This window comes from Caloenas nicobarica, chromosome 2, assembly GCF_036013445.1.
Source record: "Caloenas nicobarica isolate bCalNic1 chromosome 2, bCalNic1.hap1, whole genome shotgun sequence".
NCBI classification, from domain to species: domain Eukaryota; kingdom Metazoa; phylum Chordata; class Aves; order Columbiformes; family Columbidae; genus Caloenas; species Caloenas nicobarica.
The window spans coordinates 38,456,522-38,600,700 of NC_088246.1; the positions used below are offsets into that span (position 1 = coordinate 38,456,522).

General features: G+C 39.2%; 2 protein-coding genes across 2 annotated transcripts in view; one reads left to right on the plus strand and one right to left on the minus strand.

Moving 5' to 3' along the window:
* Positions 1–5,817: 5,817 nt before the first annotated feature.
* PLCL2 (phospholipase C like 2) lies at positions 5,818–109,178 on the plus strand. The gene is made up of 7 exons (XM_065629056.1): positions 5,818–6,095; positions 6,828–7,366; positions 62,634–65,120; positions 68,201–68,404; positions 85,425–85,500; positions 99,091–99,200; positions 107,943–109,178. Exons 2-7 carry the CDS (start codon positions 7,049–7,051, stop codon positions 108,120–108,122), a joined length of 3,375 nt encoding a protein of 1,124 aa, XP_065485128.1. The 5' UTR covers positions 5,818–6,095; positions 6,828–7,048; the 3' UTR covers positions 108,123–109,178.
* A 29,456-nt stretch (positions 109,179–138,634) lies between these two features.
* TBC1D5 (TBC1 domain family member 5) overlaps positions 138,635–144,179 on the minus strand; it is a 326,232-nt gene continuing 320,687 nt past the window's right edge. The window contains exon 24 of the mRNA XM_065628207.1: positions 138,635–139,167. Within this exon, the coding sequence (XP_065484279.1) occupies positions 139,144–139,167 (24 nt within the window). The 3' untranslated portion in view covers positions 138,635–139,143. The remainder of the gene's footprint in view (positions 139,168–144,179) is intronic.

Consider the following 144,179-nt stretch of genomic DNA (forward strand, 5'->3'; position numbering starts at 1 on the left):
AATATGATCAACTCTCATTTCTGGTTAAGATAACTTCAGAATCCCCAACAGAATTATTCAAAATGAGTGCCTAGGTCAAGACTTTTTCAAAAGAGACTTACTTTCTAGTTAGCAAACTGAGGCCTTAAAGGAGCCCGATTTCCAGAAAGTCCTTAATATCTGCTCTTTAGTTTTCCATCAAGTGTCTACTTCACTGTTTTAAAAGGTAGGGAACACTATTGCTCAGATTTGAAAAATCTTGACCTTTTTTAAAAACATATAAACAGTCCTATTTTCAAAGCAATGTGATTTAAAGCTACGTTGCAACCAACTAACCCCACAGCATGGTAGTCTTAATAACAGACAGTTTAGAGAATAACTTTTGAATGATCCTGATTTGGAAAAACACTCCTCCAGATTCAGTAGTCTGTAGGGGAAGAGTTGATTTACAGTTAAGCTCTTGTTAATCCTCAACAGTCAAATTTAGTAGGCTGGTAGCCAAACTAATTGGCGTGATAGGTAGGATAGAGAGTAAACAATCCTTAGGCTGCAATCAAGAGGCTAAAATGGTTGATCCACTTGATAAAAAGAAATCCTCATACTAGTATAATGAACTTTCCAAAATTATAAACATAATTAATTTAAAATACACAATGTTAACAAATGCTTTCTAGCAAACACATCTGTCAATTTAGCGTATGTGTACCCACCTACATTTTTGCTGTCTTTAGCGCATATCCATTTATATTCCCCCACTTGTACTGTCTGTTCTTTTTATGTGCATAAGACACACCTGCACTTTACAGATGTTGTATATAATAATGCATTATTTAGAGCTAAATTTTGCTTTGGATTAATTATGAATTAGATTCCAACTGTAATGGGACTGCTTAAACATGTGTACTTAATTATAAACAACTATAATAAACAAGTATGTGCAAGCCTGTGACCTTAACAATCAAGTCAGGCAATTAAAAAAATTATCACTGGAATTGTAGAGATACTTATAACAATGAAAAAACATATTCCAAGCAGAGATGTCAGAAAAGCAACATTTAAATAAGATAATTGCTAATTAAAGTTTTTAATGTTTGGAATAAAAATATTTAGGATTAGTAATAATCTGGTTTTTGTTTTATTCAAATACTGGTCATTTAGTCACTGTTTAGGGGTTTAAACATAGCCTGTTTCTTGGCAGGTTTCTACTGCCACACTATTTGAGTTAGAAAAGTTCAAGGGGTATTATTAGCTTAGCTGTGGAACTCTGATATTTAATGAGATTTTATGAAAATAGCTAATATGTGCACATGACAGCAAGTTTTCACGGTTAACTATTGTCACAGAGGTCTTTTTTTATTCCATTATAATCCTTATTTCATTTAAAAATTAAACAAATAGAGCCTGCTGAGGCCACTGTTGAATAATGAAAATGAGAAAGCTTCTTCACCCCATGATCTTCAAAAAGTTGTGGCAAAGAAAGTGCGTGGTTTATATTAGTATATACAACTACTGTGGAAACATGAGCTCACTGGGATAAGCAAGGTGTCTACAGAGTAGCCCAACCCTGGTGGCCATTTCTGGGACTTTGGTTTATCAGAAATACTTCGTTGTGTATGTGGAAGTATTTTTCAACTTAATGCATTTAAAATGCATCTGAATAAGCACTTTGCTAATGTAAGGAAACTCTGTAAAACAGAACGGGGCAATAATAAAAATCAGTGGATGGTCATCACAAGAAATGTCAGAGTCAGATAAATAATTATTTGCTACCTCTATCTTTCTAGCACAGCCTTTCTTGTTTAGTATCTGATACCGTGTTTTTATCAGTAATTAAATTTCAGTAATTAGAATAAGCATAATGCCAGTACTATGATATTGACTGGTGGGCATGTGTCCTTAAGATGAGGTTCGGAAGTTTTACTGGTTCCTTATTAAATCATCACTTTTACAGCTAGAAGTCTGGCAATGTCTGCAGGTCTTGATATCATTCATTACAGAACTGCCAAGGCTAAAGCTAAATGATTTATTTTTCAGTGGCGTTATCTTGTTTCTATACAAGTTGGACAGATAAGCAGAGTTGAAAAGGGAGGGCTTTTTTCTTCTTTTTTTCTCTGAGACAGGACTGATCAAATTTTGCTAAAGGCCTTAAACATGGTGTTTTAGTATGTGCATCTTAAGTAGCAACATGACAGATCGCACACATCTTCTTCCTCACCAGTTTACTGGAAATACTCTGTGACAAATGATTCTAATAACATTTTGTACCTGTTGCATGTAAATCTCATCCTCCAGAAGAAACAGTGATGATCCTAATGACAAAGTGTCTCCTGTAGGGAGGGTTTGCGATGCGCACATCTGCAAATACAATACCGAATGTTCCTTTAATATTCAAGGCTGTTTCTTCCTACTTAAATGGCAAGGCAAGATGTTCAGGCAAGAGATGTCCAGATAAGGACAAATGGTAAAATCACTATATCTCCAGCTAATGAAAACCACAAACTTTGGCTGTTTCAAATCTTAAGTTTAATATTAGTGTCTCCCAGTGTTTATAGCCTAAATCCTGAAAATGTCTAGCTTTTCATTTAAACATAAGCATTGTTAATTGTTCGATTAAAATTGGGACTATATATATGAGTGATGTAGCACTGTCAGGTTCTGAACTTTCTTGACCCACTAGAAATGACAGTGAATAAGTAATATCCTTCAAATAGGTTCATACTTTCTTCTAAGCTGAATCATACTTCATGGTCCCTTTTTCCTGCAGTGATGAACACCATTGTCCAGACTTGCAGGCAAAATATTGTCTGCAAGTCATGGACCAGAGATTAATCACAGAATCTTGGCTTGGAAGGGGCCTCTGGAGATCATCCAGCCCAACTGCCCTGCTAAAGCAGGATCATCTAAAGCAGGTTGCACAGGATTGTGTCCAGGCACATTTTGAATAACTCCAGAGAAGGAGACTCCACAACCTCTCTGGGCAGCCTGTTCCAGTTCTCTGTCACTCTCAAAGTAAAGAAGTTTCTCCTCATATTCAGGTGGAACTTCCTGTGTTTCTGTTTGTGCCCATTGCCCCTCATCCTATTGTTGGGCACCACTGGAAAGAGTCTGGTGCCATCCTCTTGACACCCACCCTTGAGGTATTTATAAGCATTGATAAGATCCCCTCTGAGCCTTTTCTTCTCTAGGCTCTACAGACCCAGCTCTCACAGCCTTTCCTCATTAAGAGAAGTGCTCCAGTCCCCTAATCATCTTTGTAGCCCTCCACTGGACTCTCACCAGTAATTCCTTGTCTTTCTTGAACTGGGGAGCCCAGAACTAGATGCAGTACTCCAGATGTGGCCTCAAAGGGCTGAGGAGATGGGGAGGATCACCTCCCTTGACCTGCTGGTCACACTCTTCCTAATACACCCCAGGATACCGTTTGCCTTCTTGGCCACAGGGGCACATTTCTGGCTCATGGTTAACTTGTTGTCCACCAGAACTCCCAGGTGGGAGCTTCTTTCCAGCAGGTCAACCCCTAACCTGTGCTGGCGCATGGGGTTATTACTTCCTAGGTGCAGGACCCTACACTTGTCTTTGTTGAACTTCACTAGGTTCCTCTCCACCCAACTCTCCAACCTGTCCAGGTCTTGCTGAAAGGCAGCACAGCCTTCTGGTGTATCAGCTGCTCCTCCCAGTTCTGTATCATCAGCAAACTTGAGGAGGGTACGCTCTAACCCTTCATCCAGCTCACTGATGAATAGATTGAACAAGACTGGCCTCAGTACTGACCGCTGGGGACCACTGTGACCTGCAGGCCTCCAACTAGACTCTGCACTGTTGATCATAACCCTCTGAGCTTTGCCATCCAGACAGTTCTCAATCCATCTCACTGTCCACCCATCTAACCCACACTATCTGAACTTACCTATGAGGATGTTGTGGGACATAGTGTCAAAAGCCTTGCTGAAGTCAAGGTAGGCAACATCCACTGCTCTCTCCTCATCTAGCCAGCCAGTCATGCCATCATAGAAGGCTACCAGATTGGTTTATAATTTATTACTTGTAATTATCATGCACCTGAAGCAGATTTATTCTGTGGGAGTGGTGTGGCACTTATGTGATATAAGAACAAGTGGGTTCCTGTACTAGATCTCTCACCTCAAGGGTGAGTTGTTTGGTCCTTTCCTTGTTACCAAGACAATTATTTAATAACACCCATGATCAGATTACTGCTAAACTGCAGTCACATTCCCACTTCTGCTCCATCTTCTTTCTGGCCCAGTGCCTCTTCATTTCCTTTCTATAGCGTGGCAGAGCTTCCCGAGGAAAATGATCTCAGCAGACGCAGTGTGTAAGTTTGTGGCTGTCTAATGGCAGTGGGGATGTGGATGTGCATCCCTTCAAGAAGAGAGGGGATTGAAATAAAGGCTCTCACGCCCTAAGTGATCTAATCACTAAACATGGCGAGAAGAAGGCATCATCCCTGCGGCTCTCAGTGTTTCAGAGGAGTGAGCTGCCCCTGGGTGTCCTGAAGGAGAAGATGGAGGCGCCTTCCCTTTGGAGACAGCTCAAGGCTGTAGGCCAATAACAGATGGAGGCACAGCCCGGCAGTCCATGGTGAGGCCTTGGAGCTGAGGGACAGGATTGGAAATGTACTCTGCTCTCCAGCCTTTCTGCTGCGTGACTCTCTGCACTAGCACACCGACAAGGGGCATTTATGCTGCCATATACCAGGTATCTACAATAGGTGTCTGATCTCTGGTGCCAAGGCTCCAGACACAGCCAGTGATATCCAGAGGGCAATTGGGGGAACCAAAATTAAAAGCCCATTTCTTTCATTCGACTACAATTCCAGTCTAGCTCCTGCATTAAGCACCTCAGCCAAATGCTGAAGGTCAGACAGTGTGGGCCGTCTTAGGTGTCTCTTTGCTCAGGGTGACTCTTCGTGCTCCTATTTCTACGATTCCTAATCTTGCCCATGCTCTCGATGCAGCACCTCCCCGTCTGACTCAACTTCTGAATTTCAAGCAGAGGGCCAAGTGCCTCAACTGTGGCATTTCACTTCCCTTTACTCAACTTAATCACGAAATATCAAGCTATTGCAATACACCGCAGTGTCAAGATGTAAAAATAAACGTGTGGCTCTTCGAATTATTCCTCATGCACGAAGTTACTGGCGCTTGTCTCACAGCAAGCGTAAACAAGTACGTATGGAGTATGTAAGGGCGCACTGGCCGTGTTCACTTTGTTGTGGATGCACTTGTGGTAACTGCCTGTCAAGTTGCACCTTCTTTCCTTTATTAATTAATGTATCTAATTGAAGCCCCGGCGGCAGGGCCAGGCCCCCGCTCCGGCGGCCGCCGGTCACCTCACGCCGCGCGGGAACGACCGTTGGGCCGCCGTTCCCGCGCGGCCGCTGCCCCGCGGCCCGTGTGATGGGCGCGGCCGCAGGGCGGGCGGCGGGCGCGGGGCCCCGACGGGAGGGGCGGGAAGGGCTCGCGGCGCGGCGGCAGCCGCCGTCCGGTGCGCGCAGCGCAGCGCCGGCCCTGGCGGGGAGAGGAGCAGCGCGGAGGATGCGGCGGGGAGCGGGCGCTTTTGTGTTAGCCCGGAGCGTCTGCGCGGGGAGGGAGCGTGTGGAGGAATCCAGCGATAACCCCGGGGCGCGGGAAGGTGCCGTGCGCCGCCGGGGCGGGCGGTTGGGCGCGGGTCCTGCCCTCCGGCGGAGCGCCCCGAACTACCGGAGGGGGGTGCTGGCGGCGTGGCCGTCCAATCCGCACGGGGCCGGCCCCCGTGATTGGCAGTGGCGGGCGGAGGGGGGGGCGAGCCCGGCTCGCTTACTCTGCCTTCCCCGGAGAGTTTCTCAGCGAGGGCGGCTGGGGCTGCGTGTGCCCTGGGCGCTGCCGGCATTTCCCCCCTCGGGGCTGTTGCCGAGCGTTGAGCCGGGGGAGGCGGCGGCAGCAGCAGCAGCAGCAGAAGAGGGCGAGGGAAGCAACCACATGAATCAGTTTCTCTCTGTATCCGGCTCCGGGCAGAGGCGGCGACCATAGCGGGGAGGAGGGGAGAGGGGGAAAAAGCGGCTACCGCAGCGGCAGTGGCGGCAGCATGGGGGCTCCCCGTGCCACCTTGCCGCCGAGGTGGGTAGCGGGGGCGCAGCCCGCGGGAGGGGGCCGGCCGCGGGGTGGAGGCACCGCGGGTGGCTGCTCGGGAGGGCGGGAGAGCTGGGGTGTTGCTGCTGCCCGGGCCGCGGCTGGAGCCGCTGTGAGGCGGCTGGATGCCGGCAGGCAGCGGGGAGAGGAGAAAAGTTGCCGATGGCGCCCGGGAGGGTGCCCCCCGGGGCGGCGGCGTTTGTCGCGTTCCGCCGCTTCTCGCCGTCGCGCGTGGCCGGAGAGGGGCTGCGGCGGGTCGTCCCCGCGGTGCGTGGGACGGGCTTTCCCCCGGGCTGGGGCCAGCGGGTTTGGGCTGTGTTGTTCTTCAAGTTCTCTTTTCGCTCCCGCTTCGTTGCTCTGCGATTGCGAGTTTCACTGTACCGGTGAAAACACCGCCATCAACGCCTCTCTTGTTTTCCTGGTTGAGCAGCCCGAACAGCGCAGTTCCTCCCGTCCCCATCAAACCTTTCCCCTCCCCACCGCCGGTGTCGGGCAGCGGTCGGGGCGGGCCGGCCCCTCTCCCCCTGGCGGGGCTGCGCTCCCGCTCCCTGCGCGCCGGGTTCCCGCGCGGCGCTGCCCTGCACCGGGGGAGCCGCCGGGTCGCGCGTGTGCCCTCCCCTCCCACGCGTGTGTGTGAGTGTGTGTGGTGTAACGCTCCCCCGCCCGCCGCCGCCTCCTGCGAGGGCAGGCTGTCACGGTTGGTTTCTTTTCCTTCCCCAGGTGCTGAAGGACTGGTGCTCGCCGAGACGCCACTGAGAGGTTCGTCCACCCCTCCGGGAGCTACGCGGCCTCAGCTGCCAAATGTGCGGAGGGGAGAGACTTTTGCTGAAAATCCCCCGATCGTAAATATACAGAAAGCGGAAGAGGAGCCACCGCCGAGCGGCTGGAGGAGGAGGGGAGGGGGACAGCAATATTGTTTCTGCTCTTAGTCAGGGAGGCTGATGGCGGAGTTTGGCAGCGGCGGAGGCACCGGTGGCGGGGGGCTCCCTGCCTCCCCGGGGCCGGTCCAAGGGAAGGTGGCCTTCAAGGCAGGAGACGGGGAAGGAGGAGGCGGAGGTGGCGGCGGCGGCGGGAGATCCAGCTGTGACAGTGCGGGCAGCCGGGTGTCCAACGGGGACTGTGCCCTGGCGGGAGCCGGCGAGGAGCCGGGATCAGCTCCTCCGGCAAGCCCGGAGAGCAGCGCCAAAGAGAAAGGATTTTCCACCAGTCAACAACGGGAAGGCAAACCCGGCATCCCCCGGAGGAGCAGCATAATTAAGGTAAGAGCACTTGCTCCTCCCCATCGGGGTCTTGGATCTTTCTCTGTGACAGAGGCAGGGAGAGGGGGACGATAGATTTGGCTGACAGAGCCTTGGCTCTAGATGAAAGGATAGACGGCTTTTTTTCTTTTTTTTCCCCCCCTATGGTGGGAAGACTTGATATTTCCTTTGTCAGAAGTGGACAACAGTGAGAGGATGGCTTTATACAGATCCACGCTTGAGGGTTGGGGGGAGGTGTCATGTTTTAAGGCTTATTAAAACAGAAGGCTCTAACTCCTGTTGGAGAAGGCGAGAGGAGCTAGCTGGCTTGTAAAAAGACAACATGGGCACCAGCCTGGCAGGGAAAGACATGGATTACACAGTATCCTTGTTGTTTGGGATGCACCTGTGCAGAGCAATTTTGTGGCTCCATTGGCTTGTGTGTGTGACAGGCACACAGCAGGTGATGAGAGATTCGGGATCTCATTGGGCTGGGGGTGGGAGAAGGTAGAATAGGGAGCATTCGTCTTGTTAAAAGTGACAGCTCGTTTAACAGCAGGCTGTGTTGCGCTTCACCTATAGAAACATCTTTATTTATACTTAGCTCTGCATATTCTGAATGCTAATGTTTCAGCTTGAAAAGTAGGGGGAGCATCAATGGTAGAATGTAGATTGGGGAAAAAGGAGTGTTTTTTAATACAATTATTAATACAAATACAGTTGTTCTCTTTTCTTAAATTCACAGTTCCTGAGAGATGACACTTTGTCTTGGGTTAGCTTTCCCAATTCCAGTGAAAAGGTTGAGAGAACACAGAGAAATTACTCCATTGGTATAATGGCTGTACTAGCTGTAAAATAAAGTGCAACTTCAGGTACTTAAGAACTGAGTTTAATAAAGGTCAACTAGATCAAAATTGAGCTAGATTTTTTATCTTCTCAGATATTTACATACCTCTGAAATCAGCCTATGAAGTTATGTTGGCTGGATGACAGAAAAACACGTGTGGAAATTCAGGACTAGTGGTGTATCTCAAGTTGTGTTACTGTCTCCTGGGCCTTGCTATAAAACCCAAGGGGAGAGCAAGGGCAGTCAGCAGTGGAACACATTTGACAGCCGGCACCCACCCTTCCTGTTCCAGCAGTGATGCTGGGCGTGTACGTTTGTGTGTGCATGTGTGTGTGTGTGTGTGTGTGTGTTAAAGAAATTACAACAATAGACAAGGGACAACTGAGCTTGGTGTTGGATTGACGTAATGTTTACTGGATTTGTCAGTGATTTTTTTACAGGTCTCATATTTCCTAACACCATTTTGTTTATTCTGTGATAGCCCAAGAAAGATACTAGTGTTGTTTGCAGTGTGGATCATGCCATCATACTACTTGGTAGTGTGTGATTTGATTATACAGCAACCTTCTGCCTCTCTGGGGACCAAACACGGATACAACACGTAGGGATGTGATGTATTAAGATGAAGAAGCATGAGATAAGGAAGTATGTTTTGGATTACATTTCATGAATATCTAAGTCAAGCTTCTCAGTTTCTACAAAAATGATAGCACTTTGGAATATAAAATTATGCAAAATTCTGGTATTATTATTGAAAAATACCATTTTTTAAAAGTCAACAGTAACCTGTTTAGCTGCCAAGAAATGATTACTACAACTTTGTGTTATCATTTGAATAATTATGACATGAGTGGAAAAATCTGACATTACTACATTTAAAGTTTTGTAGTCCATATTAATTTTAGATACGACTATTTTAATACTTATGGGAAAAATCTCTTGTCTTCATATATACTGAATATTCTTCTGCCTGCTTAGTTCAGCAATTCACAGGTAGTTTCAATCTGGTTGTGTAGGTGTCTAGTTTTCAATATGAAACCCTTTGGAAAATCTGGCATGAGTAATAAACCTTAAGATGCTTCTTGGTTTCTGCTTTTGCAGAGCAAAAGTCCGTAAAACAGAGTGGAAAAAGTAAAATGTAATCTATTTTTGGAAAATGTTCCTGGACTTTTAGTACCTTAGGTCAGTGATGAAAAACTGCTCTTAAAGAATATATGGAATAACCTTAGGAAACAGGTCTGTGCCATGCAGATGCAGATTTCATACTTTCATGTAAAACACAACATTGTTAGCTGATCTGTAAAATGCATGTTTATGGAATATCTAATACTTTAAATGCTTTGCCTGCTGATTACTCATGTAGGCTTTTGAGTCACAAACAGAAAATCGATGTTTGAATAATAGTTCCAGTTGAGATGAAATTCTTTAGAGCTGCACGTTTGTGTGTGAAAATCAGGAGCACAGAAATGTATTTTATTTTGGTTTTAGTCTGTACTTCCATTGGTTATCTATTTTCATAACTCTTCTCAGAGCAGTGGCTGCCTTTTTTTCCTTTCTTATAGTCTCTGTTCTTTTCTTTCACTGGTTCCATATTTTTTGCTTTCTGTTTTTGTTTATTTTGTGCACCTGCATGATTTCGGCTTTTTTCTTGTTCGGTACAAGAGGATATACTCTTTGAGGCTGAGGTGTCATCTAGGATGATGACAGGTGGTAGGGCCACTATTACTGGAAAAACTAATACCATCTTCATACCATGGTAGTTTCCTTGACCTTTCACTCTCGTATATAAGCTACATTTAGGCTGCAAGTGTTAAAGATTGTACCCTTCATTTGTAGCAATTTTTATGGAAGAGCCTACTTCATTGCTTACCTTTGCTGAACCAGATTTGAGGGCTGCAGACTGCGTATCTGTGTTTATAGAGACTTTACCACTTTATGTTTCTTACTGTCCGTATTTATGAGATTCTGATTTTTCAGAGGTGATAGTGATGACACGTGCATCCATGGGATTTAGGCTCTTCAGATACCTGATTTGTGAACTAATTTATGTACCATTTATTTGTACATAGTAGGTTTTTTGGTCACTATTTTGTTTTTTCCCTGAATTTACAGTGAGTCTATCTTGCAGCTCAAAGTGGATTTAAGCATCTCGTGAACTTCTCTTAGCTGCTCTAACAGTTGGCAGTGGGCTTGCTTTGTTTTTTGTGTGAGGTTCCTTTGCATCTTTCTTAAAGAGACTTTGATGTGGTAGGAGTTTGAGAATTTTTAAGGTGTCAGATGACTTGTGGTGCATAGTTTTCCTCAGATCTGCTTGCTTCCAGGGGTCTCCAGTAACAACAAATGCTTATGGTTTGTCAAAACTATGGACCTTCAAAACTATAGACCCAGACAGAAAGACATCCAGTGGGATAAATATGTCTTTATCAGGAGAGATGTTACAGTAATAAAATGAGAAGAGATACACTTAGGAGAGACTGCAGTTACTTAGGAAGACAACAAAGAGAAATAAACAGAGAAAGGTGGCTTGGCATTCTGTGAGCAGGAGTGTTCTTGTCAAAATGTGTCTGGAAGCAAAGTCCAGGTTTTTTGTTTATTTGTTTGTTTTCATATAGTAATATAATAATACTGATCTCAGTGTCGATAAATTTTTTGGCCAATAACTTAAATTTTATCTTCCTTTTTTATTCTGCATGTAAACTCAAGCTTTAATTTTCTCAAGTAATACACTTGCTGAGCATTGGAACATCTGAGTTCCAAAGTCTGTGAGAAGAGAGGAACCAAATTTAGCAGGTAGATATTCTAGGGTATAATTTTCAGGAGAGATTTGCTTTTGAAAGTAAACATTCTTATATCTGTATCTTTCTGCAACTGGGGAGTTCTACAGCATATGCATCGAGACCTTTTTTCTTATTGCAATGCCAGCATACATTATTTTTCCTGATCAGTCTTCTATGATCTCTAGTTCATACTGTATACCTGTTTGTATGCAGTATTTTCTACCACTGTGACTGTTTTAAAGACTCTAACAAAGCTTTTTGCATTCCTGGTAAACTCCAAAGTAGTATTTTCAGTAGATCTAGGTTCTCTGCAGTCCTAAATTACCTTAGCCACAATGTTATGTTAGCAGGTCTTCATGGAGACCCAGGAATAGATCATACATGCTCAGCTTCCGTCTAGAAGGATATAAAGGAGTTAAGTTGCTGGAATCAGTTTAAAATATATGAAATTACCCAATTTTCAGTCATCTTTCATATTGGGAAAGAAACCTGTGTAGTGATGCTGTTGAGAGAGATGGATTTGCACCTGAGTAGCTTTTTAATGTGCTAGAGGTTTTGAATTAAACTTGATTGAGCAGTCACAGGCTCAAAGGTGCTAAGGCTCCTTAAGTTCAAAGAAGACAGCCTTATAGAGGAAAGAGGGAGAAAACAAGCAGGTACTTTCTCTATGCCCTTTCCTCTTGGAAACAAAAAGCTAGAGTGTGAGCTGAATTCTTCCTAGTTACAGAAGATCCCTGTGGAAGAAAGACATGAATGTCCCAGCAATATAAGATACTTTGCTCAGAGCACACGAGCTGACGCCAAAACTGACATCACAAAAAAAGGCAGCATATATTTAGGAAACAAGGCTGTGATAGTTGAGCTACTCCTACGCCTCACCTTGGCCAGGCTTTCAACTAGACAATCAAAGCACAAATTTTTCTGAGGAGCTGTTTCTGGATATGATTTGTTTCTTTCTTAGTTTCTTCTTGTTGATTTATTGTAGATCTATCTCATCTTTTTGGTTTGTCAGATAGTATGAGAGATCTGAATGGCTAACTGCAGATTCATAAATCCTGGAGCTTTCTTTTAGAGGATACTTTCTCTTTGATTTGTTGGACTCTTAGCTAGACTATAGGAGGTTACCAGCACCTATCAGTATTTATATTCCTCTTTCTTCATCCTCTACTACTTGTTATGTACTGGCTTCCTAATTTTTTAAAAATATAATCTATATTTTAGAACAATACTTAACAGCATATAGTAGCTCTTCCTAAGTCATGTTTTCTGTCATACAGAAGCCGTATACCTTAGATAGTTGCATATAGTATCGTATATATACATTAGACAGGCAGTTTACTACTTGTTCCCAGTGACACTGGGCTGAGATATGGGTTACGTTACACCCACTGAGTGGTTATGTTGTGCGTTACATTTGGTATATTGTTATTTGCGTTAGTACTTTCCGCAGATTGCAGTAATCAAAATTTTGTTTGGATATGTGTAACAGAATTTAAAAAAAGGTGTTTGTAGAAATATATACACAAGGATGTTCACTTTACCCTGGTTTAACATATAATTTAGTTAGCTTATGTACTATAGCCCGTGACGAGAACATATTTTTTTCCGAAAGAAGACTTGGAACGGTAGCTTAATTTGGATTAATTTAGCTTCTCTAACTTCTCTTCTGGAAGAGTTTATCTGTCTCTTTCTGTTGACTGAGTAAAGAGCTTGGCTAGTGTGACTGATAACAAGTCTTTCACCCTCTCCACCCCCAAATCTTTAGAATATCCACAAAACATGTTCAGTCTGTTCAGTGGGGAAAAATCAATTAATGGAATTTAAAAATCATTATGAATACCTGATGAGATTTTTTAATGCCTATTATCAGGCCTGATCAAAGGTAAGAGTATTAGTTTAGACTTTTTTTAAAACTAGGAATTAGAGCAGTGGTCTCCTAGCCATGGCTCACAGATAATACGTTGCTCCTATGATTTAATTGCACTCAGGGAAGATTAAAAAATTTAAACTGAGACTGACAGGACAAGTTAATTGCATAGTTTCCCAGGCTTTGCTGGTCCATGGCTGATATTGGCATAGATCTTTGTGTTATTCTTGCTGACTCTATTGAAAAAAACTCTCAAATAAAATTTGCCAAGTGTCTATATTGAAGTGCCAAATGAAGTTAAAATACGTATTATGATACTAGGACATTGATTCTAAAGTATTTATCTTTGCACACAAATGTGGGATTATGTTCAAAATTCAGAAATCTAAATATAAATGAATGAGCAGGTAGATTTTGTGGGGAAGAAAGGTGGATAATAATTTTTTTTTTAACCTACACGGAGAAGAGGGAAATATGATAAAAAGCAGCGGTGTATTTGTATTGAAGAATGTTTAAAAATAGGGCTGGAAGAGACCTCAAGAGGTCAGTCTCCTCTGCTCCACTACTCTGCCACAGGATCAACTGTTAATAAATTTCAGTATGATGCTCTTTGTCTTTTGATCACCTTTTGTTTGTGATCCTTCTATACAGAATGGCTGACTGATTATTTCTCTTTGTGTATGGGCAAAAGCAATCATCTGCACAGAGTTTAGAAGCTTGTACTTGTCCTACTGACTGCATTCTAATTATTTCAGATCATATCTTCAATTTCTCAGGTTCTTTCTGTTTTCAACTTACCTTCTAACATGCCTGCCGCTCTTCCATCTTCAGGTGAACAGCCAGTTTTAACTATGCTCTCGTTTCAATCATACAATGATACATTATTTTTTTTGTTAAATGATTATAGGTTATGGGTTTTAAATATTAGATCAATTTCTATACTCCATGGTTAAAATAAAAATCAGTTATTTTTACTCTTTACTGCCTGTAAACTGGGCAATATGATGTTGCAGAATCTAGTTCAGAAATACAATTTATGAGAAAATGTCTTTCTAAATGTATGAAAATAATAGATAGTAAGTGCAAATTTTTAATGTACTTACTAGATTGCAGTGTTGGCATAAAAAAGGCTGCATTGAAAGGGCTGGTTTGTTTGTCTTTAAGGAGAGTAAGTAGCCAGTGTTGTCTTTCTCTGTTCTGCAGTTACGTTTATAAAGGCTATCATTACCGTTTTACAGTCAATTTTCACATCTGGCGTGCCATTTAAAGACGGGATAGTGCCATCGCTGCACTTAATCTTCCTGTTGTAGGAGATGGCATCTGGAGTGATCCTTTGGAAGGCTCTAGACTGTAGTACATCTCTGAGCTTCTACTGACTTAGATTCTTTTCAAGAACCGTCAGTGTAAACTCACCTCTCTCTTGCTTCTGAAGAGGAGCACGCCCAAGTTCACCCACCTCTTCCCTCCTAGACCTTGACCTCACAAAGCGGCGACGTTCAAGACAGGGAAGGGTGCAATACAGCATGTGACTGGAGATCAGCAGTAGTGAGGCTCCCTGTCTTAACCGCTGCAGCCTTGGGAAAGTTAAATAGATGTGATTCATTTCTGCCTCTTCTGGGATTCCTTTTAATGTCATTTGACCCTTTGGAGTAAGTAATAAAATATCCCTGAGTACTTCAGATTGTGTACTTGTGTTCAGGGATCTTTTCAGACACCAGGCGTTCATGTCCTGGAAACTATAGGACATAGTTCATGAACGCAGGCAGATGGGAAGTGCTTTTAAACAAACAAACAAAACTCTTTGCAGAGAAGCAGCTGAGAGTTTTATAAAATGAAAAATATGAAATAACACAATATTAAGCCGCATTTCCAAATCTAATATAAACATATCTACTTTAATAAATGCAACTTATTTGTGGGTTTTATTTTGGTATAAGAAATCAGTACCCTACAAATACATAGTGGATAATTGATACTATGCGTATTAGTGTCATGACTGTGCTAATACTTTTGCTAAAATTACTGAAAATGGTTTGATATTTCCTCTAAATTATGAGATAATCAGTATTGCAGAAGGGAAAGAACTGATGCTCTTTTGTTAGAAAGCACTTCCACAGAATTTTCAAGTTCTTTTTATGGTTAAGATTCTGTGATTATAACTTATTTTTCTTTCTCTATTTTTATTCCACTTTCTTTTTAACAGCCTTATTTTGCCTTCACTAAAAAAGGCATTATAAGTATTACAAGGTTCTTCTTTGCATGCTTTGATGTGGTAGCATCCATGTATGTGAACATATCCCCATGCTTCAGTGCTGTTTTTAGTGTAGGATAGAAGAGGAAGGATGATTGTGAAGTTCTGCCGCAGCAGAACAGTCTGCATGGTTTTTGTTTTGTGAAGCGACTCTTATGATGGAAAATCCTGGATGCTTTATGTATTTCATTACCCAGTTCCCAATGACAAAAGTGTTCGACATTCTATCAACTGTTTACTCTAACTGTGTTCCTTAAAAGAAAGTGTAAATTACTGTTTATTTACATAAAACCAAAATAATTTAATTGGATTATTAAAGTGTAATTTGAACTAAAAGGACAAGAATTCAGCTCACTGTCAAATCTTTTGTTTTCTTCCTACAAGCTATTGTTGGTACTTTCAGGATAGGCAGTTTTTTACTGAGTTTAGGTAATTCGTGTAAATGGTACAGGAAAAATTGTTTTTTAAAAAAAGGCAAGACAGCCACTTATATTCTACATGCTTTTTCTTTTAGTAATTAGAAGCAGAATTAGTATATTTCATGTACATATTGTAGGAAAAGTTAGTTTCTGAGTTCCCGAAATAGTACTTGCATTCAGTGCAATATTTATGTGTTCACAAAGACATATATTTTTGCTACATAAGTCGGGAAAACCTCAGCAATAGTAGGATATAAATCACTCCAGGAAATAGCTTGAATCAACTGAAATGTATTTTGCCATTTACTGTGAATGGTCACCAAATCATTTTTTTTTAGATACGTTGATGGCAAATTGTTGCAAAAAGCATTCGCAGTATGAATCCTGGAGTTAAGAACTAATATTAATGTGAAATGGGAATGTATTTAGTCATGGCACGTTACTACCACATAGTGGAGAAAACTAGAGCAGGCATAGGTAGTTTGAGTTCGAACAGTATTATATTTTCTTGCCTTTGAAGAACCCCCAAGAGCATGTTATGGCTTATTGGAAGTACTTATTTGTTAAGCTCTAACTGTCCTTTATTTTCTCTTTATTCTCCTCAACTGTAATAGTTGCAGTGATGCATCTCATAAACATTGTTCAAGGCTGACACTTTTCAGCATTATTTGTTCCTCATCTTAAATAAGGCATCCCATGTGCCTCATGCTTGGTCCTTCTCCAGGGAATGGCCAGCCTGATTTGGAGTCTGCTCTGAGACTGATGGGGTAGCGTGAAGGCACCAAGTGCTTTTGGTTGTGTTATCTTTTGCTATTTTGTAGATTTAGGAAGTAAGGCTGTGGAAGAATTCATAATACCAGTCTTCCACTGTCCTGCTTGTCCTAGTTCTGGTTTGTGTCACCTTGTCTATTGTGTCTCCCTGTGTGCTTGTTCGTCCCCTTCCTTGGTGTCTCCCCATCCCTCATACAGTTTGGCTTTTCTGCTTCAGCATCAGGGAGACCGCAGACTGGCCATACTCTGCTTTTCTTCTTAAGCAGCTAGTGGAGATCCTCCTATTCCCAGCAAAGTGCTAGAGCAGAGCAGAGCTCTCCCGTGTGGTGTGTGCAGTACTGCAACAGTTCATGTCTGCTTGGGAATCCACAGAAAAGGAGGAACAAAAAGGGAGTTCAGGCTCTAGCGCGAGGCTGTTCACCTTCACAGCAGGTTTAAGTCCCACAGGGTTTGAGGCCTGAACCTATGACGAAAGCTGATGGCACAGCTTGGGGTAGATACATCTGTTTCCCCCCAGTCTTCAAAAGCTGCCAGACCTTGTGAATTTAAGAAAGGCTGCCCTGGGTCAGACTGAAAGTCCATTTGGCTCATTAGTTTGCCTCCAACAGCAACTGCTATGAGACAGAAGAACAGAAAAAACCTCCTTTCCTGACATCTGTTCCCAGCCTTAAGTGATTTAGACCTAAGACATCTTTGTGTTTAATAATCCTTATGTATTTTTTTCCATCAATTGTCAAAGGCCAGTTTGACTTTTGTAAACTTTTTACCACGGTAACTACTGTGGCAGTTTCTCAACTATGTGTTGTGTGCAGAAGTCCTCTTCTGCCTGGTTTTACCTGGCAGCCACTTACTTGTTTACCTGCTATCCTCTGGTTGTTGTGTTAGGACAGGTAACAAACATTTGTTTTGTACTCACTTTCTCTGTGCCACAAATTAGTTGAACAGCGTTCATCATATTTGCTTTGTGTCATCCTTTTTTTTTTTTTTTCCCAGGCTGAGGAATTTTGATGTACTTAGTTCCACTTATTGAAGCTTTTCTGTGCTTTTTTCATGCTGGTGCCCTTTTATGCATTTTTTCCTTCCATTTAATTATTTTTTTTGCAGTGCAGGACTAAAATAGCATTCAAAATGTGTGCCAGACAAATGTGTAAATCCAGTATGGCAAAATGAAGGTTTAGCAATATTGTGATACTGAGTTGGGCTGTAATTTATTTATTTTTAGTATTGTCATCATCAAAGATTTAAATAGTATCACTGTCACTAATTGGCAGTGAGAGAGTGCTGTTAAAAACCTTTACTAAATATTTAAAACCTTCTCTTTGAGGAACTGTGTAAGAATGTCTGCTGGCGATGACGCCTGTGTTGGAAGTGGCTGGCATTAACATCTTTGCAGGAGGCTGAAGTTCTGTTAGAAATCTTTTAACATGTTATGAAGTCTTTTTATGGTGCTGGTGACACAAAACATTGCTGATTACCACACCTAGCTTCTAGCTATGGTGGAGTACATTTGCCTAGTAACAGAATAAAATAGCACGGACATTGCATAAAGCTGAAAAATACAGAGTACCTTGTTTTTGTAAATACAATCCAATAGTATTTTGTATGTCCTAGATTTTTGAGTTTTAAGGTTCTTGCCCAGCACTCAGGTTAATGGATTATTTCAGTTGATCTTTTATTTCATTTGCTTTTATAAAGTGTGAGGCTCTCCAGGATGCTTGTGTCAGAGTCCAGAAGAGCCAAGAAAGCATTTCTGGTCTTCAGGAAACTCACACAAAGTTTAACAATGAGATCAGACAGCTTCCTGGAAATAGAAGAGTATCTAATGTTTCACCTCAGAGAAGAATTCGTCTGAGGATTAAAAATGTTATTAAATGGTTGCAGTAAGCAATGAAGGATAAAAATAACTAGACGTTTTTAGGTCCCACAAGATTAGTACAACAGCATTATCTTGGAAGGAAATCCCAACACTTTGTCACTTGAGCTGTCGAAAATAGAAGTGGTGTGAGGTGTCTGTTAGGATGCTCTCTGCTCTCCTGAGATATTTTTCCCCTTTTTAAATTTATTTATTAAAATAGCTATTTATTTATTTATTTAAAATTTCTTCTTCCTTTGAGGAGGAAAATTGTCCTTTTTTTTTTTTTTAATTTTCTTTTTCCCTTCTTCAGAATCTTCTGGCTGGTGAGAAGGGGCATAATCCCTATTAGCCTATTACTGTTCAGTTGGTCTGCTGTGTTGAGATGGGAGAAGATACCTTTGTTATTCCTGAATTCCTGAGGATTCCTGAATCCTCATGCTTTTGTGTGTTCACTTTGTGACAGAGTCCAGTGCCAGACTCACAATTTTCTGAGCATCACTGTCAGCAACGTTATCTTTATATATTTCTTAAGCTTCATAGCTTTAGATAATTCTGCTGCTTATCTGATGATGTGTATTTTTCTTCTCTTTGAAAATGATATACACTCAGTTGGAGTAACAGGAATAGAATGTGACACAATTTACATAGTTTTACATGTGGAAATTAATATTTCTGTCTGTAAATATTGAACTTAACCTTCCAGAATAATAGTTCAGGAGTTCCCGCCTTGCCAGGAGAAAGCTTACCTTTTTTTTTTGTCCTGGTAATTGCTGATGAATTTTTATAGTAACCAGAAATCATAGCTCAAATACATCCTTTCAGTGCGGTCAGCTACAACAAATGTGTTTTTTCCTTCCACATCTAATCCCAAATTCAACTCTGTCCTTAGTGGATATATAAAATTTATAATAATAATTTGAGGGAGGGTGAGGTGAAGGGGATAAAAAAGAGCCTTGTGTTTAAAACCTTGGCCTGTAAAAGTTGATTTGCAAGATTAACCACTTGCCACAGACCTAAGAATCTTGAATTCATTTTGCTTTTTTAAAAAAAAATAAAATTTGATGTTTAGATTTATAGTACAGTCTGAAAACAATCCCTGCATGTATTGAAAATATTCTGAAGTGAATAATTGATTACTGAATTTATTTCAGGTCTTTCTCACATTTTCTGGTGAATTTAATAAAATTACATTATGGAATACCATCAACTAAATGCATCTTTTACTGAGAAAACATATCATCTTGTGATTTAACATGATTCCTAATTCTCCACCATGAAATGGGTTTTATATTAATTTGGTAGATGCTCAGAGTACTTTATTAAATGGTACTTGTGGCTAAGATGATGGAGAAATAAGAACTTTCTGATGTGTTCTGATAAAATACAGCATAGCTGTTAAATGTTTAAAAAAATTGTATAAAACAAATGCAAGTGACATTATTTAGTACATAAAGCAGAAATGCAGAGCAACATTATGTGTTTTTCTGTTTGGTTCAGAACCTACCCGTATCTGCCATGTCACTACATTTTGCAAGAGTCAAAATCAGTCATTATGAAAGCTACTCCTTTTTTTTTTTTTCCTGCTTACTACTTAAAATATTTAGAATAAAGTTCTATATTCTAGAAATGCACACCTCATAATCCTTCCTTATTTTAAATGTCTGATCTTGCACCACGTAGAGTGGTTGATGGGTGTAAGTCATGGGCTTCTATTGCAAACTTCTGTTTGCTGCTTTGATCATAAGCCAGGTGGGCTCTTGTGTTTGTTTACTTCTTTATTCCAGGATTTTTCAAAAATATAATACAGGTGAACTCTTGGTCCATTGATTTAAAAGTCATATATACTTGTTCATAATGCAGCTGTATGAACACTTGTCTACAAGACATCACTAACAAACTTTTGGAGGTCCTTGCAGGACAGCATGAACTGTGTTGGTCTTGCACTGATCAGCTGGTGATGACATTTAAAGCCCATCGTAACCTTCCCTGTCCTTGAATTCTGATTGTATTCAGGATAAAACCGATATTATTGTATATTCCTGTCCATGAAGCTGACTTGCAGTAAGTCCTCATGAAAAGCATGCTCATAAGCATAGTAGTAATTTCTTCAGCCTTGTCCTTGAACTGAATTTTCCTCCTTTGTTGATCCCCCAGTTGCTTTAGACAGTGCGTACTCTTTTGCTTACTTCGATAGCCCTTTTCTTTGATTTTAACTGTACTGAAACCCTTTGAGGTAAAGTGTTTGAAGTGCATGTTTTGCATTCTTGTTATGTTTACCTACAGTACTGTCTAACCTTAACATTCAAAAATCATGAGTCAAGTCCTCAAACTCTTGATTTGCTTTAAAAATCATAAGACATGAAAATTAATACGTTGGTTTCCTTTCAGTGGTCCTTTTACTTAAGCCATTATGCATGGGTGCTGTGTTTTCCAATTCTTGGAATAGGAATGTGTGAACACATACAAAATTTGGAAATTATGAGATACGAGTACCTATAAGGACTTTAAGAGAACATGACATTTGCCATAGCATTTGGAAGACCATTTGGTTATTATACAGACTGCCATTATGTCGGACAAATAACAGTAGATAACAGAATATAATGCCGATAAGCCATTTTACTTTTTATCAATTTACATACTTGGTCTTATTCTTTTATTTCTTTAATTGTTTTTTATTATCAAGATTAGCAAGGTGCTAATATATATTTTAAGTAGTTTCAAACTCTTGGCAGAGATTTCTTGAGTTTTGTTAATTAATCACCTAATGCTATGTTTAGGAAGGATGTTAAGTGTTTAAATTGATCCTATACTTAAAGTATTTGTTTCAGTAATTTGAGAGCAATTACCATATATTTCTGAATTGTGTTAGAATAGAGGCCTTGCAAGCTTTATCCACATACTGCGGTGATAACAGGAATCAGATGCTCACAAACTTCTGTTTAGCTGACTATTTATGAAAATGTCTCTAGAGGAAAAGAGAATAAGATAAGTAGTTCTACAAAACTCTCAAAACTTACAACCAGTTACAGAAATCTGAGGACCTGAAGTATACCAGTTAAAAAAGTTCTGATAGTTAAAAATTCTTAAAATGCTGTTCCTGAGAGGCAAAACTTCAGAGTGAGGCCTCAGTTCAAAACTTGTAATTTGTTATACTAGAAAGGAAAAAAAAAACTAGTTCTGTATTATTTCAGGCCAACAACTTGGCAGGAATTTATACCTGAGTCCAGGGTTTCTGAAACTGGAGGCTTGAGAATGTTAGCAGGTTTCAGGGCTGGTAACGGAGGGGAAATACAATGATTTCACAGATAGCTGTGATATAAATCATTAGTCACAATGTTTAAAGGAGTTACTTGAAAAATGTATAATTACATATGCTAACAAACAGAAAGAGGTGTGTTAAGTGTTGGTGTTGCAGATGTTCCTTCTCTTCCTGAGATGCCAGTTAATTTCTTGCTGGAAAATGTCTTGGGAGATCTTATTGTGAGAGGCAGTTCTTGAGCAGCAGCAAAATCCCCCTCTGACTTGCCAAATCATCTTCTCTCAGCATTGCAGTATATGAAATTAAAGTGACATTTCTTAACCCTCCTTTTGGAAATACAGTTGTTTTTATGGTGGTTCTTAGTTTATAAGATTTCTCTCATAATATAGGTTGAATAAAATTTTGTGTCTTAACATTTTTTTCTTTTGTTTCTACCCTTCTTTTAATAAAAGTCATTGTCATCCTGGGAGGAAGCTGCATTTTCTCTCCAACGGTCCAGTGAGAAAACAAACAGGACTGCCATTCTTGCACCTGCTGCATTGAGGAAAGGGAGAGAGGCAGCACTTTAGAGAAAATAAAACATGTTTGGACTTCTATCTTACATTGTACTACTGCTCAGGAGTAAGAAACATTCTCATCCACCTATGTTTATGTAGGTGATGCAGGAGAATTCTCTTCACTATGTCTGCGGCCATTCTGTGTGTTACACTGGCTGCTGTTCTGCGAAGCAGAAATTAGCTGCTTGAAACTTCGTCATTTCCATCCCTGTTGTTTTCGTAGCTTGCCAAACTCATTATTTGTTTTAAATTGGCAGTGAAAAGCCATTTCTCCTTGCCTTAAGGAAATCTTCGTTTTAATGTAATTTGTTACTGTAAAACACAATAAGAAATGTATTAAAACTGTAGGAGACTTTGAACCAAACTGTTACTGAAAAATGTACTTATCTCACATTTTACATTTTCTTTCAATGTTCACAAGAACTGACTGGGAGAAGTTGACACCTGCTAGAATTTTATGGCCCTGTTTGTTTACATGTGAGAATTAAAAAAAAAACCCTCTGGTTTTAAGCTGTAACACCAACCATGAATACTAGAAAAATTTCCAAGTTTTTCTGCAGTTCCTTGACCAAATTATTTTGAGATTTCTTACTAAAGGTCTCAACTTCTCACAATCTCTTTTCCTCCAGTTATTGCAAAGCTTGTTAGGACTGAGACACTTGTTTGCACTTCTATATCATAAAGAAACAAGGTCTTTGAAATCAATGTAAGAGACAGAACCATGATCAAGAAAATGTTTCTTAACAAATGCTTTGGAAAGAAATCTGGCAGTTTATCAAATAGAAGGAAATAAGCACTGGATGCAAAAAGCTGTATTTTAAAGTGGCGTCATGTAACTTCTTCATTTTTAATTTCATCCACATGTTACCTTTTTTGTTTGTTTGCTTGTATGTTTGTGTGTGTGTGTGAGACTGAAGGGAGTCTCTTCTCTGGCCTGCCTGCTATTTGAGTTCTAGTAGTTGACCTATGTTGGTAGCTAAGAACAATAAAAAGAATAGTGTTATTTTATTTTTCTCTACTATATGCATACAATTATTTTATTATATGCATTTCTTCATCTCATAGCATGCATGTCCATTGTATATCACTTCATATTTTCAGAACCTTTTCTTTTAAAAGGTAGTAGCATAAAGTTATTGTCATTTTCTTTGGCCCAACTTGTAAGCTTGTTCTATTTACTTCAATGCACGGGATTAATTGAATAGACTACTCTCGTTTTGGTTGGATATATGTATTTTAAGGGGAAGACTGGTTTACCAAGAAGACAAAATATCCTATTTAATATGAGTGTCATCGAATCAAAGTTGTGGGTTTCATTATATTTGTTCGTGATTCATAGGAATTTGCTTGATTTATGGGATTAATTGGAAGAGCCAGATGTGTGAATAAAATAGAATTCTCCTTGCATTTAAAATTGTTGATACAAGCTTAAAAGCAGAGATATTGAAAATATTCCGTATTTAATTTCACAGTAATTAAAAAGTATTGTTACCCTTCAGGTTTATTGTGTGGCTTGAAGATGATTACACTGGAAGAGAATGTTGTGTTGCAGTGGTGTTCCAAATATGCCAACTGGCTTCTGGTCCATAATCGATACCAGTTTGCTGTTCCAACAAGTTTGTATCATTAAAAAAACACAGCACAAAGCAGGTCAGAGCATTAAAGGAGACTGTTAAAGGGAAAAGGGAAAGGTACAGAGTACTGGATTTGCACATCTCTTGTGCTCCGTTTCTTCTACATCTCATTTTCCTTTACACTTTGATAAAGCCAAGGAGAAAGGAAATAACAAGTAGCTCAAAGCTACCTTATATATTCTTCTTCGCTGGGGGCCAGCCACAGATGTGTTAGCAGGATCCTTGCCATGAGTGAAGGTACCTTCATGAGTTGTTGCAAAGGCTCTGTATTTAAGCTCCTCAGTGAAACTTGCTTCCTTCTAGCCGAAGCTCCTGCATGAAAAGAAAAGGTGGGTTTTGGAAGCTGTTAAGCTGTTATTTAGCTGCTGCTCCGTACCAGTGGTGCGCTGTAAAGCAAGCATGATGGTACAACAATCTCCATCATTTGAAGTGTATCAGAGACTTAAAAACTGGAATATAAATTAAAGTAGTTTATTCTCAAACACACATCTCTTTCTTAAGTCTTCTGTTAAGAATGGTCTTTCTGCATCTAGCTCATCATCCTTTCTATCTCTAGTGAGAATGGTCATGCAGACGAGTGCTTGAATGTAGGCTCTGAGAAGCAGGCAAGGAAGGCAAAGCTGAAGGTCACCTAGGCAAAGTATGAGGAACAGGACAAAATAAACTGATGGGCGAGTGCCCACTGAATAGATACTAGATGGGGACGACCTGCTCAGGAAAGTACGGGGAATGGAGTTGGCACGGCGTGGCAAAGGCTGAGCTCTTAATAACTGAAAAAGACAACTTAGTGCTGAATGTCCAGGCTGCCCTGTCCCTAATCTGCAAGCGCTGCCTGGATTCTAGCACAGGGAAGGACACGTTACCAAAGTATCACACGGGACCTCCTCCAGCAACCCACGTGCTTCACAATGAGGTCACCTGGAGTGACATGGTCACACTAGGGCCAGTGCAGCCATCACTGCTGCCTTTGCCTGGGCTGAAGCTGGCTGAGAGCCGCAGCAAAGCAGCTTTGTGAAGCCAAACATCCAGCTGTGTGGCCTCGTCACCTCTGCAGGGTTTGAGAGGCCTCAGGCGGTGCCCAGGTGCTGGAACAGCCTCTCAATCTCCACAGCACTTGGGAGCAGAGCATCCCCTGTTGTCTCAGAAACCTCAGTGTGGAGGAAGGAGGAAACAGGCAGTGAAGACCTGGTCTGTGCTTTGACTTCAATAATAAAAAAGTTCACTGTTCCTCCCCTCCATCCCCCGCCTCACTATTTGTAGAGAGAAGTGCAAGGATGAAGTAAATATGTGTCATTATCCCTCAGTATTGACCTAGTATTTTTCAGTGACCTATTGCTCAAGGGTTTTCTGAGTCAGAGGTTTTATTCTCATATTTAGTATCTACATTCAAGGACAGATTTTGCTCCCATTATTTTTCCCAACTTTCTTTTTGAATCCTGTGTGCTTTGGTGTCTGTAGCACCTTTTGACTGTGTGTGTGGCTCAGAGTTCCATATTTTAAACGTGTTTTTAAGGAAAAGGTGCCATCTCTTTATTTTGTAACTACCACCTGCTAGTTTAATTCGATGTCTCCTTAATTCTTTTTATAGGGTGAGATGATGAGCAATCATTCCTTATTAATATTCTTTAGTTCACTTTTTAATTAATGTTCTGGTGTCAGATTTGCTCTCCTGTAAAGTAGTAATGTATGGTGTATAACTTAGAAGATTTCTTGAGATCTTGGAATCACGTTTTTAACATAACAGCTGTCCAGTCTACTTGGAAAGGATTGAAGTCTTTTATTAATAAGGTACTGTGTCCCTCAGCCTCTTTTTCATCAGTGTATGAAAGTATCTTTGCCACACCTGGAATCTGAATTCATAAGGATCTTGTGATGTGTATTGACAGTTAGTGTATCCGATTTAACTGTGCCACCTTTCACTGACAGCAGAACTCTTCCATGCTAACAGCTTGTTCTGACCTTGTGAACTTGTGTGCTGGTAGTGATTTGCCACTGATTGTCTTCGTTGCATTGAGTTTCTGAAACATCTGTCACATCAACATCCCCATTTAAAGTCTGGCATTCCTGTTTCTCCATCTTGCTTATCTGTATTGTTTAAATGTCTCTGTTCTGTTTTATCCTCATCCACTATTGAAGTGTAGTCACTTTCTATCCTCTTTCTTATTTGAGTATACAGTGTTACTGTGATTCTTTCACAAAGGACTCATCATCCTAAACTGTGTGCTATTCAATTCTTAACGGTTTTTCTCAGCTATTAAAATTTAAAAGGTCACAGAAAAGTATTGAATGAAATTGCTGACACTGTTCCTTTTTGGTTTAGATAAAGCCTTCTTCCAGTACGTGCTCACTCTGTTTCTTCTAGTTTTGGCAAATCTGCTTGGAATTATTCTTCCCAAAATTAGCCTCTCTAGGGAGATACAAGCTCTATATTATTTTATTTGTTCTCGTTCCCTTCCATTCACCCCTTTTACCCATATAAAAAAGAAAACACTTAGTTCTGAAAATGGTTGGAATGATTTGATGACTTCTGCCTGTGGGAGAGAGGAAGGTTATTTTCTTCATTCTTGATGCCTTTTCAAGGAGTTCAAGCTGGCCTTTTGTTAGCAGAAATTGCTTGCTGGTTGAATCCATTAACAAAGTTCTTGCACTGAACTTAAGATACCTGTGGCTATCTCATGGTGGGTGCTGGAATTATTTCTTCGTGCTCAGCAGGAGGTAAATGTGGTGTGTATGAGAGATGGAAATGAACAGAAAACTGTTCTGTGATTGTCCATAGTGTTTAGTAATATATTGATGGGAATTGATAAAATTCAGTTGATCTGGAGGGTCCTTAGCAGATCAATCTGAATCATTCGAAACTGGAGAGAATTTTGCAGATGTGAAAGTGACAGTTCTCAGTGTTCGTCCCTAAAAGCTGAAGCTACAAGAGAGGATTTCTTCCACAGCTCCTCGTTAGGATTCAAGCTTTGTTGCTGCTATGTTTTTTATTACTGATTGAAAGAAAGATGAAACCTATTGGTATTACTTCCATGCTTCTTAAGAAATTATGTTTGAATTTTTTTATTGTAGATCCAAGTTAGAACATAGAATGCAAATCCCCAAAACTTAAGGAAGATGACCTTGTAAATCTGGTTGCTTAGAATGGCAGAATCTCCGCCTGGAGGATTCACGTGAATTTTAGTTTTGTTTTCAAGTGACAATTCTTTCGTTACTTTTGATAGACTAAACAAATGGCAGTTTCTGGGCTACTGAGAAAAATTTGGAAACGCTTTCAACATAGCTGTTGAACAGTGTATTAAAATGACTCTTTCTAACTTAAGAATCTAAAATTACTCCTGTAACATACAGGAGTGTGTACAGGTTTAGTAGCAAAGTAATGAGAATACAACCCCAGAGGAAATTGAATTGGTAAGTTTTCTTAGTTGGAAATTTACCCATTTTATTGCTCGTTCTGCAGCATTTTTCTTGGCTATTTTTTCTCCTTTTTATTATTTATTTATTTGTTTATTTTTCACCTCCATATATTGGTCTTTTAAAGACGATAAGGACAGAGTTGCTACTTCCAAGAAGATGCTAGTGATGATCCTTTTAGCAGAAAACAGGGCTGGAAAGGATCTTTAAGTTACTATGTGTGGTGAATTGACCTTGGCCAGCAGCCATGCACCCACACAGCCGCTCATTTGCCCTCCCCTCCCATGGCCAGAGGAGAGAGTAGGAACAGCAAAACCAAGAAAACTCGTTGTTCAAGATAAAGATAGTTTAATAAGTGAAGGAAAAAACAAGTGATGCAAAGGAAATCACTCACCACCTCCCACAAGCAGACCGATGACCAGCAAGTCTTTGAGCAACAGCCACCTGGGAAGACAAACCCTCCCTTTCTGCTGCCTGAGTTTTATTCCTGAGCATGATGTTATATAGTGTTCTTGTGCACCACCAGCCTAATAACTGGAGTGGAGGCCAGAGTGAAGAAAAAAAAGCCTAAACACTGCACAAGCATTATCCAGCATCAACCAAAACATTGATGTGTTATCCACACTGTTCTCCCTCCCAAATCCAAAACACAGCTCCATACAGGCTGCTATGAAGAAAGTTAACTCTTTCCTAGGCAGACCATGATTTTCCCATGTCCCAGAGTGGAGTCATGAGAGTAATACACTTCTCCCAAATAAATATGTGTATATACGCTTTGGAGTTTCTCCTTGTGTGTATTTTGGTTTTGTAGGCTGATGTCTTCTGATTCAACTGCATCTTGTGGTTTGGTGTTGATGAACATAGGGAATACGACAGATTTGTGATCAGAAAATTTGCGTACAGCTAGTATGCCTCTGAAAAGTGATTTCCTTTAAATGCTTAGCAGCTCTGTAGAGTAGTTAATTTTTTAAGTATTACATACATTAATTAGAAATTTGGGCTCAATCTGTGATAGAGATTGAATCATTGCAAAGCTGGCCCAGCATGCAGGCCATCAAGACTGGCTTTACAACTGCTTTGCCTTCCAATTTCCCTGGCTGCTGCTCATACCAGTTTCTGTCTCTTCTGCAATTTTCCATGCCTTTTCCCATCATTTTGCCAGTTGAGAAGAGAGTGGTGCTAATAAAAAATCTCAAGGCCATAATGTGTTTTCAGTCTTAATGAGAAAAAGACAGACCCTGGTAATTTGGAAAAGGGTGACAATTCACTCCTCTCAGTGCCAGAGAGCCAAAATCTTCATGAGTTTTTCAAAGTACAGTTTAATTTTAGTAATAGGGAGAGATTTTGATCAATTCTAATTTTCGTCTGATAATCTACCCAATGCATCAGAGTTCCTTATAATTTCAGTAATCGTATGTCAGTTTTTAGGAAATATATAGTACATGTAGGTCAAAAAGTCTGATAAGATAATAATATTTTAATAACTTTTTAAACAATTAATTGTCCCTGGACTGTCAAAAACTTTTCTTGAATTCAAAGAGAAAGTGTTGTGGCTTGTGAGACAGTACTCATATATTTGGGAAAAGGAGGTTTGTCTTTCACATAGAAACTGTTACACAGAAGCTGTAGAGAGATGACCATAGATATTGTTCCATTGTTTAGACTGATTTATTTCCTTTGTAACAGAGGTGAGTAGCTTAGCAGGAGTTGGTTTGAGAAACAGGTTCTAGATTTTGTGTTGCCTAATCTTCTTTTTCTGTGTGTAAGTATTATATTTATAACAGGAACTTAACTGCTCTTGGAAGCCCTTGCTTATTTTTGTTTGTATAGAATTTTGGTTTAGCTAGTTGACTTAATATAACTTAGAGGTGAACCTTAAAGTTATTATCTTTGTATAAACAAAATCAAAGATTTTTGATTCTCCTAGTTGTTCTTCAGTTTATGTAGGGATATTACAAAGTAAAGTATTAAATGCTTACAGAAAATGCAAAGCTTGACTTGAAGTGTTTTCCTGTAACTAACTACATTGGCACAAATAGGTGCAATTTTATACATGAATGATTTTGAATTAAATGAGAGATACACCAAGTGCTAAATTAGCATTAATTAAATTGGCATACATGTATTACTACTTTCTGTAGCCATCAGAATATTGTAGCTAGTGCTTTTTGGTTGACATGTGAACATATATTTACAGTCGCTGGCTAATGTTTCTTTGACTATTTACAAAACAAGGCAGTGTTAATTTTACATCTGTATTGTTACAGAGCTTAGTATGTGAGTGCCCTTAGTATCTCCGGCTCTCCTTGTGGTTCTATGCAGCACCAACAAAAGAATTGGAAAGCAAGCCCTTCTGCTATAGAAGTTGCACATTGTTTTACTGTGGAGTGTGCTGGCCTTGCATGCAGCAGCTGAACACGCCAGCAAACAGGTCATGGGAAGACTTGAGAAACACTCATAGACAGAACTGTTACTGATGGAAAAATACAGTTCTGAGCTTGGCATCTGAGTCTGCCAGTGCTGAAAATATCTGTGAATGGTCTGTACTGAAACACATTAAGGAGAAAAGGTTAAAAAGAAGCACAGTATTAATACTACACAGAGGAGAAAGCAGTGCCAGGGTAGTGTTGGATTTATCCTCTAGCCAGTTTTCTTTATAGCTGCAGTATGGTAGAGGCCAAAGTGTGAGTTGCAGACTGTGTTTTGTTCACACCATATAGAAGTTGCTGAGAAAGGACTCCTATGCAAACAGCCACTATCAAACAAGTTTTGGTCAGCTGTTAATAAGATGCCAAATAGTTGGGTTTTTTGTTTGTGCATTGTTAGAGAAAGTTCATCAGTCCTATTAAGGCATATTAATTCTATTAAACCTGATATCTTCAAACAGGAGTGCGAAACTTTTTGTTTTGAGATTTAGGAATAGAAGAGTACTAGAGTTGTTAATGCTGGAACAAGTTTATTATGCTATTAAAAGCAATTGTTCGAAGTGGGTATTTTTTTTTTTTCTTAGCAGTCTTACACTCCTTAGTTGTTGAAATGTAACATATAAAACTTGCCAAGGTTAAATACAATGTGGGAAGAACATACTTGTTCTTAATTAGCATCCATTTAGGAGTTGGGGCATGGTGGTGGAGAAAAAAGACACTCTGCAGAATCTAGTATTTCTGCTCGATTCTAGTACTTGTATCTGTTACTATGTTCTCAGTTTTGAAATATAATTTTTTTTTTTCATTTTTTAAATGTTTTAAAGCTTGGGAGAAAGATGATGTTTAATAGATGAAGGTAGAAAGGAAATGTGAAATGGCGTAGAATGTTAAAGACCCGGTGGTGCTGAAGTGAAGAAGACAAACCATACTGATACCGCTCTTTGCACTCACTAAAGTGCGAGTAAGCAGCTGTTATATAGCTCAGTGTTAAACACAGCAGTGCAAGGGTTGTACCAGTAAAAGCAAAAAATTAACTTTCTGTGTTGTGCTGGAGAACTTCTGCCTGTGCTGTTCTGAAATTAAGACCTGACCTGAAAGGTGGTGCCTGCTGATTCTAAATAATGAGGTAATCATCGTGTTTTTCTGCATTACCTCCACAGATGTGATGTTGAGGAGCTGCCTTCCCTCTCCTCTTCACTGAACTTACCTATGAAAAGAAACTTTTCTCTAGATTTTTTGGTCAGCTGAGCAGCATTGCTTTCTTGCCTTGAAATCAGAAATAATAAGAAAATAACAGACAAGTTTCAGTACTTCAATTTCAAAGCAAATGGCATGAACAACACCATCTCTCTAAATTGCAGGAGTATATAGTTTGAAGATACTTGAAATTAAAAGTGTAACTTTTCCATTTCATTTGAACTTGTATCAGAGTGCTTGTAATATTCAGGCAGGACCAGTGTGTTAATAAAACACAGTAAAATAACAGAAAAATCACTCAAGCTTGAAAATAAATGGGTTATTCTTAAGGTGCTTGCATATAATTCAGAAAAATAAGATACCAGAAATACACAAATGGAATGACCACTTTCAGATCTTTCGTAAAAAGATTTGTACTTTTATAGAGGCAGTAGCAGGCCAATGCAAGTGAGTGATTGACCTAATATTGTCTGTTCTTTGTCACTCTGTAAATGTACTTTTGAAAGAAGTAAAAAAAGAAACTGCAGTCTTCATTTTTTGTAGAATTACTCAGCTAAGATGCACATGTTCAGAACTACTGATTATTAGTGAATACTTATTCTGAGAAGTAAGTTTGAAAGTAGTTCTACATGGCTGTTTATGAACGTGCCTGCACAGCACCATTCTAATGCTAGTGCATTTACCTCTCCAGGGACTTGTGTGCTGGAGAAGTGATATTATCACTGTTCTAGAACATGGTTTCTAAAGATTTTCGTTCCACCATTGTGTTGTTTTTCAGTGAAAAGTGGCCCAAAGGTTAGGTTGGTTACCATGTGAAACATTGCTGAGAAGTCACTAATTCCTCCCTTTCTTCTCTCTTTTCCTTGTGAAGATTTCTTCAGGCTGCCTTTGCCTTTTCCTCCAGTTCCTTGATCTCCCAGGTCAATCAAAACTGCTTTCCTATCTTCTACTTGCACAAAATCCAGTCTTAATTTCTTAAAAATGAACATACAAAATGAATATGGCTTTTGTTATCTTCTTCACCAGTGCCATATGTTTCCCTATGCTTGCCCTCATCACACTACTTGCTATAGTGATAAAATACCTTCTTGTTTCCCTCACTTCTCTATGCATCGTTGTCCTTTTATTTTATTTATGACTTCCCTAGTTTCTACCACTCCCAGTGGGATACCGTCAAGGACTCTTACCTCTCTAATTATGAATATCTTCTTTATTATTTCAGGGAAGTTCATTCTGCGTGCCCTATCAACAATGAAGGGACTATACCTCTGCATGATTTGATGCTGAAGGATCTGATCACTTAATGTATGATAAAATTCCTCATCTTGAATGACACACTCAACCTTATTGTTTAGCAGTTTATAGACTTTTGATTTATTTTTGTAAACTCTGGGACTGGCAGTTTCTAGTACCTATGTTCAGGTGGCTCTCCTAACTGTGTATCTAGGCACTATCACAACATACTATAGTAATTGCTAAGCTGATTTGGTTTTGCATCTACTTCTATGTAAATTTTGGAGGACAGTGTAGAGGTTATGTCTCTTCCTTCTGCTGGCATTCAGGAATTAGCCAAATGTGTGCAAACATTTGTAATCTCTCACCCAAGAGCAGAACAAATCTGCTGAGATAATTCTGTAGTCAGTATGCTTGCAGTGGCTGTTAGTATTTGCTTAGATTTTAGAGCATGGCAGCTAGAAAGGGGAGTATGTAACTAATAGAAATTAGTTAATTACAAAGCAGCAGCTTGTACCAGTTGTAAACAATGATGGGCACACAACACACCACTAACAGTAGCAGCTTGTTTTTGTACTATGTTAATGTAAACATACTATCTAGATTTTATAATATAATACAGCTTAAAAATATTTATTTTTGCCCTACTGACATCTCAGTTTTCTTCTATTTATTTCGGTGTATCTATGGCTAAAACAAAATTGCAAATATGATTTGAAAATACTTTCACTCTATTAAACTATATAATTGAAAAGGTAGTGTTTTGAAAGCTACTCCTGCTATTCATATGGAATATCCTCCTTCACTGAGGACCCCGTAAGTGGAGAATTCTGGTGTTATGTATTACAAGCCACTAGAAATAAGGATATGAATTTGACAAGGTAATATACAGTGTAATGAGAGAAAAATGGGTAGGAAATTGACTTCAGAGTTCCCAGGTACAAATGAATCAATGTGAATAAATGTTGCCCATTGTTATTGAGTTCTGTAATAGAAAACATCCAAAGCAATACACATACTTAAATACCTTAATTAAAAATTAGAACTTGAAAATTGTTTTTGAACTGGTGTTAACACTTTAAGGTATATCAGTATGTGTCTAATGATTTACACCATGTTGTGACAGATTCTCAGTAAAATACGGGGTTCAGGCACATTTCTCACTGCTTTACTAAGAAGCATCAGCATTTTTTTGTTTGTTCAATTGTCAGGAGTCTCAGGAAATAATTTTTTCCTCTCCTGACCAAACCAATTCCACATTTGGCATGGGAAGTCATCTGAGTTGCCCCAGTGTCTCAAAGACTTGCACTCCCTTTGATACTGAATCCTTTTTTGTCTATCAGATCATTAGGATCTGTATCACTAGAAAAAAATGATGTATTTGTTTTCACTCATTGATTGTGGCTGCTGCCCTTGTATCAGTACAGATAGGTAGTGTAATAATGAAAGTGGAATGTATGAACTACTGATTACTTAATAAGCATTATTACTTCAATTACTTATGTTTATCTGGGTACTTGACTGTGTTTGCTGATGCAATCAGAAGTTTCAGAATAGCTAAATCAGTTGACTTTTTGTGTAGCCACGTAGTAAGGCCTGGGAGAAGAGATCTCTGAAAAAGGTTATATAAATTAATTGCTAATGCAGGTGTAGAGGTTAAAAGGGGGTTATTAGAGTTCAGTTGATTCTAAACTATTTTGGAAGTATTCTGAAGTGTTTCATGTGCTTCTAAAGTATTGATAGATATTGCATTCTGCTGCAGCCATCAAAGCCTGTTGGACTGGATTGTCTGAGCGAATTTTTTTGCAAATGTAAACATATACCAGAAGGCGAGTCTGCATATTTTTGTTTCAAGAAGTAAGGTTCCGCTTGATACTGATGTTGTTCTTAGTTGTTGAAGTTTTCTGATCTCATATAAGGGTCGATGAAAGTGAAGTTCATTTTTGGCCCCACGGCTGAGGAAATCCCAGAACTTGTTGCCAGAAGAGGTAATGACAACTGTTGACTTTGCCACATTCAGGAAGTAATTAAAAATAACTTCTTTCCTAGATTTTCAGAACATGTTGTCCTTATTTGCGAATTAGTTTTAAAGGGAAGAAATAAATGTTCCTTTTTAATATTTGGAAAATAAAGTTGAGAGAGCTTTTAACAGTGTTGTGATGCAAGGTTTTCGTTTCAGGTTTTATTTTTTAGAAGCACTGGACACTTATGTGGGTTCTATACAGTCGTATGTGCACAGGAATAGACAGAAATTAATAGAAAATACACAAAAACTATAGTCAACGTAACGACTGTTGTTAGCTGACAAGAATCCAATGTTTGGAGTCAGCTCCTCCTCCTCACCCTTGATAAAGACTAAAGTCAGGAGTAATAATGCTTGATTATTTGTTAAGGGACTCATGCAGATTTGTTATTGAAGATCTCTGGAAACAAACCAGAACATGTAATTGGTTCTAATATATCTCATTTACCTATCAACAGTGTTCAAATGTCAGATGTACCATTTTCTGCCTTGAATAAGTAGCACTAGCTCCTAAATGCATAGAACTAATTTATTCTGCAAACCAAATCAGGTCATTAGTTTTCAATACTTTTATCCTTAGCTGACTACAATTCTGTAAAACTCAAAATATGCCCATAATAGCAGTAGTAAGACAAAACACGCTTTAAAAACTGTATTTGTAAATTAGAAATTCTAGTGTAAAATTGCAATTGTGTAAGCTTCAAATGAGTCTGTCATTTTTCAAAACTGCATTACCTTCATCATAAAAATACTCTAGTTCAAAAATATGAGATGTAAGCTGTTGCAGCATTCTATAATCCAGAGAAACTTCTGATATTCCATAATCAGTTCTACAGCCCAGGGGGAATGGGATATGCTTTATTTATAGGATGATACACCATGAGGATATTCTGGGGCTGATGAGAGATGTCTGATTACCATCTGCTGCAACTACTCAAGTTTCAGAGTGGATTAACTATGTATACCGAGACCATAAGATCCTAAATCCAGCTGTAGGCTGTTTATCAGTAGTGGTAGACAATGTAAAATCTCCTTGAGTAGAATGTCTGAGCCCTTGTCTACAGCAAAAGAAACTTGGCACTTGGAAGTCACAGTGTTAATGAAATGGTTTCTCAGTCAAACCACAGATTTTTTTTCCTTAAATGCTACTTCTGCATTTTGGAGAAGATGAAAATGGAAGGTGGTTCTCCTGGGTCTGAAGGTGAGACAGTGGCCAAAATGGCTTTGTAGCAGTTTGACAAATCAGCAGCTACAGTTTTGCTGTCTAAAGAAGCTGAAGATGGGGTAGAATATACTTTTGTTTGAAATTCTCAATCTTAGACACGATTCAATGCAGATTTTAAGATTCTTCACTACTTCCGTGCATCTTTCTGGTTAGGGACACAAGGTGTTTTATGGGTGGTAGAAAAAATGAAGCTTTACATATCAAACTTTACAATTATAGTTATGTCTTTAGAAAGTTAAGAACTTCACAATAATTATTGTGAAGTTCTCCTGATAAGCCCCATTCTTGAAGAGGCATCTGTATAGTTAGCTATAGATATGCCAACTGGATGATGGGTTTTGATAAACAGCTTAATTTTGCCCACTTTTTCTAGTGCGAAATACTAATTTGAGTCTTCCTCCTCCCACTGGTTTTTAGGACAACTGCTGTAATAAAATGATGTTAACAGATGTCTGTCTCCTTTTATGAATTTAATTAAGATAGGCTAAGCCGTGAGTAGTGGACTGTAAGAAGGAAGGAATGACAACTAGGTGAATATTTAAAGTATTTACATAATCTACATGATCTTAGAGAAAGGTAGTTTAAAAATATAGACTTACCTATTTCTGAAGGAAGAAACTTAATTATATCAATCAGGATAAAACCCCTTTTTTTAGAACAATGCCAAGACCTTATGTAACTTTTGTTGTGCTTCATTTGTCAGTCTATCATAATTTTCCTGCTTGACAGTCTTCTATGGAAATTTTCTTTCTTTTTAGGGAGTCCTTTTACTATTGGCAGATGATAGCAATGTAGCTCTGGTACTAGTAAAGCTATATAATTTTTTCATGACCCGTAGTTCTTTATTGTAGCCTAACTGAAATAGTTTCTTACTTGAATAGATTTTGCCTTCCTGTAATCTACTGCTTCCTTACTAACTCATGATGCCTGGTTACTCTGTTAGTTGAACCCTACAGCCTGAAAAGGGAGCAGGGAAGCTTTTTAATCTATTCTTAAAACAGCTGCAGCAGGAAAGAGAATAAACTGTGCTTAAACTCTTTTTGGCCCAGTGTTTTTCCAAGCTAATTTTAGTAAACATGTGTTGTAAAGACTGTAAAATCAAAATACATGCTCTGAGGCCTGTCTTTTTTTGGTATTTTTTTATTACAGTGGTTGATTAATGAATGTTTGTGGTATGATCAATGGCATTATGAGTGGTAGTTAGAGGCTCTCGTGGTTGAGGACTGGGCAAATCTTTTAAATGAAAACACTGGCTAGTTTTTGCAGAATGAACGGTAATCTTTTTGGCAAGCTAAAGTAGCATTAGTGGAAGAAGAAACACGTTTTTGCTGTTGACTACAGATCTTGCTTTCTAACTTCGTGTTATCACTGAATTAATAGAAAATTGTTTTCACTCCTTCCGTCCTCTTAGTTGCCTAGGAGCATTTTGGTTTACAATATTGGAAAGTACAGAATAGTAGAATTTCACAAATCAGACAGTACTGTGTTCAGGAAATGATGAATAATTTTGGCTTCTGTCATGATTATTGTTGTTGGGGTGCATACTTCTTCACTATGAAGATTTTTGTAGTGTCTGCAAGGAGGAAAAAAAACACCCATGAAAATAAAACTCCTACATATTAAAGCAAATTTCCTACCAAGTAATGTGAGGAAGGCCTTGGAGACTGTGAACAACAGGATCATCAGTTAAATGCTAAAAATGGCCAGAGCAAACTAGTTCTACTGTAATTTAATGGCTATTTACTCAAATTCTTCTTAGTTGCACTGCACTAAAAATCCAGAATGCTTGATTTTAATGTTTGATTTGAAAGCAGATCAACAAGGAGAATTTGGATGCTATTCAGCAGCTAGTAGTTAGAGAGTGGTTAAGCAAAGAAATAGATTCTGTTGGAATTAGACACAGGGTGGAGTATAAATGTCATTGATTTTGAAACAAAAAGTTCTTATTAAAGAATTGTTGCAGATTTTTTTTTTAATTTCAGTTTTTGCCTGGGTTTTTATTTTTTATAAAATTGTTTCATGTGCTTTGCAGTAACTCCTAGAAGACCTCAGGTGGGGTTTCATTTTGCAAATTGCTAGCACTTTAGCTAAGAAATTTAGTTGAAGGCAAATTATATATGCAATAAGAAGAGAGGAATAGGTGATTAAATTTGATTCATATCTAAAAGTGTATAGAGTCATGTGTTAGCCGAGTCAACATACAGAATTAAAAAATTATCTGTATCACAGGAGTTCCAGATCAGTCACTTATGTACATGTTTGTGTATATGCTGTGGCTTTCTAAATGCAAACACTTCTAGAGGATGTTAGAAAACAGTTGTGATTTTGAACACGGATCAAAATATCTCTTCCTTTTCCCAGTCAGAATATGTAGCTAATACCCTTCAAAGTGTTTGTTCCAGCAGTACAGGACATTCCTTTGGCAGTAATCTACTACTCACTTTATAGTAATTGAATATATCTACAAATATTTACAGTGAAATGTGAAGGGCTAGCACTCTTGGGGGGAACTTTCAAAACCTAGAGAATGTTTAGAATGTCACTTTATGTGACAACAAAGGTGTTTCTGCTTCCAGTCCATGGCTATGATCACTTGATTGCATATTTAGAAGTGAGGAAATACCTGGAGAAGTTTTCTGACTCTTGATCCTGTGTGTTAGTGAGAACAATGTAGAGAACGTATTGTAAAGATGTAAAGATGTAGAGAATGCATTGGGTAATATTTTGAGACCAATCTCAAGAAACATTTACAATATAAAGAAACATTTACAATTCAGTTTTATTTTTCATTCCTTTTTGGCATATTTCACTGTGCTTTCAGAACAAATACCAGCTATTCTTTTTTATTTACCGCATATCTGGTGCTCTGATATTCCATGCATAATTTGGGCCTCAGATGTTGTGGGCAAACCTTGTTATTCAAATAACATTTTTCATTGGAAGGAAAGCTACTATGTTTCTAGAAATTTGTGTAAACTGTTTTTTACAAAGCTTATGTCTATAAATTATTGAATGCACTCGAACTGCCCATAATCTGCAGATCTGGATAATTCTTGCTAGTTGAAAAGCACTGAAAAATGAGCTTGAAGTAAGCTGAAATGAAAATGATCTTAAGATTTTGAAAGCCTGTTGCTCTGAACTCAGGACACTACTACACGTGACATTGTATGCAAACATTCTATAAAACTCCGATGCAATCATATTTGTGTCATTAATGCCAATGGGGAGAAAGTACAGCAGACAATAGAGGTGGCAATGTTTGGCTTTGGTTTGCCTTGTGCTTCTTTTCGAAGCAGAAACTATGTGAGACTGGAAGATGGATACTCCCCATCCCCTTTTATTGTTTTTGTGTTTGTGCACTTACATGTCTATACATGTACACACCTAGAAGCCCCTAGTTTTCTCTCCTCTCCCAGACAGATTTATTGCTGTTTCATTATACTCTTATTAATTTAGCACAGAGAGCATGGTGTGATATCCTTGAGAGTCACGGTTTGGTCCCACTGTAAAAACAGGTCCTTTTTTCTTTCAGAAATGTGAACCTCTACTGTGAAGTGGTTTTAACTCTAATAAATAAAATCTAAATAAGAGATTATTTTAACATTGCAAATAAAAAGTATAAGAAAGCCAGAGTAGTTTATCCTTTTTTTTTAAAAACGTTTAAAAAGCATATTACTTTTTTGAATGAATGGAAAAACTTCCGAGAGAGTCTTCACTCTTTTTTAATATCAGTGTTTAATTTTAAATTTTATTTTCTAATATGAGTTATTGGAGAGTGTGACCATCAGTTTTTCCTCTGCTACCACTGAGCTGAAGAAGAATAGGGTCAGCTATTTCGAAAGTGGTTCCAGAGCTGTGCTTCCTTCTGTCTGCAGTCCAGAGCTCAGAGAATGATACTAAAACTCTTACTGATTATCTCAGTGTATTCTGTTGGATGCTTTTAGAAATAAAAGAACTCCACTGGATTTTTCTACTGAACTGATAGAAACTTCTACAAATAAGCTTTTTTCTTTATCCTATGGGCTTGCTTGGCTAGTCCCCTTCCAAAACCAAGACATAATAAAGAGGAGATATTGTTCTATATTGCTGGTTTAAAAACTTAGCAAGAGGCTTATAAGCTGAACTAAATATAAAGCTGTGATTCTTTCAGAGAATAGTGCAAATTAGTTTGAAATGTAAGAGTGCGTATAGTAAACAAATTAGAAAGTTCTGTGTGGCAGTGTGACGTACTGTATAAACACTAAAATATTTTTGATAAATGAGAAAGCACCCCGGGTTTTACCATGTTTTCTCAAAGTCTACAGTCTCATCTCTCCTATAAAAGCTATTATCTGTTTTTTATAGAGCCAGCAGGAGGCTGATGTTTTGTATGGGCTTCCTGTCTGGAGTGGTCAGACAATGGAAAAACAATTTGATTTTTAAGGTTCTAGGATGCTAAAGTAAATCCTTAAGATGATTTTTTGTTTTTAAAGAGGCAAATGATAGTTGGAATGTATTTCCCATATAACGTGTTTTCCCTTTAACGACAGGAAGATCCAGACAGATTACAACTCCTTACTTACCCGGAAAAAAAAAAACAGCTGAAAGACAATGAGATGTGTAATAAACTAGTTACCTTGATACCAGAGTTTAATCCAAAGATTCCCAGTTGTATTTTTAAAACTTAGATTATAATTCTATGAGGAGATAATTTTTCCAGCCAAGTTTCCTGAGTAAGTCAGTTGCTGCATCTGCCTGCCACTAACTAATTTCTGCCACACAAGGCTAACGGATAGAGATCTCGGACATAATTTAGTTTTTCTAAATGTCATGAACATTTACAGCTAGGTGGAGAAGACAGCCACTGTTTATTCTTCATTACAATAATTGGGGAAGTGCAGTCACTATCTGTTCACTTAGTAGTGACTTTCTGAGCCAGCAACACATCTGTATTACCTCGCCTTGCAGCACAGGCGTCGTTCGTTCCACATGAGTTATAATACAACACGTGCTGTCTGCTGGCTGTCCTGCACGCTGTGTAAGCAGGGCTCAAAAGGAAGGGATCGGAATTCATATGAAGTAAGAGTGTTGCTGAGGTTGGGAGGGAACCACAGAAAATGTGGAGAGGTAGAGGAGAGGATTGTGTGTGATTGCGAAGATCGGGGATGCAACTGAAAATGAGACAGCAGTTGCAGAACCTGGCAATGTGAGAAGATGTGGCTTCAGGCTGTGTTCAGATGTGTTAAGGCTGGGAATGGTTGTTTCCTCCCCGTGTTCCCCTCTGTCAGTTGTGTTCAGAGGAATTCTCTCTGAAGCACCCTTTTGGGCTTGGGCTGGCTTCTAGTGCTGCAGCAGCTGTACGGGCTCGGTGTGGTGCGGTGGGCTGCACTCATGCATGGCACATGCAATTTTAATAGAAATTGAAGTCTCTTGAAACATCCGTAATTTACAGTAGCTGACAGTGACTTCAGAGGTTGCCCTGGTAACTGAGTGTCCCAGGAGTCTCCGTAAATATACCCGAAAAGTGGCCCAAAGTCCACATGCCAGTGTAGTAAGTCTAAAAATATTGAGTAATTATGTTTATATTTAAACCGGGTTATATCAATGTGGTTTTAGTAGCCTTCTCACCCAAATATAAAAATAAGATAAATCTTTAAGATAGCATGCACTTTGAAATTCTGTGGGTGAAAATTCCTAAAAACACATCAGTGACCACTCTCCCAAATTATGAGCCGTTATTTGATGATGCCTTCTACTTTTACCATAACAACATAATTAACAAATGAAGTTCATTTACTAAGAATTATATTTAAGTCATTAGAAGAATGACTTCTGCCTTCATATGACATAATATAAAGAGGAATGGATCAAGGTGCTTTGACACTTTGGCCTCTAAGTGAAGAAGCAAAGAAGATAAAATATTTTAACTAGGAGAGACAAATGATATTGTTGTAGGTGGTTCTTCTATAAAAGCTTCAGTAGAAAACAATTATGTGATGGTGGGGATGGTCAACTGAATAAATTCTCCAGAATTCAAGGCCATTATATAGTGGTCAAATTCATTAATAAAATTGATGAGTTCATAAATAGTAAGTCTTTACATTAAAATTAAGTAATTCATACAATTATTTCCCCCCCCTAAGAAAAATCCATATGGATTAGTATTCACAGTTGAAAGTTTCATACTTCAGCAGAGTTTTGGTAAGTGTAACTTCTAATAAGGGAATAATTATCTTCAGCGTAAGTATTTGTTTCCTTTCTTTTCCTCCCTCTCTCTTAGTTGTGAACCCTGAGCAGGAAGCGCCTTATTAGTGCTGGGACCTTGTTTATGCAGTTCAGAGGAAGAATCAGCTGTGTTTCCACTAACTTTGACTTGGAAGATGCATAGTATCGCCTAAGTCATGGTAGAACACTTATTCTCTCATAGTTACCTTGGCTTCTGAAATGCTTTTTCTTTTGTTTTGTGGATTTTCATGACCAGCTACAAATAGGAATTGCAGAAAGCAGTCTAGTTTATTCCATTTAAGAAAAACTGGGACTTGTGAATCCTTATTTAAATCTTGACATGTGGTGCATATTTAAATTTAGTAGCTGTTCAGCTTGGTTTCAACACATACCTCAATGGAATTTTCCTAGTAAAACAAGAATTGAGACCAGTGTCATGAAGACTTCCTGATACTACTGTAATTCCACTAAAATAAGAAAAATCAGAATTGTATACACCAGTGACATAATTATTGGATGATGAGTAATATCATTGAACAAGAATATATTAAAATATTGAAAGGCGTGACAGCGCATACAATTGCTATGGTTGTGTATTTTGTAGTAAAGTAAGAATGGTCCATTCCTGAAGGAAATACTGATTTACTCTTCAAGGGAATCAAAGTGATATTCCTGAAACTAGTTTGTGGGTGCAGAAGTAATTTATCTGAATACTTTCTTTAATAAAGAAAAAAAGATTACCAGGTGAATGTTATGACCATACCAAACAAGCTTCAGAGGGTCACGGAGTCTATAAATACTGGCCTGCTGCGGCAACATGCAAATAAACCAAAGAAAAGCATATGTAAAAGTACTGTTCATCTTTGTTGCTATGTATTAGGGAGCTGATTGTGAGGCAGAGAATACATGATTGAGCCCCATGTCTCTCATGCTTCTGAATCTTAGCCTTATCTTTATGTTCTTCATATTCTTTCTCTCTCATTATCCGATGATGGCAAATGAGCCTCTCCATTTTCCTCAGACTTTGGACCACATTTGTAGCATTTAAAGTCAGTTAAAACAAATTAATGTCACACAGTGAGTCAGAGTTGCAGTCTGAATTTAGAACATTTTCCTGAAATTTCTTAAAGTCTTTGGATGAAAAGCATTGAAAAGATTTACTGTTGTTTACCCTCTGGATTCAGCTGTTTGTTTCTGCAACCAGCCAAGGACTGACGAGTGTGCAGTCTCACCATTAGCACTTGTTGCCATCCAGTTACTTGTTTTTATGGCTGCTTCACACACTGCAGGATTCAGAGCTGTGAGAGTTCTGCCAGTTTTTCTTGAGGAGTCTTGGATTGCCAACGTGTATGTTGTTCAGTTGTGTCCATGACAAAAGGATGTGTATGGCAGACTTGCTATTCACACAGTTATGCGTATACCTATAGTCTGGTTTTGGATATAGTAATTTAATCTCAAGCAAAATTTCAGTCCTATTACCATACAGCATAGAATTTTAGGAAAGTTGCTGTGTAAACATTTCTTTTTAGCTACCAATGTCTTATAGATCAGTGAATAATATACTTGCATGCATCCATAAAATGTATCTAATTTCTTTGCATAACATTTTTTCAATCTGGCATGTGGGAACAAAACTACATTCATAATTCTGTAGCTGCGATACATTCGTGAAGTGCAGTGAACAGCTAAATGGAGTAGAAAATTTTGGACACATTTTCATGCATCTTGAAATATAATGTTGGTGTTATAATTTTGCTTCAACAGCTATTAATTAGAAGATTGCAGTCCTGTAAGATTTCCCTGAGATTGAAGATGCATTAACATAGGAAATTATGATGATGTTGGACTGTTCATTTTTTGGGTGCCTGACTTGAAGCACCTCCTTAAAGGAATGACTGATTTTTGCTAGGGGTCAGGAAAATAAATCACTTTAAAAAGTTTGGTGGAAGCAGCTGAAAGTTGAGCTCCAAAACTCAATAGCTGCTCCAGAGTTTAGGGGCATGTAATAACAACATTGCATAATCTTTTTGAACTTTGGGGGGGTTTTTTAGTGCGTTTTAGTGTTGTCTAGTTTATAGACCCACAGAGTTATCTCGTAGTGTTTTAACAGCGAAAGAGTCTAACAGCGCTCTTGCTTTGAGTTACCTTTCGTGTATCACGTAGAAATTATCTAGAAACAGAAAACCATAGCCTGCAAGTCATAAATCTTGTAGAGCATAGGAGATACTATATTGAGGGTTTTCAGATTGTTTATAATCACTGTTAACAAGCTAAACAGTAAACTGTGGTATGTGTAGTACTGTTTTGAAGGATTTTCAGCACTGCTTCTGTTGGTGCTTTCTCATTAACGAGTGGGTAGGCTATGTGCTGAAATGGTATTTTTTCTCCTTAATTTAAAGAACAGAGAAAGATGTGAGAATCATTGGCCAGGCCCAAAGAGTTATGGTCAGTGGAGTTAAATCCAATTGGCGGCTGGTCATGAGTGGTGTTCCCCAGGGCTCAGTACTGGGGCCAGTTCTGTTTAATATCTTTATCAATGATCTGGATGAGGGGATTGAGTGCACCCTTAGCAAGTTTGCAGACAACACCAAGTTGGGTGGGAATGTTGATCTGCTGGAGGGTAGCAAGGCCATACAGAGGGATCTGGACTGTCTGGATTGTTGGGCTGAGGCCAATTGTATGAGGTTTAACAAGGCCAAGTGCCGGGTCCTACACTTGGGTCACAACAACCCCAGGCAGCACTACAGGCTCTGGGAAGAGTGGTTGAAAAGCTGCCTGGTGGAGAAGGATCTGGGGTGTTGGTCAACAGCCGCCTGGATATGAGCCAGCAGTGTGCCCATGTGGCCAAGAAGGCCAACAGCATCCTGGCTTGTATCAGGAATAGTGTGGCCAGCAGGACTGGAGAAGCGATTTTCCCTCTGTAAATAGTGTGGAGATAAATATATTTCTGACACATTTTATTAGTCAACTAATACAGCCATAGCCAGTTTCTTTCTCAACATGCTTTCCTCAAAGCATTGCAGTAGTTGATATGCTAGAGAGAGAAGCAATTTTCCCTACAACAATTAATGTAATGGAAGGCAGGTGACCTTCCATCACCCACACCGTATATGCTGTCCTTGAAATTGTAAATGTTTTTTTAAGTCTGAGTTTCATATATTCAGTTTCTTCATCTTTGAGGCTGATAATAGCTAGTGGAACAGGCTATTAAATAATAAGCAAAAGACTTCCTAACAATGGGTAAAGAAGGCATGGACAGCTTTTCCACATGTCGAGAATGCAAGTAACCGCTAAATTATACTGAAATTATCATAGGTTGCAGCCAATATGAACTCTCTGCATAATTAATTTTCATTCAATTTATTTCATTGGACACATGACCTTCAGGAGCAAAGCTCCTAAAATGGATTGTGTTTAAAACAAGCAAGTGAATAGAAATGGTTCTCACTTGTGATAAATAATCAATAGTATGTGTGTCTCTACTCTGTTAACTGTTATTTTTCCTCTTGACAGTCCTTTAGCTATTTTTATCCTTTAAGGCATCTGTCAATGAAACATCAAAATGTTTGTACTTTGCTGATGAGGACCTTGGGATCCTGGTGGATGAGAAGCTGACCATGAGCCAGCAATGCACCCTTGTGGCAAAAAAGGCCAGTGGTATCCTGGGGTGTGTTAGTATTTCCAGCAGGTCAAGAGAGGTAATAATTTCCCTTTACTTAGCACTGGTGAGGCCACATCTGGAGTAGTTAGTCCAATTTGGGTCTCTCCAGCATAAGAAGGATACAGACTTACTGGAGCAAGCGCAGTACAGAGCCACAAAGAGGGTTAAGGGACTGGACCATCTTATATGAGGAGAGGCTCAGAGAGGTGGGGCTGTTCAGCCTGGAGCAGAGAAGGCTCAGAGAAGTCTTACCAAGGTGGGAGGGAATGAAGAATAGGGAGTCAGACTCTTCTCAGCAGAGCTCACTGACAGGCCAAGAGGCAACAGGCACATATTAAAAAACCAGGAAATTCCATTTGAACACAAGAAGACATGTTTTTACTGTGAGGGTGGTGAAACGGTGCTGTAGAAAGGTTGTGGAATCTACATCTTTGGAGATACTCAGCATCTAAGTGGACATGCTCTGTGTGACCCACTTTAGAGTGGAGGGGTTGGACTAGATGATCTCAGGAGATCCCTTCTAACCTAAACAGTTTTGGGCATCTTTGTCAGGATGGGACTTCAGCAATACAGAAGTTGAAGTTTGGTGTGAGTCAATACACAAAGCTTTTCTGGACCCTACATAAAGTCTTAGCAGTCTAATGAAAGAATTCTTATTAGTCCAGTTATGATAGTAACACAGTTCCAATTATGTACAGTTAAAGTCCTTATATGCACAGTTTCTGGTATATACCCCTTTCTCTGATGTTATGGTCTGACTTTCACTGCCCCTATGCATGGCTGCTACACTCAATGGTTTCATTTGGGGATGAGGCCAAGTGTCACGGCAAATTTTCATTGTCAGCCTTGAGTTGTCCTGTCAGCAAGCTGTCCTTTTCCAGGAAGAATACAATGTCGGTGTTTTGTTTTGTTTTCTCTTTTCTTTTTTCCTTTTCATCCTGGGATCTCCTTGGGATAATTTTAATGTGCTTTCAACATGCTCAACATCTTGCTCATAGCTCATCATGTCATGTTTTCTACATATGTTCATATTCGTTCTTTTTTGCCTTAAAATTGTTCTTACCCACTTTCCAAGGTTGCATTCCTTTGGCTAACAGTAATGACTGTTAAACCCTTCAGATGTCCAGTATGATCTTGTGTGTGTACTTTCAAGGCCCCTACTGTTTTCCCAGCTCTCTGTTCTATATTTTGTTTTTACTCTAGGGTAACGGAGTTTATTCTACACAGGACAATGTCTACTCCTTATTACTATCTGTTAACAACAAAAGTATATAGTGTTACATTGTGCAATTAGCCAAAATCTAAAACAAAGCAGGTAATAATCACCTGGTCATTAGATCATTGCTGTTACAGCAAGACAAGCTAACGCAAAGCTCCAGGCAGGCCAGGGCAAATCCAGAAAAAAACCTGATGTGCCTGAGGCTCTTGGTATTATTTTAGAGCAAGACCTTTGGCCCTTTAGTAGCAATGTCTACAGAAGAACAGTTCCAATCTTATGAAGCTGTGATCTCCCCTAAGAAAATAAATCGAGATTAGGGTAGTCTGTACTGCGTTAAGACAGAGAACTTGTTTCTGAAATCTGATGGTTTAATTCAGATGTTCTAATACAGACAAAAGACTGTCTTCATGAAAGGAAGTTTCCTGACTCTTGTGTGTGTATCTGCCACTTGTTGGTACCTGCTAAGGCCAGTGAGATGGGTGGTTTGGTTTAGATGCAATTTAGAGCTGTTTTGGTAAAAAAGAGGGTGAATGGTACAGTGCTGGTTTTAAGCACATCAGGCAATACATGAACTTCCTACACTGTCTGCTGAGGAAGTCTGAGCAAGCGGCAGTACAGGGAGGTAGTTCAGATGTTTAGGTCGGAGCACTGTATATCCTTTTCATTTACGGGAAGCCAGAATGAAAAAAATGAAGAGGAAAAATTGTTCTTTGGGCTAAAATTTTACTTACCTCTAGAAGAGAGGGCATCGTGGGAAGTGGCAGGATCTTTTCTCTGCTATGGACTCATTGTGTCTGCCACGAGGTTAATGGAACATGATGTCCAGTAGGATTGTGTCTTCTTGGTTGACTTGGTGATCCAAGAAGTCTGAACTCTTGATCTGTGTTATTTTTATAATCTGAATTTTATTGATTCTTTTTTTCTTCCTGGCTTCCTGGTTTTGGAAAACTTGTGGAGCCTAGTTGTCTTTAGATCTCCTTTTTTGTCAGATGTAGTTGAAATTTAAAAAAATTCTAAAGTTAGGAGGAAGTATACATAGGGAAACACACATAGATTATGTGATGCCTAGGATTATTTTCCTAGGAAACCATCTAAAACATAAAATATGGTTCATTGGTAGCCCTGGAAACAGCCTGCTTCTCTCTCAATCACTTTTATCATCATGAAGCTTACTCTGCCATGATTTCCTTCTCATAAATATGTAGCTTACTTTTAAGAACTATTTTTTTATTGTAACTGTATGCCATTGTGAGAAGTGTGCAAATAGGTGTATTGCAGGGAACCTGCAGGAAATGAAGGGTATTTAAATGAAGAGTATTTATAATAAATTACTGAGCCCAAAATGAATCTTTTACCATGTAATGTGTACAACTGCAACTATTTTAAAAATGCTTAAGTAGATAATCTGGTGCAATAGGCTGTGACCAAATTGTTGTAGATTTTCTGAATGTGTGAAATTTGTGAACTTTTCTATTTTAATTTATTTTGTTTCCTATTACTACAAGTTCGAATAGCTAACTTATACTTTGGTAAATGATTGAAATAGAATTGCAGCATAGAGCCAGTTACTGAAATAAGGATTCAACATATATCGAATGTTACCAAACGTCAGTGAAATGGTTATACCACTAACTGTTTATTCTTTCCTTCTAAGTTACACTGACATTTAAAATCCAATGATACAGAAAAACTGGCCAGCAAGAAGTTACTACAGATATGAATAGACAGTTCTATTAATATTGCCAGAATGCTTTTGCTGTGTTCAGTTAGCTTTGAACCTCAGAGAACTGGTTGATTTATAGCATTTTCAATTATAATGTAACTAGTTCAGAATTTGAAATGGTTAGTAGGTAATGAATTCTATATTCAAATGTATAAATATGGAAGATGCAGTGTTCAAATAATTTAATAATTTTGTTAACTTTTCAGTTAACCATTGCATTAAATTAATTCAGCAAATTATTTTCCCTTACACGTATTCTTTCTATTCTGTCTAGTACAGAAATCTAAATCTTCTGAAGCAGCATTACACTAATGGCGCATCTGCTTCCTCTCAGTTTTTACGCTTCACTTTGGCTCCTCTGTCATTTCAGACTTAACAGGGCAAGTCATGTTGCAGCTTGAATTTACCAAAATGTGTGGAAATCTGGGTAGTTGGTTAAAGATGTGCTTTTGAAATGTTTTACATACAACCTATTTTTAAAGCAAAAAAAAGCAATAGTTTTGAATTTTGATGTCAGTGCTTTTCATTGCTTTTTATCTAATAATAACTTTGGCTTTGTAAGAAGTTAGAAGATTTACTATTTTAGTCTGTGTATTAGTTAAACTATTTTGAGGGTTGTTTAATATACAAAATGTAGTTCCTTCAGTTTTTTATTATAGCACTTGAATGCTTGCCTTTATTCTCAGGGTTCAAATATAAGTATTAATACTGCAGGCTTGTTTGCTTTTGACTAGATTTATTGGTATAGGTGACATGAGGGGCAGCTCTCTATTTAGGGACTACCCAGATTCCAACAGCAGGCTTATTTTGCTGGCGTAGTTTAACTATGGAGAGGAGTAAGCTAGGTTACCAAAAGGTGCATTTGCAGATGCAACTGTGTCTATTCTAGTACTTTTCTGGTGCACTAATGTCATTTACAGCTGGGATTTTCTTTATGTTACTGTTCACTGTACAGACAAACTTTCCAATATAATCTAAATATACTCTCCACCACATATTGATTACACTATCTGCATACACTCTATGTATAAAAGTAGTTACTGTGATTTACTTTCAGTTCTGAGTAACAATATTAGGAAAACATTTTTTGTGTAAATGTTTCCATGTTGGAAGATGAATGTTTAAGTAATTGTGAAATGATGAAATAGGAACTATTGAAATATTAAAGTGTGTTTGGAAAGTTTTATTAAGTCAGTAATTGTAATAAAATAGAAAAAAACCAGTTGAATGTAGTAAGCTGGGAGAGTGAGGGGGATGACAATAATGGAATTGTTGTAATTTCTGTCTCTTTGCTACATTGAACAAGAACAAAACTTCTCATCATGGAGTCATTTAATCGCTGCGAGGCTGCATTGTGAGTGGCTATCAAGTTGAGATAAGGAATATGAATATAGTTTCTAAGTATTATCTAAACTTTTCTTCAGCTTTTTCTCGACCACCCAAAGCATGCTCGTTTTTTCCTATCAGTTCAGGCAGATGTGCCTTTGTGGTGGGACACTGGCATGATTTCGAAGGACAGGGATGTCACTCTCTGCTGAGAGCAGAATCAGTGGAGACCTTGGGTTTCAGAGTGAGCAGACAGTAATTCAGTTCAAAGTAAACATATGAGAAAAATGTTTTCCTTCTGTGATTGGTTTCAGGTTTTAGATGTTGTTTGAGTTAATTTTTATGCACTAAAATGTGACTTTTTGAGTATTTCTGGTGTGTAAGATATTCAGAAAACTGTGTACAGTGTATTGAGATATGGTACGTGAATATTTTAATGAAAAAATATTTCCCTAGTATGTGTTAATGACTTAAAAAAAGAGTCCTGTTTTCCTAGTAATTCTCTTCTCATCCACAGAACACAATTCTGGTATTACCATATCTTCATTATTGCCCATACCAAGTACTAAATACAGTGAGCTCTGAAAACTAAAAGTTGGATTATTTTTACCTACCATATTATACTGAAGTTTGAGTGCATACTGGATCCGTAGCCCTCCTCCACATCTAGAAGGGTTGTAAACTTTATTTTAAGATACTTGAAATTTTTGCATACCTTCTTACCACCCCAAGTGCTAGGATTCTAATCTGTAGTGAGAATTTGAGTTAAGATCATAAACTGCTTGCTAAGATGCTGCTGTTGTAGATGAGATTTCAGAAATTTCGGGATTTCAGAAATTTCAGAAATTCAGAAATTGTCTTCTCTTGACTTAAACTGCTTGAAAGTGTAATGTCCTCTAGTGATGTTTATTCAGCATTCCTCACAAAGGAAACTTGTAGCAAACAATCAAAATAGACCCCTTTGAAATAGTAATAGTCTGGAGAAAACTACCGTACCTGCTAATTTTTATTTGTTTAATTGTAATTGTTTGGTAAAGCATATAGATGACTTACTAGGTTTGGTTTGTCAAAGCTATGAACATTTATATGAATTTAAAATCTAAAGAATGGATGCTTTGCTTATTGTTTATTGTCTTAGGAGAAATACCTTATACTATTTCATTTTTGTACTCTCATGTCTTTCTGTTACAGGCATCTTTTATTAAATATTTATAGTTCACTGTTCTTTTCTAAGTGCTTGTAGCTGTTATGAATGATTAAAGAGAGTTAAGGGGGAAGAAGGGCATTGATGTAGCATTCGGAATGAGAATTTCCTATAATTGTTTGACAACTGTAAATTACATGCGTCTGAAAATCAACAAGGAAAACTTATCAGAAGCAGCAGTATGTGGTTAGCAAAGGTACTTGGGTTCACGTCTTGTGTGATCGTTGAGCAATGGTAACCCAATAAATATTTTTTGTCTAATTCGTAAGAATTGTCCTCCTTAAAAATAAACAGTTAATTATCAGTGTTTAATTATCATTGCCATCTAAGTAATGAGGCTGAAGTTGCCACTCAAAGAAGAATTTGCAGTAGCATATTTATTTAGCAAGTAGTTAAGTTTTAAAAAGTTCCAACTTTTGTAATTAATACTGAATTAGGTACATAAACTCTTCATGGCATTGAAGAGTTAATATCGGTAATGGTCACTTTCCTACTTGACAAAAAGTAACTTAAACCACAAAAGCAGAACAATTCAGCTCATGAAGTTCCACCTCTTTCTTTAGAGTTATCTTAGGAAATTTGCTAGTCTAGTTACTATTAGTCAAGAAGCAGATCTGAAGACAACATTAATCACTAGAATGAAGCAAATCAGTTGATGAATAGAAAGCTGCACAGCAGAGGTAATGGTAGTCTTTAGAATTAAAAAAACCCATTGTATTTTATTCATCTTAAGCCTGAATGTTTACTTGGATAAAATACCCTTTAGGTGGTAATTTTACTTACGTGTCATTCTTGGTAAACACTTGCCATCAGGAAAGGACACAAAAAGACACCAGGAACTTTGCAAGAGGGCAGATGAAATTTGGATTGAAATTTGGACAAAGTATATGAACTGGCAGTACAGGTGGACATGAACATTTTGCCACATCACTGAAAGTGAAATTGTGTGATTTAGTCATAACCTTCTGCTGAGAGTTTGGGTGGGATGTGTAAAAAAGTCAGTCCTTTAAATTGTTTGAACATGTCCATGGTCAATCTGCTGCTCATTTTTTGTGAGTAAGAGTTGTTTGACAATTAAGGGAATATAATGTAGACTAATTATCACAGTAGAAGAGAGACGGTGTACTTTTCTGCTTTCTGACTAAATTAGTCATTTATAACAAGCACAATTGTTTTCATTTGTGGGCTGCATCTCCCTTAGCTATGCGTGACATGCAGAACATCGAAATGTTGATATTCATAAAGTGACACTTAACACAGTCAATTGCAGAAAGGGCTTGGGCACTCCAACTCTCACTGAAAATAACTGCCCTCTTGGCATTGAAAATGTCCTTCAGCATGATCCCTCAGAATAATTCCTTACTTGTGTTATGTGATTCTACCATTTAAACTTATACGAAAAGTGTGAAATATACCATGTACATACGTAGAGCTAGGTTTGTGAACTAATTCTCAAAGGTAACAGTCGGCTAGCACATTGTACCAGTTTCCCTATTTTGTGAACAGAGGAGTGCCACCTCCACCTTCATGTTTCAAAACACCTTCAATGAGGCTTGCTTTTTTGGCAGCATTGTCAAATTTTTCAAAGGCTCATTTAATTCTACTTCGCTTATTGGGAAGTAATGTAGAAGCAGCAGTCTTTAACTGAGGATCAACACATTGTGTTTGCACAGATCTGCACAGAAATTGCCTTGTGGGTTGTGAATCAAATAGGAGAGTGTCTGGGCCCATTAGGTGGGAAAGCTGGTAAAAAAAAACAACCAAGCAAGCAACCAAAACAGACCCAATGATTATGTCTGTGTGAATCTTTGGAAAAGCTGCTTGGAAGACTTTACCAACAGAAGTGGGAAAGGGTGGAGAGGCTTGAGCCAGTGCTCACACTCATCTCTTGCTGGTCCTGCTGGCGGCTTCTCCTTCCTCTGTGGTGCTGGAGAGGAGCAGCACAGGGAGAGGCGAAGCAGCTTTCTGCAGAGCCTGCACTGCGTCTCAAATTACAAACATTTTAAACGCGGTTATTGTGTTATCTTTGTAAGTCACCCACATGGTGTCTTTTTGCTTTAGACTGTGAAGCCTGACAGCTGTGTTACAGAAGTTACTTATTTTGCCAATTCAGTCAAATTGTTTGTTGTTCATGCCTGAAATGGGAAATGGAAAAATGCTGTGCTTTCCACCAGTGGAACTGACTTGCAGCTATGAATATTTGAAAAAATCCGAGATTCATCTTCAGAATGATTGCTGTACTATGCATATTAAATCTTATCAATAGGTCTTGATTAAAATGTTCGTGAAAGCGTACCTTAGCTATATAATGTTTGCGTATTTAAAACATTATTGAAGAATTGAAAATGGAAAAGCTCAGGGTTAAATGGGTGTGCGTGTATGCGGAAAGAGTGTCTTGCTGGTTTTAAGTGTCACAGCAAAGGCTCAGAGACTTCTTCACTCCTGAGCGCTACTGAAATCTGTTAAGCCAACTTGCCTGTTAGAATAATTCAGGGTCTTCTTTTGCAGTGTCACCTTTGTCATCTGCAGTTATCCTTCAAGCTGGAAGCACATATAACTATGATTCCTTTTTCTGATCGTTGTAGACTGAAAAAATAAATGCTTATAATAAACATGAGTTTCTGCATAGCAGTTAAAATCTTCTGTTTGCCATAGTTCAGATATAATTTCTTAGTGCATGAGAAATTAGGAGTGTGACACACTTTCTACATACTTAATCTAGGATTATTAGCCTTTTCATTCCATTAAGTAACTTTTAACAACTCTGTCAATGCAGTTTCCTCAGTTTAAGGCTGAACAGTACATAGTAGCTACTGGGTTTCATAAATAATTATTGTAGTTTATACGAATTTGGTTAAAATCCTGCTTGTTTGGATCTGAAATATACAAGTTTTGCTTTTATTGAGTTTTTGAAATGTGGATACCTCTTTTACTTCCATTGGAAATAAACCCCAGAAACCTGAACTGTAACTGACTCAATAAAATAAAAAACTTGGATATTCATGCCAAGCGTAACTCAGGCTTTGGCTCTCTCCGTGCTCACAGCAGTCTAGGCAGTTTCCTTAGATACTTCTTATTTATTTTGTTTTGAGACAGACTTTTCTTCTTGTCTTTCCCTTGCTCATCTATGTTGCAGATTAACTCAGGAAACCGAATGCCCCTTTATTTTACTATCATAAATATTCAAATATACTTACATATGAAAGAACACCTCATTGGTGTTCGAATGTCATTTTATTATCATTATATATATCATTAATATATATCATTAATATATATCATTAATATAATATATCATTAGATATAGTATTATCAAGTTCTCTCATGTGTATTGCTTTATAAACATAACTGCATTTCTGAGTTATAGTAATTGCTGCTATAAGGCAAACATACTTGGCAGCATGAAACTGCAGAATGGGCATGTTTTGGTTACTATAATTTTTTTTAATTTAGGTCAAAATCAAACAGTATAAACAGTTACAGCTCCTTCATTTTCAGCAGAGTAAGCAATATCAGATTGTTGATACGTTTGAAAAACATGGATTTGTATGTGCTGATTTAATATATTGAAATATCACTTTGATTTAATATCTTGTTTTTTAAAAGCTAATTAATTGATCCTCAAGAGATCTGGCATATTTTTGCCCTTAGATACATGGTCCTAAGAAGAGATGGCTAAAGTATTTTGTTATCTAGCCTCTGTTACGATTGAAACTGAGGCTCAGAATTAAAACTTTGAAACATCTGTTGAAAACATGGAAAACCTGGAGTGCTCTGTCTAATCGCTGTTCTGTCATCTAACTGAAGAACATTTTCTAAGCAAGCTGTTGTTTCTTTTTTGGTTCTCATTGTAGAACTTAATCAATAAGACTTGCAAACGCTAACAGTTACGAATATAATACAGTTAGCGCTTTGAGACATGAACCGTGTTCATGCTGCTTTAGCGAGTTTTAGTGCTGGAGTTGGGACATTCTCTTAACTTGCTCAGCTTGTGGCAGCTTGAAGAACTGAGCGAGGGGGAGCAAGCGCATGTGGATGTCATGGGCATCTTGGAGGGACAAGCCTCTGTCTCGTAACAGAGGGTCATGAGAAGCTCCCTTCTGACGTACTGCGAGACCATTTGGACTTTGAAGAACTGAAGATAGTTTAGACAGCAACATAAAAAACATATTAACAGAAAAGTTTCTTTACTCTTGGTAAACTGATCAAATGACTAAATAAGCACTTCTAGAAGAAGTTTTGCAAAGAAAGCTTTAGTCTAGACTTTATTTGCAAAACCATATCCTGTTATTTCCTTGCTCATCGCAGTCACAGTCTTTAACTGAGTTAAATTGTCTCCTCTAAAAGCAGCAAGAACAATACAGTCTACCATTTCTCTCTGCTCTTTCTAGTAGATAGTGTAGTAGTGATCTCTCTCAATATAATATACTCGTAAATTTCCTGGTGTCTTGTTTTCTTGAAGTGAGGCAGAAAAAAATGAGCCAAAGAAGCCCCAAGAACCTCAATTCTTTTATTTCATGGTGTTCTTTCTTATACATTGCCTTTATGTTGACTATGTTTATGAAATTGTTGATGTACATTCTGTGAGGTGGGCCAAGATGAGAGATTTTGTTTTTCCTAATGACATGCGGTTCACATAGGATCTCATTTCAACAGAACAGTTTTTACTTCATGGATTTAAAATGAATTAATTTACTCAGAAAAGTGAGTGATTGTATTATTTCCTCCTACTTTTAGTCTTCTCCCTGTTTCTAGTGGTTATTTTCAACCAGCTATGCTACTCGTCTGATCACATGGCGAATGGTTTCAGCTCAGTAAAATTGCAGAAAACTTAGTTCAGCAAAAAGGGATTTTTCGTTTCCTGAGGTGGTGAAGTGAATTCACTTACTGTGTGTTAGACAGGTGCTAATACGGGCTGGAGGAGCTGGGGCGGGGAGAGGGGAGAGAGATGCAGCTGGGGCAGGAGGAGGAATACACAGGACAGAAGATGTTTTAAGAGAGTTTGAAGAGGGAATTGGTTTAACTGTATCATGAATATCATGGTTTGACCCTGGCTGGATGCCAGGTACCCACCAAAGCCATTCTGTCTTTCCCCCTCCTCAGCTGGACAGGGGAGAGAAAATACAATGAAAAGCTTTTGTGTTAAGGACAAGGAGATCACTCACCAGTTATCATCATGGGCAAAACAGACTTGACTTGGGGAAATTAATTATTTACTACCAATCAAATCAGAGTAGGATAATAAGAAATAAACCCCAATCTTAAAACACCTTCCCCCCACCTCTCCCTTCTTCCCAGGTTTAACTTCACTCCTGATTTTCTCTACCTCCTCCCTGCCAGCAGCACAGGGGGACGGGGAATGGGGGTTCTGGGCAGTTCATCAGACGCTGTCTCTGCAACTCCTTCCTCCTCATGAGGAGGACTCCTCACACTCTCATCCCGCTCCAGCGTGGGGTCCTTCCCCCAGGAGACAGTTCTCCATGAAATTCTCCAACATGAGTCCTTCCCAGGGGCTGCAGTTCTTCATGAACTGCTCCAGCCTGATTCCTTTCCACAGGGTGCAGCCGGTCAGGAGCAGAAGTTTGTTTTTCCCTTACTTAATGTGTTATCCCAGAGGCGCTACCACTGTCACTGATGGGCTCAGCCTTGGCCAGCAGTGGGTCTGTCTTGGAGCCATCTGGCATTGGCTCTACTGGACATGGGGGAATCTTCTACCAGCTTCTCACAGAGCCACCCCTGTAGCCTCCCTGGCTACCAAAACCTTGTCATACAAACCCAGTGTAATGAACCATGCAATTAGCTGATCTGAAATAATATAGATAATTTTTGTTTGAATGTTGGAGCTAAAACTTCCCCTGTATCCATATTTCTTTAATAATAGAATTCCATTAGTTTAAAAAAAAAAATTAAAAAGTTACTTGTGCACCTAATCTTCATATTTTTCTTTCCTTCTCACTGTTGTTTATAACATTGAGAAGCTGGGTCTGGCTGGGGTCAACCCACCACACATTGAAACCGTACGTTTCTCTTAAAAGATTTCTGCAAACAGCAGATATGCTGTGAATACCAGTCTGGAAAAATATTCAAATGCTGAGCTCAAACATAGTGATTCACGAGGTGTGGGAGGCCGTGTGTTTTCCAAATAGCTGATGTTTTGTCTCCCCTCAAATGCCTATTATTTCAGCTGAGGACTCTTTACTTTGTCTTAAATACAACTGCTCAGTGCTGTGTACCATTAAACAGTGGCTGCAGTTCCATTCAGAAACTATTGTACACAATGTGATTTAATATGTACTGTTTCTGAAGTGTTTGGAATTCTGTCAGCTGAACTGCTAATTACTTGGGGACTTTTTTCTTGTTTTGATTTTCACATGCTCTGCAAGCTTTGGACAGCTGTGTTAAAGCATTATATAAAGTACGTGCTTTTTAGTGAATTTGGGTCACTGTGTTAGTCAGAATCTCCTAGTAATGGCAACTTAAAAGGTACTGACTAGGAAGAAGATAGATACTTGACTAGAGGAGAGAGGCTGAGTGGTGGCTGTCAGCAGATTCTTCTGCCAAGTTACTGATTCCAGGAGAATTAGGCTGAGAGAGGGTACCCCGAGGATGCAGCCGCCCTGCCTTTGAGGACGTGGCTTCTCATGCTGAAATGCCTTTCCTGCTCTACCTTCTCTCTTCTTTCCCTCCCCCCCTTCTCACAAAGAAGGCTCTCACTCTGCCTTTAAATGCATGTAAGTTTTGAAACAGAGGCTAAATTTTGTGTAACAAAGATGAAATGTTGCTGATTTTAGTTACCTGTTATTTTCCTTCCTTTTTTCTACTGACTCTTTCACACAAAAACTTGCTTAGCTGCTTCTAGAATGCTGCATATCACACTCTGGAATGAGCTGGCAGCTGTAGATAGGCAACCTACAAATAACAATTAATTTTTTTTTTTTTTTTGTATGTTTGCAAAAGTAAGTGGTCCTGTTTATTATTGCCCTGTCAGTTAAAGATATTGTTAAAGAAAACTCTAAGTATTTTTGCAATGAAGGTATTTCTAAAGAGAAGGTTAATGTGATGCTGACATTGTATTTTTAACTCATTTGCTGATCTATGTCTGCATTTATATCTCTAAAACCACAGGTGTAACCTTGGAAAAGAACAAATTACCAATATAATATTTTTTATTAAAATGCATTTAGAAATTGAATATTTTAAAATGCTGCCTTTAATATTTGTGACTTTTTCCTTTGAATACATGTAACTATACATAGACATACCTGAATGCTTTTTTAAATGTAAAGAAAATCTATGAAATTCATGAGGTTTTGTTTTGCTGGGTTCTGAAGAAAAATGCTTAGGAATCTTAATTAAATAAACAAAGTTTTTTTATTTTTAACCACTTTCTGAAATAGGCTTATGTCGTACATTGTGTTGTTAAGCTAGGTGATTTTACAATTACTGCTGAGTTGCATTTGAAGAAGACAGGCAGTTTTTCATACTCAGATTGGCTACTTAAGTGTCACATGCACTATAAAACCAAGTTGTCAATGAGTTCTATAGTGTCAGAAGAGTAGCTCACTCTGTGTTCATCATGAAGATCATTAAACTGCCCTCGTCATAAAGTCATGAATTGTATTGCAACTGTTGGCTACAGATGTAGCTTAAATTACTTCTAAAACAGCTTTTACAGTAGTTTGATTTAAAAAATAAAATAAAATTAACCAAACTTAAGCATGGCCTGTGTACTCACCTACTCACTAGTAACTGTTTAGAGCATTGCCACAACACTGACCCTCAGATTCGCAAACATCACTCATCGCTAGAGTGATTTGGCTCTGGTCTGTCTGCCTGGGGATCTTCAGATGTGCAGCTCCTCGTGTGTTGGCCACGTGCTCTGAAGATTAGGATGGAGCTGCCTTCCACGCTTCTGATGAACCTCTGGTATATAAGCATGAATGGAAGTTTTGTATGGTTAGAGCATAAACAAGGAGCAGCAGGATCTGTCACTTTGGGAGGTGAGTGTTCCCCAAGAGGGCTAAACTCAGTGTTCAGGTCCCTGCTGGATGGACTGCGTTGGTGCCCAATGATAGCATGAGGGGCAATGGGCACAGACTGAAGCACAGGAGGTTCCATCTGAATATGAGGAGAAACTTCTTTACTTTGAGCGTGCCAGAGCACTGGAACAGGCTGCCCAGAGAGGTTGTGGAGTCTCCTTCTCTGGAGTTATTCAAAATGTGCCTGGACACAATCCTGTGCAACCTGCTTTAGATGATCCTGCTTTAGCAGGGCAGTTGGGCTAGATGATCTCCAGGGGCCCCTTCCAACCCCAACCATTCTGTGATTCTGTGACTGTTAGTATGTTTTGCATTCAGGGTCACTGCGTGGAATGTTTAAGGAGTAATGACATCAGGGACTTTAACTTCCCAGATGAGTGCTCTAAAAACATGCCATTCTGCCACTTCCTCTTGTTACCATTGTCTTTTCTTTTTAAAGTCCTCTGTTCCAAAAGGAGTACCCTAGTGGGCTAGACGGAGATAGAGGCCTTAATCTTCAAATCCCAGTGAGCATAACTACCACATATAAGCTGCAGGTAGCTGCTTTAGTCATGGAGAGAGGCAGGATGGCAGACACCCATCTCTGAAGTTTGCATTGGTGGCCGTGAGGACTGTTCTGCGTTGGCTGGTGGAAGGACTGTCCCGCGCAGTGCTCCAGCTGCAGCCCCTCACTGCCCACCTCAGGGGGGCGGCAGGCCCAGTTTCTTCCCATTATTCATTTGGGCATTTACAGGTTGTAAAGTTCACTCTCCTTTAGTAGATGTTTACGAACCTTGCACTATTCCTTGTTTCCTCTGTCATCCTCATCTGTTAGGTGATCAAATCTCTGAACTCCACCACTGTCCCTATCAGCGCCTGTGTTTACTGGAACTTCTGTTTAAGTAATGTTATGATAAAGTTTCATGTATTAAAAACTTCACTGTTTGGGAATGGTGTGCATATCTCTCAGCATCCAATTCAAGCTCTTTGTCGTCTCCAGAATTGTTTTGTAGATAGTGCCAAGTTAGTCATACAACCATTTCTTTGTCTGTACCTTGAGAGGAATAAAAAAAAAAGTTATAATGGAAAAACTCTTCCCTATTTGTTCTTTTAAGCTGATTGCTGCTGCTGTCTCTGTCTCTTAAGTGCGATAGATGTCAGCTGGGATTATTTCTGGTTTTTAAACTGCTAGATACTTTGCTTTCTGTTGCTACAAACTCCTGGATAAACTAAAAACTCTTTGTGTTTTCACTTGTAGTGAATATTAGCAAAGTTTCACAACAGTTTTATCTGTTGTCTGGTCTGTTTCTCAAAACTTATTGCAGGTGCTCTTGGATGTGTCACAGATAGTTTTAGGAAAAGTATTAATAATGTGGTTGTTTTGGTTTCAATGATGAGGTCTTCTGAAGAACAGGCAGTATTTAGTTATGAGTACCTGTTGTAATGTGGAGATTGGCATGGTCTTCATTGTGTGAGAGATCTTAGAATGGCTCTGAAAGTTGTTTCAGCACAAAAATTGTAGCTTCTGCTGTGGACAGAATTATTAATTTGTACTGCACAGCCAACCTCACTTGAACAGCATCAAGACCACTGTGAGTCTCTTGAATGCTGCAAAGTAACTCCAGTATTTGTTCAGATACATACCGTTTTCTGACGTGCCAGACTTTTTGATTCAAGACAGACTTAAGGCCATGAGAGACCTGACCATGATTCATGAATGCCACCCCACTTTCAGGGTGAAATCTTCCACATCATACAGCAGAATATATCTGACTCTCCCTGCCACACTATATCTCTGAGGCTCACAAACCTATTTCATACAGTTTGTGCACACTCTATGCAATTACATTCTCAGCTTATGAGTGAGAGTTTCTTTTCTGTTTCTTTTCAGACAGGTGGATAATTTGGGAAAATATCCTCTAAGTTCTTCTGTTTACGCGGATTGATTGTGACTGCCATGTCTGTCAGGATGGAGACTTGCACAGGCAATCTGGTGGCTTGGGGTCATTGATCTCTGGAGAAGCAAAAAACTTATGAAGGTTATTCTGGAGTTCAGAGCTTTGAGAAACTCACAAGACTATTTTAAAATTTGTCTGCACGGTCATCACATTCAGACAGTGATGTGTACGGCCAACAGGCTTTATAGGAATAAGCCAAGTGGTGAGGTTGCCTTAGCCTGCAGAAATGCAAAATATTGTGAAACGGGTTTCAAATTCATCTGGCAGGCAAGCAAAATAGCCTTACAGGTGGTGGATTGAATTATTCTTCTGATTCACATGTGTAAACTCCAGTTCAGTAACTGGAGTTGGGAATGGGGTTGCCTTAAGGTGGACCTGTTTACATCAAATGGCATCAAGAAATGGCAGATTTTTTTCTCCCTTGCTATTTAGTATCTTGGTTCAGACACAATCCTGATCATAGGGAAAGGCACAGACCTTCCTTGGTAAATACTGAGCATGGTCAGGCAAGGGAATACTTCCCAAGCCTTGATGGTGCTAGTGTCAGCAGGTTGTCATCTGTCAGCTGGCTCTCACTGAAGAGTTCAAGAAATACATTCTTCTCCTAGACCTGTGACTGAGGAATCTGGAGCATTAAGGAGTTTCAGCATGCTTTATTCTGAGCCCCTAAAGTACTGGACAGGGATGTCATTCCTCATGTCTGTGGGGATGTCCCTTGCCACTTTGTCAGGTTAGGAAATAGATAGACAGGTAGCCAGACAAGAAGCTGGGCTTAAAATAGAACAAAAATCTTCGTTTAAAAAAAAAAGAAGAAAAAAAAGAAAAAAAAAAAGACATTTGCTTTTGTTTGAAAGCAATCCTCATGCCCAAACTACATGTAATTAGATTCCAAGAGTCAGCCCTGTGTGGTATCCATTGCAGATGTTTGATCTGGAGTTAGAAATAAAACAGTCATCCGTAGGGTTATTCACTTCTACTGGTCTCTTGAGAACTTGTGTAAAGCAAATTCTGCTGTCATTAGAGGTGCAAGAATTATGTGGTTGATTAATTTACTCAAACATGGAACAGCAAATATTAAGTCTTCTTACTTTACTAATCATTGTTTTCAATGAAAAGCTCTTCAGATGCTTATAAATTAAATTACAAAAGCAGAATTCTGCATTTTTAATTTAATGAAATTGAACATACAGCACATACGCCCTGAGCTGGAAATGCATTTTGTAATGGATGGTTTTTACTTGAACATCTGTTCAGCATAGCAATCATTAAAAGTTTTCTTTGCCTCTCCTTTCTGCCATATAAGCAATGCTGATTTGCACGGGAACATACTTCAAATCAAAAACTACTAGAGGGAAAATCAACATTCTTTTTGTATAAAGCTGGAAAAGTAATTTTTTTGAGCACTACTGGAATATGAGAAAAATGCTTCTAAATAGGATACCTAACACAAAAAGATTATTTCATGAAAGTATTATTTTGGACTAAAAGTTAGCTTATCAAGACACACGATGCTTTTAAAAAAAAGCCCAAACCACAGCATTTTTCAGTCTCAGAAAATGCAGATAATGAAAGCACACAGTTTTCTGAAATGCATTTTTTTCTCATGAAATTGATTATATGTAAGCAAATAGAGCTAACTAAATTACATTATTTTTTCCTTTTTAGGTATTTTCTTTTTGTTTAATGGCCATGTCCTATGTATTTCATGTTGCCAAGTGTGTATTAATGTTTCTCTGGTGTTCATGAGGACCCTGTCAGCATGGTATTAAAGCCTTAGATTCTCTACTGACAAAGTTCAGCAAGTGTCTGTAGGACTGTATAAGGACTCGGAGGAAATCTTACTTTCTACTGTCTTAGCTGTAGAACCCATTATCTCTCTAAGTAGGTTATTACTGAAAAAAAGGAATTATACAGCATTATTATTTCATTAGCATTCAAAACTTGCTTTGTGTAATTTCTTGTTCAAATAAAATATTTAAAAAAAAAAAAGACAGACCTTGGAAGATTAGTTACACAGCCAAGAACAAACATTAAGCCATTATCAGGTTTGTGTGGGTTTTTTTTTAATTCCAGTAGAAATGCTATCTTCCTGGTCATCACACATATACTAGACCGTTCGAACTACTTAATGAACTTTCGGCTGTAAGTTGAAACCTATTTCAATGTTGAGCAAAATCATACTGATACATGTTTTCTTTTTTCCCGCACCTTGTTTCCCAGGATGGTACAAAACAAAAGCGAGAACGGAAAAAGACTGTGTCATTCAGCAGTATGCCAACTGAGAAAAAGATCAGCAGTGCAAGTGACTGTATAAATGCAATGGTCGAAGGCTCTGAGCTCAAAAAGATTCGATCGAACTCCAGGGTGTATCACCGATACTTTCTTCTAGATGCAGATATGCAGTCTCTACGCTGGGAACCTTCAAAAAAAGATTCTGAAAAAGCAAAGATTGATATTAAATCAATCAAAGAAGTAAGAACGGGAAAAAATACAGATATTTTTCGCAGCAATGGAATATATGACCAGATATCGGAAGACTGTGCATTTTCAATTATATATGGAGAAAACTATGAGTCACTAGATCTTGTTGCTAACTCAGCAGACATTGCAAATATTTGGGTTACTGGCTTAAGATACCTGATTTCTTATGGAAAGCATACTCTAGATATGATAGAAAGTACTCAAGATAATATGCGGACTTCATGGCTTTCACAAATGTTCAGTGAATCAGATGTAGATAATTTGGGACATATACCCCTGTGTAATGCTGTACAGTTTATAAAAGACTTAAATCCAGGTTTAAAAACTAATAAAATTGAACTAAAATTCAAGGAGTTACATAGATCCAAGGAAAAAACTTGTACTGAAGTAACGAAAGAGGAGTTTATTGAAGTTTTTCATGAGCTTTGTACCAGACCTGAAATCTATTTCCTATTAGTTCAGTTTTCAAGCAATAAAGAATTTCTTGATACCAAGGACCTCATGATGTTTTTAGAAGCAGAACAGGGTATGGCACACGTCACGGAAGAAATAAGCCTTGAAATTATTCAGAAATATGAGCCAGCCAAAGAAGGCCAGCAAAAGGGTTGTCTTTCTATAGATGGATTTACGAATTACCTTACATCACCAGACTGCCACATATTTGATCCAGAACATAAAAAAGTTTGTCAAGATATGAAACAACCTTTATCTCATTATTTTATAAATTCATCCCATAATACATATTTGATAGAGGATCAGTTTCGAGGGCCTTCTGACATCACAGGTTACATTCGTGCTCTTAAAATGGGTTGTCGTAGTGTTGAACTGGATGTATGGGATGGTCCAGATAATGAGCCTGTGATTTACACGGGACATACAATGACATCGCAGATTGTCTTCCGTAGCGTGATAGACATTATTAACAAGTATGCATTTTTTGCTTCAGAATACCCTCTTATTTTGTGTTTAGAAAATCATTGTTCTATTAAGCAGCAGAAAGTGATGGTACAACACATGAAGAAAATTTTGGGGGACAAACTACATACACAGTCTCCAAACATTGAAGAGACTTATCTTCCATCACCGGAATCACTGAAAGGGAAAATACTAATTAAAGCAAAGAAGCTTTCCTCTAATTGTTCTGGACTAGAGGGAGATGTTACAGATGAAGATGAAGGAGCAGAAATGTCACAGAGAGTGGGGAAAGAGGGGGTAGAACAGCAAAACTCGATGACAGGGAAACGATTTCAGCTCTGCAAAGAACTCTCTGAGTTGGTAAGCATTTGTAAGTCAGTTCAGTTCAAAGAGTTTCAAGTTTCATTTCAGCTCCAGAAGTACTGGGAAGTGTGCTCATTTAACGAAGTGCTTGCTAGCAAATATGCCAATGAAAACCCAGGAGACTTTGTAAATTATAACAAACGTTTTCTTGCCAGAGTTTTTCCCAGTCCCATGAGGATTGACTCTAGTAATATGAATCCCCAGGACTTCTGGAAGTGTGGTTGTCAGATTGTAGCAATGAACTTTCAAACACCGGGCTTAATGATGGATCTTAACATTGGTTGGTTTCGACAAAATGGGAACTGTGGCTATGTCCTTCGTCCTGCTATCATGAGAGAAGAAGTGTCCTTCTTTAGCGCGAATACGAAAGACACCGTGCCTGGAGTTTCACCTCAGCTGCTTCATATTAAAATCATCAGTGGGCAAAACTTTCCTAAACCCAAAGGATCGGGTGCCAAAGGTGATGTTGTGGATCCTTATGTCTATGTTGAAATACATGGAATCCCTGCCGACTGTGCAGAGCAAAGGACGAAAACTATGCATCAGAATGGGGATAACCCAATTTTTGATGAAAGTTTTGAATTTCAAATAAATTTACCAGAACTAGCTATGGTGCGTTTTGTAGTACTGGATGATGATTACATTGGGGATGAGTTTATTGGGCAATACACTATTCCCTTTGAGTGTCTACAGACTGGTTATCGGCACGTTCCTCTGCAGTCTTTGACTGGTGAAGTTTTAGCACATGCTTCCCTGTTCGTGCATGTGGCCATTACTAATCGCAGGGGTGGTGGGAAACCTCATAAGCGGGGCCTCTCTGTGAGGAAGGGCAAGAAATCACGGGAATATGCTTCTATGAGAACATTATGGATTAAAACAATAGATGAAGTGTTCAAGAATGCTCTCCAGCCTATTCGAGATGCCACAGATTTGAGAGAAAATATGCAGGTACAGTTTTAATGATGAATTCATCGGTTCTTGTGTGTATTTTTGTATGATGCTTATGGAATAGGTGTTTTTTAGAGTCTTGCTGCATTTTGTAAGGTACCTTAAGTCTAATGATGAATAGCTTAAAAAATGGGTTATATCAGAGCAATCTTTTAGGTGATACCATCTGCTGAAGTAACCTTGGATGCACGTGCGTATTTTGTTGAGTGTAAGCAGCAATATGACTCTAGTGTTAAGAACTCAAGCCTGTTGATTAGTCCTGTGTCTAAAGGAATGTTATATACACTAGAGGAAGGTATGGCAATATTTCAGTTTTAGAAAATTAAGTTAAACAGAAAGGCAGGAGGAAAATGTAGCTGATAGGAGACTTTACTACTTGTTAAAAAGCTTCTTATGCATGAAAGTGTGTTTAGCATAGTTTCACTGAGGTTTTGTTTTTTCCTCCTTCCCAATAGAAGACAGTACTTTCAGAAAGACCATTTGCTTTCCACGATTCTTTTGGCAACAAATATTAGAAATACTTGGAATTAGCGCTAAGGTATTAGAAGGCATCCTCTAGAAGAAATTACCTTACCTTAAAGGTAATGTGTAGTAAACACATTGAATTTCAGGAAAAAGTACGGGCTGAGGTGCTTATTTTTGTGGAAGCCAAGAGATCCCCCTTGAAAAATGCACTTTTGGGAGATTCCAATGAAGATTCTAGGCAAATAAACCCTTTTAGGCATAGATTAAAGCGATCTTTAAAGTTGTGTGTGTGTGTTTAATAAAGCTTTTAACTATCTATAAACTTCTGATGGAATACTAGCAGTGATCAATAAAATTAAGCATAGTCATTTCACATGAAGTGACCTATTAAATCCTCTTATGTAACGTTAAGGGGAAGCCTATTAAAGGAAATGCCTGAGACTTGATTCTGGATTTTAAAGGCACATCAGTGTTGAAAAATTTTCTTCGTGAATGATCTTATATTGAAGAGATTTTAATAGTAACTCAGTTTTAAAACAAATTTTCTTCATATGAAAGAAGGAATTAGTACAGCATTATGAAGCTCTCCCATTCCATTTGGTATATGAAATTACTGCTCTAAAAGATTATTAAAAAAATACAGGGATGATATTTTGACTCATAAGTTTCATATTATGAGCTACGTATTAAGTGGACTTTACCTGTAGTTCACCTATTGAAGGATAGCCTTCCATCTTATAAAGGATTCTGTATTTTAAGATACCTTTCCAGTAAGAGCTTAACCTAAGATTTGAGGAAACAATGAAAACATACAGCTTCTTTACTCCTTACTGTGTGTGCTGCGGTATTTTTCAGAACGGCTATAATTGAAAACATGCCTTACAGTGTGTTTTCTTTGAACACGAGATATTAAAAAGCCTTTTATGTATTCCATCAGTTTGAAAGTTGTTCTGTTGACTAAATCCATCATTATTATTTCTCAAAATGCTATCAAGAAAATATTTTAGGAACATGGGAGAATATTAGTTTTGCATAGCTTTACTGACAGGTTAAATAATGTGTGCAATTTAAACACTGCATTACTAAGGGTTTACAGCTAGTAAAAATAAATAAAGCAGTCAAAATAAATATCAGTTTATGTCAGGGAATGTGAGATTTGCCTAATTTCAGTATTACTGAAATTTTGCATTATAAATTGTTATGATTTTTATGATACAGAAATACATGATGTCCCCATAAGCCAGATTATAAAGAGCAAAGTTTTTTTTTTCTAATACAAGATGGAAGAAGAGAAAAAAAGAAAGCGTGCAGCAGTGAGTTCAATGGTTTCTCTAAATCTTTATACACATAGCTAGCCCATTTTCTTCTTTTGGTTAGGTACTACATTATCATGACAAAAGCTGATGTCAATAACTTGTTACATATTCATCACTGATGAAAGTATAACATGAGACGCTACTAAATGTTTACTAAGTACACTGTGACTGTAGTAGATGTAACTTTGTATTCATGCCTGAATATGTAAGTCTGCTTTGCGTATTTTGTGTCAGAAAAGGACAGCAAAACGCTTCATGTTTGATTCCTATTTGCATTAAGGTTGACAGTATGTTTCTCTGAGAAGTTCGTCCACAAATGGGTCTTTCCATGCCAACGAGATGGAAAGTGGTTTTGGTTAAAAATGAAAATCTGTGTCCTAAAACTAGTCAGATACCCTACTTGGTTAAGACATGAGAGGAAGGAGAACTGAGCACATTTGTAACTTAAATATACCATGTTTTTGTTTTTGTTTCCTACAGGAACACAAACTCCAGACCTGCCAGAGATCACCAGCTCCCACTTGGTACAAAAATCCCAAATTCATTACAGTGCTGAGAGTATTCCCATCATGGAATTTCAGTGGCTGCTTGGAGTCACATTATATTTCTAATAATGGAAATTTTCTTCACGTTTAAACGTATGGTCTTATATTCTGCCATATTGGATATAAAATACAACTATAATAAATTTTAGGGAAAGGTACAAAATTGGTGTTTCTATTAAAATACCTTAAAAATTCACTTAAGTGTGATTCTGTGATAGGAATGGCATCAGTAGTGGAGTGCTGGGTTTGCGAATCACACCAAATGGGAGCCAGCAGATCCACAGCACGTCTGGACTATAGTTCAGATATATTTAAAGTTACAAATGGGCTTAATTCTTCCTTCCACTTCACTTTGCTTCTTTGGAACATTCAGCACCTAATTTTTTGTTTCTCTTGGTGACATTTAAATAATTACTTCGCAATGTCTTTTAGAATTTTTCAAAATATATAATCAGTATGTGTTATAATTCCTTTATTTGCATGGTTACTTTTAGTTGTGATAGAGACCAGACATACTTGTTCTTAATAGACTTTTTTTTTCCCCATGGCAAGTATTCTGTTTGAATTTTTAACATTTGTGGTAAAATAGATGTGTAATACTGGTTGCTTTGGAAAACAACCAGTTCTTCAGGGAAAAGCTGTGGTAATTCCACATTGTAGCTCAGCTATAACTATGAAGTATGTTATCCTGAAAGAATGAGACATTAAAATTCATATTTAACTGTAAAGGAAACTCTTTCTTTCCTTTTTGCAGAATGCAGTAGTTTCATTCAAAGAATTATGTGGCCTCTCTCCTGTAGCAAATCTTATGCAGTGCATTTTGGCAGTGTCTACGCGCTTGGTTGGGCCGGATAATACACCCTTGGTAGTACTGAATCTCAGTGATCAGTATCCGACTATGGAGCTCCAAGGGATTGTTCCAGAGGTCTTGAAAAAGATTGTAACAGCATATGACATGGTGAGTACTCCTTTGCGGTTATTTTATATGCTATTTCAAAGCCTTTCTTTTTGTAATATACAGTACCATGTCTGTTTTGAAAGGTCATTTTAACCTGTGACTTCCTACTTCATGCTTCATTACATAGGCTTGAAAGTCATTCCCACGAATGTACAGCAACTGATAGTGTTTTCATATTGAGTAAAACATGGAGATTAATATACTGCATGCAAATATGTGTTTGTACACTTCAGAAGGCAAAGTGGTTATAATGAAGAGGATTTAATGTGAAGAGGATGTATTTACCTATTTTGCAGTAACTTGAAGCTTTTTGCATATCAATAAACCTCTTATATTAATTTGCTACTTTACATTTTCCAGTTGTGGACCTTGATTTCCTTTGGCTTTGACTCAACATAGAATAGAAAAACATCAGGAACTGCTTTTAGGAATTTTAGGTTTATAAACACCTTGAAGTGTTAAATTCTACACATGCTTTTTCATTTTTCTTTGCTATATCTTTCTTAGAGAGCTCATTTGATTAGGCATTTTTACATCTGTAAGCAGTTGTAATGTTAACTTCAGCCCTTTTATTTCAGTAAATATGTAAATCGTATCTTTAGAGAGTGGAAATTGAAACATCTTTCAAGAAGGCAGGAAGAACTAAAACACTAAGTAATACTGATTTACATCTGCCTTGCATTGAACTGAAGTATGGAAAGAAGATCCAGACGAGTATGATTTGAAATGTCCTCCTTACTTCCACTGCAGTAATCTGGCACAGAGTAATTGAGCCTTTATTTATTTATTTAATGATTTCTTTAAGTTGATATCTCATCTGATAATAAGTAAATGTTTCTAGGAAGATTTTGCATTCATTTTGTGTGTTAAAATGAGAAACCTCACTTTGCAGGATCAAGTAACTGCTTTAAAAACAATCCTTGCTATTCAAAGAAAGAAAATGAAGGAAAAGAAACCAGTAGCCCAGTTTCATATATATCGTCTAAACTGCTTCCTAAAAAATAAGTGGCTTTAGAACAATGCTACACCGAAGTCCAAAAAGTACCCATTGGTAATTAGCGATTTAGGTAGAGTTTATGTAGTTTGGTGATGATGTCAATACAACAGAATTTGATTGGAATGGTAGCACAGTTACAAGAAGATAGTGGTATAGCCTCTTAGTGGTAGCTTGCAGGATATCACTATAATTAGGATGCAAACAAGCTTGATTGATGGGATTACACCTGTAGCACGTACGTAATGAAGTTCTGTCTTGTCGATGGAGATGTCTTTGCCTGCAGTTTGTTCCGATGTGGTGATGCTGCTTATTAGTTATCAAGCTATTCCAGATACTTAAAATCCTTTTGGAAGTCTGGATTATTTTTTTTGTTTAAATGTCAGTTAGATAGAGGCGACTCATGACTCCAGAATCCTTTACAATCCAAGGTTGGTTTGCTCTTTGTCTCTCACATATGATTTTTTCCCCCATATCCTGTAGTCTAAACGTGATTTGAATGTTTGTCTACTTTTTTCATATGTAAGAATAATAGAATATTTAGTGACATGTTCAAAGCATTTTTACATTTCCTCTTCCCTAAAGGATAAATAATTAATTTCAGAGACTAGTGCTTCTAGCTCTAAATCGTATTGAAGAGAAGTAAGAATTAATATTACTTTCATCAAATAAAACTTCTAAATTAAAATAAGGAGGTGCATTTCAATTTGTGAAATTTGGTCTTGCTAATACTCTGTCCAGTTTGACAGAAGGTTTTAAGCAACTAAAATTTGTAGGGTATACTGGAAAATGAAGTAAGCCATGGCAGTTGTAGTGATAGCTCTTGTTTCTGAAAACATTATGAACCAGTGGGAGACATCCATGGCATCCTTCCCTCAAGGAGAGGAGAAAAGATGTGAAGCTACTTAACTCTTATATTGATATTTGCTATAGTGGCAGATGTTTAGAGTCTGATACTGTCACAGAATGTGTTCTTTTTGTGTGTTTTTGGTATAAATTATTATAGTGAGCCCTCAAAATGACACATTTTATCTCAATGGTTGGTTTTGGCTTAGCGGTTTTTTTGATACGATTAATTAAAAGGTGGGTTTAAAATTCAGCTTCATAATGAGAAGCCTTATGCAGAATTAAGAAAGGGTAGATATACTGTCAAAGTGATTATTACCTCCTTGTCTTATTTTCTGCTGGCGGAGGCCTCAATACAGGTCAAAATTATATAGCTATGTTCTTCCAGTGTGTCAAGTACTCTTTCAGTATGAAATCATGTTGAGAACAGAGACTGCGTTAAATATTTATTAAATAAACCTTGGTTAGTACCATAAATGCATAGGCTGTTATTACTTTGTTTGCATGCTTAATGTGGCACACATAATGATATTCTCAAAGTACTGCTGTTTCAGGATCACCATATTTTTGGCTAATGAAGGGATTCTTCTTTGTCAGAAATACTCTCCTTTTTATAAAATGATAGTAAACATAGAAAGCAGTATTCAGCCAAGATTTTTAATAATTCAGAATTTGTTTACATTGGGAGTGCTTAAAGAACTCCTTGTTGCTCTGTAAAGTGAGAAAGGATGTAAGATCTTTACAGTGGGACTGTTGGTTCACATTGAAATATTTACAAAAGAGTGCAATACTGTAGGGGCATGTGGAAAGGTGAGAAGTCTCTTCAGCATGGCACAGGTACATATATATTTTTAAAGAACCAATGAGGCAAATGATAATAAGTTAATTAGGATATCACTAGATAATTGGTTTTTTTACATGTAAACTGATAGCACATAATGCTTAAATTGTCAGCATTCACTACTATGTTAATGGAGGAGCTATAAGTGATAAAGGCTAGTACCTATTCATGGTCTAAAATGTTGTATTTTTGAATTCAATAAGTAATTTGTCACCAGCGTTATTGGAACTAGAAGTTTACCCAGGAAATACAAGGATTTTCTGCTTTTATCCATGCTATAGGAGCTGGAGTGTCTTTTCAGAATAATGAAAAACAAATATAACTAGGAATTTTTGAGAAAGACAAGTTTAAGTTATGTATTTTTCTCTAGCTTCTCCAGGCTCCTAAGTATTTTTCATCCTAACACCATTTAACAATGTTTTATTTTTTCCTCTCGTTCATGAACTTTAGCTTCCTTTATGTGATCCTTCAGCATGCACTCTGTTGGTGTCATCACACCCATCACTGATCAGTGCTGCAGACTGAAGCTTGGAGTTAAGGCAAGTGCCTCTTCCACACCATTGCATGTTTTTTTAAAATGTCTTATAACCTTTAAGATAAAAACAGTAAGTAAACCCTAAAAAGTTATGCTATGACAGGAGAAAAAAACCCACAACCATCTTGTCCTAAGTCTGCAGCATTATTCAGTGATGAGTATAATAGCACTGCAAAGATATGCTAGAGGATCATACAAATGAAGCAGATATTGTTGAGAACTTGGCTGTCCCTGTCTGCCCATAGTGGAGGATGAAGTGGCCCTGCTGATGAAGATAAGGTTTTCTGAACTTTGCAAGCAGGCATTTGCTTCTAAGAGGAAAGCTAAGACAGAAAAGTCAGACAACTCTACCTGGGTGAAAGAAGATAAAGTAATGCTGCTACAATAATTAGGATTAAATATTATTAAACCCTAATTAGATAATGCTGCTAGCTCTATTTTTTCACAGTTTCTGATGGTGTTTTTGTGGTGTTGTGGTTTTGTTTTGTTTTTAATGTTGAGGTTCTGTAATTCGAAATGCCTGCAGACTACAGAATAGGAGGTCTGTATTTGATTCAAATGATATCAAATAAGATTAATAGATTTTTGTATACACACCCTAAGGATGGGCTTGAGAGCAGAGCTGTGTTTATTGGTGGTGGGGGTTGTGAGATGAAGAAAATGAGAGATATCAAGATACAGAAAAGCTAGTAAACTGGAAAACAACATATGATTGATGATTAATAGCTCTATAGTAAGCTAAATCCAGTTACCTTACTGTTGGCTCATTTCAACTACTGTCTCAATACAGCAGATTGCATATGCAATCACACAAAAGTGAACTTCATGTTAGAGAGTTGCAGATTTGGCCGATGACACAAACTAAATATCATAGCCCATATTTTGAACTCAAACATGTCCACCCCATTGAGAAGTAGATAGTTTTAATACTATACCTTGAAGAATTAAAGACTGGACTGGTACTAGCAGGGCTTATTAAAAGACTATCTGAAAAGGACTGCTTGTCAAGGTTTTGGTAAAATGTTAATAGTCAACTTCAGCTGTTGCTCAAAACCCTAAATATTCTTTACCTTTAAAACTCATCTTGATATCTATAGATGAATTGGGTGGGGCACTTCTGTATTGGGCATGGTGGACTGAAGTTCATAATTCTGAAGGAAGCAAAGAATATATCCATTGTCACTTTCACAGGGCCTGAAAAAGAATGATTAGCAGATCTCTTTTGAGTTATGCTTAGCTTTTAAAATCTGTATTAGTTACCTTGTTGTTGATGTAGGTCCATGGTAATGGTTACTTTGCAATGCAGTAAGAGGGATTTCAGTCATTCTGCTGTGGTTATAGAATTGTATCTTGAGAAAACAAGTAGATGAAGACTTTACTACTTCATCTCAGCTTACTAATGTGCCACAGATGCTCAGCTGAGAAGCCTTTATTCCTCAAGTTGCTGTTTGAGGTTGCAAACCTCTGGGGTAACCAAAAAATATAGTACTAGATACAGTGCTGGTAATTACCAGTTTATCTCCAAAAATGGAGTGAATGAATAGGTTCCTTTAACTCTTGAGTAACTTCGTTTTGATCTAAATGCTTAATTTCTGAATGCGGCAGAGAAGGCTGAGTTCAAGACGGTCGCCAGTCTCCTGTAATCAAACTCAATCTTTGGATCTTGTGATTTAAAATCACGTGATAGCTTCTGACCACTGTCTGCCTTGTGCACCCGAAGACAATACAGATTTTTCCGTCTGGTATATTTTCTGAGGAGTACGTGACTGGCATAGGCTGTGACAGCTGTGTTCTGATTCCTGGTTGGTTCAGGATGTTGTTCTTGAGCCCATGTCTTCTGGAGTCCAGCTCCGTGGGTGTTCCATCCTACAGTTTAACTCTTAGCATCATCTGACTTATAAAGCAAAGAACTTGGGCTTCGCACAGAAGATTAAAAAGCTGTTAATTCCTTGCTTTTATACTTAGGAGCATAACTACATTATGATGAGGAACTGCTAAAACAAAAAGAGAAGTAGGCAAAAGAACAGACATTGTAGATACTCTGAAGATACTTCACAGGGGATTTGAAGTAAACATAGACCACCTACCAAAAACATTTGAAGAGGACAAAAAGGAGGCATCTTCCAGAAAGCTGAAGGCACATGCAAATGAGGAAGAGAAGTTAGATATTTAGTTCTGCCATGGTTAAATAAAAAATAGAAGAAAGCCAACAGTGAAGAATTTCAGGATCAACCTGCAGAGACTTAAAAATAACAGTAACTTTTCTGAAAATACTGGAAACAGGAAGCCTGTCAAAGGGTGTGTATGACCACTAGTCGATCAAAGTATAAAAGAAAGCCCCAGGAAAAGAAGTAAGGCCACAACACTAAATTAATTTCTTCATACATTTACCTGTGGAGATCAAGGTTTCACATGAAACACTTGTTTATGAAGGACTTGTAGAATTCATCGCTAACTGAAATGCCAGTAAAAGATATTACACAGGAAAAGCAAAATGTCTGAGAAAAAAACTACCAGAAAGAGGTGATATTCATTCAAGAGTTCTGAAAGATCTCAAGATATATCCAAACTGCTAATTGTTGTGTGTATCCTCTCACTTAAAACTGACTATCAAAGTTGTTAGTGTGGTGCCAATGTTTTAAGAGGTTTCCAGGGAAGATCATGAAATTACAGATCAGACAGGCTGACATCTGTACTGTGAAAATGGGTAGAAACTGTTTTGAAGAAGAAAATGAGAGGAAACATGGAGAAAAATGTAATGTTGGGGAAGAGTCAGTACAGCTTTTATAAAGTGAAGGGCTCTTTAATCTCTTGGTGTTCTTTGAAGTCAAGAAGCATGGAGACATGGAAGATTAGTCTGGTTGGATTTTCCAAAAGCATTCGACGAAGTCCCTTTTCAAATGCTCAATATAGAAATGAAGTTACTATTAAATTTTTAGCCTTTTAAAATTCTCACCTCATCTCTGATAGCTGGAGTAAATGTTGAACTTAACCTGATGTTCCAACAGGAAAAGAACTGTTAAATACAGTTGCTTGTGTTGATTTTTGCATTAGAGTATGTTTTTCCAGTAAGTGGATGGTAGGCATAACTCCGGCAGCTTTGACCTAGCTAAAATAGCTAAGTACTCTTGAAGATGGAGGACTTAATGATGCCCCCAGATTTGCAAAGATCATCCAGGTGTGAGGTATGCGGATGCTTAGAATTTAAACAATTTTCTCAGTCTTAGTGGTGGATTGTTCTAATGTCTGTTAAAACAGTAAGTTTCAGAGTTGGCAATATAAATGCAACATTTAAATACTGGTAACACACACTCTCTCGCTATTTTCATTATTGCCTCTGGCTTTGTACAGTATGTTTACTGTCATTATCAAGTCTCTGCAGAGTTAGAACTGTCTTTATTTAGGTAATAAATGGATGTAGTTCAGTGGTGAAGAGATCTAAGGGAAAACATACATCATTCATTGCAATTTAATATTGCAAATAGCCCAGGTAATGTTTTTTCCCATGTTTAATAAATTATAATAATTGTAGATCCTGGGTTTTGAGATGAATTTAAATAGTTACTGATTGTGTAGTTGTTAGTCTGTCACAAAAACTGATGGAAAACAAACTATTGATGGAAAATATAGTGAATAGCTTGGGCAGTTTCTTCAAAAAGGGTTATGTTGCTTATTATCAGTTTTTATTTTCCTGTTTTATAACAGGACAGTCATTCTAAACTGAAGGTTGCAATTATGCTTCCAAAAGCAGAGCTGCAGATGATAACCTCAGTTAATGTTGGGCTTTTCAGTCCACAAGGGCAGAAACAAACATCTAATTGTGGATATTCAGACTCCAGTGCCAAACGTTGTAAAGTATGAGCTGTTTTACATAGATTGAAAAGCTCTGATAATGACAACTTGATGCTTCTGGGAAGTCAAGATTTCTTCATTTTTTTGTTAAGAGCGTGAAGGGGGAAGCTTTTTGTATGCTCTCACTGATCCCATTACGGCTAATGGCTGAGTCACCGTATTCATTAGAGCATAAAATAATATGACTACTTAGGAAGAGGAGTTCATCTAACTTGCCGTCCTGTTTCACATGTAGTCTAATGGAATGTTTCTGGAAGAGCATAAAAATAGGTCAGATGCATAACAACTTCTCTTAAATGTACTCCATATCTCCAATAGTAGTTCTCTCTTTCTTTCTCAATGAATTCCTAATCGTCTGTTTGTCGTTCTGACACTTTCTGGGTGAAAAAAATGTGGTTATTGCTACTGTTACTGACAGTTTTAGTTTCAAAAATAACACTACATATTATTTTTTTCACAAGGATGATAAATTTATGCTCTTTACAGATACAGGATATTTTCCTTTCATATATATGTGACTCCTTATTGTCCACTGTTTACATAGTGTTTTCATTCTATCAGCTTTAATTTAAAAATGTTAAAAATAATTTTCCTGTAACAGCCAGAGTGCCACGAAAGCAAGGAGAAATGAATGTTAGATTTAAAATAGTTTGTCATTGTGTGCATAGAGAGCTGGTGATTGTTTTATTTACTCTGTCTTCAACCTAGTCTTTCTCAAATACTTTACTCATGAGAAATTAAGAAAGAAATAAGACTTTTTAATGGAGAACTTGTGGACTGTTTGTTCCTTTGGTAAATTTTCTTGAACTGTGGGAAATCTAATTCATTTTGGGATACTACAGAATTAAGAACAGATGATGTCCTATTTTTTCTTGGGCCTACAAGAATTAGTTTTGGTAAGTGGATTTCATCTCTTATGTTCCTGCACTGCATTATGGCGTAATCTCAGCTTGCTTTTTTCTGAAGACAAAAAAATCCCTGTTCCATGTATGTGTTTCCTATAATATAAAACATCTCCAGAAGAGGCAAGAGAGGAAAGGAAAGCTGAAAAAGTGAAAGCATGAGCCCGTTCCTATGTTTTTCCCACTTATGAGGATATACTGCCACTGTCATTAGACACAGCATTATGTTTATATCATAATATGCCAGTGAGTTCAGGAAGCATAATGGATATTTCCTGTGCATTGTCTTGGAAAAGGACAGTGTTTTGAAGTCTGAAGTGAAACATAGTACTTAGTGATATCATAACATATATGTTATGGTCAAGAGTGTGGTGATCCTTCCCCTCTGTTCAGCACTGATGAGGCCACACCTGGGGTACTGTGTCCAGTTCTGGGCTGTCCAGTACAAGAAAAACATGGACATATTGAAGAGAGTCCAACAAGGGGCCATGAAGGTGATGAAGGGACTGGAGCATCTGTCCTGTGAGGAAAGGCTGAGAGAGCTGGGACTGTTCAGCCTGGAGAAGAGGTTTGGTGGGCCTCTCATCAATGTGTGTAAATGCCTGAAAGGAAGCTGCAAAGAAGACAGAGCCAGGCTCTTCAGTGGTGCCCAGTGACAGGAGAAGAGGCAGGAAATGAAACACAGGGGGATCTAAACATCATGAAATACTTTTTTACTGTGAGGGTGACAGAGCAGGGGAACTGGTTGCCCATAGAGGTTGTGAAGTCTCCATCCTAGCAGATATTCAGAAGCCATCTGGAAATAGTCCTGGGCAGTCTGCTCTAGGTGATCTTGTTGAGCAGGGGAGTTTGACCAGATGATCTCCAGAGGTCCCTTTCAACCTCAGTGGCTCTGTGTTTCTGTGCTACATTTATTTTCTTGCATAGCTAGAGTGATAGTTTCTAATTTAGACAATATGTTTGCTAAAAAAATGCTTGGAAGCTAATTTTAGTTTGATATGAGGAGTCCTCTGTGTGTGCAGAAGTAGCAGATGGCATTTTCTTACCTTGACACTTTGGACTATACATGGATACTAGAAAAATCAGTTGTTCATTATAGGGCAGCTTTGGACCGTCTAGGCAAAACCACATCTGATTTTTATATATAATGAAGTTATTATTGATTCTTGTCCTGGGCCAGAAAGCTCAGTTCTAAAAACTTCTTTTGATTGGAGATGTCAACTTTACCAAAATCCTTATTTACACAGAATCACCGAGGCTGGAATGCACCTCTGGAGATTGTCTAGTCCAACTGCCTTGCTCAAAGCAGGAGTAGATAGAGCAGGTTGCCCAGAACTGTGTCCAGTTGGGTGTCGACTGTCCCCAAGAATGGAGACTCTACAACATTTCCGGACAACCTCTTCCAGTGTTTGACCACACAAGATCCCCACTGAGCCTTCTCTGTTCCAGGCTGAACAGTCTCTGCTCTCTCACTCTCTCCTTGTCTGAAAAATGCTCCAGTCCATTCGTGAATCACCTTTCTGGCTCTTGCTGGGCTCTCACCAGCATGGCTGTGTCTCTCTTGTACTGAGAAGCCCAGACCTGTAGGCAGCACTGCAGATGGGACCTCACCAACACTGAGCAGAGGGGAAGGATGACCTCCCTCGGTCTTCTGGCGACGCACCGCCTGAGCTGTGTTCAACTTCTTGCCCTCCAGGACACTCAGGTCCCTGCCTCTGGAGCTGCTTTCCAGCCAGTCGGCCTCCAGCCCGCACTGCCGAGTGCGCGGGGTCATTGCTCTGCAGGTGCGGGACTCGGCGCTTCCTCGGCTGAACCCTTTTCATGGGCTTCCCATCAGCCCACTTCTCCAGCCTGTCAAAGTCCCTCTGAGGAGCAGCACAACCATCTGCTCTACCCACCCTCCTCTCAGTTTTGTCTCTTCTGTCAGCTTGCTGAGGATGCCCTTTATCCCTTCGTCCAGGTGATAAATGACGATGCTTAAACACTCGTAGCTCCAGTATCGGTCCCTGGGGCCCACCAGTAGTGACTGTCCTGCAGGTGGACTTGGTGCTGCTGATCACAACACACTGAGCCTGGCTGGCCAGCTGGTTTTCAGTCCACCTCAATGCCCGCGTGACTGGCCTCTACTTACTTCCTGAGTTTGTGTGTGAGGATGTTACAAGAGACAGTGTTGAAATCCTTAGTAAAGTCAAAATAGATACCATCCACTGCTCCTCTTTCCTCCACCAAGCCAGTCACCTCATTGTAGAAGTCTGTCAGGTTGGTTAGGCCTTTGTAAATCCATGGTGACTTTCCCCCATCACCTTCTTGTCCTTCCTGTGTTTGGAAACAGTTTCCATGAGGATTCACTCCACCACCTTCCCAGGGATTGAAGTGAGGCTGACTGACCTGTAGTCACTTGGTCCTCCTTCTTACTCTTCTTGTAGATAGGAGTGAAATTTGCTTTCTTCCCATCCTCTGGAATGTCCTCTGATTGCCATGACCTTTCAAAGATAACCATCACATCAGTCTGCCCCTTCAGGACTCATGGTTACATCCCACACATATGTCTCTGTGTGCGATGAAATTGTCTTTAAACCAGACTCTGTTGTCAAGCAATACCTGGTTTACTTAACAGGAATTAGTCAACTCATGGACTGGCTGTGGTCTTTCTGTGTTAATTTCTGAAATTTCTCTGGGATTTGAAGAAAAACTTTAAAAGAAAAACAATAATGTGTTCTGCTGGGGCCTTTGCATGATTTTCTCATCACTCGTCAGTGGTAGTCATCAGAAAGTTGTAATCTCTGAAAACTTTTCAACTGTTTTCAGTTATCTTTTCCATGCAACTTAGAAAGGTGTTCTTCAGATACTTTAAAGCTGTGCGAAGAGGTCTCCTGGAAGACTGCAACTGGAACTTGGGACAGAGAAAAGTATCTTGTCCCTTCTGTTAAGATGCTGCTTTGTAATTGCTGCAACGTATTTCTTTGCTATATATCACTCCTGTTTGAACTCAAGGACCTTGTGCTCTTTGAAAACTGAGTAGCACTGAACTTGTGGTGATTGCAGTCTCAAGGGTGGTAGATGTAAGGTTTTTATCACTGCTTATTGAGTTTTGAACTGAGCTCAGTAGTATGAACATGAACCTCCTGATTATTAGAATTCCACTTCTGTTTATGGTGGTGCTGGTTAAAAGTCGGACATTTCAGAATGTTCTCAGTGTTGTATCCACACCGTTGGAACAATTCGAGTTGTGAGGTTTAATATAAGTTTACAATCTGATTTTCCATTCATGTCCTTCCTTCTTGCTATGACACCAGTCTTCTGCAGTTGAAAATCAAAGGCAGCATATGTAGTTCAGAACAGTTCTTCATGCAGCTTCAGAGCAAGCTGACCATGGCAGTTGTCACTGAAAGGACTAAGAACAATTCTTTGCTTGTTCCAGTATCCCAACAAAAATGCCTTCTGGTGCATTGACCTTGAACACTGGACTGCTTGGATACAGTTTATACATATACTTAATGAGAACTGAACATAGTTTGTTTTAGTTGCTGGTACATATTATGGTTCTTGAGAATTCCAGTGTTTCTATGCTGTCCCTACCAGCATTCCTTCCCTTGCCGTTATTGCTTGGGACAATGGTAGCAACTTCTGACCTTCTTTGGTCACACGCATCTTTTGAAATGGTGCAGATACTATTAGCAGTTTATGTTTTGTAGTAGTTTGGGATGCCCCGTGTTTGATTTCTTTTTTTTGTGAAGGGCTATTTGCTATTGGTGCTATTCGTACTGTTCTATACTTAACAAAATGCCTGGAAGATGCAAATTACATTTCATTACTACTGTTAAGAGCACCAGTTTGGCCACTGAATACTAAAATGTTTTCAGAAATGGTGTAGTTTGTGGTTTCAGAAGTATATCTAATATGCTGAGATTTGAGACAAAAGGAGTATGTGAACATCATATTGTGGAGAGTGCCATTTTAATAAAGGTTTGGTTTATACCTACTGTAAGTATGGTTTCAATTTTACTATTGGAATGTAGGTCTAACAGTATTGGCAACACATATTCACAGATTTCAAAATGTAAATGTGTAATGTGCTTTACTTGCTAAAAATAAAGTTCATCTTTGGTGTTGCAGCTTTGTCAGTGAAGGTATTTTTTCTCACTGAGTTTCATCAGCCAGACACAGTTTATTGTTGGCTGTTTTTTCCATTTTAAAGTGCAGCTGATGTTTCTCCTGGTGTGCTACCGACCAGTTCCACATGCAGAGGAATTAGTAAGCCCTGTGTTTTTGTTGTTGTTTTTTTGGTTTTGTTTCTTTTCTTTTTTTTTTTTTTAAGATTTTTTTCTCAAGGTCTGTATTCTTTGTTAAATGTGATGTTTAAAGTATTTAGGGTTGAGTTTAATCTATATCCCTAAGTTGGCGGCCTGAAGAGGGTATTCTGTCTTCTACCAGAAGAGCTGTCTTGTGAGCCTTGTAGAAATACATCTTCACTTGTTCAAATTCAGCTACAATTGAATTAATGGTCTCAAATAGATGCGTGTGTACATATGTGGGAGCACTTACATACATGCATAGACATATGTAGCATTAGTTCATAGCACTTATCTCTTTTTCATAAAGTAACAACAAAACAGACTTAACAAAGCTTTGCAAAATAAAAAATAAGCCTAAAGGGTAGTCTAGACACTTGTATTTTTAAAAATTTTCTGTAACTGTCTTAATGAGAGAATTCTATTTTGTTGAGAAAGAGGATAGATATATTTTTATGTATATGACTTTTTCATTTGATTTGTGAAGACACAGTCACATAAGTGGTAAATGGTGCTGTTTGCAACACAGCTCCATCAGTCTGAAGCAAGAATCGTTTTGATTTCTAACCATTGTCATAATGCTTTTTAAGGCAGGGGCAATATATAATAATAAAGGTTTCTAATCCTTGTTGAGAACTCTGGAACAATCATTTAGTATTTCTTTCTAAAACCTCTTAAAATAATTTAAATATTTTTTACAACTTTCTTGACATTTGTCCTTTTGTTAGAATTACTGACAGTTTTTTTGATAACTGGGTAAAATGGTTGCATGATTTAACAAATAGAGTTTGATGAATAGATCAAACTGTCAGCCTGGCCTCTGCAAAAATGCAATGACTTCAAGGCTCATAAAGCATACCATTTTGCATTTCCCATTAACAAAACAAAGCCAAACAAACAAAAAACCACAAACAAACAAAAAGAAGATAGAAGATAGTCCAGTATGTAATGAGTAACACAGCAGCTCACTGGTGATACTAAGTTTGTGGTGGGATGGGGAGGCAGAAATCAAAGTGAGAGATGAAGCAATTCCAGCAAGTGTTATGTATTCTATATTTTAAGTATATTTGTTGGATGTTTTGAATCTTTACTTCCAGAACAGAGCAACATAGGTTAGAGATGGGAATTAATATTTTAAAAGACTTGCTAGAAAGTATAGCTACTAAGCTTCATGTAATATCTGTTCTTTTCTTGGAATAGGCATGGGTAATTTGCAATACATTTTTAATGATTGGCTGGTAGCTGGTTGTTCCCTATTAAGTTTATTTGAATTTCTCTTTCCAGTTTTGTCACCAATATTCTTAAAGTTGGCTGTGGTTAGCAAATACCTGCTTATTGATTGGCTTGTTCAGTATAGGCTAGTCAAATATATACTAGACGCTACTTGGTCTTTCTCCTCAATTTCCACAACTAATTTGCCTTGAGAATTTAATTTCTCATTCTGTTGCAGACATACTATTTTTCACACTGAAGCTCCTGCTTACTCATCATTTCCTACTTCGCTTTTATACTGAGCACACACAAGTATAACTTGGATCAGGCTAATTTTTTGTTTAAATGTAACCATTTATACTCAGTTGTTCCATATGCCGTGTCTACCAAAAGTCTTTCAGTCTCTGTTAATATCTACATGAATGTTTTCATGATGTTATAATTTTGGCTTGAACACCAAAATGAATCTATATGTTCAAACACTCCGTAAGAGTCATTTAACAAATAGCTGAATATGTACTAAAAGGTGTCTGAATGGCGAAGAGCAGTATAAGAATGAAATTTTAATGAACTAATACCATTACTTTTTTAATCAAACACAACTGAAAGGTGACACCTAGAAATGCACACATACTGCTCTGTTATTTCCGTAGTGAAGGACATGAACAAAATTAGGGTGTAGCATAATATTGATTGAATGGTAGTGGCAATCAACCCCTTAATATTGCTAACTCAGCCAGTTTTGCTTAGTGGTGCTGTTAATCTGAAATCCACCGTTGTATGTATTTTAGAGACCAAAGATACAGAAAGTAACTGTTACTGGCCTTGGTAATACAAAAATTGTTATTAGAATAATTTCTGTCACGTGAAACCCGCTGATATTTTTCTTCCAAAGTTGGAAAGAAGCCGTTGCTTTTGATCTGAGAATATTTAGGCACAGCAATGTTCCATACCAAAACTGTATCTGCATGTTATAATAAATTATTCTTCAGTGTTAGCCTTGCTAACATGAAAGAGCGCTAATACAGCAATTAGTTTTGTTTCCTTTCATCTGCAGAACTAGCACAGCTTTCTTGCTTGTCAATACAGAAAGTAAACAAAGTAGTAGGGATGTAAGCATTTTTATTCATTTTTGAATTCTCTTGTTTCTGAAAATCAGTGCAAGGTCTCAAAGTAAGTTTTCTAAACTGCTGAGACTTGTTCTCTCCAATTTATAAATTATGAAATGTGCATGCAGAATGTATTGTATGAAGGAAACAGAAGATAGAGATGTTCTGTGTCTGGAATAGGACCTAACAGAGATGACTTAGAAATTATCACATACCTGGGGTCAGGAACACAGAATAGACTAACATAGGGCAGTTGTGGTATTTCTTCTTCCAGAACAAATACCTTGAATAGGCAGCACAACTGGTGTCTGTCTGCTATGAACTCCAGCCAAATGGGTTCTCAGGTGAAAGGATTCTTAGTAACAGAGAATCCCACTGTAGTCCTCATTGTGTATTAGCATCTTGACAAAACAAGAGCCATACATGCTCGACATTTCATTTTTCAAGGTGATTTTCGATGCGGCAAAAGCTCAGTGGAGGATGCTTTACAGTGTCATTTCAGCTAGTTAGCAAAATAACGTCAGTTATTGGAAGTATTATATATTTGCAATTGAAGCAAATTGTGTTTTGGTTCTCCTCACTTAAGTGTATTACAGAAGCAAATGTGTTCTATGATATACCTATTGAAACAGGTAAAATCCTTGCCTTTCGAGCAAGTTTAGAGTGGCTTTATTTCAATTTCTGAATACTGTTTTAAAGATTGAATAATAATGAAACATAGTGAATTGCCGCTTTTTCCTTGACGCATCAGGAGTAGTCATTTTACAGTGGTCCCTAAGGAAGCCTGTCTGGGTGAAATGTAGTATTCCCATATTTAAGTATGCTTCTCTTTTTAAAATAGTTCAATTTATTACACCTAATTATTAATTGGCATAATTCTATTTATAGACAGTTTTTGCTTGAATGAATATTGATATTTATACTCAAAGAATAATCCAGTTAAAAATGGTAAGCCAAAGTATTTCACTTGCAGCTTAGCAACCTGATCAAGTTATTATTTTTTCCTAATTTATTATAATTTGCCTTTTTAAAAAAACCCTGATTTGATATAAATCAGGGTAAATAGATACTTTGACATTAAATACAAGTTAATCAGGATGTGAAGATTAAATTAAACTCTCTAGTACAACGACCTCCACATACTCTAAAGTTGCTTGTTCGTATGTGGTTTATATGTAGCATAAACAGAATTGTGCAGTTTGCATTATTTTCTTTATCATTTTATATTGTGATTGTAGGAACAGAATTGTTTTTGAATGCCTTGTAATTTACATAAACCAGATCTTTGTGTATCTGGAAACAATAGAACTATCTGGAAATAATAGAAATCTGTAGAGCAGTTTACATGTGTGCAGGTATTCCTTCTCCTCGCCTGCACACTTGCCATCATCAAAAATCTGAGGCTTACTTGCTTTTCCAAATCAATTTATGCCTTAGAGCAATGTTAAGAAAAACAGCCTCAATGCCACTCAGCTGGAGAAGGCTTCTTTTAATATGTGTGAGGAAGGACTACTGTAGCCATGCCTCCGGAAGCGTTATTTCTCTGAGGAAGTCTTAGAGAAGGTTGTGGTTATTATTTTTTTTCTTTAACATGGAACATTCCTGCTCATAACAGCAATTGTGGTCTCCAAAGGAAAAGCAAGTTCTATATGAACACCCACATAAGTAACATGTCAAACTTTAGTCATTGTTTTAGTGATGAGAAATCTGTCTGCTTGAGCGGATACCAGAGATGTCAGTGGTAAGGTGTGAAGCAAAGTCGTTACTTCTCAGTACATACCTTAGGCTGGAAAATCTGCACGGTTCCATCTTAATCGGTGTGCTTTCAGCTGAGCTTCCGTAAAAGGATTTTTGTTTAGAAAGATCAGATAAAGGAGGTGTTTCTTTTTTTCTTATCCTCCAGTACCAGCTTGCAGTGATTTGTTTTCCTCCGTAGAGTGTTGTCTCATACATATGTACAGGTCAAGCCACAGAAAGGGAAAATGTAGAGGATCAGATCTGGAAAAGCAATGGGATGATTCCTAGGAGAAAGGAAGCACTGGATGGTGAGTGGTCATCATCCCAGATGTCGGAGTGAGGGAGGAAGAGGAAACCTGCATCCAGGTTGTCTCACCCAAGCCACCAAAAGTTAATTACCTGGTAAATAACTGTATAATTTCCACTTGCTTTGATAGGCAATGAATTATGGAGTTGACATTTTACTCCAGGGTTCACAGATCCCAGCCAAAAACCATATTTTTTTAATGTCTTTAGGCCCCATTTAGGACACTTCTCTGTCTGGTCCTGACTGGGAAAATGAATGTATTCATTATGTTAACAACAAATATTAGATTATTGATTTGAGTTCAAATTTTAACACTTTTTACAGATTAAAAATTTTCAGTAAAAATCAAATTTTACTGATATTTCTGTCTATTTTAATTTATTTTCTCTACAGATGATTCAGACCATCAGGACTCTAGTTGAAAGTACAGATAGTTTATATGAGAAGATAGTACAGTGTCAGAAAGCAGGTAAGTACAAGCTGTTTTTTAAAATATTATAAAGAACTTACTGCATTTTTCTTCATTTCCCAGAACTATTAATTGAGTTTATTTATTCAACCATAGGAAAAACAACCAACACCCCCCTCTCCCCCTCCCCCCCCCCCCCCAATACAAACAAAAAATCTAATTTGGGCATGTACAATAATAGGGAAAAGGACACTTCAAATCATAGAAATAAAAGATCCATAGAATTACAGCTTGACTTCGGAAATTGTGAGCATTTTGTGTATGGACAGTAGCTTGTCAGTATAGTATTTCCACAAAGGCAAACCTAGGTTTACAGGAAAGAAAGTGAATGATCTTCCTTCACAATGAAATCTTTTAACCATTTACTCAGATCTCCTCTTTTGCTATGTGATAACTTTTCCCCTTTTGTCATGGTAGGCTTAATGTCTTCAAGTATCTTGCCTTGTTCAGATATTTTGTCCCTGCATTTCTCTAGATCTCCTGGGTGGATACCCTCTTGTTCTGCTGATTTGTTATTATTTTATCTATTCAGAGTAAGACTGGTTTTGCAGACAATTACATGTATCTTCTGTGGCAGGCTTTTCAAACCACATGGATGCAGAAAGTCTGGTTTTTTAAACTTGATCTGTTGGTCTCACAGATTCTCTGCAGTTTTTCCTGTTTCTGATATATATTTGAAACGGATTGTACAGTTAGTTCTTAATCCCTTCACAAATTGCCTCTTTTCACCTGATATATTGTAATGGTTTTGTCATTTGAACACAACTTTGAATTTTGAAGGTTTCTTTCTTACTATGAATAGCATCCCTGACCTTGCTGTTTATTCATGGTTGTTTTCTTTTGGTCTTTTTAAAGTATTTTTTAAGACGATGTTACAAATTTACTCAGGGTAGTGATGCATCCCATTTGCATCAGAAACAGGTAGTCTGCCCGAGAGTCACAAAGTATCTACAACCATGTCTTGTGTGACTCAATTGATTCAAGAGATTTTATATACAAGACATTTTCATCTATCTGATATTCAGCATCCTGCAGCTCCCATAATTTTCCATTATTTTCTTCCATTCTTTGATCCACTTCTCTGTCCCTTTTCTTTATTCTCCTTTCCTGAAAGGAAAAAAAAATACTCTTCCACCCTCACCCTCCTGTTACAAACTCTTTTCTATTAGCAGTGTCTTCCAACTCAGATCAGCAGCAAGAAGGCTCACCCACTCTGAATTTCTAGATCTCCCCTTTATTCACAGCACACATTCCTCAGACTCTGTGAATTTTAGTCAAACCACAGAACTGTCAAAATATTTAAAAAATTTAATTTGTCCTATTTACTTCAAGCTGTGAAACATAAATAATCATAAATGCCATGACTGATAAAATATTTCACGTATCTTGTTAGTAGATGCAGAGATTCATCTACATCATGCTGCCTTAAGGACATTGTCTTGTAGACTTGTACAGTTACTTCTTGAATCGTCTTCCATTGTTGTGGTGATAGTGCGCCATATTTTTTTAGCTTCATCAGTGTCTCAAGCCATTTTGAGCCTTGGTTAGAGGTAAGGCAAAAGCTAATTCCTTGGTTTACCTCATATATTAGAATTGTTGCCCTTCAGAAAAGATTGCTTTCTACTAGCTCATACAGATTGAACTAAACTTCCATTTTCTTGAGTCTTACAGCCTTGTTTTACATGAAGTACAGCTGGGTCCAAGAAGCCTTTGTTTAAGAATGCTGAAGACTTAAAACCCATGCTAAATAGTGGAGATTTTGATCTCATTTAAATGAGAAAACTCCAGCATGGTGACATAAGCCTAAGTATGGATTATGTAATAGATCCTGCTATTTAGGGCAGCTGCAGGGTCAAGGTACTTTTTAAGATGAATAGGCTGAATTGAATTGCCTTTTAATATCAATGGTTTTCAAAGATTTTCTTATAATTAATCTCATGATCTCAGTACATGCTACTCTATTTAATTCTGAGTAAAAGATTATACGTTTTCCTATGTAGTTTCTTGATACGGAAAAAGCAAAATTATGCCCTTGTCTGGGCTTTTTTTTTGTTCTGCGGCTCAAAGATTGAAAAAGCTGCTAAAATAAGAAGAAATACTCAAACTGCCAATAAGCAGTAAATTTTTGTTGTCATGAACAGGCTCGTAGGAGAATTCTGTTAAATAAGCAAAGTGGACTCATTCTATTAAACCATTTTCTAACTGAAGCTTAATAATAAGACTTTTGGCTTCCTTTAAAATTCAGAACTGATTTTAAAATACAGGCACTGTTATTTCTTTCTCAGGTTGATGGCCTGTTGAATAAGCAAAGATACAATTCTTGAGGTGGCTTTTTTCAGGATTCAGGTTCTTTGCTATTAATATTCTCTAAGAACATTTAACTGTAAACTTCTCTCATTTTGATTCTTTAAAATGAAACTATGTCTAAAACTTATCTTCATATCAGTATATTAATTTTAGCTCAACACATTATGTTCTTAATTAAATAGTTGTTGAAAGCATTTTAAATACATTAATTAATGAAAATATATGATAACATAATATTGCTTTGGTTCCCACTGTACTTCTCAAACAGAATTAAGAAAAAAAATCTGCGTAACTTCAAAATGGTTGCAGTGTCGTTTAGTTTGTTGATATTAAGACACCTAAAGATCCTGCAAGAAAATAGAACGTAGGTACTAAAGGGAATTTAAAGATAATCCAGTGCATCCCCTTAATCTGTTAAAGACCTAAAATGCTCCTGCATCTTCTCTAAAGTAAAGAATTCGAATATTCAGGTCTCCTTAACCATCCCTAGCCGCCTTTGTACCCAACTCATATAATTCTTGTACTTGTCTTTTGAATCTTCCATTGCATTCTTTTGCTCTATAATTTAAATTCTGTCTGAGCTCATCACTGGTTAAAGGAGAGAACCACAGCTTGGAAATTAATTTTGGTGTTCAGCAGTGAGAGCTCAAAAGGACTTGTGATATTCCAAGTATTCATTACATGGTTGAGGGGCAAATAATGAGCAAACACAGTTTGCTGGTGACAAAGAATTATTGAATGTAATCAACTATAGATATGACGGTGAAAAAGTAGAGGAGGATCTTGTGACACTGAGAATTATAAAACAGTGTGTGAAATGTAACATCAGTAAGGGTAAGGTAATATGTGTAGGGGAAAAAGTAGCCTTGACAATACCTGCAAGCAGTGATCTCTAAGGGTTCTGTTTTAATTCAGGAAATGAAGCTATTATATACAGGTCTAACAATGTCAATTTGCTGCTAATATGCATTCCTGTGTGCTGATAATTCAAATCGCTTTTTTCTGTATGGTTTTAGAGGTATAACCTTCTCTAGTCAGCTGTGCATCCGGAACACTTGTCCAGGTTCTTCTGGGATCTCAGCTACACGATCCTTGCTCCGAGTTTTACCATTATAGTGTTGCTTTATGTACGCCATTTCCCTGGCTGTCATTTTGATGATGTCTGTCCCTATATTCATTTCTATGTTTTTTCCTCATTGTATGTCAGGACTGAGCTACTTTCACTTTTCTTATGTTTGCTCATCTGGTAGCAAGAGTTTCCAGTGCCTGGTAGATTGACAGCCATCGTCACATGCGTTCTATCATGTTGTCCCACAGGCTCACTGCAAACATCCACCAGGCTACTTCCTTTGAATTGGTTTTCAAAATTCTCCCACAAAGATAGCTAGATTGACACATGTCCTCCTACCACCTTCACCAAAATAGTTTTTAATGCTTCCTTGTACTCCCCACTCTTTCTTTATCCATCTGTTCTCTTTTTTCCTCATACTTTGATTCTAAGTTTTTGGGGCAGGGATTGTCTTATTTATTCCACCTGTACAGTGACTAAAAAAGCAGGAACTTAGTTTATTAATAATGCAAATAGTAAAAGACATTAACTGAGTATATTTTCTAACGTGTACTCCAAAGCAGTTCTTCAGCAGTGGCCCAAACAGGATACGGTTTCAAGAAAGGGAATATCCAGCCATTCTGGATGCTGTCGAAGATAAGCACGGTGTACAATAGGATCCATTTTTCTACATTTTTTCTTCCTATTTGTCTTCCCCAAGCAGACAGTGTTCTTCCACTAAGAATCTCCAGGTGCAGCTCTACAGCAGCTTACATTATCCTGGCGTTGCATATGCTCCCTGGCCCTGTAATCCCTTTCCTCCCCTGTGCCTTGAATATTCTTGAAGCCACATTCTGCCATGGCAGAGAAAAAGGGGAAGAATTGCACTTAAATCAGCTTACGTAGCATTGGTGAATTGCCCCTTGTACATAGCTCACTGTAATACCTTGGATGTAGTAGTTTGTTTTTTTTTTTTTTTTAATCCGATATGTCATACACAGAGGTGGATGATTCCTAGGATACATCTCACATGCTTTTAGATGTTCTGAATGATCTAATTTGCTGCTCCCAGGGCAAAGACTTAAACTAACATAACTTTTGTATTGTTTTCCCAAGTTTGCCCCTTCCCATTAAGCCTTTTCTTCCCTACTGTTAATCCAATTCTAGTCCAGTAAAAGATCAGATCATATTAATTACGATTATCTAGAGCTGCACGTTTCACTTTTAGCAACCTCAGTGAGCAAAAATGACTGGAAAATTTGGTTATGTACTGGAAATCACAATAGCATTGTAAGAGGCTAAAATAGAATTCTCAATTTTTAAATAGCCTTTCCCAGTACAGAAATATTTACAAAATTAATGTTATTTTATATTAGCTTGTAGTTCATATTTTTTAGCAGTTGCCTTGTACCTGCAAAAATAATTGAAGAGACAAGATTAATTATATCTCTTAAGATATAGAGAAGTATATCAGAGTGCACAAATACAGTGGACATTTTATGTACTAAGATCTGCTCAAAGGTCACACGGTTATCTCAACTACAATCTCATCCAAAATGGTAGGAAAGGATGAAGAGTTAATTTATTCCCCTGGGGGCTTTCTATATATACATGTGACAACATAACTAGTACAACAGCTGATGACTGAGACTCACCAGCATTTCCAGCCTGTCGATGGATGGGGGATTAGCAAAAGCAGAGGTAGTAAAATGTTATAATCAGTATGATTGAAAGACAAATTTTGGAACATGCTTTGTTAGCTGAAGTGCTGCGAAGTTGAACAGGTTTTCAGATATACATTCCCCTTCTTTGTATTTTAAACAATTACAACTGTTAAATACACGTTGGGGAAATGGCTCTGAGTTTAAATTAATTGTCTTAATCAGCCAATTTGAAAGAAAAAGGTACCCAACTTCGCTGGTGCAGAAGGTGTTAGTAAAGAAAGGAGAAGTTACGTTCCTGTGGAAGTGAAAGAGATAGTCATTACTATTGCCAGTGAAACAATGTGGGCTCAGCAGGATCTGAATATTTGGAGAAGTTACAATGTACCATAAAACAATGTCCTTACTAGCTCTGCTTTCTATCATTCAATAAAATCAGGATTTTTTCCTTATGCTTTCATTGATGCCTCTTGAGGTCCAAGGCTGGTAAATAAAAGAGGGAAACAGCAGTCTGTTGAAAAAATCCTCTCCCGTGTAGCTCTTTGTTTTCGCATTTTATTGACAGCACTAGTTCATTCTCATACATAGTAGTGGCTTAACTTCACCCACATTCAGAAATGTAGCTTGTCTTCGTGGAGAACTGTCCTTATGGATGGAATTTTTCTGTACATTGGGGGTGGAATACTGTGAGTCATCAGAGCAAAAGTTTTAATATATGAAGGCCTGGTTTTCTGCGTGTTTTGTAGGACTGCTGTTTTGGAGGTTCAGAAAAAGTGTTGGTGTGTGGGGTTTATGTCTGGTGTAGCTTGATAGGGTTTTTGTTGACTTTGATGTCTAGAAAGTTAATGTTACACAGGAGCGTTCTTGAAAGTGTTTGAGGAAGGTAGAGCTGGTTACTTAACTCTTGAAAGAAACTGAGTTTTAATTAAATCAAGGCCAGATGTCACAGATGTCCTCTTTTTAACTTCATAATAGTCTAAGCTTGGAGCTGCAACTACTTTGAAGATCTTCTGACAATGGTTCAGAAATCGGTGACCATCTTATGTCAGAGTGGTTCCCCAGCATTACAGAAAGTGTCTTATGTTGAAAACTGAATTATTGTGATTGCGTATGGAACTGGATGAGTCCGGAATGGAAGACTAACTACTAATTTTGTTCTTGCAGAAGGAATGGCTTTTGGCAATCTGTGATGCCATTACCATTTGGGATGTTGGGATAAGAAGGTTATCTCAGGCATAGAATTTGTGTTTGCTACTGTTAAAGAATGTAAAAGGGCAGCAGGCACCACAGTGTATTTTTAACCATCTAAGTTCAGGCAGTACATGACTGACTGACTGGGAAACATTTCCACTTACTATAGGGATACTGCACATTGCCAAAGAAGTTGAAATAATTAAAAAATACTGAAACACTAATTTAATTAATGCATTATTTCATCAAGTATTAATCTAAATATTTTCAAGGCAAATAATTGAGACTTAGAGCTTCTTGAAGCTGAAGCACAGCACACTTAGAATCTGTAAAGAAATTCTAATTCTCTAGTTATGATGTCAAATGTTTTGGGTGACTTCAGTGGGAAGTAGGTCCTTGGAAGTATTTGAGAATCTATAATAGTCCTTGTTCCTGTTAAGACTTAGTTTTTGCAGTTAGTCGTGATACTTGGATAATACAGAGATGCTCTAAGTACTGATTTATTACGGTTAATTTTAAATCTTTGTGTGAAAGGTAATCTGTAAACAAAATGTGTGAGAATTTACAGATATAGTGATTTCTGTTGTTTCCCTAACCTGATTTATTGGATTTATTGTTGATGTGATCTGGTAGCCAGATCACTTTTCTGGTTAATTTTGATTGAGGGAAATTGTTTGTGAGGTTGAACTACCTGAGTGTTTAAGGAATGTAATCTATAAGAAAAATGTTGAGAAACACGTTTAATTCTATAAAAAATTAAAGCCCTGGCTTTTAGAGATGTGGTCAAGTGTAGCGGTTGTATGTGCAGATTAAATATTTATGTGTGGAAATGAGTACTTACAGCTTAAATTCTTTCCTAGAATTCTTTCCTTTACTATATTAGCATTTAACCTACGCAGTTTAGGAAGAAATATTTTAATGTATGAAGTGCTTTATTGGGTTTTTTTTCTTGTCCAGAACAAATCTGTGTATGCAAATTACTCACAGAAACTTTGTAAGAATTTGAGAATAGCGTACATAGTAACTGAGCTGCAATACGTAGTAACCTAATCAAGAGCTGTATGATATTATCCTTGCATTTTAAGAATATTTAATGTTTACTTCATTTTCATTATTTATTACTCTTTTGCAAAGTATTTAATTTGCCTTTAAATCTAAGTTCTCTATGAAGAATGAATAAGATACATTTGGCTTGTGTGAAGTTAAGTGCTTATCTGAAGTATTATCAGTGTCATTTTATATAAATATGGACAAATATTGTTTGCTACCCATTTCATATTAGGTCTACTCAGTACAAACGTTTATTGCCAAAATTTTACCATCCTGAAATTTCATTGATAAAGTTCTTTGTTAAGACAAAAAAACAATATCAAGAGGAGCCCACCTGCTGTATAATAATGTCTCAACTAGGTTGTAAATCATGCTCTTGGCAAGAAAGCTTTCATCAAGGAAAACAAAGGAGTATGTCAAGTAGGTGTTTGGCTTTAGAAATACAGTATAGCAAGTGTGGTGCAGTATAGCAAGTGTGGTGCTCGCTGTTCGGCTAAAGATTCCTTGAAAGATGAGTATCTCAACTCTCAGTTAAAGATGTGAATTGTTTTCCTATAAAATGACATGGTGTACCAGGGCTTTGTGATAGTAACTCTTACAAAAGCAAACAAATTACAGAGTTCCAAACAGTCTGAACTCCTGCCTTACACACACACTCCAATTCTCCTTGTTACAGTCTCACATCTTGATTTTAATAAAAATGTAATTAACATCACAGTTTTCCAGCGAAGATATATGTATTCTGCAGTAAAAAGGCAAAAATATAAACGCATGCAGCTCAGTGACTTAAAGCTACTTGTGTAATATGTGCAATATATATGCATCAAATAATTTAGAAATAGCAGAATCACTTCTGCTGCCCTACTTGTCACATTTTAATCAATATCCTAAGAATACTACCTTGGAACTATAGTGAAAGCCCAGTAGTGGGAGGAATCACTAAACAAATTTCAAGAGGTGTCATTTCTGATTAGTAATTAAGGACAGTGAATTTCATAGGAGGTTATTTCATTTTGAAGAAATTAAAAAACTATTTTTTCCAAGCTGAACACAGTTGGAGATGAGTAACTTGTAATAGTATGTATGATGTAGTTTCTGAAATATATCCCCAAATAAAACCTTTTCCTGGAGATACAATATTGGCGCTACAAAGCCGGCCTACGCAATGTGCAGGGCAGCAACAGAAATACATCTTCCTTGTTCCAGCATTTCAAGCATCAGCAAAACAATAACATGCATATTATAAGCTCACATGCTTGTATGTTATGAAAGGTTTCGTATCTTCTGAACATACTCGTGTCAATTAAAATATTGATTATAAAGGACTATAAGATAAGATTCCAATCTGGAAGTTATTCTGGCAAGTGATGGGTCAGGTTTCTTATCAGCCCAGCAGGACTGTTATATTGCCTTGCATGTTTTATTTAGGAAAGAGATTTTTGTTATTGAAGTATGTCATAGCAATCAGACACCCCAGTTTCTATACTGTCATATCAGTTCATGATTAGTTTATAGACATGAACATTCCATCAAAATATGCTGAGCATAAATTAATGCAGGTTTGAGGTTTGCCATGTAGTATTGCTTAAAGGATTCATCCTGCAGCTGGTTGAGGAAACACGGGACTGGAAAGTCCTGAAGTTCTGCTCTCAGGTGCAAGTTTTGGAAACTGATCTTGTTGAGCTCTACTTTAAAATCAATATGAGTTGTTGATTTAAGTAATTTTGTCTCTTACCAGACTGCTTACAGAACCACATCTAAAATGGTTATAAATTTTACATAAATTCCAATTTTACTGATGCACATTCATCCTAATATTGTCCTTTAGCTGAAATAATTTTTGATGCCCAAGGCATTACCTGCCTGATGTGTATCTAGAGAGCAGTTACTCCTTTTTTGGTTTTCTTTTTGCTAGACTAACCAAGCAAATTTTTATTAGTCTCCTCACATGCTGTAGGGTTCCTATTGAATTGATCAGCTTAGAGAACTTCTTGTTTCCTCATGCTGTTTGAAGTTATTGCAAGCAGGAAAAAAGACTTGTACATAAAATTTCAGAAGAGCATCTTGAATAATAAGGCATTCCAGGAGGGATGAAGAAATATTAAAACCATCTAATGCATTCCAGGGTTGGGGAGGGAGGGTCCGAGAGAAGAGAAAGCTGAGACAATCACGAAGTTCAAGTTAAACTAATCAGCATTCCCTGAGGAACCAGAAAGTGATTCAGCACTGAAGGCGAAAATAATTATTTGGAAATACTGAAGGATTGCTTATGAGAATGCTTTAAAAAAAAGTAAACTGCAGTGGAGACGGATATGCTGCGAAATCTTTGATTGTGATTGGGAAAATTTGGTGGCAGTATTTTGTTCAGTTTAAAAACCTGCTGTTGAATCCTGCTGTTGCTATTTTGTTACACATATCAAAATGTATTTACATGACTTACAGTAGTTGGGGTGACTATTTCACTGAAAAACTGGCCTTTAAGGTGGAAGAGTTGAATCACATTATGAAGGTTGGAAGTTGTTTTGCAAGCATGTAGGAAATTGTGTGGCTTCTGTCAGCTAGCCCTTACACACAGTGGTGCTGGAGTGACCAAACTTCTAAATTCTGCTTATGCGAACTAAGTGCCCTAGTATTCCACAAGCAGAAGCTCAGAATGGAATCAAGTAATGGCCTTTGAAACCTCATCACGCTGTCAGAAGCAGTAGAGTTAGCACAGTTTAACACGTACAAGAAAGGTAAAAAGTAGGACCGTGCCAGTCAGCCTCACTTCAATCCCTGGGAAGGTGGTGGAGTGAATCCTCATGGAAACTGTTTCCAAACACAGGGAGGACAAGAAGGTGATGGGGGAAAGTCACCATGGATTTACAAAGGGGTCATCAGGCCTAACCAACCTGACAGACTTCTACAATGAAGGAGGAGCAGTGGATGGTATCTATTTTGACTTTACTGAGGATTTCAGCGCTGTCTCTTGTAACATCCTCACACACAAGCTCAGGAAGTAAGTAGAGGCCAGTCAAGCGGGCATTGAGGTGGACTGAAAACCAGCTGGCCAGCCAGGCTCAGTGTGTTGTGATCAGCAGCACCAAGTCCACCTGCAGGACAGTCACTACTGGTGGGCCCCAGGGACCGATACTGGAGCTACGAGTGTTTAAGCATCGTCATTTATCACCTGGACGAAGGGATAAAGGGCATCCTCAGCAAGCTGACAGAAGAGACAAAACTGAGAGGAGGGTGGGTAGAGCAGATGGTTGTGCTGCTCCTCAGAGGGACTTTGACAGGCTGGAGAAGTGGGCTGATGGGAAGCCCATGAAAAGGGTTCAGCCGAGGAAGCGCCGAGTCCCGCACCTGCAGAGCAATGACCGCGCACTCGGCAGTGCGGGCTGGAGGCCGACTGGCTGGAAAGCAGCTCCAGAGGCAGGGACCTGGGTGTCCTGGAGGGCAAGAAGTTGAACACAGCTCAGGCGGTGCGTCGCCAGAAGACCGAGGGAGGTCATCCTTCCCCTCTGCTCAGTGTTGGTGAGGTCCCGTCTGCAGTGCTGCCTACAGGTCTGGGCTTCTCAGTACAAGAGAGACACAGCCATGCTGGTGAGAGCCCAGCAAGAGCCAGAAAGGTGATTCACGAATGGACTGGAGCATTTTTCAGACAAGGAGAGAGTGAGAGAGCGGAGGCTGTTCAGCCTGGAACAGAGAAGGCTCAGTGGGGATCTTGTGTGGTCAAACACTGGAAGAGGTTGTCCGGAAATGTTGTAGAGTCTCCGTTCTTGGGGACAGTCAACACCCAACTGGACACAGTCCTGGGCAACCTGCTCTATCTACTCCTGCTTTGAGCAAGGCAGTTGGACTAGACAATCTCCAGAGGTGCATTCCAGCCTCGGTGATTCTGTGTAAATAAGGAATCAAAAGAAGTTTTTAGAACTGAGCTTTCTGGCCCAGGACAAGAATCAATAATAACTTCATTATGTATAAGAATTTTTCTGCAATGGGCACAAATTAAAACTCAGGAGCTCCATCTGAACACAAGAAGTGTACACATGCTATATAATATTTGTGATCAGTCAGGAAGTTGAGGATAATATCCTTTTTAACATCTGCCAGTATAAATGGAAAACATGAAACATGAGTGACTTGTGCCTTTTGGGTTAAGCAGGTGGTATATATAAAAATAGACTGAGTGATAAATCAGGTTAGTATTGTGTTTGTTATCATCTTAAGAGCTCTCAGGCAGTTCAAAATTACTAATGGACTAATAATTCTAGAAGTAATTAAGCCTTGTAAAAGCAGTTTGCTTATTATATCTTAAGGAGAGTGAGAACTTAATTTTTACTTGCAAGGAGATAGAACATGCTGTGTATTTATTTTATTTTTTTTCCCTTTTTTCTGTTATTTTCTAAGAAAGTTTCATTTTGGTATTTAACACTTTAGTTATTACTTTGCCACTACTAATGCATGAAGTAGTTCCAAAGTAAAATGCAAGAAAACCAAGCAGGTGCATAGAAGGGGAATACTAAGAGAGATGTAGTCAAAAGTGAAATGATGTGCTGCATTCATACTCTACATCGATCATGCAGGCCCTCACCATTATTCTTAATATCTTTCTGAGTGGCTTCAGTTCAAGGTTGTTATCGATCACTACTCTCCGTGGATTTGAAGGGCAATATTTATAACAATGGTAATGAGGTACAGAAGTCCAAAAGTTTAGCAGTATAGTCTCAGAATTCATGGTATAGATCAGAAAATTTGTATTTTTGTGGTAGCTCTAGAAATGTAATGTTATAAATATGGACCTGTGCATAATCTTTCCATGATCATATTGGGAGTTTATTTTTTTGGATGACGTGAAAAGGAAATGGATACTTGGAAGCAGTGATGGATGAATGAACATTTATTTCTCACCTGGTTAGAAATCTGTTTTGGGGAAACAGAATATGAATGGTTTACTTGAAGCTTTACTCTAGAGCAGTCAGTGTTATGGAGAAGTGTTTGAAATAAAAAAGATACAGTAGTTTAATTCAGGGAAAATATTTGCCATTTATTTTCCTTGTAAAATTTAAAATAGTGAGAAAAACTAAAAAGAACAATCTTGTTTTTCAAATGAATTTATGAAGTAATTTTTAAAAGAGGTGTGTGCATATTTATATGGGAGTACGGTAAGGGAATGTACAATGAGAACATTCAGTTATATCTTGTAATGGGACTTGAGTATGGGGTAGAGAGTTTAGGAAGAACAGATACTATAATGTCCTTGAAAGTCAGTCTACTCTAGGATTGACAGCCAACGCAAATTTATGTGGTTATTCCGTGATAATTACTTACACGTAATTTTTGAAGCACATATACTCACTGAGCAAGTAGAAGTTCTCAATCAATATAATTAAAATTAGAATTTGTTATTAAGCTATAACTTGATTTTACATTCATAGGTGTATGTCACAACCACTTGCCAGTTTTTGCCCTTTTATGTTATTACTGACGGTGATCCTGAGAGCACAATTTAATGTATGATTTCCATAGGAGAGTTTGTGTAATCCATGTTGGATCGATGTGTGTACTCGTGGAAGGACATTTTACTTCCCCTGTAGGAAGGAAACTTTCAAATTTATTTTTATGTGACTGGTAACAGCACAATGGAAAGCAAATTATTTTTCTTAGATCTGTGCAGTGCACTGGGTTAAAACTAAAGCTCTGGTCACTCTACTCAATGTTTAGGTCAAACTAATCTGAATTTTGCCAAGAATTTTTGTTTGGAGTTTGTCAGGTACAGGTTTTGTGGACACAGTCGTTTACATGGGTGTGGTAAAATGTCCTTGGCGGTTCACTTGGCGCTCCTCCTGCACAACAACGCCTTTACTCCTTGGGGTACGATGAGAAGGTTATTTTCTGGGCTGGCCCCAGCATGTAAGCTGTTATCTGGACAACTGTGATATAAATGTAGTGCATAAAAGAGCAGGGCACAAAATAAATTTGCTGGGATAGAGTATTTTGTTAAGTTACTGTTTCCATTCTATAGCAACTCACAAAGAGGTTTTTACAGGTAGTGCAACAAATTTGGCTGTGCTTAAAGAATATTTTTGTATAGTAAATATTTGCTTGGCTCCATCTGCATATAGCAGTGACCCAGCAGGTACTTCAGTATGGATTTTGGCTTAGAGGTCTGTGTATATTGGCATGTTGTATATCATTGCACATTACTGGGTCAGATGCATTTGTGCTTGAAAAATAAAATTTCTGAAGCTTTCTCACTGTCCTTTTGCCTTAGGAGTTTCAAATCTCTCTGTGATCACAAAAAATTCATTACAGTAGTTACTATATTCTTCCCTCTTTTATTTTCCACAGCAATGGAGTTTCATGAAAACCTGCACAATATAGGAGCAAGAGAAGGCTTAAAAGAAAGAAAACTGCAAAAATCAGTAGAAAGTTTTACGTGGAACATTACAATTTTAAAGGTAACGTGTCTTCCTTTGGTTAGTTACTGTATTTTTCCATTCACAACTGATATTCTAATATTGTTACTGGTCATTATTCTGTGTCACGGTTCAGTTGGATTTACTCACTTATATCATCATATTCAGTTTAGTTTATATAACTTGAAAACACAGCATACTCTCAATGAGGATTTTTCTTCTTTTCTATTGTTGTAGAGGGTTGTTTCGTTTAGTTTGTCTGGCATTTTCTTCTTACAACTTTTGAATGTCACCAGGATCCACTGCAGTCTGGAATACATGGGTGAAACAATGAGTATTGACTTCTATGAAGTGACTGGGGCTGGGAGGAAGTGATGCTGCCGCTTAGATCCTGCTTTGTGATTCGAAAGGGAGCAAGAGTGTTCATGTTAATGCAGTTATTGAAAAAAAAATAAAAGGGAACCTGTTGCTACTGCAGTCAGTGATGAATGATGATTAATGATACATGCAAATTGTATTAGTAATTCAAACTGGAGTAAGTTGAGTGTATGTAAACTGGAGGATTCTCTTTGCATTTTGTCGAGTGCATTTGCTTACCTTTTGACACAACAGTAAGTTCTAAAGTATAAAAAAGTTTTCAGCCAGAAACCCTCAGGAAACTAGAATGTGGAACAGTTCGGATTTCTTATCGTTGGTCTTTCATCTCCGCAAAGTATATAAAAAGTTACAGAGATAGCAAAACTGCCTCCCTTAATTTATTCCCTTGACGCTATCCTTCCAGCCCAAATTATTCAAGTTTTGTGTTTACATCCACTAATGAGTTCTTCTCTCCCACTCAATCAAATATTTCATCACAACATTGAACTATAAAGTCTGTTTTAATTATAAAGCAAATTATTTTCTCCCACGTATGTTTTTTTATTTTTAGTTCTTATGGAAAGCAGAATTCCCTATCATCTCTTCTGACAGTGAACTACTACAGAAAAGCAGTAATAACACATGCATTTCTCCAGCTTTCCATCTTGGTTTCAACTGTTAAACTTTTCACAGTGTTGCTTGGTGCTCTGGTCCCCCTTGTGTTACGCTGCACAATTCCAATGCAGAAGAGAATCAAAAAGAGGAGAAATTTGCATGTATAGTTAATACATTCTACAAATATGCACGTGGGTTCTGTTTATAGGTAAAAGGACCAGATTATCACTTTTCCTTTATTAGAGCGGAGTTCCCTGAAGACCGCATATGGGACATGTCGAGTACCGTTCCTGTGCGACCTGGGGGATAGAGAGGAGAGGAGCCAGTTCAGTGGGTTTGGGCAAATGTCAAAGAAATAAATCATTATCCCTTCTTTACTTTTCTGTCAAAGGCATCAGATATCAGCTTGGATAGGCATAGCTATTTTAATGCTGGCTGAAACAGCCGTCCCTTTGCTTCATCTCTGACTGGCACCTAGAACACAAGGGTTGTGGGAGGGGGAGGTTTGCAGCTGATGAGCAACTGGAATGTGAAGTTGTGGTTTCTGTGTAGGCCAGGAACTAGAGAACCCGCATGGCAGATCTGGCTCTTCAAAGCGCTGAAGGGCTTTTATGCATATCCTTGGGATTAACATAATTATGAAGTAATAAGGCCTTCCTTTTGAAGAGATTCTTGAGAAAATCTCTTCAGCATTGACTTGGGTTTCTTCTACTCGCTGATTAAAGTTCTTTCTGTAGGAAGGTACAGTTAGTCCCGTACTTAATACTTTATCCAAAAAATTGGTGAGATGTCTAATCAGCCTGTTGCTTAAACTTTAACAAGGGGTGTTATTAGAGAAAATTCTTATATGTTGGTAGATCTTAAAAGCGATTTACAAATATTACTGTTCACATAGGCATCTATTACGTATTGTTATTCACACTTAGATATACTAAAGTTAGAGGTTGTGAATTGTTTGAAGTAAAACACATTGAGTTTTTTCACTGCAGACTCTTATCTATAGGCTGTAATCATAGCTTGTCTTGCCTTACATAGTTAAATAGAAAAAGTTTATCAGGTTCCAAGACATTACTCTTGCTCTCTGGAGAAAGAGACCTACAGTCATAATTTAAATCTAATATGATGTTTTTCCATTTCCATATTTCCAGTTCTCTAAAAAGTATGTGAGGACAGGGATGGAAAGTGAAAGCCCACATTTTTTAGAGTAAAAATTGATCAGGAAAGTGACAATCTGGCCCGCTTTAAGAATTTCTTTTTTCTGTTGAATTCCCTGCCTATGTTAAATTAGCTTCCCTCTTAAATAGCACAAAAATAAACCCCTGCCTATTCAGTGGCCCCAGATTTTGCTGTTCAACAAGCAAGACGGTTGAACAACCAACACACCAAAGGCAGTGCTGTGCTTAGACAGATTTAACTTTTTATCCTTCCTGTAATTAGGAACAGTATTTTACACGGTCTCTTGTCTATGATTTAGGAATTGCTGTGTGGCTCTGAACAGCATTACTAAATAATTCTGCACGAGCAACATCCTCAGCTCCCTCACAGAGGAATCACCGAATGCTCACAGTGTGGCTGATGTTTTTTCCAAACTGATTAAGCGGCATTTTACCCTCAAGATGCATATTGATCTTTTTTTTTTCAGCTACGACATTTTGACTACAGTTGATGCAATGGAAACTTTGATAAAATAACAAAATTGACAGCTTAATTGTAGGGGAACTCTTTGTTTCGTACATCTGACGTAGCTATTAAATATCTATATGTATGGGTGTGTGCATTTGTGTGTTACAGTTACTATTTTCAATTATTTTATTTTTCCTAATTTGAAGGCATGTGGCCAAATTTATTATTGGTATAGTATGTTTGAATTAAGCTTAAGTATCTCTGTTCAATTTGTGTATGTGTATGTGCACACATTCCCATTGTTATGCACCCCATATATGCACAGAGAGATATTTGTTTAGCTTCAGGACATCACTTAGAGTAAATTTAGTCTGTTTTAGTAAACTTTCTTGCCTGAGAGATTTAGAGATTGTAGAGTGTTAGAATGTTGCTCTCTTTCGAATAGGCAGTTTGCAAGATCATTTGTGAGTAATTTATTTATTATTACTCAGACTGATAGCACTCTCATTTTCTAAACATAGATAATCACATTTCCTGCCAGGAGTACACAGTTGAAGAAATAAAATCAGTGTAAGTGCTGTTGCAGCAGACTTCTACAAGCAAAACTTTGAAAAAAACTTACATAGGCTCAGAATTTGAGATACCCATAGGAAGAGCATAACAGCATCTTTAAATGAGTCTCTGCAACAAAGACCTGTTCTAAACACATATGGAGAATTCAGTGGAAGTCCTCGGAATGAAGGCGGGACTCCTAACTCCAGCATTTGCTAGACACTTCTTGTTGGCTCTGAGTTTTTAGACGTCATGTTAGACAACATCAATTACTTTGTCTTGAAAGAAATCCCAAGACATGCAGTGCATGGCATCTGTTATCTCTGTAATGACATTGGTTCTGCACCTAGATTTTTTTTTTTAATAAATGCATTTATAAATGGAACACTCAAGGCACTTACAGGGGTGCAACTTCCTAAACATATATATTAAATAGTCTGAATTTTGTGGAATAAATCTACAAGTGGATTCAGGCAGCACTGTTGCCACCGTGGGGCATTTGTTAAGCCTCTCATAGCTGCTGCCTAGTCCTATAGGCACTCAGGAAACCTCCACATCCCAGTTCCGTTTCACTATCTAAATCTACTGGTCTCTTGATGTTGCTGGTTTGATGGGACTTTGGCTCCTAATTAAACCCATGTTTAGAAGTTAAGTCCTTTATGTTCTGATTCTGTAAATGCAATCAGAGCACATCAGGTGGGCACGGAGCACTGCAGTATGTCCCGTTGTACTTACCAGCCGCTGCTCAGAGAAACGCTTTGAGAAAAGGATGCTGGCTTTTTACTTTTCCTGATAAAAGCTTTGGGTCCCAGAACCTGAGCTAAAGCCCAGTCATAACTGATAGAGTTTCCTGGGATTTTGCGGGGGGAAAGACTGCTCATGCAGTTATTTCAAATGTCATCTCTACAGTTTTACTTTCATGTTCGCACACTCACTGAAGAACCTGTTAACCAAAAATAATGAGTGAATACATACCAAATTATAAAGGCAGCTGTGCTGAGACATTCTAGTTGACCCTGAAATGATATGTCATTTTGTATGTACGAGAACCGATAGGAACCATTTTGGTTTTGCTTTTAGTTACCTTTCAGGAGCTACCTTTCAGTGGAAACATTGCCTTTTAGCCACAAGTGTCAAAACAAACAGAAGATTGTTAATGTTGATTAACCCCCCCCAAACAAACAAACAAACAAATCCAGAGTAGTTTGCACAGGTATATTGGGTCAGAGAGGTATGAAGGATATTGAATTTGGCTTCCACATTAATTCACATCCTTCATTGTTTTGTTTATTGAAAGCTTGTGAATGAATTTCAGTTTTGTTCTTTGTTGTTATTTAAGGTCTTTTTCATGTCTGCCTACAAAACAGCTTGATGCTTGATTAATTTTCTGAAGCTTGTCAACATCATTAGGTGAAACAGATATTAAAGTTCCATGGTGCTCAGTTCTGTTAGTGGATTTTAACCATGGTGGAGGGAGCAGGGATTGCCGTCTACTGCCATGGGGACAGTGCTCTCCCAGTGCTCTGCGCTTGGGGTGTGCAAGGCCTGTACTGGTCCTGTTCCTAGATGGGAATTATCACAAAATGCCTTTTAGCCACAGTCCTGGGAGTAAATTTGAGTTTTGTGGTGTGTTTGCCAGACAACACTGAAGTACTGAATTCATTCACAGTTACCTGCGGTGAAAGGTTGACAGAGCCAGCCCTGCCATATAGTGAGAAACATCATGTGGGTTTGGTTCTGCAACTGCTCCAAATTCCAGCATTGAGTTGTCTGTGTGGACCAGCTTTGTATCTTTGAGTGTAGATTTTTCTTTACTTCCTTAGGCTAATTCTGCTTGACTAGTGTTTGAGCCATTTATAAGTGTAGGTTTCTTGTATTGGCTTTACAATACGCATTTTAAGAGCATGTAGTGTATGGCCCTTTGGGGCTGGTAGGAAGGTGAAAGGCCTCCCAGTACCCTGTAGATGTGAGAGATTCCTGTGTTCCAGCTTGGAGTCAACTGGCTGTACTATTAATTTACTTATTAAATCAGTGGCACAGGATCTTATGCAGCTACAGAATACATAGAATATAAAGAATTGAAACTGAATCTTGAGAGCCCTCAGGCAAGAGACGTTTGATATATAACTAGAAGGAAGGAATTTGAGTTCTTTTAGCTGAGTGTGTGGGGACAATTTTTTCAGATTTGGATGACTTTTTTACTTTTCTGCCTTTCAGATGCTTTGTATTCCTGTTCAACAGCATTCACTGTGACTAAAACTTGAATTTTTAAGATGCATGCTGCTTGCTTTACCCAGCATATGGCTTCATGATGGTCCATCAACAGAGCGAGGCTCTTTACATCAGTTGCACAGACCTCTCTCACTTGAGCTTGTGCCATATCTGGTAGCAGTGGTTGGCTCTTTTTTTTCCTTTGTAAACATGACATGCCAGCAGATAGATGACAACACAGTTGGTTTCACAAACACTTCTCTGAGTTCAGTGGCATTCAGAAATCAATTGCTTCATTCTAAGTGTTGGAGAAGTGTCTAATGTACACAGATTCATTTTTCTTTCACGCTGGTCTAAACTTCGTCCCACTTGGCCGAATGTGTTTAGTCTGAACTCCTGTTGTCTGCAGTAAGCCAGCCCCTTATCTAAGATCCTCTCTTGTCTATGAAGTTGATCTTCCCTGATCAGTTCCCTGCTGAAAATCCAGCCATTCCAGCTAACCCCTCCTTACCCTCTCTCCTCCATCCAGTATTCTGTTCCTACTTGGTGCCTAATTTTCTCTTCTGCTAGTTTTGTCCCATTGCTTTCCAGTCCATACTGCTCCCTCTTTGCCTCCTCTAGTGATCCTTCCCGATGAGTCTTAATTTTAGTTTTCTCATCACCTTACCTGATTTCATTGTAGTTTGCAGTCTTCTCCCTGCTCTGCATTTTTGCTTGTTTTTCTCTCTCAACAGCTTTTAGTCTCATCACCAAGCTCTCTCACTCTTCTTGAGTTGCTAGTCCTTCTCCTTGTCTGTCATTTTCAGGCTTCTTTCAACATGGTGGATTTTGTCAATCCGTTTTCTTTCTGTATTCGAATCCCAAAAGCTGCCTCAATCTTTCCCTTTCTCTGCTCACTTGTCTGATCCAAATTCATTGTTGTCGCACTGTGTTCCTTTTCCATTATTTCACAGTGTCCTCTTTCGGTAACATCTAGTCTCTACTTCGTATAGTACAGTCCTGCTTCCCTTTCTGCAGTCCTGGACTTCTTGCCAGCTCAGTCCCAGAGATCACTCTTGCCCTCTCCTTCTCTCCATCTGCCTCCTCGCCAGAGTCCCTGTCCCAGTCTTTTCCTTCCCCTCCTCCAGTCTGGCTTTGGACTGCCTGCCTTGGCAACCAACTGGCAGTGGTAAGACAACTTGGAGAAGCCATACAGGAAAAACCCAACTTTTTCTTCTAACACGTATTCATTATTGCATGGGAATGGAAAATGCATTGTCTTGCCACATGCTGAATCTGTCAAGAAATGAAGAATGATCGAGAATTAAATCCTGAGTGATTTCACTAACCACGTTCAAAATCTGATTTTTGTTTATTAAAAACTCATAACTTGGATCCACTACTCTGAGTCCTTGAAGTCATTTGAATTACAAGTCCCTACCCCAAGTGCGAGTGGGGAGGGAAGAGTGGAAGATTGTTAAAAAAATTCTTACAGCATTTTCCTGTCTTTATTTTCAGAACTGAATGAACCATATGGATGAGGTTTAATAATAATATTAAACAGTAATAATAACAAAATCTGCCAAAGGCAAAAATCTTGCATAGAAAGATTCAGCTTGAGTAGTTAGTTTGGCAAGCATATAAGCAACTGAAAGCAGGGAGGGGGTTTTAAATGAGAAGTTTTGGGCAACCTTATTAATAGACTGTTGCTAGCAGCTCTGCCTATAATAAACAACTTGATTAAAGTTCCAGAACTATATTCTACTAATCCATGTAAAATGGAACTTGGGCTAGAAACAGATGCACTCCAGATATGACTCATTTAGTCTGCTGTAGTGTTTTAAATTAGCTTTCAGTTGTTTGTCAGTTTGAAAAAAATATGTCATTAAAAAAAAAAGTACTCCTGGTTTTCTTTAGAAGAAAATATTACTGAAGCTTGTGCTGTGATTGGTGAACTTCTGGATTTTTTCCTCTCTGGTTGTGAGAAAAAACCACATTGGCTATTATAGTCTAGGATAAGGGGAGGGGGTCATTATTTCTTTGAAGAAAGCAATATTTGCTTTTAATTTTGTGCTTCAAATGCATAATTCTACTTACTTCATAGGCTACTATTTATATTCTGAGTTGCTGAAGAAGTAAGGCTGAAGTATCACACCGTGAGTGCACACGCTTTTGTCTGACTGCCATTCTACCTCTCCTCCTTTCTTTTTTAAATCAAAAAAAAAATTGGATTTCAGTCTTATTTGGGGAGGAGAGGCAACATGGCTGTTATGTCTCTAGAAGAGACGTCAGCATCTCTTCAAGAGAAGTGTCTGTCAGGAGCCAGAATTTACACAGGCCAGACGTGAATACCCCAGTAACAGGAAAGGGTGCAGTCAATGCTCATACCTTATTAGACATTATAGGAACTGACAGTCTCAAGGCACTTCAGTACCTGTTGGTTGGTCTGTGCGTGTGTGTCTGTGCTTTCCACTCCCCTCCGTTGGGAATGACGCGGTTTAAGATCTGGTATTTCCGAAGCGTTTGCTTTTCTGTAAGCTGCGGGGCGGTTGTCCCTCGGGAGTGCAGACACAGCGCGGTCCCTCTGGCCCTTGCAGACTTTCGGCACGTTGGTGAACTTTGCTGGGTGAGCCAGAAAGACACACGTGCTCACCACGTGCTGCAGCTCTGCTCACTGCCTGCATATGGGCAGCGCAGGTAACCTCTGCAGGAAGGGCAGCCCAGAGTCTGCTAATGAGAGGCCTTTGATCAATACAAAGAGATGGAGCAGCTAATACTGCAGGACAGAGCCAGGTCACCCAAGTCTAGGACAGTTTCTCTTACAGCTTTACTTAAACCTTAATTACTATGAAGAATAAGTGCAAGTAAAGAGGGACAGTGACAGCGCTGAACTGCAAACAGTCCTGTGAAGTTTTTGTCATCGCTGTCCTTTTCGCATGTTGCTTGCCGAACTGTGTTTTCATATATCATTCTTTGACAGACTTTGATCCTTTACTGTGCTACTATTGAATGAAACAAGTTGCTAGGATAAAAAAATCTCAAAGAACAAAAAACCTGAAACAGTTTAATGGCTTCCTGAAGTATTAAAAACAGCCTTCACCATTTTGTCTATGCAGAAACACTTATAGTCTGCTTGGAATAAAAATACAGCATAGATTACTTTCCTGAAAGCTGTTAGGTAGAAATAATCCCTTTCCCTTTGTTTATGCAACCAGTTGGCTCCAGAGAAAGAAAAGAGCTTGGTTGTTACTAACTTCAAATAATCCATTTTTTAGTTTTGTTGGTTGATTTTGTTTTGTTTTGGGGTTTTTTTTGAGTTTTGTTTGTTTGTTCATTTTTTTTCTTTTTTGAGCAGGGCAACTGTACCATTAATCTGAAACAAACAGAAGGGGGAAAAGGATGGTCCTATTATCTATTGCATATACTGATTGCATTTTTTTCTTACAGGGACAAGCTGATCTGCTCAAATATGCTAAAAATGAAGCACTAGAGAATCTGAAACAAATCCATTATGCCACTCTTACGTGTGGACTCAATAAGCCAGGCACTGAAAATGCAGAAATCTCAAAGCCCCGTCGAAGTCTGGAAGTGATACCTGAAAAAGCAGGTGATGAAAATGGAGAATGAGAGAACGCTCTTCTCGTAATTATGGAGTTTATAACTCTGTGACCAATTGTAGCTGCATAGGACTTTTGCTTTGCACTTACTATTGGAAAATATTTGGAATTTTTAAAGCACAACTGGAGAAGCTAATTGCAATCTGTTGAAACTGTGAATGTATGTAGCAACTCTGCTTGTGAAGGCAATGATATTGTGTAACATGGAAATTACATTATTGGCCAAAATATAGTATATATGTAAAAGATACTGTAATTCAGTAATGGCGTGCTGAAAAGTTCATTATAGTGCCATAGGGAAATGAACGTTTGTTGAATGAGCTGTAACTAGAGGGAAATCAGTTGACAGAATTTAACAAGATGCCTTGATTTTCAAACGAATTGGATGCACAGGTTCTTTATTTCTTTGCACAATTCGTTAATTGTGCTAGTGAGAGGAATTATTCTTTTGAAAATCAGGTCCAAAAAGGTAGAATCCACATGTTTCACACTATATGTAATTCAGCCGCTCAAATATTTGGGTTTGAAGTGGTATTGATTTTATTGTTGAGCCATAAATTAAAATGAGAATGTAATTAGACAGTGATCACTGACTTCAGTGCACTATAGGAGAGCCATTATGTAAAAGGAACGTGCAATCAATCTGATAGCCTATGTCAGAAGAAGATACATACCTATTTTGCCTAAGATCTTCTGCAAATGTGTGTAGATAATGTGACCAAACTGCAAGCAAAATGTTGTAAATAGTTTTTCATTTTGTGAAGTGAAGTGCTCATATTATAAAAAGAGTTTTATGAGATTGCTCCCAGACAGTAAAGCTTTTAACTAAATTTTAACTTTTTTATTTTTCAAGTATTTTCTTCCTTACAGAATAGGTGATATCTCAATAAGCAGGTTTGTCAAAAAAAAAATTGCTGTTCTGGTTCTGTTTTGGTTTTCTGACAACATTAGGTAAAGGTATTGTAGCTGATATGCTCATTGTAAAATGACTATACCAACCTAGAGTGTTCTCTTACTGTTTCTGATTTAACAATAAAATGGACTATATCATTATAGAAGCTAATAAATTTGAAGATAAACTAGAAAAGCCCTACAAACTGCAGTTTTTGTTCAGTTGGGGGGAAAAAGGGAAAGATGGTGATGTCTGTTGAAAAACATTGTTTTAATCGGAGGTCTTCAAGACATGTGTTCTACTTTTTTTTCAACCAATTCAAGATGCTGTTTCTGCATTCAGATTGCTGTGAACATTAACATATATATAACATCCTGTAAAAGTTAATGGAGCTCTGACCAAGAACATTGGTATACTCACACTTAATCTGAATTATTAGGAACTTAAATTTATTTTCTAGTCATTATAAAATTAAAAGGGACAGGGAAGATGAAAGCAATTTGTATAGTAAATGTCATATCTAGAGACTGCACTTTTAAATGTCAAACTGCATGGGTTAGGAGCAGTTTTAGAAGGTGCTAAGCAATTTCAGTGTCTAGTGACAGATCGTATGCCTCAATGTTATGATCCTGCCAGGAGCGAGTTATATTCCGTGTTGTACAAAATGAAACATTTAACCTGTGGTAAATACCTGCAAGCATTGCTTTTTAAATAGTCCTTCTCTGTGTTGTCAGCTGGAAGTCTTCCGATTGCACCTGAAGTTGATGGGAAGCAACATGAAATTCACTGTTGCTAACTATGCTCCGAGCCAGTATGAAGTTAGTCTTACAGAGCCAAATCTATCAGATCTAAATCTGATTTATCTACCGCAAAATAACTGCGTTAGATCAAGATTCAGCCGAGCCATACATGTACAAGGTCAGTTTCACTCTATCAGAAAATCCAAAACCTAGGCTGTTGGAATTTTACTATTAACTTTTAGTCCTAATTGAAAGATGTAGCCTGTGGGAAAACGTTGGTATGGTTAGCATGACACTTCAAAGAGGCCTAAAAGCTGGGAAAGCTCCATTAGCGGTCCTGGCCCACCACTGTCTGCATGGCATTTACTGAATGATATAATTTATATCACAAAGCGTTTCTGTGGAGTCTCTTTCTCCAACCAGGTTATCAGAATTGATGGCTTGGGTATTCTTAGCATTTGTATATCTCTGTTTAGCACATTACAACCTGGAAGGAGATGAGGGAACATTGAAAGGATTAAACATAGTTTGGTGGGTTTTTTTCCTCATTTTAAGGAAAAAGGAAAAGTAAGTGAAGGATGAGTGTCACGTAAGCTAGGGCTGTCAGATTTTGTATATTCAACTCTACAACATATATAACGGCTTACTCTGATCCTGTTCTTTCTTGTTAGAAAGGAACAGAATACTTTTTTTGGAGTAATATCCTTGTATAGTATCTGCTTTTAAAAAAAAAAAAAGTTAAAATACATGCATTTAGCTAAGTGACCATTTAAATGTGTTTGTATTCAAGTGTAGTGCTGATTCCTTAAAATGGAGGTCACAATTGTGCATTATTCATACTCAGCCCAGATCTGTATGTGCTGCAAAGCCTTAAAATGAACTCAGTCAAGCAGATATTTTGAAGGATGATGTGTAGCTAAAAATCCTTTAGGGAGTTTACATGTTGCATGTTAAAAGAATGCAGGCTAAACACCTGCAAGCAAAGTATCAGGCTCTATTGTTAACCCAGTGATGATAATTTCAAAACCAAATTTATTAGCATATTGTTCTCAGTTGCACGTTCTTAAAGCGTTCTTTGCGTTCTAGTCCATTTTTTTACAGTATTGAGATTAGATAGAAGAAGCACCCAAGAGCTGGGAAGTATTCCAAATAAAATTAATCACAGGTTGACTTTACACTTTTTTTTTGCCTTTATTTTCTTAAATGTGCTGTAATACAGTGGAACTGTTTACATAGTTTTGAACTATGAAAGATGGAGCCAAAACACAAGTGACTGCCTTTTTGGCTTTTGTTTGGCTCCAGTAATTAGTGAGTGAGTATGGGTTTGTATGGAGACCTGAGTCAACATATTGCTAAATTTAAAAGAAAATACTAATTGGGAAAGGAAAAGTTCACATACAGATTAAGCATGAGGATGCTAATAGTGAATTCTCTTTTTGAATGCAAGAAAAAGGCTGAACAGTGACTGTAAGGAGCACCTCTCTAAGCCTCATCTGCGTTCTTCCTACCTAAACTCCCCTCCTTACCGGTTGTGCTTGGTGTGGTATGTAGCAGCCATTGAATATTTAATTACAGAGCCCAGGACCATGCCCTCCATCCTCTGACCTCACCAGCCAGCTACAGGAGACAACTGTTCTCCAGGAATTCCCTCAGCAGCACGTAGCGAGGGGCACTGCTGAGCGCATCGATGCCACTAAAACAGCAAAAGCCTTCAAAACAGAGCTGGGGGCGAAGCTCTACCGATGAAGTTCTGGTCCTTCTGCTGTTGGCGGTAGCCTTCTACTCCAGTCAGTGGGATCAGGATTTACATGCAGTGTTGCAAAATTTCCCCTTTTTCTCAGGTACCCTCATGTTCTTAGGTTGCAGCAGCAAGGAGTACTAGATTGATGCCCCACACAATTTCACAAGCTTGCCCGTGCAGCATGGTGAAAGATGCTGTATGAGTCAAGCCTTTTTTCTGCTACTTTGTACAGCACAGGAACATTTTATAAGACTCCATGGCTGGTTACTGTATTCACTTTTTCCTGTTTTGAAGTTGAAGCAGCAGAGAGATGATTCAGAGTTGCCAGCATGAAAAATGGAAGTGAGTTCCAAGATGACTAAAGATTATAACTCTGGTCTACTAATCAAATGAACTAATCTGAAAGGACCAAATCTCCCACTCTTGCCGTGTATGATTTCCTAGTTTTCTACTGCATGAATGTTACTTTATTGCTAACACTGATTTCTTCTTGCTATGTGCATTGTTTGCTGCACAGATCAAGGAAACTCCTGGATGTCCTGTGTTCAGTATAATCATCTTTCATTAAGCCTTAGCCTACCTAGGTTTACACTTGTGTGAGCTGAAGGTTCAAAACGAATGTAGAGAGTAATATTTGCAAAAAGGTCACCATGCAGCCATATTTATGGTACAGTATGTACATGCAATGGCCTTTATTTCACTGTGAAATTACTTTATCCGCATATAGCTAACAGTTGGAGAGCTGCTGCAGAGGATGACTAGCCCATGGGGTTTTAATACCATGAGCAAAATTCTGAAACTGGTGAAGTCACCAGTTTGCTGCTTTTGACTGTAATGGGTGTAGAACTTCACCGTTTTTTTTTTTCTTTTTCTATTCACACCTACTCATTCTGACCAATTAAGCTTTCTAAATGGAATATTTAATAACTCAGTTTAAAAATTAATAGCTCTGCATGTGTTTTATAATGACCTCCAGTCTTTTGAACTCCTGTAAGCATTTAAAAAAAATCTCCACAGTTCTTACCACCCCCCGATTCCTTCTGCTCTCAGTATTTTGAAAGCAGCTGTGGGACAGGCCAGTTTGATAATATTCAATACTAAACCATGTGATGCTCTTTGTTCATTACAACTTGTTTTCAGAAAAAGGCAGTAAAACTCTTGAGGTTTTCTGGTTATTTCTGTTTCTGGACACTATTAAACTTCCCTTTCTGACTCATCACTTCTGTTCTCTGGGTGGCTGTGGAAAGACAGGGTAGCAGAAAGATTAGAAACAGGACTTGAGTACAAGAGAAACAACAAGCCCTCAAAGGCTTAGGTGGAGCATCCATTGTAGTCAACCGAGTTGGATTTTCAGTTAAAAACAGAGATTCGGCTGTTGTGAGCGTCTCCTGCTTCATGAAGGGCAACCCAGTCTTGCTAAGCCACCTGCAGTCCATACAAGAGCTTTCTGAGATGTTTTACTAGCTGTCTGTTTCCCATGGAGATAAACGTGGAGCAGCAGAGGACCTTCTTGCTGGGTGCAGCGCTGACCTGTGCGGTGGTGACCGCCTAGGAGAAGGAAAGCGGCAGGGCCAGGAAACAGTGCGGGAACTCAAAGGCCTGAGCTTTCTTCTTCAGCCCTCAACTTCCTGCATCGATAAATTGGAGGAAATGACACCTACCACTTTTTGAAGTAGCAGAAGAAACATACTATGTCATTGCAGAAAAAAAATAATCCCCACAGAAGGCGGCTAGGAGTGACATAAACTGACATAAATAGTACATCGTGAGAAGGCAGCGCTTTTTGTGTTTAAATGCCATGTACATTAAGTTTCACTAGATTCTGTTTTCTAGTGCACACTGATCCCTACACAGTTTTTCAGTGGTATGTACTTAGCAGACATACTCAAATGTGCTGATTGGTTTTGAAATACAAATCCTATCAGTTGGTTATAAATGAGAATGTCTGTATGGAGTCCCAAGACCTGGGGAGTTCAATATTTTTTCCATCTAGTAAGAGTGTGAAAAGATTTTGTTACATTCTTATAATATGGGCTTTATGCCTTGGCTCACACCAGAAGTACTTTTTATTTCAGACATCGTTTTATTAATAAAAAAACCCTCCCAGAAATCTTAGAAAAAGCCCTAGGATTCAGCTCCAGATCTCAGTCTCTGTCTCGAATTCCAGAACTGTGATTTTGATACAGCCTTAACCAAACAATGATTACATTTCTCAAGTCTGATTATGTAACAAAATCTTCAAATATCTTTTTATATAATGTACTGGTGCTGCTACTTGTGCCAGGATTACTGAAAAAAAGACAGAATTTCTTTGGATGGAGAAATAAGGATCACCTGTTAGACCAGGAATCTGTAATTGGAGACATACTTTTTAGCAGGGCCTATTGTGATAGAACCAAGGGGTGATGGTTTTAAACTAAAGGAGGGGAGATTCAGGCTAGACATGAAGAAATTTTTTTGCAATGAGGGTGGTGAAACACTGGCCCAGGTTGCCCAAAGAGGTGGTAGATGCCCCATCCCTGGAGACATTCCAGGCCAGGCTGGACGGGGCTCTGAGCAACCTGATCTAGTTGAAGATGTCCCTGCTCATGGCAGGGGGGTTGGACTAGATGACCTTCGAAGGTCCCTTCCAGCCCAAACTATTCTATGATTCTGTGATTGTGGAAGTGGGTAGGGAGCTACCCAGGAGAGTAGTGGCTGTCCCTCCATTTCAGAGACCCTCGTGTGTGTGACAGGGAGCAGTCAGCAAGCAGGACTGGAAATACCATTTCCTGAACATCCTTCTCTAGGGTGCAGTATTTTGTGCTTACAGTTATGTGCATACAGTTTTACAGAACCATACACTTTACTCCCATTTTTTTCAGAGCCTTGATTCACAATCAACGTTCAAAGTTTATTCCCTTGGAGAGAGTTATATGTATTTGCTGAGTATTTTTCCAGCATTCTTTCCAACATGATTTTAACAGCTAATAGTTTACAAACAGTAAGAGGCTGAGAACATGAAGAACACCAGTGGTGTCAGCACTGTGACAACACATCATTTTGGACTGAAAGTCTGGTCACTGTAATGTGAGCATAGCTTAACACTGAGGGAGGCTGCACTTGAGCCAGTATTAACTGAGGAGACCTCTTAGGAAGGGGAGGCAGCAGCAGTTACAAGGTTAAGCACAGAACTGGGTATGAGAGAGAGGATATATTCAGTCCTGGAAGGGGAATCAGCTGCTAAATCCAGCTCCTTCCCCTCCTGTGGCACAGGCGAGACTTCTCAGACATGACAGTTTAAGATAAAAACTCAATTTTGTATTAGAGATAAGTTTCTGTAAGTGATGATCCGTCACATGTGATGGAGCACTCTGACAGCATCTCCCCAGAAGAATTTTGGCAAAAGAAAAATGGCATTTTCTACCTACATAAAATCTTTGCCACAGCTCAAAGCCTAGGGGAAAACTGCAAGAACAACGATCAGATACGAACAGTGTGTCTCAAGCTAATTGGAAGCACCATGATATGCTTTGCCCACTGTAGCTACATTACTGAAAGTACTATGATCCTAGGAGTAGGACCCTGAAAAGATAATATGCACCTGTACTGGTGGGAATGCACAGAAGAGCTTGGAGCACTATATGTTCTGGAATCAATCACTGCCACTGTTTTCATAAGCCAAACAGAAAAAGACATCCTCAGTCCATTTTCCAAGCCGTGCTATGTTTTTTACATACTTACTTTCTTGTACAGATAGAAACTAGTAATACAGTTAATAAATAACACTGTTATGAGCAACACTCCAAATGCAGCTTTTGCAAATTGCCCAAGTATATAAAATGCAAATGACGTCGATGCAATTCCCCCAAGTGCTGAATTTCTCTGAAAAATCAAACCCTCACACTTAAGATTCATTTATAGACTTTTCATTAGAAGAGCAAGATTAGAATTGTTTTATGATCTGCGCTGCAAGTAATAGTACCTATAATACTATGAGTGGCTATATTTGATATTCAAGTATTACTGTTTCTAAGTTTTGCTGAACTGTTTAAAATACAGATGAGGCAGGTAAATGGTGAAATCCTTCACTAAAACAAAAGGCTGCAAAATACAGAAATCCATAAAGGCAAATGCTTTCTCTTTATAGTGGCGAGTAGTCACAGCCACAGGGTTTCATTGAGGCTGACTTATTCAGCAAGCTCAAGAAGGATACCTTGCAATTTATACAGAATGTCAGAGTTACAGTGTTTTGCACTAAACAAGGGATGATTAAATGTCATACATCAGGGCCTAAAATAATCTGTTTCATAATGTTTGAGATAACTTTGAGCTATCTACTGAAACAACTGGTCCAGGTCAATGGCCAACACAAGCTGCTACAGTAGGTCATGCATTTAAAGCCACAAGATAATTCCTGTGTTTTTGAGCAAATTTTAAAATATTTCTGTTATATGTCTAGAGCACATGACTTACAATTACCATTATTGTACCACAAGAATGTTAAAAGCAGGCCTCCTCCCCCCAGCATTACTGACACTATGAAGGACCAGACACAGATTCCAGAGCTATTCAGAACCACGCGATCGCGTTGAGTCCCACAACTATAAACTGGAATGCAGAAACCAGGTCATATCTCTAAATGGATTTCCCAGTGGTGTAGCAAAGTATCCATGAAATACCTGACATCAAGAGATGTCTTTAGCTTAGCAAGGCTGCTGATGGCCACTATGTAAAGCCGATTTGAAAGGCAGAGGACAACAGCAGTGAGGGACACCCAGCTGGGGGCATCTAGGCCGGTTTTCAAAGTCCTCATTGTATCTGTCAGCTCGTGATGATGCTCAGAAAAAAAATTAAAAAATCTGAATCGATTTTTCTTGCTTAGGCCTGTGATATTTCTGCTGTTTGCCACTGGCTATGTGTAACACAAAGGTGCTTACCCCTAGCACCAAGAAGGCAGCAAGTGTAGCTTTACTCGTGATGCTCTGACAGACTCTTCTCAGGGAGCCCAGAAATGTGGTTTTCTCATACTCCTGTTTCCCGCTGCTGGCAGCTTCCAAACCTGCCGCTTCCATCGCGATTACTGTCCTCTCCTCCCACCGCTGCCGCTGACCCGGCGGGGGCTGCAGCAGGGCTCAGACCGCCCTGCAGAGCAATTTTGAGGCAAGGGTGAAGGAGTCACAGAGATGAAGACCTACAGCTTTGATGAGCTGCTGCTGAACTGCAGGACCCAGCAGCCTTGGCATTATCAGCTGTAGGAAGGACTGTTCTGCAAGATCTGAGAATAAAAGGGGCTGGGGCTGGCGGTGAAAGCTCTTCCGAAACAGGAGTGAGGGAATCCTGCAGTGTGGGGAGCAAAGGGTCACAGAGAAAGGCACTTGAAAAACTGATGTCCTGCAGAGCCCTTGTTGTCACTGTCTGTGAGGACTCTCAGTCTCCAGTATGTCTCAAATGACTTGTCATATCTTTAATTAGTCTGGAAGGAAGAGTAATCATTTCTGAATAATCAATGTAGAAGAGAAGCAAGTGATATTTGGAATGCATAGAACAAGATAAAAAATATGGTGGTTCTATAGGGATGTAGTAAAAGAAGGCATGAGAGCTCTCCTGATCATCCATCTGCAGTGTGACATGGCATGTTCATACCTTGGACTTAATTATGGTTTAGGGAAAACAGGCCCTAAATGGGACTTCATCACATTCTAAGTCTTCCCAGCCAAAATCAACAGCTACATACAGATAAGCACATACGTTGTCAAAATTAGACAACATCTTTGGCTTGGATCATTTCTGGTTTTTTTAGACTGAGTGCAGAGAAAAAAAAATGAATCCTTTTGCAGTGATTGGTTCTGCTACTGTACTTATCCCCAATTTTCTGAACTGTCAAGCCTCATTTCTTCTGTTATGTAGATTGACAGTGCTCTCAGTAGTAATTCTCATTATGGTTTGAAGGACACCATGGCCTAGTTTTCTGGAGTAAGCACTGAACAAGGGAAATGTAGCCTGCTATTACTTTGTCCATGGTGTTCTGTAATGCTGATAATGATATTGGATTCCTTCTCATACGCTGGCAATTTGCTAGACAGGACGATTGACAGAGCTGTAATTCATCAGCCACTGGCCTGGGTGTAATAGACTGTGGCAATGTGGCAAGTGTCCCAGTGTAGATGATTCAAGCTGAACAGAATGGGGAGGTTTCAAAGGTCCAGCTGCTGTTTCCATGTATTTTGACGCAGCCACATGGAATAATAAGTCACTCAGGATTACAAAGGGATTGGATGGGTTGCTGAAGAGAGAGGAGGAACTTCCACTAAACTGTGTGGTGGAAGGCAGGGTTTTCTCTGTGCTAGTCACTCCTCCTCTGAAATATCATCTTTCATAGAATTCTGTTAATTCATTATCAATTTGATATGAAAAAGGTTATGGTTCCACCAAGCCTTTTATCCTTTAATTAGATTTTTCTGTCACTGATGCTCTCATAATAAAGGTTATGTTTGAATGGAATTTATACACTTACATGACATTTATAACTGCACAGAAACACTGTGTGAAGTCATTGCATGTGAGAGTGCTATTAAGTGTGTGTCAGCATCCAATAAACCCTCTGCACATTTAATCCTTTTTTGAGATTTTGAAGCTTATCTGATGTTGTGACATTTTACGGCATTTAAATGTCTCAGCAGTGGGACTTTGTTCTTCTCATTCACACAGCTCTTCTAAGACTGAAAGAGCTCTAACATTGCAGAAGCAGGGAAGATGACAAAATGCCAGCTATTTCTCAAGTAAATTGTTGTAGCCAGCTGAACTGCAAACACAAGCTGAAAGCTCAGACTTTGCCAGTGGTTTGTAGCATGCCGAGGGGATTTGGAGTTGGAAGGATGCTTGTGCCATAAACAAAAACTCAAATTCAGCCGGAAGGTCTAAAGGGTAGAAGTACAAAACACTGGTCTGGTATCATAAAGACATATTACCACATACTGGATGATCCACTGTGAAACTGTTCTCAAAAGCTTCAAACTGCCAACTTGTTTCAGGCACAACACGAGGGGTTTGTAAAATGAAACCTGACAGAAGTGAAAATAGTTTAAACGGCTGAGAAACAGGGTGTGCTTATTTCATGAACCGTTTCCCCTGCAGTGCTTCGAATCCTCGTGTCGCAGCAGCAGGCAGGCAGCAAGCAGCCCAAAGCCACCCCCGACGCAGCAGCTGCCCCCATGTGCGACACAAAGTGAGGAAGAGGATGGCGGAGCAGGGCAGCAGTCGGGTCTCTCCCTTTTGGTAATGCAGTAAGGGGATCAGGCACTTCGCAAGTTGTTATTCTCTCCTGCACTCCGCATGAGGTGTGAATGCACATCCCACCAATGCAACAGTTTTTGGCTTAATGTTGTTAGCAGCTGACACACATGTGTGGCCTGACTGTCTGTCACCAGGTCTTTTACGCTCTCGGGTAAGTATGTGACCAACCACAGCTGCATTCATCCTCTGCTGCAGGCTGACCGTGCAGACAGACAGACAGGACTCAGCAACTGATGAGCTGATAATAGAAAGAAAATAAATCCGAAAGAGCAGCAGCAATGGTTGTCTTTATTGCTTGTGTGCTTGCCTTGGGCTTGCCCTGCCAAGGGGGATGCTGACGCACAGCACTGACAAAGGAAGAGGACGTTGAGTCTTGCTGGAGTATTAGACAGAGAGGGCTGCCCTCACAAAAGGAGCTTCTGATTTAGAAATCTATAAATCTATGCAAGGACACAACAGCCTCATACAGGTACGAGCAGACCTTGTTGCACATATCAGGTGCATTTTGAGGTGAAATCCAGTATGAGCTCTTCCTAGTTTCAGCATCTAAGTCAGCTCATAGCAGATCTGTCTGTCTCCAGAGACCTGTATCAAATGGTCACACCAGAGATGGCTTTACTGCTTGTTCGTTTATGGAGACAGGAAAACTCTCTGAAATCAAGTGGCTCTGTCTTGCAAAGAGTGGCCAAGACCCTTCTAACAAACAGTTTCATCTTTTTCCAAGTAGCATAAGGTCTGTGTTTGCCAAGTTTTAAGGCAGACAAATCCGATTTGTATATAGGAGATCTCTATCCTTCTGCCAGCCAGAAGATGTGCACACCTTCAGAAGAACTGAGCTCAGCCTCCAAATTGCTTCACTGAGGAAGCAAACTGCAAGTAGAGGAAAAGATGTTTGGTTTCCTGCAATCCAGGACAGAAATGAGATCTCAGGGGTGTTTGGAGACTGAGCTGAGGTTGGCCTGGCCTGGCCTATTTTGAGAGAGAAATATATATTTGTAGACCTCAAAACCATACCGCATTCTTCAGCCCAGCTGAACGTATGACTAAGTGTCTGTGGGACTGAGCATAGGTGTGCTGCTGTCCTGGGATCTGGCAGGAAGGCTCTGTATGGTTTATGTGTCACATGTTATTGGGGTACACCACAACCTATTTCTGGCTATCCCGTGGCAGAGCTATGGATTTCCTCTCTGAGGACACTTCAACAAAACTGAACTACTGCCAACCTCAGTGACAGATCTCATGCACTGTTTGGAAGGGACTCAGGTCCAGGTGAGCAAAAGTTGGGCCACAGGGGTGTCACCATCACTCCTGGGAATGGCAGACCCATTTTGCTAGACCAAAATTCTCAAAATAGAGCTGCACCACTAAAAATCAAGATTTGTTGGGCTACACTTCTGAGACCCCATCTTTGAAAATGCCACTCATGATGCAAATAACCATCAGATGTCTCCCTGGGGTACTTTAATAATGTAAAACATCCTGCCTTTAGTCACTGACAGCTATTTATATTCCAATTTCTCCACACATTTTGTGTGAATATTAGTCTGTGGTCCAGGCTGAGGTTGTTTCCAACTTTATCTCAGTTGGTTTGCCTGCTCCTATTTATAACACTCCTGCCACCTTTCCTGAAAGTTGCCACGCAGCTACATTTATGATCTCACCAGCCACTGTTAATTCTTTACCGCTGCAGAAAATCAAAGGAAATATCACTGCTCCATCTCCTTGGCATGAGGGATGCCACTGTGTGGGCTTAAGTTGGTCTCAGATGCACTTTACTGAAAAATTCTGGCAAATACTGTTTCAACACATGAGAAAAAGAGGGATTCAGAGATTTAGGTGGAAACACTTCAGATAATTTAGTCTGCCTAACACCGGTTATAAACACTCATTCACCAAGTGTCTCCTGCCTAGATCTTTCACCTGCAGCAGGTCTTTATATCCACATCCCTTCCTTCCTAAGAGCCATAAAATTATGAAAATTAAAAACGAAACCATTTTCATAGGTTATATTTTTCAAAGGCTAATTTTTCTCATGGTAAAACTTGCACTTTATTTCTAGTTTGAGTTTGTCTGCCTTGAGCTTTCACTCATTCACCAGAAATCTTTCTGGTAGTCTAATCATGCTGAAACATGAACTATATTATGCATCAGTTTGAAGTATCTCACTGAAGTGCATTGTCAAGACCTCAAGTAATTCTTTTGCCTTTCTTGTTAATTGTTTTTGACCTCTAAGCATAAATTCTGGTCTTTATGCTATGAAAACATACACAGCATTTCAGGAATAACAGAGATGTGATCCCTGCTAGCGATACATCACATGGGGTCCCATTGCTAGTCACACATTTCTTCTTTTCTAAATGTGTTTAATGCTGTCATGTAGCTGAGTGATGTAAATCCATCTGTATAAATGACTTCACCTCCCTTTTATTTACACTCCAGTCATATGTGTCCTCTGTAAATTGTATCCTTATTTTTTTTTTTTTCAGATCAGTATAAAGAAATCGAAAGCACCAATCAGACACTACATGGCAGTCCACTAGAAATGCTTCTTCAGGATGGTGTCTTCCCATTCAAAGTTAATTACATATGAATAGCATTAAGCTAATTTTAGGCATTTTAAATTATTTTAAATCGAAGATATCAGGCATGACACCGAATATCAGTAAGAAATTATGAAGTTACAATCTCACCAAATAAGAAGTTAAACTTACCTGATATTTTGCTTAGTGAAGTATTTTTTATTGAAATATTTTAAGTCGTCACCCTTTGATTTCTCTCACTCTCACTTCCATTTTTGACTAGTGTAAGTAATGTATTAAGCTTTCTTTTCCAGGACTGCAGGAATCATGCCACCTCTCTCTTTACTCCTTTAGAATACTACCCGTCTTCTGGCTTTTCTGTCCTGAGAACTTTCTCAGTTTACCATGGTTAATTAGGAACAAAGTCAAAGGTTCAGAAAGTTTCTGATCAGTTCTTTTAACATTCCTGCATGACAAGGGGGATCCAAATCCAGCCTTTTTACTTAAGGGTACCACTACGTTAGCTATAAACACTTGGTTGAAGTAGTGTTGTACAACTCTGAAACATCTGATGGACACAGTAACAGCAGATGTCATCTTCAGCGTGAAACGGCGGTTTGCGCTCAGTAAACAAAGCACAGACCAGGGCTTGGGTTTCGTTACTGAACATCATGTGAGTGTCAACGCTCCCTAGCAGGAAATACGAAACATAACATTGACTCACTTCGGTGTCTAATGCAAACCCACAAAACATCATTCGTTGAATCTCACAAGTCTCAGGCTTGGCAAAGACCATCCATTTGTGCGCTTTTTTTTTTTTCTTCCTTTTAAAGTATGATTTCCTCTGAAGAAACTGGTAATGCTTGTGCTTGCACAGTACTAGGACGCTGAGAAACCTGACATAGCCACCGCATCGCCTCGGCTACCTCCTGTTACAGCATCTTTCTGCTCAGTTTAAGGATAGATTCATTGTACTGAAATCCACCCCTTTGGGAGGACAGCAACAAGGAATCCTAAGTTGTATTCATTGCAGGTATCCATCCCCCCCAAAAAAAAGTTTTTGAGCTCATTTTTCAGATTTTGGAACAGACATGAAAACAAATTTTCAACAATCAAAACACAGCAGTTACCAGCTGTTATTTAATGAGTGGCAGGTCTCATTCAAGCTAACTCACACTCTTTTTTTCCTTCTTTTTATTTTTTTCCCCACCTTCCTTTCTGGCAGTGAAATATAGAGCCAGACTCTTTATGATAACTCTATTTTGCTAATTAATCTAATTAAGTGCTGTATGTAATTTTGCGGAGTAGAGCAAGCTATTCAAGATTATCATCATTAGGTTAAAGAGCTGACAATTGATGGAGATAATTTTTTCTTAACAGGCTGTAACCTTTCCGCAAGCAACCCCCTATCCCGGGGGAGTTCTTCAATTAAATCAATAATGCTTCTGGGGAGAAAGAAGAACTTTGCTTTTTAAGAATCATGTAAACAGATCTTCAGCAGCTTCTTGTTGCTTTGCTTGAGAGGAAAAGCAGCAGCTGGTTATTAATACCTGCTGTGCTCAGCTTTGACAAGCTTGCATTTAAGAATAGCAGCTACTCTCTAGCTATGGTGCAGGTTGAGAAGTGAGGGTTTTGAAGGTGTCTGGTGGGGTCTGGAGAAAACTTGGCAAAATAATACAGTACCTGAATCGGGTAAGTGACAGGACTTGGCGCGGCTCCTAGGCAGGCTGGGGAAATGAGGTTTAGACTGCTGGTGTATTTGTTATTGTTTGGATACAAGAAGACCTGACAGGAAGATAAATGTAACTGGAGGAAGAGGTGTGGAAATCTCATCATGATGACTCTTGCCAGCTTTAGAGCTTTAATAAGCAGGACCTGGAAGGATATTTTGGGCTTTTTTAACACCATTCCCAAATGTTTTGCCTGCAGAGTACTCGGTGGGCTCTGAAGCCCGGGAGGACTGAGTGTACCTGTGTCCCTGTTGCAGGGAGCCACTGAGTCCTCAGTGATGACCAGACGCTGATGTCCCCTGTCTAAGCAAGCTCTGGGTGAGCTTCGTGGCGACTGCATGCAGCCAGGGCAGAGGTCTGCCCACGGAGCAGCCGAACTCCCGTGGGTCCTCCCCATAGCTCCGAGGGCTCTGTAAAGGGAGGGTTCTGCAGCAGCCAGTGGGAGATTTTCTAGCGCTTAATTTTGCTTCAGATGCCTGGTGACCTCCTCTGAAAGCAGGGCGTGTAGCAGCTGGCTGTGGCTGGGTCTCACCTCTCTCCCTTGGCTCGGCTCCTTCCCTCTGCCCGCTCACGGCGTCCCGAGGATGCGGCCACAGAGACGCCGCTGTCTCCCTTCCCGCACAGCCTGTCCTCACGGCTAAAAAGCTCGTCTTTGTTAGCTCCTGGTTTTGTGAGAAGAATCTCCTTGTTTGTAGCAAAGACGGCTGCTTTCTGCCTTTCTTTTATTTCTCAGCCCTGACCCTTTAACCACGGCAGTTTGGAGGAATGTCCGCTGCAGAGCGTGTTCTCCTGGGTGGATGGGCGCCAGCTCTGTTGCACAAGGATCTGGCTGGTTTGGGGAAGGACATGGGAAACAAAACTCGCATGAGGTAATATATAACAATAAACCCCAGGCTTCAACAAGAAGCAAACCTGGAATATCTCAGCAGCTTTTGTGTTTGGTGCATTTGAAGTTCTTGTATGATGTTACGGATCACTCTCAGTGTGGCTGAGGCGGTTAATCTATCTCCACTTAGACACTGTTCGTTAAAAACTCCAACAATATGTGTGGTGCATCTTCTCTACAAAATGTCTCCAAGCACAGGTCACCAGTACTGATAAAGTAAGGTTAAACAAAAAAAGTCCAGGTCAGTATTAAACCGGTGGTCAGGGATCCCCTCAAGCAGGGGCTATTCGGACAAAATAAATGTAGGGAATTTTCAATATGAATGCAGAGATTTTTTTTTCCATTTGAGTCCTCCTGCCTGGATCCATTGAACTAGTTTCTAGCAGGTACCTTAACTCAGAAGATGGTATTTTTTTTTCTCTGGCTGGAGCCTTTAACACTACAATGGGTAACATACAGCCACAAAAACATACTGTGGTTTCTTCTTCATTTCTTAAATGGAATTTGCCACTGCTATGGACTCTCAATGTATTCCATTCCCTGTATCATACAATTACAGCATTTTTTACTCCATTGAGTTTCTGTCCTTGGCTCTTGGAGCCACGAAGTTGCTTTGTGTAATGAAGGAAGAGAAGTACAGTTTTTATTAAAATGAGAACACAGCTTTATAGGGGTGTTGGAGGTTTTATTCAAATCTTTACTTTCACCATCTTTGCAGTATTCAAAGTTCTCCCACAGGTGCACACATCAGGATGCTCATATAGAGAAAGTGTCCCAGCAAAGGTGATTGTGCCATCAAGAGAAGCAGTGGCACGATGCGACTTCTATACTATGGCCACAACCGAGAGCTTTGTCTTTGCATCGAAAGCAATGTCTGCTCAGAAAAATTAGGAGGGGGAAAAAATATCGCTGTTGTGTGTTCAGTGTGGTTTTAGTGGTACGAGAACTACTGACAGGACTCAGAAGTGATATCACAAGAGGCTCTTCATGTAGCAAACATGGTACCATCAGTTAAAAAAACTAGACTGAAGCGTAAAGTCTTTGGGACTGAAAAATGGGAGTGCAAGTTGTGCGCCGGACATTATTTCTGCTGTGGGACATTTACACTACCTATAACTGTAACTATACTCAGCATTACTTTTTTTTTTTTGAGGGATTGAATGATGTGCTGATCAGCGCACAAGTGCTGCTGGGCTATTTATGAAGCTATTTGTCTGTAACCGATGCACCAAAGGAAAGGGGCTGCTTTGACCTGAGCCAGCGAGTGCAGAGCGGTGCACACACGAGACCTGAGCTCCCTTCCTGACATTGTCATTCAGCGCATCAAATTACGCGTGGCAAATCAGCTTCCTAAGCTCTGTACCTCAAAGATGAAACAGATGGGTTGTATCAGCTTCCTCCCACTGTTAAATGAGGATGAAGCACATATTGATGAAAACTCCCCCTGGCAGATTGCTCTGAGGTCTACAGGCTCCAAGGAACACAAAGGATTAACCTTACTGAAGGGTGACTTTTTTCCATGTTCTGGTTTTAGAGAGAAGGGATGTTTATTTTTAATATTTTTCCATTTGGGTTTTGTCTTAGTTTAGTTTTTAAGAGTGTACCTAAATTAATACCATGTTCATTATGCTCACTGCACAGATATAGGCACACAGACAATTTTGCCTTTATGAGGAGGCAGCACAAAAATGGCAGCACCATTGGTGTTAGAAAAGCAAAAAAATCCATGCTTCTGCTGATCCTGCATGTGATTTAAAGGGAACTAGATGTACATTAATTTAAAAAACCCAGTTCCGTGTAACATATCATTTTTGTAAGAAAATAACATTTGACGCACAGTCACCAACCAATTTAAGTCAAAATTCAACTAGAGATCATAGATCTGTGTTACACTGTGATCTTCAAATGGACAAAGCAGCAGTGAAGGTTTATACACTCATATATCTTGCTTAACACTGTTTACTTCCTCTAATGACTTGAATTCACTCAATCAGTTTTCCTCAAGCACAGCTCATGGCTGGAGGGTATTTTGGACTTTCTCAGGCATCTCGGAATAGTTTACAAATAAAACAGAGGCAACTGACCATAAAGCATATGATATTAGCAACGGCATTATTGACATTTTCTCGGCAGAAGTGATTGAGGAGAGAAAAACTCACTCCCTCTTTGGGGAATGAGAGCTACATCTCTGATGGATCTAAGAAGGGAAATGAGCTTGGAAATAATCACTCTAGATCCTTATTATATTGATACTACTTCACAGGACATGAACATATATGTTTTGGGAAAATTACTGCAAGACCAATATGAGCCTTCTTTGTATTCCCTGTGAAATCATGGAGGGATTAGATCTACGTTGTTTGGGATCACATCGAGCAAAAGGTGCTGTGCTAAGGGTGACCTTAAGAGGCTGCTTGTGGTGGGAACAGGAGTGATCCCTTCCTGTGCCGATGAATCTAGGACATGGGTTGGCTGTATTCAGCATCGAACTGGCAAAGCAAACTAAGGAAAACAAAAAAAGTCAAACGTAGTACATGAACGAAAGAGGGAACTTAAAGCAAGAACTAAGAGATTGCTGGAATCTTGTCTGTTTTTAAAAATAAAATCTTAGTCAGAGTAAGGGGAAAGAGTATATTTAGAGCCAGCAAAACAACCTGGCTTTCCTGGCTCTCTATATACACTGTTTTGCCAGGCTCCAGCTAAAACCACCCAGTTTTTCCCCTCAGAAACAAACAACCCTCTTTGCTCCCAAAACTCAAAGAAAGCTTAATTCGCTTTAAGCTGCTAAAAAAACTTCCTGCATCTTGTGTTAGCATTGTGTGCCAGGTTTCAGCATGCTGAGAAATGAAAAAGTGCTTTGTAATGGAAAAGCTAGTTCATTCCTTGCTATGTGGTGCCACAGTAATAAAAAAGAAAGTTGCAAACCTTTCCCTCTTAAAGAGGCCAGAAGGAACAAGGGATTAATTTAAAGGGTTCAGACTCGAGATCACTGTGATGAAAACTGTACTCTCCAGCCATTTCCAGCCTCAGAGAACAGTGGTTTCCTCGGATATTGGGTAATTCAGTGAACTGCATGATAGAAAGAGAAAGCTGCATAAAGCCACTCACTGTTACAGAATAGGAGGTTAATGAAGTTCATTTAACAGATCAGTGGTGCAAACCTGTTATCAGATGGCTTGTGCAGACCCCAGATGGCTTAAGTAAAGCTGGGAACTTAAACAGATACCTCGCATTTTGTCATGGGATTAATAAAGCATCAAGATACTTACAGCTCTTCTGCAGCAGAGTTAATGACTTTCCATAACCATGTGCTTTAACTGAGAAGGAACACATTTTAGCACTGTGTACCTCTAAGTCACATTTGTTCTGTCAGCTAATTGAATTATTTTTGTCGTATGAGAACAACATCGGAGAACTTCAGATGTTGTCCTCAGTTGCTGCACCACTTTGTGGATGAAGCAGCATCAGACTGAGCACGAAGTGCTGCTCTTCCTCCTCCACTATGAGATGAGGACCCACATCTGGCTGCTGCAAGGGGAGACCAAGTAGCCCCCCACTGCATCGCTGGCTCTGCACTGCCTAACCCTTGTAGCACCAGCCTTTGCACTTGAATACACCTAATGTATTTATATGTTTGTTTGTAAAATGATTATTACTAGTGCAGCCTTTGACTCTGTAGTTGTGGATAATCTTTTAGGAGAGAGAGAGCATGGTGTATGTGCGGTGAACAATCCAGGGCTTGACATGGCCGCGGTTTAGGCTTGGGCTGCCGCTTGTCGTCCTCTACCAGCAGAGACATGGAACGTCACGGCGCGTGGACAGCGGCTGATCGCCAATAGCATATGGGGGTGGGACGCGTGATCAGCGTATTGTAGCCAATCATTGTCGTATGTTTAGCGCGTGCTTAGGAAAAAGTTTTATGTATGTTCTGTTGTTGCGGTTAATAAAGGAGAACAATTTAACCCATATTGGCACGCTGTCATTACTCTGGCCGACTCTTTCCGTCCAACGAGGCTCGTCCAAAGGATCCACTCCGACATGTAGTACAGTTTATTCTGCTGTTGGCCGGTTGGCCACCCTGTGTAGATACACCAGCAGCCCTTCTTGACAATCTTGGATCCCCTCATCACAGCAAATGTACAGTATGTTACTGTCACCAGTTGCTCTTTGCATGTGGCTTTCATCACCCTCTTTCTTCTGCAGAACCATAAGGAGTGTTTTTACAACACGGTTCTTCCCAGAGCCGGAAGGCAGAACAGCAAATGTTTTGTTGCCCTTCCAGGAACAAAATCCGAAGGAAGGTCTTGCAAGAGCAGGTCCAGTTCTAGTTCAGGCACGTGATTTCTGTGAGATTATGAAAAGCTTCATGAGGTATACACTGTGTGTGTATATACATATATATAACTCCTCTTCGTACCCCATGGCTATGTTTACCGTAAACACCTACAAAGCCCTGTTGATTTCACAGTGGTCACCTACCACCTAAATGCTTTGCTGTTCAACACCCTGAATGACTACCTCTGATTGCGTGCACCTCCATTAGATGCATGCTTGTGGAGGGCTGTGGGGAGGTGCCCCAAGCAACACCTTCAGGAGAGACACCAACCTCCAGCTCCTTGGGCCACCCAGCAAGAGCTTTCCTGCATGGACCCATGTCCTGCACTCACCTGGACACACAATGCGTGGCCCTCCCGGAGACTTGGGACAGCAGTGGTGGGGAGGAGACTGGGTTGGGAAGGCAAGGGCCCTGTGACAACAGCTTCCTGCCATTTCCCTGCGTTTATTTGTGAATTTTCTTGGCAGCCATTGGAGGACAGAACGGCAGGCGCCGACCCCAGGGGCTGTGTCCCTGTAGTTTAAATGCTTTGCAGGATGCCCTTCTTCCTCCGCACTCATCCCAGCAGGCCATGGCCGCATCTTCCCTCTGGCCAGAATAAGGCCCTGTCCGTGCGTCTCCCTGGGGAGCCTGGAGCCAGTACACAGCCCCAAGGACAGATGTGCAGGCACTAGGGTGAGAAGAGAGACGCTGCTGGTGCCCAGGCCCTTCTTCAGGGCATTGAACTGCAAGGCCTGATCTCTATGGACATCAGGAAACATGGCCTCTGAGCCCAGCCCAAGGGCAAGGCACGCACAGGGGCCTCAGCAGCACCCTGTCATGGCACAGGACCAGCGGCGTCTGGGTGCGAGAGCAGCCCCTGGCACAGGTTGGGGGACAATGGGGATGCTACAGGTACATAACAGTAGCATTAGCTTTAATAATATGCTGTTTTCACTGCCCCAAACACAGCATTTTAGTTAAGACGCTGCATTTCACTTACATCTGGTGTTTACACAAGCCAGTGATTCAGTGCCAGACAAATCCTGCATAATGTCTTTGGTAAAGTACTGTTAAAATAGCTGCCCGCAGCATTTCTTCTCTGTCTTCTCGCTAGTGGCGATGGCTGGTTCTGCGGGCAATAAAAACCAATGACACTTTCAACCTAATCAGTTCATTCAGGAGAAATGCCCAGAAAACAGCAACAATTTTATGTATCTCCAAAACTGGATGACTCAGTAAAGTAATTCCTCCAAGGTGGCTCTCTAATCAGCTCTCTTTTGTACATATCAAGAATGACAGCATATGGCATCTATGAAAGAGGAGATTTAAAGCTGTGGAAGTTAGCTTTAATCTTACAGAATAGTACAAAAGGATGCCTCAGCAAAGCTTTGTGGAGGTCACTCAAAGGACTTCTGCCAATGTTGCTTAAATAAGAGTAAACTGAGTTATTCATTCCTTTTTTAGTCTCTGTTTTCTTCAAGTTCCCTGCCTAAATACCTTGATCTTATTTCTTTTCTCTGTGCCTCATGGCTTAACAAAATTAGTAGCTTGGGGTTTTGGAGTGGGGAGGGAGAGGCTGTGTTATGCAAGGAGCTTCAGGTTGCCTTTATTTTTTTTGCTATCCTTTTCAGAAGAAGTCTATTCCACAAAGAGACAGCTAAGTTGACTTTGTGCATTCCTGCATTTATGAAAATAAAAATGTGAATATCAGAATGAAGGGAAGAAACAAAGAGCCAGAATGAATTATCATACACTCATTCACAAACCCTCCTGGAAGTGAGGTCCTGCTTGAAGATAAAACTTTTCTTTTTCTGTGCCAAGGCATAAAAGTAAGTTAGCATCCTTTGCTGAGATACTTAGAGTTTGCTCAGACTCTTATTTGGGTGCTGCTTTGGAGCAGAAAAAGATGGGATGGTGTGGACAAGATTGGTGAATTATGGTTAATCCAGCCAACCACATAAGAAGACTTAAATGAAACCATTTTATGTATCCAAAGATAATTCATCAGTAGAACGCAAGTATTCTTCTATACTGCTCAACAGAGGCAGTACATTATGGCTATACAGCATGCCATGCCAGCCAGCGAGGGAAGCATTTGTCACTTGTTTCATATTTGCTTTCTCTTATGTTGCAGGCACACTTGCTAAACTTTACTAATTACATTTTGGAAAGATTGGAGAGAGAATTTAGGAATGTAAAGAATCCGTAAAATCCTGAATGGCTGTCACCGTCTACTAACAAAACCAGGACAATGGCACAGCCAAGGACATAATTTAAATTATCCCATGTTATTGCACATCCACATTGTTCTAGGAGTGTGAACATGACTGCTTGCCATTGCTTGGCTTGCAGTCTCAAGGATACTATTGTGAGAGAGGAGAAGCTAGTTCTGGTATTCTTCACTGTATTCTTCCTCCTCAGGGCAAAAATCGGTACCAGCCCCTTGCCAGTGGACTGGGAAGGGCATCCTTTGGTGGGGAGAGGGGGAAGAAAAGGCTTACATTTGCCTGTCCACTCTCTGCTGGAGGGGGAAGCACCAGCCCGCTGGCAGGTCCTTGCTTCTCCATTCTAGCCATACCTATTTGGAAAGCAGCTCCTACATTTCTTGTGGGATTTAGTCCAGATTCTCTTGAAGTGCAGAGGACGTGACCACAGAGCTCCTGCTAGTAATAGCTCTATAACTTGCCATACACAAGGTTCCTGTGCCAAAATTAAATACCCTGAAGAAACACATCATAGTTTTCTGCAAGAACAGTAGCAGCACTGTTCAGAAGCATCACTGTGCAGCAGATAAAAACCTTTTAAAGGATCATGGTAAACCAACAGTAAAATAAAAGAACAGGGACAGAAAAATCTTGTCTCCAGCTTCACATTAACCTGCCCCCAACTGCCTTCATCATGTTAATTTTACGTTTTACACGTGTTAGATCAACAGGGAGCACAGGTGGCTGCACTCATATGTGAGACTTCAGACACCCCCTGGGGCACCAGCAGCACCTCTGTAACCTCCCTGTAATGTGGGGAGGGGGGGGCCCTGCCAGCCTAGCAACAGGAGTAGGTCACTGAAGGTTAATAAAGGCAGTCAGCACATAATTATCACTCCCTCATTAGCCTCAGCCTCTCAGGAATAAATTAGAGGCACAAAGTACAGGGAAGCCGTGAGAAGATCAGAGTGGGGTGGCACCTCCTCATGCTACAGGAGATGAGAGGCACCTTCCTGGAGGTCCCTGTTTCAAGTGACTGGGGTATTTTAGAGGCAAACACATCCATATGGGGGAAAGAATTAATATTTGAACATTTTAACTAGCTACATTAATTTTCTTTAAGCATTTAGTATCGGTAAATATTAATCCAGAGAAAGAGGTTTTTTTCCTTCCTCTTTTATGCACTGGCTGCAGGCACACCTGGCAGATGGATTGTTTTCATCCCCTCAGTTTCTTGATCAATCTCCGCTACTCTGGGCCTACAGTAAAAGGGCCGCTTTAAGATGATTAACAGTGCTCTTGAGACTACAGCTCCTGCATGCAGAAGTCTCATTTGCAACAAAGATGACAAGAGCTCAATTAGCCAGGTGTAAGCAATGAAGACAAGGCTTTCTCTGTATCAAGTTAAAGCAGCAGATTAATTCCCAAGGCAGAGGAGTTGCAAAGCAGGGTTGTTACATTTGCAATCAACTTACAGTTAATTGTTTCATCTCAATGCTGTCAAATAATGCATAAAATAGCTTGGGTTAATGCACAATCAGGAAACACTGGTCACAGCCCTAAAAGGCGGTAAGTCACAAATCTGACTGACAGCAGAGCAGGACAAACTGAAGGAGCATAAGAAGTCCAGTTTTCAGGTGGGAGGCAGAGTGATGTTACAAAATAGAAAGTGTAACACATATGGGGATTCTGCTCATTGTGGGAAACTTAAAAGTCAGAAAAATACCACTCCTGGTGTCACTTCTGCACTTTCATTATTAAAACGCTGCTCTCAAAGTAGCTGTTTCCCCATTCACCGGTAACACATACTAACTCCTGCACAGTAGCAGCTACCATAAAAAAAAAACCCCAACGTGTAACAAACCTTCTCCTGTGAAGGCTGCCATGATGGGTGAATAGTAATCTCTCTATGGTGTAAGCAGGTACATTTGGAAGAGTGGCAGAAGACCTACTGGCTGAGTTCCCCTGATAGCTGTGCAGTCTGGAGTATCTACTACTCCTTTACTTAAACCTTGGCAATCTTTGCTATGCATGGACCAGCCACAGAGACAGCTGCAGGGCAAATTTCCGTGAGTGGCACTTGAAAACTTACTTGATCACCAGTAGTACCAGAGGAGGTAAACAACTCAGAACTGGCATTTGCCTGTCCTCCTCCAAGCAGACATGTCCTCTGTCTCTGTGTGTTCTGCGATGGGACCACTAACACATGCTATTCGAGAAAGCCGGCCTCCATGGAGCAGAAGCATGCAGCTATCAAACCCGCCTGCTGCTGTAGCTACTCAGTCTTCTCAAGGTAATGCATGGCTGGCCACAGGGGCTGCCAAGTATGTCTTGGATTTATCAGGCACCTCCCACTTTTCTCAAAAATAGATTTGCTTTGATGCCAGCTGGTAGTACAAGTCATGACCATCCTTAGCTGTTTATAGGTGTTGGTTTCTCCCCCACCCCGCACTGGAACAAATCTATAGACAGAAGCTGTTTATTGAATAAATAATTGAATTAAGATCATGCTTTCCTACGTGGCTGGACAATTTGATTAATAAAAAGAAAAAAGCAACATTGCAGGAGGGGGAAAGAAGTCACAGGATGACTTCGAGCGATGCGATGTTAAGAAGATGATACTGTGGCTGCAGAGTGCCTTAAGGCCCCAAAGACTGAATACGATGCCAGAGTCGACTAGTTTTACAGTGCAGTTCCTTACAGCTGAATTTAGCTACTCCAGGTGCTTACACCCAAATGACAATCATCTAAGTTAAACTTGCAATGAAGGCACCTCTGTAAAGAAAGCTGGTGCATGCACCAGACTGGAGGGCTCCTGCTGCTGCTTGGCTTCTGCCAGACCTGCTGCCTCACCTGCATGGCATACAGAGGACATTTTCCTCATGAAAAGTCCATGAGTTTAAGTACAAGGTCCGTGGAAGTAATATGCAGATTATACAGTAATATATCAGAGATCTGATGTACATCTTATGTGTTCCTGCTCTGTAATAAGACACTCAAAGATTTCTACAGTATACTCGAAACACCCAAAAGATCCAAAAAACTCAGTTAGTGAAATCCTATCAGACAGTAGCCTCTCAAGTAGGTAAGTTTTGAACCATATCTACAGGTCACTCTTCTGAGACATTAGTATTCCATGAGTCACCAGAGCCATTTTCTCAAGCCTCATGTGTTACCAGTAGTTTGTCTGTATTTTACCCCACATTCGTAGGTTTCTCTTCTCAGACAATTTTCAAGCAAAAGAAAATGAGTAATTTCTGCTAAACAAACCAAAGTTTTGAATTACAGCAACTGCAATGACCTCTGTGTTGCCTTGCCAACTGCAATAAGAAAATGATGGACACAAAGGTAAATAAGAAGGGAATGGGGTGAACAGATCACTTTGTGGCTGCAAGTTCCTGAACCCAGATCCATAAACTGAACACAAATGTAGGCACCTTGATAAAGTCAATACAACAAAATCATTTCTGCCTTTGCATATCACCCTTTAAAATAATCTCTGAGCCTCAGAGTGACACAGCAATATAGTTTGTAAAGTCATTGCCAGAAACTTCACGGGTCTCCATCTTGCTATGGTGAGTACAAATTCCCGTGTTATGTTGTATTCTTAACACTGAACATAAGATGCTTGAAAGCTGTGTGTTCAGGACTTTCTGTGAAAGTTGTTCCCTTATATTACAAGCAATCACTTGTCTACAGGCATGTGCTGCTGAGCAAATCTGCCAACCACTTCCATAAAACATGATTCTGCCCAAAGAGATTTTTCTTTTCCCATGAGAAAACCTTGAGAGAACATATTCTTCTGCACAGAACAACAACAATAAAAAACCTTGTGCAGACTATTCCTGACTCTTTGCTTCTTTTCCACATTATCTGTAGTGAGCTGGAGTGCAGCCTTGCAAAGCTGAGCACCAATGACTCCCATCCTGATCCACAAGGACCCCAGTTTTACCACCTGAACAATGACTGGCTTTGGCAGCGTAGTTCTTGTATGAAGAGACTCTGATAAGATTTTACACCACATGGCCTCTGTCCTTTGCTATACCACATTTGAAAGGTGATCCAAACTCCATAATGAGAATAAAAACTCAAAGATTTTGTTGGAAAACAGCACCCCGCTGTACCACTTCTTTGCAGAGAGGTAGGATAATCTGGTTTGTGTTGTTTAGTCATTTAACAGGTTTTTGTTTGGGAAAGACTCCAGAAACAGCTAATTCCCCAAGGACTCCATAGAAGGCTATACTATAAACTAATTCATGGAAAAACAGCAGCTTCATGGTGTTCGAATGTGTTTTACCTGTGCAGTGTCAAAAGAATTGAGACTTCAGAAAATCTACCTGAACACCTTTTTTATCATTGAAAAACACCTAGCCCTCCCTCCCTCTCTATCTGTTAAACAACCTAAAAATATCTAATTGAGTACGGTTGTACAGCAATGTGACATTTTTACTGCCAGCTCCTTTCCTCTGATTACTCGTCCTTGTGGCTGCCCTGTTTCACAATAACTTCCCGTGGCTCACGCTCTGCACCGAGACCTGGTTTGCATAAAAGGTTGTATGCGGTAAGTACGGCAGGATCAATCCATCCCAGTGCTGCCTCTGGCCACTCCTGTTATCCTATTTTTGCCGAGATGTACAAAGCTGAAGGGAAATGCGCCCCTTTCTGAGTTGTGAGGATGCCTGCTGTGAAGATGCAGCGATGTTGGTGCTGAATAATTAAGTGACAGTGTAACAACTGTGGGTTTGTGCTCCATTAAGTGAGCTCCTGCTGACTGCTTAATGAGCAAACAAAAACTCAAACCCCATTAATATTATTCCCGTTACATTAAATGTAAAAAGGAAAACTTGACTCCTTAGCAGTAACCACATGGGAGTCGTCTTCTGAAAACACAGACGAAGAAGGAAATCACGAACTATCCCCTTGCTGCATTTTGAAAAAACCCAGAAGTTTATTTTCTTTTCAGAAGGGTGGAGAATTAGGTAACAATACTGATGGGTTTGCTATTTCCTCTGTGCAACATCTGAATCCTTTGTTGCAAAAAGAGCATCGATAAGTCTCCTCTTCCTGTAACAACGCTGCAACGACTGTATTGCAGAGGCTGTGAAACATGCAGTTCCTTGGCTTGTGTACGTCAGTAGTTTGAGGAGAGTCTAGAGGAAATTTCCTTATTTATCAATATAACACACAAGATTTACAAAGGATCTAAAATACTCAGTGGTGTTGATATGGCTGCAATGTTTGGCAAGAAGAAAGTCCAGAGTCAAGGTTTCCTGCCTGTGTTTCTCCTGCCAGGGCTGTGAGTGAGTGTAGCATCTTTTCGTGAGGCGTCGGCTGAGATATGGCCACTGCGAGGGGACCCAGAGACCCTGGCAGCCTCAGGCAGCCAGAACCTCAAGCTTTTAAATCCAAACTGCTGCTTTAAAAAAGAAAAAAAAAGAAAAAAGAAAAAAGCCAGCACGGTTCAGAGATTAATATGAAGTTCAGTCTTCACACAAATGGTGACAGTCTCAACACAACAAAGCAAGTGATAGCATTTTAGCTTGCACCATTATCTTGCATATGATCTATGGAAAGACAGCAAAGCCTAGATTCTATTATCTTCCCCAGATGGTATTACGGAAAAAACAGGATGCGAAGTTTACAGCTCAGTGCCCTAATTTCTGGAGGTCTGTTAGCTGAAATGGAGCTTCTAACAAAATATTTATATGCTCTTAGAAGCTTTCTTATGAAAAGGAACAAGAATTATTTGCATTTTCACTGTTTTTATTTGAGAATCCTGGTGAACATAAATTATTCAATGTACAGAATTTATAATCAAAGCATAAAGATCTGTATTTGCTTAAGAAACCTTTCCTAGAGAAACATGCATCGTTCCCAAGTACCACAGAGGTGTATAAGCCTAGTTTCAAGATTTAGTACTCTATTAAGGAACCGAAACTTTATACACAAATAACGTGAACTACCTGCTATTTCAACTCATAATAACCTGCAGCAGCAGTCTGGGTGTACCCTTGTTTACTCCAACCAAGATGCTGAGCCTCACAGGAAATACAGAAAGATAACATGCAAGAATGACATCTCTTAACTTCCTGAAGGACATACTTTTTAGTATTAATGTATCAACAAGGACACTTTCAACAGGTCACTTCTTTTCTCCCCTGAAAGTACCCTGATCTATGTTATTTACCATACTATCTGAAAGGCAAGGGTTTCATATCCTTAGTAATGAAATTTGGTACTTTGTAAGAAACACACTAATGACAACAAACCCAACAAAAGTAGAAAAGAACTGGGGAAAACAGCATGTTAACTGTTATTCCATATTTATAGTTCTTAGCTCCAAAACAGATCTCCAGGTGTGAGGTGAGCTCCAGCTCTGGTCTTTAGGGTGTGCTTTCCAGTGAGCTCTTGGACACAGTTCTATTCTCTAAGAACAGTTCTAACAATGTTGGTAAAATCCTTCTCCATCATAAAGAGAGTCCTGCCATTTGTTCCCCTCCCCAAAATAAATGAAAATCAGTTCCAGCAGAGTAATAGCTGTGCCATTTTCTGAGTTATGTCTTTTGCCATAGGAAGATGGTTGAGATGGAGATTGGGAGGTTCATTAGGGATGTCTCTACCTAAGATGCTCAGATATAGAGGGATGGGAAGCTGTTTTTAACCCAGCAATTGGCAGGTGAAGATCATCGTAAAAGATCAGTTTGGCAATGTCAACCATCTGGCAGTAACTTTGCATCTTACTGTATCGGAGGCACACTGAGGGATTTGCTTTTTAAAGGTACTTAAGAGCTGAAGGAACGGTCCTCTCTGTTATGATGACTGTCAAATACCACAATGCTAATATTTCATTTAAGGACAGATAAACATTGCAAGCTAGTTATTTGTTGTTTTAGTGAAGTTTTTCATTACATACAAAGGGAACAAGTTAAAATATAGCAACTGCCAAAATGTTTCAAACCAATTGGGAGTGGGTTAGTTTTTGATCTCAGACAGGTCATCGTGGTCCAAAACCCCTTCATCCTTGCATGAAGGCTTGCTTATACTCCCCAAAGACAGTAGGTCCTCGGTTAATGTTAGAGCTTTTCAGCCTAAGGAAGATTATTTAAAGTTATCCCATAAGTAAGAGTTCATTGGTATCCTTCCTCAGATTTTCTAAAAGGAGAAATCTTGTTTTCCAGATTCAAACACCAAAGCATACCATATTTGTTCTGCATGGACTTCTACAACTCAGGGTTGTGTTATTGGTTTTCTTTTGTTTGGTTGGTTGTTTTTGTTTTTGTTTTTTTTCCTGCAGGAAACTTCCTCTCCCACAAAATAAACGAACTAATGAATTCAAATAAAGTTCAGCACTTTTATGTAAAAATAATAAATACCCCCAAATAACAAACCACACATATACACAGAATTACTCCTTTCTTCTTGCAGAACAGGTCGAATTGCAAAGATCTGGAGCTGTACTGTGTGAAAGACTCTCAGGAAAAGAACCTGCTCTAAATTCTTTCATTCTCTCATGCTGCAGAGAGATTGTACTACATGATATTGGCTAAATTGGCACGTAACAGTGCAGAGGCTGACGTATCCAACACCCTTTTTACTCTGTGCTGGATTTACTCCTTAAAGAAAGCATAAAGCTCGTCCAGCCTTTATTGTTAAAAACCACATGAATGTTCAAAACAAGCATGAATTACTTTTCCAGTCATTGACAAAGAAAAGGCACTCTATATTCTCTGCTTTAGTGCATGTAGCTAAGTGATAATTCAGAAGAAGTCATGCATCTGTCAGTCAATATTTCCATGCCCAGAGAGTTATTGCAGTCACAGAATGATTTGTCAGGACAGCAACTTTAGATATAGCAAACGCTGTCTCATCTGATTACTTTTGTTGCATGTACCTATTTGATCCAGGCTGTTGTTCAAACATGGCCGTAATCTTGAATTCTGTAGAAAATCCAAGTGGAGAATAGCAGGTACGCTCTCAGCATACAAGCCATTGCAGCTTTTTTTTGCAGAGTTTCTACAAATAAGTATGTGACATTAGTGATATATCGATAGTACCTTTAAACTTACCTCTGCAGCCAACTCATTTTCTTTCGTTTCTAAGTTTATAGTCCTCAGAAATGCCATAATCAATAAACCCGCTCCAACTATCAATCTGAAGTAAAGCAGGGTCTCCATATGACCTTAGCAGCAGAGGATACATTTTTTCACACATTCATTACGCAATATTAGTGAAAAGATATAATTATAATCTCCAGAGCTTGGAAAATGGCATATAGAAGAGCTAAGACAAGACTTTCAAAGCTGCCAGCAGTATTGTCAGAAGCAGCAAAACACATCAACTATTACATCCAAATATCCAGTTCAGTGGTATTTAGGCACCGGACCCATTGAGATGTTAACTCCATCTGGTCCCAAATCAGCATCCCACCCACCAGCCCACTCTACCCTTGTGGAACACATGGGGTCACAACCAAACCAGAGAGCAACCAGGTCCTGCTCTTCCTCGGTGCTGCCCACTGCTGTCTGTCAGGACTTCTAGCTTGCTGACGAGTTGTTGCATTGGCCTTCTACATCAAAACAGAAGTATCTGAGTCCTTGATTCTCTGTATGACACTTGGGTAGCTGGTAGACCTTGACAGAGCTGGGATGGGAGCACAGCATATTCCCCATTTCCATAATGACTGTAGAGACTGTAGCAGAGAGTGCAGTGTTTGCCCTTGGAGAATCTCAGACTTCCCAGTCACAGGTCACCTGAGGAAGACAAACAGCATGGGCAAGTGTCCAAAGTGGGGCAGGAAAGGAAGTGCTTTGCCTTGCGTTGATTAAAGGATAAGTGCTTGGCAGTTTTCATTTGTTATGAGCTGAATCCTCCTGGCAGCCCCAGTTTCTCACACTGCTCTTACCAAGAGCCATGTGAAAGTCCGAGCTCTATGTAGGCTCTACTATTGACTTTCATGTCCTCTGTTCATTTACTGCAGGTAAAGTAGCATCTGGCAAAGCACAGATACTACAGGGGAATGTCTAACTTTCTTTCTCCAATTGAGTGTTAATCCTGAAGCAATGATGCTTATGCTATCCTCGTCTTGCTTCCTAAGCAGCCTATATAGTAGTCAAAGTAAAACGAGAATGTACTATCAGATCCGTCTTAGTAAATTACTCCTGAAGGGATAGTGCTGCAAAGCTGCTATTTCATAAACACTTCATTAAAGCCTAATGTGACTAAGGCATTTGTTATTCATGTGTATTTAAATTTATTCGTTGAGCTGTTTGTAAATCTGTTTCGAGGCAACTAGAGTCAACAGTCTTCACATCGCTTTCTCATTCTCCCCTCATTACCATGGTACAGTTAGTTTCTTCTTCGCTCCCACACCTTTACTTTGAAAAACTCCTCTTCAATTTTTAGCTGAGAAGGCAGGCCACAAAATCACAAGAAAATCTGTAATTTTTTTTAGAAGAAAAGTATTTTTTACGACACAGAATATGTGTTCTAGTTAACAAACATTCCTAAAAATATCCTCCTAATCAATATTGCACAAGCATTTTCAGTGAAATCTCATAACCACTTTCATTAAGTGATACGAAATGTAAAATAAGGAAATTCAGGAAAACTGAATGCAACAGTACTTATGGTGCTAAAACACGGACTTGGGTTTACCAGTAATCTGATCAGATATTAATGTTTTGTTTACTGTTTAAAAAAAAAAAAATTATTCAAATGCAGAAGTCAGCAGTGGCTATGAGCTCATGCTTAGCCTTTCCCGTCCCCAGTCTTGCATCTTGAGATCTATTTTGAATGCTGATTCAGGTCAGCGCAGACTCACTCAGCTGTTGGGCATTTGCAGGCCGCAGGGCCGTGCCTGGCCCACACGCTGCTCTGCAGAGGACCTTTGGTAATGGGGTTCTTCACGCTCAGGTTACCAAGACCCTGGTACCACATGTCCCCACAGGAGCAGGGCTCTGTGGTGCATCTGTGACCCACGGCCACCACCAATGGTGCAGAGCAGCGCCTGAGAGGCCACGTGCCCCTTGCCAGAAGGTGGGTCACTGCACATTTAAAAGAAAGAAAAAAACCCAACACTTTCCTGGATTTGAAAGAGAGAAGAACACCAGCCCTTCCTCCCACTCCCAAAAGGTGCAAGGATCTTTCTGAGTTCAAGTCCCAAGAACAACTCTGTGAAGACTGTCAGCAAGAAGCTGATTACAAGCAAAACAGAAACATTTCCCCCCAGATGTCGCCTAACTGGAGGACACATGGATGAACAAAAATTAAAATACATCAGCCTGTATGAGGCTCAGTGCTTGTTCATGCTGAAAGACTTTGCAAACTCGCCACTACCAGCACAGCAGCCCTGAAATAGTGATCCATAATGCTGAGGCTGGGGAGCAGAGAACGGGAAGGAGCCCTGGCGGGGAGCGTGCTGTGGGGCGGCTGCCAAGCGCACCGTGGATCCCCCAAAATCAATGCAGCAGCTGCAAAGCGGCCAAGGGCCAGGTCTGTGCTGTCCACACGCTGCTAGTGGTCTTGGTGAGGCCACATGCTGGCAGGTGTCCTGTCCTCTCCCTCCCCGTCACGGAGACACCCAGTGGCTTGTGATTCCTCTGCTAGACTTTCCTTGAACTGAGGCGATGACTTCCAAGAAGCAGCTGCTGCTGCCGTCCTCGCTGGGTTTTGCTACGTGACTGAACACCGTTAGCAGCTGTGGCGGGAGCTGATGGGGAGGATCTGTGGTAAACTGCTCGCAGCAGAGGTGTAAAAACACTTTTAACACGTTTTACACACAACTGTCTGGACCCCAAAGTCAAAAGTGCGGGCAGTGCCCAGTGTTTTTGAAGACCAAGGAGTGCTTGGGGGCTGTGTCTGCAGGGAGCATTTCCAACGACCCTGGATGGGACAAGGACTCACATCTTTTCTTAGAGAGACATCTTGTCTCCTAAATCAGAAAGACACACCTGCCATCAGCAGAAATGAACAAATGCTAGCACAGAACTATTTCAATTGAGCAGGAGGGGAGAGGAGGCTCTCCCCAGCAGCCAGGTTACCTAAGTCACCAGTGCAGCAATGTAGCTGGTGTGCGAAATGCTCTTAATGAACTTAACCTTCTGTCAATTTTTTTAAAGCTCGCAAATTTTAACAGATCCTTTTATCAAAAAGTCAATTAAAAAAATCCCCTCGGTGGCTGCTGTGAGGAATTGTTTCTTGAGTGTTTGCATTACCTTGACTTGCTGGCTTGCACTGCCACCCCAAGCCTGGCAATGAACCATTGATGCACATGGTTATCCAGGCCAGCAGACCCTGGGTGCAAGAGAAATATACCTTGATCGCGATAAGCTTCTGTGATGGCTGGGGTCAGAAGTGTGATGGTTTGCACCCAGGACAGATCTGATCCAAAAAGGCTGGGTCTGTGTTGACCAGTCAGGTGTGTGCTGCAGGCTCTGAAAGTGAGGATTTACCTCCCCAACAGCAGCTCCGCATGTGTGATAAGGTTTGAGAGTGCCCAGCACAATGCTAAAAACCTTGGTTAAACTAATGTTCTTTCATCCAAAATATGGTGAATGCCAATCACACAGCTAATGGTTTTGATATTAGTGCAGCATCCTCCACAATACAGACGGACAACCAAGCACGACAAAGGACAATGAACAGACACCTCTGTTTGCATCAGTGTATGAACCATCCCTGACCATACTGCTCATTGGCTCTCCTACAAGAGTGAGGTTTTTCAGGACAGAAATCTTTGACATCCAGCAGCCAGCACCTTAAAACACCCATCCTAGCTGTGAGGGTGTAAGCTGCGAGTCCCACTCTAAATTTTACGTTTCAATATTAAACTGGCCTGGCTCTGTTCCTAAGGAACATCCCACAGCACAGGCTCACCCTCCTAGTGTAGATTTTAAGGTCTCCTTCATTCAAAAATCAGTGATTTGATAAAGGAATTTTAAAATGTCATGAAACGAAAGACATCGATGAATTTTAAATGTTTTGTATGTATATATATATTTTTTTACTTCCTGTAAAGGATTATGCAAAATTTGAAAATGAAATAATTTTGAACCAGAAGGTCACTTTCTCTTAAAGAATATCAAAACAGTATATTTGGAACTTTTAAGTTTCTCTCTGAAGGAAGGGGGTGGTATTTCACAGTTTGTCGAACTCACCTGTTTCCTACCTGATGTTTCCACTTGGTCTCATCAGCATTTTTCAGTAGAAGTTGGAGTTTGTATTTTTTATCACCATCCCCCAGCATCTGTATATATCTTGATCATTTCAGCATCCACAAAGCCAGACCCTTAACAGCCCGTGACTCTTGTTATGCTTGTAGCTTTGTAAGCGTGTGACTTGCTATTTTGTGTCGGGCTGCGACTTGTGTCGTACCTTCACATCCTTTGTTGTGGCTTTCCCAAAATGATTTGCAACTGGACCGCTCATAAATCCTGACCTGGGAAAGGTGGCAGTGGGGGGGGTCAGATGGTTCTGCAGGATGTGCACATGCCAGGGTACAGACAGAGGATGACAAGGAGGGAAAACAAACTGTTGCTATACTTTAGAGAAGCACCACAAAAAAGAGTATTTACAGAAAACCAAAGATTTCACGATACAACAGGAATTTTTACAAGCAAAAGCATGTAGTGATTGTCCTTAAAAAAAAGTTATGCAGAAGCCATATTCATTGTAACATTCTCTGGTAAGGCCAGATGTACCTTGATAAGCACTGGCAGAACACAGTTTTGTGCTCACAGAGTTGGGGAATTGTAGACATTTTGCCTCTCTCCAATGTATCTTCATAGACACTGTTTTCCTACTCCTTGCAAGCTACCAGACATACTCATCCCATCGTTTAAAAAACTCAACACTTAGTTTACAAGAATTTTAAAGCTGCTACTTCTCTTCTATTTTGCTTACTTCAAAACAACAGATACATTGGAGGTAGGGAAGTTTTCAGTCTCTCTGTCGTCTTACACCCATAATAACATTTCTTTAAAAAAATCTACATGCAGCAAGAATGCCAAAATGGGAAAAAGATTTTTTTCTTTCTTCTTTATAAGATGCTCTACAATGCAAAATTTGCATCCTGTTGGAAGAAAACACTGAGGAAAGCACATTGCAGTGACTGCAATGCCAGCACAGTTAATGATGCTTGACAATTGCAAGCATTTTTATTGATGCTGAAGGTTAAAGGTCCACAGAAGGCAGCAAACACTAATTTCCATCTTTTGATCCTCCACCTTTCTAGCAACACTGCAGCCCCTGGCCCTTGCACAAGGATGAGCCCTCAGGGGCTCCTGTGTTTCCTCCAAGTGCAGCCATGGGCCACCTTGCCCCGTACCGAGGGGCACCTTGCCCCAAATACAGCCATGGTCCCTCCTGAGGAACACGGGCAAGTTCTGGTACCACACGCCATCGGCCTCCTGGGCCTGAGGCTGTTCTCCCTCTTCGCGGTCTCACCAGAGGGGACAGCGAAATTTTTTTTTTTTTAAATAAAATGGCACAGCTCTGTTAAGTATATTATTTGCCCGGTTGTGGTTCAGTGTGTTTACCAAAATGTGGTGTTTTTTTAGAAATTGAAAATATACACTAATCCCACTTACGGTTTGGTAAAGCTGATGCTAAACTCGATCTCCACTTACTCAGGATGGGAAAAGTTTTGGAAAAATCAAAGTTTTGTTTCAGCATTTTTAAGACAAAACATATGAGAACTCTACCTCATAACCAGTTTAAATACACATAGGCTGTTTTACAAGTAAAAGAACCTAAAATCCCCAGC

Coding starts and splice junctions, on each gene's coding strand:
- PLCL2 (XM_065629056.1), top strand. CDS start 7,049: ATGGCGGAGTTTGGCAGCGGCGGAGGCACCGGTGGCGGGGGGCTCCCT. Junction 7,367..62,633: donor GGAGGAGCAGCATAATTAAG/GTAAGAGCACTT, acceptor CTTGTTTCCCAG/GATGGTACAAAACAAAAGCG. Junction 85,501..99,090: donor AGTACAGTGTCAGAAAGCAG/GTAAGTACAAGC, acceptor TATTTTCCACAG/CAATGGAGTTTCATGAAAAC.